Raw genomic sequence first — 144,179 nt, forward strand, 5'->3', positions numbered from 1 at the left:
ATGTCAAAGAAGCGCTCAACGGATTTTAAAGCCGCAGCGGCATTAACTCGCTCGGCTTGGCGCCGTCAGCTAGCGCGCACATTGTGAGGTGACAAGCTGCGCGCGGAGCGGAGAAAAATGTTGGCCTCAAGTTCTATCATGCATATGCTCTCTGACCGACTTGGTGGTGCGCAAAGCTAGACGATGTTTGCAGGCTTGTCATGAACGGAAGCTAAAAAATGCGATGTTTACAAAGCCAATGTCATGTGCGTTGCACGCTAACCTCGAAATGTTCCACTACGTATGGTTGCACCTTAGCTGTCATAGCGCTTGCTTAACTATGGACATTACACCCGCATATTGGACCTCCTGCAACTGTTTATGGAAAATGAATTTTAAGCGCGCATAAATGTACAGTCTTCAGGGTGCACACGCTATCGGCATCATGAGAGAATCTGTACTGCTTTCAGAACTAGCTAAATAGGCTGTGCCATATGTCGCATGAGGCCGTAGCACTCAGCGAAAGATCGAAAGCCACATTTGGGCTTCTCAGTAGGTATACAAATTTTGTGCCATGCCATTTCTCCAGCGACAATAGCATGCTTGATTGGCAACCTCCTGGAGGTGCTCATTAGCACATTAGCTATGGTTAGGTAAACAATACCGTTATCTTTCTTCCCAGATTGGCATCCCAGTAGAAATAAGTGCCGCTGCAAACACGCTTTGTCGTCAACTCAGCAAAGCTGTGAGCTGTAGCTGAAACTCCGTAGGTCTTTAAAGTGTCCTTATCACCGCCAACCATGTTCTCGGTTAGTTAGCCACTCTATTCCTTCGGTGACACAGCACCTCTACAACAGCGACATGTAGGCCCTTCAGAGGTACGCCGCATCTTTGAGAACACGCATGCAGAGTCATTTCGCCCCATCTCGACAGCATCACAAACACGTTAGGAAAGTCGACCAGGATGCGCTTATGTCTCAGCTCAACCCAGCTTTGCTGAGAGCGTTGTCCTCACGATTGCGTCACCCTGACACACCCGACTGATCCTCGACAATAAAAAGGTGTCCTTTTACTTATAGGCCAAGGAAAATTCGTTGTTACCCCAACGAAAGCCTTCCAACATTTTAAACGAACACTGCAAACCCTGCTGGGTGTCCTCTTTGAAATATCGTTTTCAGCCGTACCTGAATTTGCGTCCTGGTCCCCAAAAGGTAGCAAAGGTGCTTTGTTTTGTAGTATGGATATCATCATGCCGCCTTACTTTAACGTTACTCCCGACGCAGCTTCTATACATGTCATAGATCCTGCGTCTAGCGGTGAGACTGATATAGCGTCTAAGGAAAACAAGGGCCCTTAGATTGCGTTACTATATGTTCTTAGTTCTACCGGTTGTCACGCATTTCTCACCAGCGTACTCACTGCCAATCACAATATTTGGTCTCAGAGTCTTATTTCATTCACAACGACATGACCCAACAATTTGCCATAAGTTTTATCGTAATCATCATCAGCCTGACTATACCCACTTCAGAGCTAAGGCTTATGCCATATTTTTCCACTCAACCCGGTCCTGTGCTAGCTACATCCACTTGAATCTAGCGAATTTCTTAAGCTCATCCACCCACCTAACTTTCTGCCGCCCCTGCTACGCTTTCATTTCCACGGAATCCAGTTTGTTACCCTAAGCGACCATCGGTTATGCTGTGTTCGCACTACATGTCCGGCCCAGGCCCATTTCTCATTCTTGATGTCCTCTAAATGTCAGCAACGTGAGCAACTCGACCCACTCTGCGCGCTTCCTATCCCTGGATGTTAGCACTACCATCTTTCATTGCATAGACTTTCGTGTTGTCCCTAACTTAAGCAGAACCCTCTTCGTTAGCCTCCACGTTTCAGCCCTCAGTTGAGCACAGGTAAAATGTTATTGTTTTATACTTTCCTCGTGCGATACCGGTAAGCTGCTAGTCATAATCTGTCAGTGCTTGCCAAATTCGCTCCATTCCAGTCTCATTCTCCTTGTTATTTCGCTTTCGTGGTCCAGATCTTGTGTTACTACCTCTCCTAAGTAGACGTGTTCGCCTATTGCTTCAAGTGCTTCGCTACCTAACGTAAGCCGCTGTTCCTTCCCAAGGTTGTTGAACATTACCTTAGTCTTATGCATATTCATTTTTAAGACTGCCTTTCAAGTTTTCATGTCAAGATCATCAATCATTTTTGCAATTCATCATCTCAGTTACTAAGCCAGGCAATGTCACCAGAAAATCGCAGATTACTGAGGTATTCTCCATTCATTCTTATCCCTAACTGCTCCCATTCCAATTGTGAATACGTCCTCTAAGCAGGATGGCAATAGTGCTAGGGAGATAGTGCCTCATAGCCTCACACCTTAATTAATAGGAATTTTGTTACTTTCTTTATGCAGGACTATGTTTGCTCTGCACCTACTATATATAATGTAAGGAAGAAGATGATACAGCGCCGAAGCTAATGACGATGAAGACGCCTATCAACTGGCGCGCGCACGGAGAGCTCGGACTGTCTTGTTCTAACGAGATTGTGCTTCGCTCTACGATCGTCTGGTGCCACCGGTCGCCGTCTCTAGCCCTTCAAATAACCCCCAATAAACCCCTCTTCATTTGGTGGAACGTGCCGAGGTACGACCCTTAAACGATCACCGTGGAGCTCCGCAGCCGTACGATACCTATGGCGACAAACGAGGTAGGCCAACAGCCAGTGGCAGCCCCTTCGCAGTCCATTTCATGCTCCGATACCATTCGGCAGCGAGATCCCGCAGTTTTCAGCGGGCAGGGCGACCAGGACGTTGAAGATTGGTTGGCCTCGTACGAGCGGGTGAGTCGTCATAACTGGGATGGCCGCATGGAAATCAACAACGTCATCTTCTACCTGAGTGACGTTGCTAACCTCTGGTATCGAAATCATGAGGCCGATATGCCAACCTTGGTCAACTTCAAGGCAAAGCTCACGGACGTTTTCAGTCGTCCCACAGTTCGGAAATTACGCGCTGAAGAAGCCCTGCGCGTACGACGACTTCAGCATGAAGGGGAAAGGTTCACAAGCTACATTGAAGACGTCGTTAATTTACGCAAGCGGGTCGACCCGTCTATGGATGAGGCTGCCAAGATAAAATACATAATGAAGGGCATTGATGTCGATGCATTTCACATGTTATGGGCAAAGAGCTCAACCACGATGGCATCAGTGTACAACCTTTGCCAAAGGTTCGACGAAATGCTCAAGCAACGACTCTGCACTCGTCGCTCTCCCGGACCTGCTGCGTCCATCTCTGGCCTGGCTGTGAGCAGCGATCTTTTGGCTGACATGAAAGACTTCGTTCGAGATGAGGTCTCCAACAGCTTGGGCTTTTGTTTGGCCCACGCCCGTCATCTACAGCCCAGCTGCTTACCCCTTCTCTCCGACACACCATCACGCAGGAGGTTGCTGATGCCCTTCCCAGTTTTGCCAGCCAGCGCCTGTCACATCACATGTCGACCATGTTCCACTGCAGCCCACGCCCCTTGCTGCACCATTAAGTTACAACCCCCCGTGGTCGTGCCGCCTCTACCTGCACCAGTAAAAATGCCTCCCTCATGTGCAGAAGTGACCGCCCGCCCTCCGCCGCCACAGTACGTGCCGACTATGGCGCCACAGACTGTCGCTCCACGGCACCTATCAACGACGCCTCCTTACAATCCTTGGCGCACGAATGATAACCGGCCTGTCTGCTATGCCTGCGGTATTCCAGGCCACATCGCCTGCCTGCGCCGTCGCACTCTGCGCTCTGCCCCTGCACGCACTATCGATGACTGCAATTATCAGTACGACACTTTGCGCCCACCTTCGGGGACATCTCCAAGGTAGCTGTACAGCTCATCGGGCCGCCAGAACATTCCATTGCACCGCTCGCCGTCCCATCGCCGTCAGTCTTTGCCACCAATGCGGCGTCGCAACGTGACACGATACTCGGAAAACAAGCAGCCGCAGTTCCTGGTGCACGAACTGCGCCCATTTCGCCTACCACAAGTCCGTCTGTCCCCGCCGAACGTTCTCGAAGTTTTTGTCGACAGTATTCGTGCTCTTGCACTCATAGATACCGGGGCCACTCTGTCAGTCATTAGCGAAAGTTTTTGCCGCTCGCTTCATAAAGTCACCACCCCGCCTTCTGGACTTTCTCTTCGCACCGCCAGCGCCGATTCCATTCGTCCGTCTGCTGCTTGCACAGCGCTTGTAGTTATCGCGGATGTCTTATAATCGTCGAGTTTTTGGTGCTTGCGTCCTCCTCGCATGACTTATTTCTTGGCTGGGATTTCCTTTCCCGCCACAATGCTGTTATTGACTGCGCCCGCGTTCACGTCACCTTCTCTGCGCTCTGTGATGCGGTTTCTGACCGTTCGCAGTCTTTTTCTTGCGCCAAACTTCTCACCGACGACACCGACATTCCGCCCAACTGTGCTGTGATTGTTCCCGTGTGTGTATCCTTTTCTTTCGATGCGACTGTTCTTTTTGCGCCTTCTCCCATGTTCGCCTCTCGCCGTCACCGCCTTCTTCCCTTTGCTATCATTGATATTAACCGCGGTGCCGCTGACATAGTTGTTGCGAATGCCTCCACCGCTGTGATCCTGCTACTTCGTGGAGAATGCCTTGGTCATATTGAAGTTGCTGACCTCATCTCGCCGTCTGAGGTTGATGGGTATCTACCAGAGTGCCCACGTAGCCTCCGTAACGCCGATTACTGAGTCTTCTGATATACCAAGTTGGGACCTTTTTAAATCGTCTGTGGCCAGTGACCTCGACGCGACTAACCGCGAACAACTGTTTGCTCTCCTCAACCAGTTTCGTTCTTCGTTTGATGCTCAGACGACTTCCTTAGGCCGTGCGAGTGAGGTTGTTGACCACATCGATACCGGCAGTCATGCCCCTCTTCGCCAGCGCCCTTACCGTGTTTCGCCTACGGAGCGCCGTGTTATTGCTGACCAAGTCGGCGACGTGCTACAACGTGGTGTAATTTAGCCTTCATCTAGTCTGTGGTTGTCTCCTGTGGTACTTGTGAAAAAGAAGGATGGCTCCGTAAGATTTTGCGTTGACTACCGCCATCTTAAGAAAATTAATCGTAAAGACGTATACCCACTACCCCGCATTGACGACGCCATCGATTGTTTACAAGGAGCCGAGTTCTTTTCGTCCCTGGGCCTGCGTTCTGGCCATTGGCAATTCCCTATGGCTGAGTCTGACCGACCCAAGGCAACCTTTGTTACCCCTGATGGATTATATGAGTTCACCGTGATGCCGTTTGGTTTTGCAACGCTCCTGCTACGTTTGAGCGAATGATGGACAACATATTACGCGGCTTCAGTGGAACATTTGTCTTTGTTATTTGGATGACATCGTCGTCTTCTCTCCCGATTTTCCGATGCACCTCGTACGCTTGCACCAAATCCTGAGCTGTCTCACTGGCGCAGGTCTCCAACTTAACCTGAAGAAATGTCATTTTGGCACCGCAAGCTGACAATACTGGGCTATGTCGTGTTCAAAGATGGCGTCCTGCCCGATCCGGACAAACTACGTGCGGTCACTGAATTCCCGAAACCGACGTCTGTTAAAGAGCTGCGCAGCTTCGTCGGCCTATGCTCATATTTTCGCCATTTTGTCAGCAATTTCGCTACCATCATTGCACCGCTTACAAAATTGTTGAATGGTCCCGCCGACTTGTCTACATGGACCCCACTCTGCGATGATGCTTTCACTACGCTCCGACGTCTGCTAACTTCACCGCCCATTCTCCGCCATTACGGCCCATCCGCTCCTACAGAGGTGCATACTGACGCCAGCGGCATTGGCCTCAGTGCTGTCCTCGCTCAATGCAAGCAAGGCTTTTTCGAATATGTGGTTGCTTACGCTAGCCGAGCGCTATCGAAAGCTGAATCTAACTACACCGTCACAGAAAAGGAGTGTCTTGCAAACGTGTGGGCCTTAACGAAGTTTTCGTCCTTACTTATATGGCCACCGCTTCAACGTCATCACCGACCACCGTGCCCTCTGCAGGTTGGCTTCCCTGAAAGACCCTTCTGGGCGCCTCGGCCGCTGGGCTCTTCGCCTTCAAGACTTTGACTTTGAAGTGATATATCGATCGGGACGCAAACACTCCGACGCTGACGCCTTGTCGCGCTCGCCGCTGCCTTCTCCTGCACCCTCGCGTTCGATATCCGAACCCTCTGTTGCAGCCCTCACCTCCGACGACCTGCCATTTGAACAACGCCGGGATCCCTGGATATCTTCGCTCCTAGATGTCCTCACCGCGTCCTCAACGTCTTCATTCCCGCGAGCCCTTCGTCGCCAAGCTTCACATTTTGCGATCCGGGGTGGTCTGCTGTATCGCAAAATCTATCGCCCGGATGGTCGCAAATGGCTCTAGGTCATTCCCCGCCATCTTTGCACAGAAATTTGTGCCCATCAACATGCGGACCCCAAAAGCGCACATGCTGGCGTGTTGAAGACATACGAGCGTCTTCGCCAACGGTACTACTGGCGGGGGATGTACAACTTTGTCCGCCGCTATATTCGGTCCTGTACTGCTTGTCAGCAGCGGAAGTCGTCTCCGCGCCCCTCCGCCGGCCCATTACAGCCATTGCCTTGTCCAGCGCGACCCTTTGATCATGTCGGCATCGACCTCTATGGTCCCCTTCCATCTTCGATATCAGGCAACCGCTGGATAATAGTCGCCATGGATCACCTCACTCGCTACGCGGAGATTGCAGCCCTGCCTACGGCTAGTGCTCGTGACGTCGCCTCCTTCATCCTGCGTCACTTTGTTCTACGTCACGGGGCTCCTCGTGAACTTCTCAGTGACCGCGGCCGCGTCTTCCTATCTCAAGTGATCAGAGAGCTGTTGGAAACTTGCCAAACGCTACATCGAACCACCACAGCTTACCACCCTCAAACCAACGGCCTCACAGAAAGGTTTAACCGAACGCTTGGTGACATGCTCGCCATGTACGTTTCTTCTGACGCGTCTAATTGGGACCAGGTGCTTCCATACATCACCTATGCATATAACACAGCGTCTCAGGCAACGACTGGATTTCCCCCATTCTTTCTCCTATACGGTCGCGAGCCTTCCTGTATACTGGAAACTATGCTTCCTTACCACCCCGACAGTTCAGAGTACTCAGAAATGTGGCGCAACAAACACAAACACAAGATAAGATACACAACGCACGCGCACACTACCAACTGTGATAGGAATATGAAAACACTTCCTCTTCACCACTCCTCCTCTTCTACACTCTTCCTCTTCTTCTCATCTTCCTCTTCTTTGCCAAGGGGATAGTGACACTTTCTTCCTTGCAGACCATAAACATCGTCCAAACATGGCAGCCACAAATCTCATCTTCCTTTTCTTCAGGGATGTAAAAATTGCTCTGTCAACACAGGATAAAAAGATGTTACATAGAACTGGGTTGACAGAGCAATTTTTACATCCCTTAATGGTTCAGGTTTTAAAATATTTAGATATGTTGACGATTTCTTAGTCATTGTGGATAAGGGCTTTCTATTTTTAAGCCGAAAGTGTGCTTTCTATTTTTAAGCTACAAGGAAAAGGACTTACGTTTACTCATGAGCTACCGGTGGACAACAAATTGCAGTTTCTTGATTTAAATATGAAAATTTGTAATGGGGAAGTGTGTTGGAAGTATTTTCCCAGGGCTAAAAAAGAGCTACTTCCATATGGATCAGCCCATTCAAAGACCGTTAAAAGCGGGATAGCTTCCCTTTGTTTGGAGTCGGCCTTGTTAAAATCATGTGTACATATGGCAGAGGAAAGCTTCAATAATCAATTACAAAGACTTGAGGTGGCTGGTTTCCCGGTTATGATTATATGTGGGGTGTCAGAGTCTCTGCTTCAGAAAATTAAAGGGAAAAAAAGAACGGCAGATATGTTGAGAAATAAACGACCACAAGTGATCCCCTATATACTTAGAGTTGCACACTGCCTGAAAAAGGTGGCAGGTAGGTTTGAGGTGCCAGTTGTGTTTTCTGCCCCCAAAAAACTGGGTGGGTTATGTGTATTAATAGGGAGGAAAAAGAAAGGACAATGCGATAAAAAGCATGTAAAGAGTTTTACTGGACGTCGGGTGGGGGTAATTTATGAGGTTCCTCTGACATGCGGCAAAGTATATATAGGGCAAACTGGAAGATGTATCAATGATAGAATGAGGGAACATGAGAAGTCCATAGAAAATGGCAAGGGGTCAAATTTACCCCTGCACTGTCAGAAGTGCAAGTGTGAGCCGTTGTTTAGTAGGCTTAACATTTTTAGGAAACAGTCGGGATAAGATGGCGTGCGAAATTTTAGAGGCGTACTGGATACAGATGAAAGAAGACAGATGTATCAGTGAAGCTTCGTTGAGTTTACGTAGAAGAGTTTACTTTCATTGAGCAATCCTCTTGAGTAATGCAAAGAACGAGATTATTATCGGGCCTCAAGCTGTTATTCTTGGCCTAAAGCTGTTATTCTTGGACTGCTCTTACGTTTTGGGGCCATGGTAGTTTAAAGAATCTTTTTCCCTCAAGTACATGGGCTTCGTGGCTTCGTAGACGTTGGCAGGTTAAAGTTTTTCAATACATAGGGACTACACAAGTTATGTGGTGTGGATGGACATGTCTTACTGTATATGTAAGGCGGTGGTTTTTAGTGTATGACTAGGTGACTATGTGGTGATATTTGCTTGTCCAGCGTGGTATGAGTTACTGGGCAGAGCAGAGGTGTGGAGTAACAAGACAGTGCAGAATTTGTGACTGCCATGTTTGGATGATGTTTATGGTCTGCGAGGAAGAAAGTGCCACTATCCCCTTGGGAAAGAAGAGGAAGAAGAGAAGAAGAGGAAGATGAGATTGGTGGCTGCCGCGGAAGAAAGTGCCACTATCCCCTTGGCAAAGCAGATGAAGATGAGAAGAAGAGGAAGATGAGATGTACCGGAGTGTAGAAGAGGAGGAGTGGTGAAGAGGAAGTGTTTTCAGATTCTTATTACAGTTTTAGTGTGCGCGTGTGTTGTGTATCTTATCTTGTGTTTGTGTTTGTTGCGCCACATTTCTGAATACGATGCAGCACCAAATAGCCCCTCAAGCCGTTATTTTGAGTTCAGAGTACACTTCTCTTACTGCTGTTGCCTGTAATGCTGAGCAGTGCCGTCAGCTGGCGCGCTCATTCACGTCGGACATTCAAGATCTTCGCCGACATGAGAGCGATCACGGAAAGCCCGCTGCTGACTTTCCTACTAACACCCTCGTTTGGCTGTGTGTTCCGGCTGATTCAAAATTCTCTGCAAAGTATAATGGCTCTTATCGTGTATTAGAGCCTACATCACCAGTTAACTACGTCGTGAAGCCGGCAACGCCTTCTTCAGGCCACCGTCGCCGCGGGCGAGAAGTTGTTCACGTAAGTCGACTTAAGCCATACTATGACCCCCTTGTCATACCCTCGCCCTAAGTCGCCAGGAGGGCTCCCTCTTTCCGCCGGGGCAATTGTAAGGAAGAAGATGATACAGCGCCGAAGCTAACGACGATGAAGACGTCGACCAGCTGGTGCGCGCACGGAGAGCTCGGACTGTCTTGTTCTAACGAGATTGTGCTTCGCTCTACGATCGTCTTGTGTCACCGGTCTTGTGTAGCGCTCGTGCATACTGTATGCACGCTGTACGCACGAGCGGTAACTCATGGGAACACAAGTAGAAAATTCGTGCCGGTTGGAGTAAGCATTTTTCTACAGAAGGCCATCACGGAGACAGAATGAGCTTGGAGCTGTGGAATCCCACGCCGTCGCAATCAGTGGTTCGAGGCTTATGTCGGTGTCTTGCGCAGTCCGCAGAGTCGAGGCGTCAGGAAACTCGTGAACAATGAAGGAGATGTAGTTATCGAAGTCAGCAGAGTCACATTCGGTCGTAGGAAGGGGGCGACGTGAAAGGCAGTCTGCATCGGCATGTTTGCGGCCACTCTTGTACAAAACAGTGAAGTCGTACTCCTGCAGACGAAGGGCCCAGCCTGCTAGACGGCCGGATAGATCACGTGGTTTTCGAGCGAACACAGGGAATGATGGTCCGTCACAACCGTGAAATGGCGTCCATATACGTAGCATCGAAACCGCTGAATAGCGAAAACTACAGAAAGGCATTCTTGCTCCTTAACAGTGTAGTTACGCACAGGTTTGCTGAGGAAACGGCTTGCATACGCAATTACATGCTCGCGGGTTGCCGAACATTCCACACGCACGGCTCCAACAACATGCCTGTGGACTTCCGTCGGAGTGGAGGGGTTGAAGTGTCGTAGTAGGGGATGTGACGTAAGCAGAAACTTTAGCTGGTGGAAAGACGCTTCACAATCAGGTCCAGTCGAAAGGGACGTCCTTTTGTAGAAGGGACGTTTTCTTAACGTTTTCTTAACCTCGTCTTTCGTCACTGGCAGAACGTGTCTACTTTTTCCTACTGCCAATGTCATTGTTGTCTTGTGTACTTTGGCTACTGTAGAGATCAGTAATAAAATCCTTTGCTACTTTGATTATCTTTTCCATATTCATGATGACGTTGCTCGCCTTGTCCCTTAGCGCACACATCTGATTTTCATCATCATCGTCATCATCATCAGCCTGACTATACCCACTGCAGGGCGAAGGCCTCTCCCATATTTCTCCACTTAATCCGGTTCTGTGCTAGCTGCACCCACTTGACCCCTGCGAACTTCTTAGCCTCATCTGCCCACCTAACCTTCTGCCGCCCCTTGCTACGCTTTCCTTCCCTTGGAATCCAGTTTGTTACCCTAAGCGACCATCGGTTATCCTCTCTTCGCACTATATGTCCTGCCCATGTCCATTTCTTCTTAATTTCCACTAGAATGTCGGTAACTTGAGTTATTTCTCTGACCCCCTCTGCATGCTTCCTATCTCTTAATGTTACCCCTACCATTTTTCGTTCCATAGCCCTCTGGGTTGTCCTCATCATCATCATCATCAGTCTGATTATACCCACCGCAGGGCCAATGCCTCTCCCATATTTCTACACTTAACCCGGTTCAGTGCTAGCTGCATCCACTTGACCCCTGTGAACTTCTTAATCTCATCCGCCCACCTAACTTTCTGCCGCCCCCTGCTACGCTTTCCTTCCCTTGGAATCCAGTTTGTTACCCTCAGCGACCATCGCTTATCCTCTCTTCGCACTACATGTCCCGCCCACGTCCATTTCTGCTTCTTAATTTCCACTAGAATGTCGGTAACGTGAGTTATTTTTCTGACCCATTCTGCACGCTTTCTATCTCTTAATGTTACCCCGACCATTTTTCGTTCCATAGCCCTCTGGGGTGTCCTCAACTTAAGTAGAACTCTCTTGGTTAGCCTCCACGTTTCAGCCCCATAGGTGAGTACAGGCAAGATGCAACTGTTGTATACTTTCCTCTTGAGCGATACCGGTAAGCTGCTAGTCATAATCTGCGAGTGCTTGCCAAATGCCCTCCATCCCAATCTTATTCTTCTTGTTATTTCCTTTTCATGGTCCGGGTCTGCGGTTACTACCTGTCCTAAGTAGACATATTCGCCTACTACTTCCAGTATTTCGCTACCTAATGTAAACTGCTGTTCCTTCCCGAGGCTGTTGAACATTACCTTAGTCTTCTGCATATTGATTTTCAAGCCTACCTTCCTACTTTTTCTGTCTAGGTCATCAATCATTATTTGCAGTTCATCCCCCGAGTTGCTTAGCAAGGCAATGCCATCAGTAAATTGCAGATTACTGAGGTATTATCCATCTACTCTTATCCCTAACTGCTCCCATTCCAAGTCTCTGAATACTTCCTCTAAACAAGCTGTGAGTAGTACTGGGGAGATTGTGTCTCCTTGCCTAACACCTTTCTTTATGGGAATTTTGTTACTTTCTTTATGCAGAACTATGGTTGCTGTGCAGCCACTATATATATCTTCCAGCACTTTCACGTACGGCTCGTCTGCCCCCTGACTTCGCAATGCCTGCATCACCGCCGATGTTTCAACTGAGTCAACTGCTTTTTCGTAATCAATGAACGCTATGTATAAGGGCTGGTTATATTCCGAGCATTTTTCTATCACTTAATTGATGGTATGGATATGATCGATAGTAGAGTACCGTTTCCGAAAACCTGCTTGATTCTTTGCTTGATTGCAGCCTAAGGTTATCCTGATTCGATTAGCGATTACCTTAGTAAATACCTTATACTTAAAAGACATTAAGCTGATTGGTCTGCAATTTTTAAAGTCTTGAGAGTTCCCTTTCTTATGAATGAGGATAATGTTTGCATTCTTCTATGGTTCCATGATTTTCATCATCATCATCATCAGCAGCGGCAGCCTGACTATACCCACTGCAGGGCAAAGGCTTCTCCCATATTTCTCCACTTAACCCGGTTCTGTGCCAGCTGCATCCACTTGACCCCCGCGAACTCCTTAACTTCATCCACCCACCTAACTTTCTGCCGCCCCCTGCTACGTTTTCCTTCCTTTGGAATCGAGTTTGTTACCCTAAACGACCATCGGTTATCCTCTCTTCGCACTACATGTCCTGCCCATGCCCATTTCTTCTTAATTTTCATTAGAATATCAGTAACTTGAGTTATTTCTCTGGCCCACTTTGCACGCATCCTATCTCTTAATGCTACTACTACCATATTTCGTTCAATAGCCCTCTGTGTTGCCCTCAACGTAAGTGGAACCCTCCTGGTTAGCCTCCACGTTCCAGGCCTATAGTTGAGCACGGGTAAGATGCAACTGTTGTATACTTTCCTCTTGAGCGAATCTCGGTGCATGGTTTCGAATCCCAGTGCCGCGCAATTCTCCACCGGGTAAGAAAAAAAAAAGAAAAAAAGATCCGTGGGTTGATGGAATTGCATAAACAGGTCTGCAGTGCGACCTGATGCCAGTGAGCACCTCTGGCAACGCACTCCTTCACCAGAACAGAAGTTGGCCACCCTGGTACAGTAATCGGCCGCATCCTCCCATGATTAGTCCAATAAACCTGCTGTACTAACCCCTCCTAGACATCCGGGTCTGCTTCAGTTTGTTGTGTGGTGCGGTGTTCGAGGAAGCGCCAAATGAAAGGCACCGCATGGCCATCCAAGACAGTACTAACTGAAGTTTACACAGAAACATACGTACACTTGATAAAAGATACTGGTAAAGTCTTACATAGTACTTAGTATTTGCGTGCAATAATTCCAGCAGAATCTTTGTTGGGTGAACCACGGGGACGCTAAAAGAAACGAAAACAAAGCGTATGCATCGGAATGTCATTTATTGAACTTGGAAGCCCAGAAGGGCACGGGTAGGTGTCTTCGTCGAGACGTTGGTTTGCCTTGTGATCTGTTGCTCTCCTTGAATCCTTGTTCAGTTCTTTTACAGCATGTCATCTTCCGTTGCGCCGTAACAGAAAGTGTGTATCCCAGCTATCAAACATCAACAAGGTTTTCTCTGAAAGTAGGTTATGTAAGTAGGGCCTCCGACTCGCAGTCTTGGGTATAGTGACGCGATTTTACGACGAATGGTTGCACACGCAACGAATGGCGCCAAATACATCCCAGGTTTTCTCCCAGCATATGCAGCAGGAGTTGGCGAGTGTGTTGCCATCTCAACCGATAATTCGGCCGGCAGGATCTAGATGCCACTTTTCTCCTAGCTGAGCTGCGTGGGGACATCACAGCATCACCCACGTCGATGCTTCTGCTTCCACCATGTCTCTTAGGTGGCAGTCTCGACACGTGAAGGGGCGATGGTCAGGGACTAGTGGCTGAAAAAGAATTCGCATTCCTACACTTTCCATCATCTTCTATCAATTCTGCCGATGCTGATCCTCTCCAGCCACTATACCGGTTTATGTTGTCTCTAGTGCTTTATTTGTTTCGTCTCTGCTGCGGTAACTAACTTTGCCTCGCTATGCATTACTGATGCTCTGATTATCGCCCTGATTACCACGCACATTTTTATTGAGTCAGAGCGGCATAAAAGAAGCGCGCGCGTTGGGTTAAATAGAGAGCGCGAGAATGTTGGAGAAATGTCTTCTTTTCCGCTCGAGGAGACCCCGTAGCCGTGCGCGCATCGGCGGCAACCCTTCTCATCACTAGGTGGCGATAGTGACTCGCTCGGCCGAAAAGGCCCTGGTCCTCTCTGGAAAATTCGGCCGCGCCTAACAAATGACAACGCGCGGCTTGTGCGGGAGGATGAGCGGACGAATAAAGGTGAAAGTTACGCGGATGTATGCGCCCAATTTGGAGCGTTGTAAAAGAAAGAAAGGTCGTCTCACTGGAGCAAAAGTTTGAGAAAACACTATCACCGGCCAAATTATTTATTAGAACCTGACGTTTCGGGACCAACAGTGCCGCAGTAGTTTTCCATTTCCCAAACCGTGGCGAAGTCCAATTGTGTATTTCGCCCCGTGTTGTCTAATTGTGACTCCTGGGGTCAAAGTAAATTTTTGGGAACAGCCGGGTCCTGAAAAAGACATTTCAGAGAATGAAGACCTGACTGGAGTTGAGCTTTCTAATCAAAGCGGATATGACCCCTTCAGATGACGGGTCCCGCAGAAACTGCGAATGTGGTTGCCGTACCAGAAAGTTCATTTGTGTGCCCTGCGCTGGAAGAAAACTGGTTACCTGGAAATACCTATTTTCTGGAGCTTAGATCGCGCATGACCGAGATAAAGTGGAGTCAAGTACTAGCGAGCATGAAAGTTAGGAGGTAACTCAAGATCAGGACAGCAGTCATTTGGCCGTCGAAGAAATAGGCTCGAGTGTTGGCTCGAATACCAAACAGGTTCTACCTGCCGAGGAAGATGAGGAAGCCTGTCTCTCATAGGCAGTTGACATTGCGGATCACAAAATTAAAGATTCACAAACGGAGGAAAGTGATGACTGCACTAAAGCAGAGCAGTTAAAAAAAAAACCTGAGAATCAGGAGGTAACTAAAAGTGAGGTGAATAAGTCTCCAATGGAAAATAAGCCCTGTTCTAAGAAAGTATGACTGAAAGTAGAAAATAGAAAGAAGGGAACAAGGTGGTCTTCAATGAACGCTTTGCAAAGGGTGCGATGTTCGAATATTAACAGTGTCACGAAATCGGCGCACATTTTCATCAAGCCGGCACGGCGCGAGGCCCGCGCGGCATCGCGTGGAAAGTTCGAGAAAAACCTCCTTCCCCGTGCGAGAGAGCGCGTAGCTTTGTACGCGTCGCCGTCGCCCTCTTTCTCATCACCCGGTGATGACGCGGACTCATCACTCTGGAATACGCCAGAAAGTTCCAGAATGTTCTACGGGTCGTGGCCAATGACGACGCGCGGCTCGACGGGAGGAAGAGAGAGCGCTATAACCAGCGAAGCTAAGTGTGTATGCGCGCTAGCCTTGGCGCGTTTTAACAGACAGACGCGGCGCGCCCTATTTAAAGAGACCGCGCCGCTTCTGAGTCAGTCAGTCAGTGGTGGCGACGTGTGCGCTTGTGCATCGGCTAGACTCCCGGGGATCACCCGCTGCTGGCAAGCCCACGGACCTGCAAGGGAGCGGCGCTCGTCTCGTATGGCGGCCACATCGTTACTCTTGAGGCGTCGGATTGCAGCAGTGCCCGGTGAACAATTTGGTGTTTGTTTATGTAACTCTCTCGTGTTTGATCTGTTGTAAAGCCTCTGTGTTATTGAATCATTCTGTAGTTGCATGCTTAGCGTTTGTATTTCGTCTGTGTATTTCAAGTGATCTTGTGTATTCCTTTGTATTGACTCTTGCTGCGCATAAATTGTGTTTTGTTTGTTCCTTCTGACTCCGATCCGTACTCTGGCTTGAACCGGCGACAGCTGGGCACCAACTGGCCACCCCCTTCTGTCACTACAAGGTAGTTGAATTCCGGCTGAGCTTGCCACGCAGGTCGAGGGCATCTCCTTTGCGACCGGAACAGCTACCCCCCCTCACTCTAAGGGTGTCTGGGAGTGTGCGCACCGTTAAGGGCGCATCGTTAATAATAATACCCCCTAATTATTACGGGTGACAAACAGCATAATTGAATCAAACGGGCCCCGAGAAAAGATGCGGAAGCAAGCGAAAATGGGATGACAACTCAAACCTGCCGGGCAGGAATTTGAGCAAGAAAGCTCCCTAAAAACGACAAGAAAGGAGCGGCTGATGGAATGGAAGCGCAAGTGCAAAGAGGGCATCACAGGCCGAGAAGAAATGAGACTGCCTATACGAAACGGTACTAGGCATGCTAGCGCTAGTTCGGTCCGCAAGCTCCATTCTAGCAGTATCATAGATAAGGGCCCAGCTTCCGATCGCAAATTGGAACAGAGTACGAGTAGAAAGAAAAGCGAGATGAAATCGTGAGTGAGAATCGACGTACGTGGGAAAGACAAGCAAGTGTTCCGTCAGATATGCAGCTGGCGTGCTAAATTTTTAATAGGAACTTTTGTGTTCCCAATGGGAAGCGCTGGTCTGTTATGGAAGTATCGGCGAAGTATGTCTTGCGTTTATGTGGCCCAATTTGTGAAATAGTGTTTGTATGTTCACAACATGTGATATGGTATGAAAAGTAACCTAAGTAATCACAGATGGCCGACACCAAATCTCCGAGAACTTCCACTCGCCGAGAATGCGACTTACGAGCTGCAAGTTGAACCAGACCTCTGTCCGCACATTTGAAGTTATTTCATGGAGGTCCGGGCAGCGTGCCAGCCATATTTGGTACGGGCATTCCACGAGCAGGAGGACGAACTGGTTAACGGCTTTCTTGGCAAAGGATACAGGTATCGCAGTTTAATACAATATACCCGAAAGCTGGAAGAGGCCAGCTGCTTGGCGGAGAAGTGCTTCAGGAAGAATACACTGTGAAAATATGTGCACAATGTCCTCTCTACCACCACAAAACAGACAAGTTGGTCGCAAGCGTGCCCGTCTAAACGCCGGAGCCTTAATAGGGAGGATTCACCTTGCGCAGCGGTACATAAAGGACGCTCTGCTTGCTTCTAAAAGTTCGCCATGGTATACCGCCAGCTGGGTTTAAAATTAACAAGATCATACTGGCGGAGTTGAAGGGAAAGTCTTGGAAATAGGAGCATAACCAATTTTTTGAGGGGAACCGCAACTACATTGATGTCCACCTCCGCCTTGCGAAGTTGCTCTATTCAGGTGGCTGCCTGGGCGAAAAAGAGCGATGAAGGGCGGGAACGTGGCACGCAGAGCGTTCGTGGAGTGCCGTTCCGCTCGCAAATGGACAGCTGGGAGGAAGCTAGGGCTCGCCGCGAGCGGCGCAGTGGCGCCCTAGCGGCTCCAAAGCGGTGCAGTGATTCCGCACCAAGCAGTTCGAATTATCCCTATGCTGTTTGAATTATCACCGTAGATCTGGGAATGCACACGTGGCTTCGGTGAGCTGTTATTGCCTCCTTGTTTGAGATAACAGGGACAGGCAGAGAGCATATTTTTTTCCTGCGCGGCGTGCACTCACAAGCACGTGGTGCCTGGCAGAGCCGCCGCTTTGGCACCCTCCTCGATGACGCGGCTTTGGCCGTTTGGTTTCTTTGCTAGAGCTCTCCGCTGCGCCTGCCTTGCCCGAGGCTGGTGTGTGGGGTAATCGCGCCCTCTGGGGCGCCGGCCTCGTAAGCGGCCGCACCAGTGGCGTGGCCGACAACGCAGGGGCTGGACAGGAGCCCGAGGCGGAGGTTGCCTTTCAAGGGGCTGCTACGGCGGTGCTGGTTGGCGAGCTGCGACAAACCGCTCTACTGACGCGGGATTTGGGGTGACGAAATCGAAGCGGCTCAGTAAGTATGCGCAAAAGAAGGATGAAAGGGCGGATGACACCGACTTCGAGGGCACCTCCTCTCATGCAAGGACCGATCGGCCTGCAGCCAATTGGGTGGTCATGGCGCTAGGGCGGAACTCCTCCAGCGAGGACATGACACCTGGCGCAGCTTCCTCCACCAATGGGGGCAGTTCGGACTCGGAACCGGAGATGAACATTGTGAGCCCCAGGGTCCTTCTACTCCTATCGAGCTAGCTCGCTGTTTGTTGTACAATGGTCAAGATTGTAACTCTTTTGCTGAAGCTGGTGAGGCAGAGCTCCCCTTTGCCTCACCACCCTCTTCTTCCCAAAGGTCAGCTTGTACGCATGGTGATGAGGTTGACTGAGAAGGTTCTGTGTTCTAGTTCCGAATCGTCCTCGCCGTCTTCCTCTTCTACGTCTGACTCCTCTATTAAAGAGGGGTCCCCCGACCGCGCGGTTGGGGCAGCTTCAGGTCTTCAGTAGGGTTTTCTTTTCCGGGTCTCTTGCTTCGATCGCTCCGCCTTACTCGGCGTTTTACCGAGTATTGGTCATTTCCACATAGTTTGTTTTTTCATTCTATCTCTAATCACATTGCTTACGATAGCTGCTTTTGACTGTCTAGCCATGTCTCGTCGCACCAAGCAAGCTGAGATTGTTCAGCTTGTTAGTTCTAAAAAAATGATTATTTTCGTTTTGCAAGAGACCTACATCCTTTGCATTGGCCAAAACTGGACCTTCGACAGGACATTTGGTACCAGGTCCTACTGGAGTTAAAGCGCGTCGGCCTCTGCTAGGGTTGGAGTTATTGTAATGCCACGATTTCGCGGCTTGGTTCTGCGCCTCTCGAGGGATGCCGAGGGCCGCGTCCTGTCTGTGAATCTTGATTCTGGCATTCGTGTAGTAAACGTTTATGCCCGAAGAAAGGTCGTAATCAGGGTTGCATTCGTCAAGTGCCTTGACTCTCAGTTATGGTTACTGAAATCAGCTGTGTCCTCGACAGCGTGGATCACCTCTCTTGTAGCACTCAGCCTAAGGAGCGCGGATCGGCAGGGAGCGCAAGCACTTAGGGAGCTGGTAGAGCAGCTAGATCTAATTGACGCTGGCAGGGTTCTCCGCTCGGGAATGTCAGTGTTTACTCGGACTGGGAGGTGCCTTCAAAACAATGCCTTCTAGCATGCTCTCCATGTGGTCTGTCCGCTCTGCGTTGAGTGATCAGAGGTGCGTCATCCTTCGCTTCACTGATGGGACTGGTCTCTCGCCGGAAGGTGACTTACAGACTCAAGTCGTGGCTTCTAGAGGACCAGGAAGCAGTGAACAGCATTTCCGAATGGTGTCAGCGTTGTAATATGAAGCTTAACACTAACAAGTCTAAACATATGCGTGTTACTCGCTTAGTACATCCGCCCCTTCGTGCTACCTCAACACTGCCCTCTTGAATCTGTCTTCATACAAATATATAGATGTTCACATAACCGATAACTTGTCATGGAAATTGCATGTTCATCACGTAGGTAATAATGCTAACCAAAATCTTGGCTACCTCAGAAGAAACTTTTCACATTGCCCTAGCGCACTAAAACGTCTCCTTAATAAAAGTTTGGATCGTCCAAAACTGGAGTATGCAGCTTCTGTCTGGAACCCAGGCGTCGTTTCATTCATTACTGAACTAGAAATTGTGCAGAGTCGTGCATCTCGCTTCATATTGTCTAACTATTATCGCACTTCTAGCGCGACTGCCATGAAGTCTTCCCTGTCATTGCCTCTTCTAACGGAAAGCAGAAAAGTATTTCGGCTATGTTTGTTTCATAAGATTTTTCACTGCAATGCATATCTCATACAGAAACTTCTAACGCAACCATCCTACACTTCATCACGCATTGATCACCGTCACAAAGTAAGAATTCTATTATGCCGCACGAATTACTGCCATGACTCCTTCATTCTAAACACTTCTAACATTTGAATCGCCTTCCACGAGCCATTGCTGAAATTACAGATGCAATTTCTTTTCGTACAGCTGTTACTAGCCTTTTTTGCTCCAATGTTTATCATACTTTTTCTGTTGTTTTTCGTGCTTTTGCTTGTTCACCATTTCCTGCTTGGTTGTGTTGCTGCTGGTTTTCTATTTTTATACCTTGTTGCGCAGTTGTTATCATTTACTGTATAATGACCATATAGTTTTGTGTTATCTTTTTGCTGTATAGTGTTTTACTTTCTTTAGATCACCATCACTCCCCTCTGTAATGCTCTTGGGCCCTGAGGATAAATAAATAAATAAAAGGAAGTCTTCGGTATTTTGAGAAGTTCTGTCCATCCGCCTTTTTCACTCTGCACATGCGCAACCCTTACCTGGTTGAAAAAAAAAAAAAAACAATCCACCTAGCTGCCCATGCCCAGTTCCTGACCTTCGTGAGCAGCGCAGCTGGAGCCGATCGCGGAGGTCATGCAGAGTTCATGGTCGTTATAGACGTTTGCGACACGTGGCGGTAGCTGTCAAGGAAACAAATCGCCACTTCGCAGGCGTCTCCCAAGAACGTATTCAACCAGTGTCTGGCTTACGTTTAACCACGCTTCAGAGCGCGCCACATCTTGTCAAAATGGTGGATTCTATTTCGACTCTAGACAGTGTGGGATAGGACTGCATTAGGGCTGAAGTGCATGACTGTTTCAAACTGGGAATGAGAGAGGCACGTGACGACTGACTGATTACTATCGTCTCTGACATCCTCCTGCTCTCTGAGCCTCTTTCTACTGGCCGGGGGGTCACCGAAGCATTTGCTTCGCAGTGCATCTTGCTCCGGAAATGACCGAATTTTCGAACGTGATAGCGTTAGGTTTATGGTGCGCACTGAGCGATGGGAGAGGAAACATTGATGCAGCAGGCACCTCCTCCGACGCCTCTTAGCGTGCACAGAGACTCACTGAATTAGTAGACCCCGTTGCGGGTTTCGTAGCAAGCACGCCGGATGCTGTTTTTGAAGCGACACGGGAGTTCTACTCCGCTCTGTATCTGGCTCCAGTTCCAAGCGCAGCTACTTTCCCCGTTCAAACTCCCTCCAATCCAGTTCACTTATCAGGGGCTCCTTTGAATAGGATTGAGCTCGACGCACCTTTTAAGTCCTTCCATAGAAAGGGTAGCCCACGTTCGGACTGCCTAACTAATTAGGTTTATGCAAGTTCTGAGGGCAGCTTGGGAAGCCTTTTGCCGCCCTTGTGAACAGGCATCTGAGGGGACGCTTTCAGGTACTCAAAGAGATGGGCTGATTACTCTCTCTAAGGATGAGTTGAGACGCACCGACCTGCGAGCTTGCCGTCCAATCACGCTCCTAACCGTCGACTGCAAGCTCATAGCTAAGTGTCTGTCTTCTGAGTTAATTTCGTTCCTACCAGACATATGTCATTGTCAGGCGTGTGTTCCGGGTCACCCCACCTAACTGCACGGTTTCGCCCTCAGGGACCTCTTTCTCTGGGCTCAACATAAAAATCTTTCAGGTATTCTTTGTTCGTTGGATCAGGAAAAGGCATTCGATGTGTACATACTTATTTCAAGTCCGGGAAGAAGATGGTGTAGACTGTAGACTGATGGTCTAAGTTGCATATTCCAGACTGATTTCCGGCGTCACTGTGCTAGGTCTTACATACGAGGCTTTCGACGTGGGCCGTGGTTTTTGGCAGGGATGTCCCCTATCACCTACGCTCTACGCGCTTGCGCTTGAACCTCTTCTACAACGGATGTGTCGGGACTGTCGGATAGCTCGTTTTTCTTTACCAGCAGGTGCTCCGCCAGCTCCCATTTTCGCCTGCGCAAAAGAACTAACCAATGTCGTCCCGGATGAGGCTTCTGTCTCCTCCGTTCTGGATGTCATGGAGATGTACAGTAAGACGAGTGAACCTAAAGTCAATAGATCAAAGAGTGCCACTCCCTCTTTTGGTTGCGCCTCATCAAGTCCACAGCTTGCTCACAGTATTTCCACAAAGGCTGAAGTCGTTTTCACTTCAATCAGGAAGGTCTTTCCGGTAGAAATTGGTCCTTGGCTCAAGAAAACATTGAATCTAGGGTAAGATATTACCATAACGCTTTGTGTTCACTAACGGCTTGGACCACTATCACGAGGCCTTTCCGGTTCTGGGTGTTCACCGATGTCGCTGGCATAACACCTCTGTCGGAATGGACGAAGCTCTACTTGGAGCGGATCCTTTTCAGTTTCTTGTTTGGCGGAGGTCCAGACAAGGTCAAAAGGCCCGTGGTGCAGCTGCCTAGGTATAGCGCACGCCTTGACATCTCTGAGCTGGCCATCATAGGCATGGCCTTACACGTCAGGTGGACCCAAGTGGCTCTAAGCTCGGACATGCCTCACACTCGAAGCCTGACTTCGCATTTTTCTGAGAATTCCCTCTTCATCACTCGGCAGCGACGGTGACTCGCCCAGCCGAGAAGGTGCTGGTATTCTCCGGAAAATTGTGCCGCACCTAACCAATGACGGCGCGTGGCTTGGCGGCAGAAAGAGAGGACGCTTAAAGAGTGGAAGTTACGTGTATGTGCGTGCCGGCCATAGCGCGTTGTAAGAGACAGACGTGGCGCGCCCCATTATTGAGGTCACGTCGCTTGAGCCAGCAAGCAAGTATAGAGGCACTGTTGCTTCGAGTTAGCAAGTGCTACTGCTCGGCTCCCGGTGTCAACCCGCTGCTCGGCAAGCCCACTGGTCTGCGAGTGATTGGCTCACGTCTACAGAGCAGCCACATCGTGACTAAAAGACGTCGGTCTGCGACAGTGTCCGATGAAAAGTTTGGTGTTTATTTGTTTTGACACTCGTGCACGGTGTTGTGTTGTAAAGTCTCGTTAGCTGCAGACTTTGCATTGCCTTTCTTAAACCTCTTGTCGGTGTATATTAAATGTTGGTGAGAATTCCTCTGTATATCGTCTCTTCCTGTGTATAAAGTTTGTTTCGTTCGTTAATTCTGAATTCGGCCCTTGCTGTGGCTTCAACTGGCGAAAACAGGGCAGCAAATGGCCACCCCATTTCTGTCACTACAGATAGTTGACTTCTGATTAGGCTTGCCAGGCAAGTCGAGGGCATCTCCTTCGAGACCGGGATAGCTAAACCCCTCTCACTTTTGAGGACACCTGAGAGTGTGCGCAGTAACAGAGGCGTGTCATTACTGAATATAACTATTAACGGGTGCACTGTGTGGCTTTCGTAACAGGTATTTCTGCAGCGCAGTCAGCAATATTATCTCTGAAACTGTAGTTCGTTGCCGGCACTCAAAATTTACCTATTTAAGCCTGAATAGCCAATGTCCAGAGAGGTCCTCAGCATATGTGCTTTGTCTTTTGGAACTAATTCGTTGATCGAAATATTTTTGATTAGTTTAATGCGCTGCCTCTTCAAATATGTACCAATGTATGACCACACCTGACAACCTGCACACCGTAGAATGTATGTGTTAGAGTAGATTACGAAATATATTTCTATTCAGGTTTTACTTGTACACTTGCAGTGTTTGCTCTAGGTGAGATGGTATTTCCAATGCGTATATACGGGCTTCGTGCGAACAGTACTAATAACCTCCCTCGATCCTTCTGTTGCAACGGCTTTGCAGCCCCACTAATTGGACTTCATCATGTGCTTAGCTACGTTTTCATAGAGGTCGCCCACCAGCACATTATATTATATGTTTAGTTTACCTAGGGGGGATCCTACGTCTTCATAGAGGCTTTTTGCTACCTGGCTCTCATGACGAGATACATTAATGTAAGTCTAAATATTTTTCAATTTGTACTGTCAAATACAATTATTACGGCACCTGCTATCCTTTTGGCAGTGCTGGAGAAATCCTCTGTGTTTGCAGCTATATACTTATCGAGCGAAAATAACGCACATAGCACCGGGCCTGCGACGGCACCGTACTTACCTGCCATTTAGTGAGGAGGGTGCCGAATTGCCTTTCTCTTTTAAGTACACCCTGTGAGCCCCGGTAATACCCACTGGTTTGGGGACAGCGCTGCTGGACAAATCGCAATAAATAAGCTTCTAGAAAGGAACTTTTGTCGCGTTCAGCTTCAATTGGCAACCTGTCTAAAAAATACAATCATAACACCCTTTGCTGAGTAACAGTTGTGACTGCCGCAGTTTCCAGTTTCTCCACACCGGCTGGGATCATAGGGCCGGGGTCGAAGTTTTATGTTCACATTGAAGGTAGCGGCTAATTGCATCCCCAAGGACAACAAATTCTGTTCTTGCGAGAGTTTGCATTTCCTGCTATAGTATATAGGATCAGGCAATGCCCCTGGCTTCGCAGAGAAAGTACGATGACGTGATGATAGCTTTTCTTCTTTACGATGAAGCGTCGCATTTCGATTGCTGTAAAAAAATTCAAAAAGAAACACTCTACGCACAATAAAAGATAAAATCGTATAAAGGTTATATTCAAAACAATAACTGGATTACAAATGCACTCTTGTTCTCGCAATTTCGCGCATTTGCGTCATTGAGCGTCGGTTGACGCCGCACTGTGCAATCCTTCGCGCATTTATTCACGCCCCTGCACTAATTGACGACGCACCGCGCCCCGCCGGGGTGGTGCAGTGGTAAGACGCCTGACTACTGTGCCGGAGTACCCGGGTTCGAACCCGACCTCGGCGGCTGCGTTTCGATGGAGGCGAAACGAAGAGGCGTCGTGTGCTGTGCGATGTCAGCGCACGTTAAAGATCCCCAGGTGGTCGGAATTACTCCGTAGCCCTCCACTACGGCTCCTCTTTCTCTCTATCCACTTTCACTCCCATCTTCCTCCCTTCTCTTACGGCGCGGTTGCGGTGTCCCCAGAAATCAAGTGAGACAGTTACCGCGCCTTTCCCTTCCAATAAATAAATCAGTTTTTTTTTTAAATCAGTTTGACGACGCACCGCGCACCGCTGTCCGGAGTCCCGCTGTCGCATTCAAACGCATCAAAACCTGGACACTGTATTCGCTGCGCAGTAGGCCTATTGAAAAAGAAAACACCACAACCAAAATAAACACGGACGACAAGGCGCCATTCACCGCGGCACCGACTCATCGGGGGCACACTGTAGACGGGGCGTTGTCGGTTTACATGTCGCACTCCCGGGACACTCAACGCGTGGTTCAAGGTGCACATGGCCGCCGTTCAGGCGGGAATTCCCGGCGCAGTAAGTTAGTCGCTAGCAATATGGAGATCCTTTTGCACAAAAAGCGGATTCTTTGCACCGACGGCATCGTTGCAATCTCTTGGCCTTACAAAATCAAACTAATGCACATCTTTTCTTTATGTTTCAATGTTCTGGCCTACATCAACTATAGGCAATACACAGACATCTCGATAAAATGCGCACGAATATTACAAGGTCCTGGCTACATAAAAAAACACCTGCAATTTATACTTTACATATCGAATCCACTTCGCATGTAAGGAATACGTCGAATGCGTGGCGCCAATCTTCGCACAGATTGTATGCTGGAGGCTTCGCATTTGGAAAACGGCTATTTTGGTGTCATAGGCAAATATCAGTTAGCGAAGCGCCAACTACAGCAGCCAAAGTGACCACAGCAACAAACTAGAGAGATTTTAAAAAACTTCCATAATATCTGTGTGCATAACATGCAAAAGACATGCACAGAAAGCTGCCTTAATGTACCATATTTCGTTTCACATTTATGAAACGAAGAATGCAGTTACTGCCACGATAAAAAACGCCAACACTAAAATTAGAAACACAAAACACAAAGAAACACAATGTCGTAAATGTCACCTTCATCAAGGCCTTTCCGGGAGTAGGGGAGGAGCTGTGAACCTGCCAAATGTTCACCTGCTTATTTGTATTCTGTTTCATCGTACGAGATTTCGTTTTCTAGTGAACTAGGGTATCTATGTTGAAGATGCTTATGCTCAAATTTCGTATCATTGTTTTTGTCATATATGTCACTATTCTCAGCTGCCATGCACACGCGAAATTGTAGGGCCTGAGTGCATGTAACAGCACAAACCTTTTTGAGACCACGCAATCACAACTCATTAGAGAAACGCAATTTCGACAAAAAATATTATTTAAAATATCTTCGAGTGCGATAAAATAAATACTCTAACTTTTTACATTTTGTTACTATGGACATTGTAAATATTTTTCCAGCAGACGTTTTCCAGTTGAATTTGAAATGCCTAAATTCATGGGATCAGAAATAATAATAAAGGCTACTTCACCAAATTTGCTTTATATTTTATATCTATTATTTCACAGATTGTTATTGACGATGCGGCATTTAAACCCATATCAGAGGCAAATGCGGAGAGATTTACACAATTCTCAACTACACAGGATGAATTAGAACTTTCAGGAGCAATTCGGGAAATTCATGAGGCGCAACCTGCAGGCACATTTATGATGCATCGTAGTGTATGTATTAAAATTTTACACCTTTTGTATTTCATTTTATCTTCTGTACACTTGCAGGCTAATCCTACCGAAGGGCGTACATTGATCTCACATAGTTACAATCAATGTACCTGCAATGTTTGTCACTTTCACCAAAATGAGGTCGGTGATGCGAGATTGCGAAGCACTTATAACCGTTTAGTAGGCTTCAAATTTCTTATGGCTGGGCAAATATTAGCAGAGAGTCTGTAATAACGTTTCACTGAGATTATCGTATTATATAAGACCTGTGATAAGGTGGCGAATGTAAACGAAGTGTACTGTAGGCATACGGCCGACGTCCTCAGACATACCTCAAAATGTTGCATATGTAACGCCTGTGGTTAACGTTGGGCATAAGCGTTTTTCTAAATATACAAAATAGAACTGGATTCTGGAGAACAGTGCTCTGTGTGGATGTACAGTAGAAGAGCATATATCGAGGCTTATATCGAGGAAAGCTGTCTGGGTGGCTTTAATGTAGTCAAAAGGTTGCCACTAACTAATAAGTTCACTTTGCAGACATCATTTCCACTTTTCTCTGGCAGTTCTGGTTTTTGCAACAGAGAAGTAAAAGTTTTTCCTCCCGTCTCTGTAGCAATCGCAGTAGGGGGTATAACGAACTTTACAAGAAAATAAACTCAAGATTCAATGCGTTTACTGTACTAAAACTTAAAGCATTCACGGTGTTGAATCTTATATAGAACGGATTCTCTAGTCCAGCCATCGTATTTCAACAAAAGCCTAACGGGCGCTAAAACTCCCCGCTGCTCTTGGGAGCCTTGAAAGTGGGCGCTGACACTTGTGAAAATTCCCGGTACATTTGCAGAACTCTTTCAATTCGATAATAGAGAGACCTCCACTATGGCACCTCTTTCTCTCTGTTCTCACTCCCACCTTCGCAATGACGCGATAGAGTAAGCTACCAGCGAACATATAAAGTTCGAACGTGCCTGCGTAGGAATAATGTGAATAGAATTGTTTCGGCAGGTTGTTCGTGATATCACTCTCCCATATGAAAGGATATGGCTCGAGTTGGTACCTCCTGCCAAACATTTTGTCAGGAAGGTCCAGTTAGTGCTGGACAATTTCAGTTGCCGCCTCCCACGACTTATTTTCTCGCTCTTTGAACAGGCACGGAGGGGCACGACGAAATGCGAGACGGTGGCCAATGCAGCTTTCGCTACAAAACTGATGTAAGACGTATATTTACCTGCTCCAAAGGCCCGCTTACCTACGGCGCCGGTTTTCCTGTCCCGAACCAAGAAGTATATATATTCCCATTGACTGGTTTTTATATAGTGTCAACCCAACTATATTGCTCGGCTATCGAATATTTGCAATGAGGCGTTTCAGTGGCTTCTAAATACTTTCATGCACCGAAATTTCTCAGTACCGCAATATATTTGTAAGCCAAGCCTAAGTACTTGCACGCCTAATGTTAGTATCGGGATGTGCACACTGCTTTCGTGTTTTCTTGCTAATGCGTTGCTTGGAGGCATTCTCAGCTATTTGTATAAAGTAAACCACAGCTATTGTGAGCTAGGAAACAGCGAGGGTGGCATTTTGGCCGGAATTTTGCTCTTCACGCCGTGCTGTACCTGCCTTACTGGTGCAAACATCGAGGTCGCAGCGGTGCCAGCTTTCTTAGCGCAACGCAATGCAGTTGCATCGCCATCGCCTGTCCTGCACGTGAATGACTGTTCGGGTAGGGGCTGTCCTGCCTTTCTAAAGAAAGATAGTGTGCATCTGCCTTCAATAGGCTACCTGGCCGAAGTGTGGCTTCCTTCATCGTAAGGTGCAATCCTGTGAGGTCAGCAACGCACTTTTAAAAGACGTGCCTGCACATCGTATCATCAGTGGGCCAGAAAACAGCGAAGATGGAAAGATGCTAACGCTTATTTTGCTCTTGACGCAGGTATACCTTATTTCGAAAAGCGCACAATGCGTGCGCTATGACGTCACATTTTTATGCTGTTTCCTCGCCCGCACAATCGCGGTTTTCGCTGTGTATCTGTGTCGTTGTATTAACAGGTGCTTTCTGCCTCACTAGTGTTCTATTAAGTGCAGACCTAGAAGCTAACTCCGGCCCCAATCAAACAATTCCGGTAAAAAGCTTGTAACTAGTTCAAGTACCGTTCATACGATAAGCATCGACGACGATTGTTCACATTCTACTCTTTCAACTAATAATGAAAGGCTTGCTTAGTTACCGGCGGGGCGTAAAAAGATGGCTGAAGATTCGCAGAAATAAAAACATTTAAGCTAACAATGCAAGAAAGCTTTGAAGTGCTTGAATCACGCGTGTCTGCGCTTGAAAGAAAATCAGAAGCATCAGGTGCTGATAAAGTTAACGACACAGTGCAACGCTAGTTGAATTCATTATCTGAGTTTGTAACCAGGCTTTTTTCAAGAAACGATGAGCTGGAAAATCGCTCTCGCAGAAACAACATTCTTCTTCTCGGTCTTGTCGAAGATGACCAAGAAACTAGAAAAGCTCTCTACATTTCTGTAATGAAAGTACTCAGTGACAATCGTCACATGTAATGCCCTAAGATAGAAAGGTAAAATCGTATAGGTAGAAAGCAAGACAGGAGCCCTCATCCTGTCATTATTCAGCTGCTAAATTATCAGACAAAAAGGAAGCCTTAGAAAACGCACGCAGGTTCAAAGATTCAGGTACTTGCTTTTCGTAGGGTTTTTCTGCACTAGTGCGATCGATCTGGAAAAAGATTTGGCTTGCTACGGAGTCTCATAGGGACAGTGGGCCAAAAGCGCTTTTGATATATGGCCTGGGATTTGTTGATGGCGTTCGTTATAATTGGACGATGCAAAAATTTTTTATTCAGAGATTGCAGCTCAAGGACCCCGACCTCTGATGCTACTTCGGACACATCGATTTCGGATTTGCACTGACTGAACGCGATCAATAATTTTCGTGTTCTGAACATTAATGCCAGAAGTTTAATAAACAAACTTCAAATTTTCCTCTATTTATTTCTTGCGCATTAGCCACATACCAGTGCAGTCACTGAAACGTGGATCCAGGACGGTATATTAGATTCGGAAATAACCCCTCCGGGGTTCTTTGTAATTAGGGCGGACAGGCAGCAGTGTAAAGGAGGTGGTGTCGCTTTTTCATTAGGTCGAGCCTAAAATTCACTGAAATTTTATCTCCTGCCGAAATGCAGTGAACTTGGTGCAAGCTCTATTTAGCTATCGGAGTAGTGTATCCACCACCAGGTATTTCCATAGACAACCTGCACGCTTTAAGTACCTTCTTGCATGATCATCGTATCAGAAATAGAAATATAAGTATTCTAGCAGATTTCAACTTTACTGGAATCTACTGGCCTTCATTATCCATCATTGCTCATGACATTTAAATAAGCACTGAGGTTTTGAACCTTTCATTGTCTTTTGGGTTGAAACAGATAGTAGATAGCTTACATGACTTGCTGAAGCATTAGACCTGGTCTCGTTAGGCTCTTCTTTCTTCGCGAAAGAGTTTACCTGTGAGGTCATGGAAGGAATATCCAATCACAATGCGATTCTCGTTTCGATTCCGTTTTCTGTTCCTGAGTGTCATTTAATTTATTCAACATTTCCGGAGTTTAGTAGAGCCGATGACGAGAGCATCGAAAATATATTGGGAAACTCGATTCAAAAGTTTGAAAGTCAGAGGCGATATGGATTCATTGGATACGTTTTTTCGAAAACACTATTCAGTATTGTATACAGAGTTTTTTTCCTCTAAAGACTAGAAAACAAAATCTCAATACGCCGTGGATAACAACAGACATACTGCACCTTTCTCGCCATGTCTCCAGACTATGTGCTTCCAAGCGCAACGGCGATCCTTTACTCATTGCCCTATTCAGTTATAATAAAAAACAACTGAGAGTTCAGATTAACACGATTGAAGATTTTTACTATTCGATTATATGCAACGATTACTGAAAAGCAATCACAGAAATTTCTGGTCATCTATAACACCAAAGAGCACAAGTTCAAGTACCGTACCTTAATTAGTGATGATAAGCCTGTCTTTGATTCATTAGCCATAGCAACTAGTTTCAATGCATATTTTCATGTATATTTTCCAAGGACAATTTAGAAGAAATAATTTTGCTAGTTACGCAGAATGTTTCATTGATGACGTCTCAATAAGCAGCCAAAGTGTTCCTTACCTTATACTGAACCTAAATACGAAGAGCAGCTGTGGCCTCGATGACATCCATAGTACGTTTTTACACCATTCTTTTTTTTTGGACTAGCCGCTATCTGACTCTCATCTTCCAGAAATGGCTATCGCCTGCCAAAGTTCCCGATTCTTCGAAACTTACAAAAATTATTTTGTTGATTAAAATTGGGAAGCCCCCATATATTATACAACTGTCGCCCAATATTCGTAACTCCGTCATGTAAGTTACTTGAACACACCATTCACAAGCACATTTCAGAATTTCTTGGAGATAACAGCATTTTTTTGTAAATATCAGCATGACTTTCGGCGAGGGTTTAGCAGCATTTCTCAACTCGTTGAATTCAGATTTCAACCTTCCTAGTTCTGTCGATATCTTCTGTCAGGTTGATGCTTTATATATCGATCTATCTAAAGCCTTGGATATGGTTGTTCACACTACACTTGTTTATAAGCTGAATGCAATACCTAAATCCCCTTCCTAGTGAACTGAATATCAACTTTTCTTTCTTATCGCAAGCAGTGCTTCCCTTTCAACTCGTATTAATCTGGAACTGCTCACGTATCATCCGGCTTGCGACAAGGTGCAGGAGCCACTGATATTCTTATTTTTTTTTATTCTTATATTTCTTTACAATACACTTCTATGGAAATGATTGTGTAGTCTACCGATCAGTTAACTCACCTAGGATCGCGAGCAAATGATTACTTCATTTTCATCATTCTGCTTATGGTGCGAAACATGCCAATGCAAATAAAATTTGTTAAATCTGTCTGCATCTCAATCAGTAAACGTGAAGTTCCATGCTCTTACTGTTTGTCATTCATTCAACGATTCAACATGTGTCTGAATACAAATATTTAGGTGTTCTTTTTTCATTTAATTTCTCGTGGTCAAACACAATATGCAAAAATGCATTGCTGAGGCCATGGCACTTGAAACGATCTCTTTCTGTTGCCCTTCAAGAAACTAAATTGATCATTTACAAAGCTCTAGTCCGCCCACTTTTAGAGTACGGATCATTAATTTGGAACCCCCCTAAACAAACCGGCGTCAGTAAGCCTGAGTCGGTTCAAAGGAAATCTGTGCGGTTTATATGCCGTAGGTATGATATGAATTATTAATCTACATCTGCTATTGCTGAACAAAATCTTTCCCTGTTCAGTACTCGTCGACACAACACTGTTTCAAGTATTTTTCAAACATTGGTCATTCATCCCGTATTGAGCTATTGAATGAATAACTGCAGGTTTTAAAGCCTTCATCTACAAGGAACTACCATTCATTGAATGTGTCCCCTATTTACGCACGCGTAGACGCAACATTTAGTTTATTCCCTCGAGTCATTGAGAACTGGAATTTTCTTCTCGGTGATGTACGCTCGTTGCCATAAGAACACTTTATGAGCATTGCTGGAAATTCCTGATTATGTTGTTTATGTTATGCTGTATAACTTTGGCCGTCTTGGCATTGGATGGTTTGATTTCTGCTAACGCCTGACTGCTGCTGGCTCATACAGTACGATTGCTCTTGACAGTTGATTATGCTGTACCTTTCTCAACCTCTGCAATAGATCCTTACGGGGCTGCAGTATATTTAAATAAGTAAACATGTTTCGTGAATGAGATTTATTTATTTAGTAACGAAAGAGAGCAAATATGGCCCGGTGGTTTCACAAAGATCCAGTGCGGAAGTAGTGAACTATGCCAGCATCAAATGAATACCCAGTGGCGATGTAGGAGAATCAGCCTCTCTAATTTAGGTTGCTGGTGATGGTGGGGTTTCCGAAAGGTGGGGCCGGTATTATCGCAAAAGCAGGGCTTGGGTTGTTTCATATGCCATCTGAGAAAGAAACGCGACTAGACGTCCAATAAATGAGCTGGAAGGGTAATAAGTAAGACGTTTTCTTGGTCATATTTCCACAAATTTGGACATCAAGGAAGTATAACATAAAAAATATAAGCACAATATTTGGTTATGTACTTGAATAATTACATGAACACTGGCGAGTCCGTATATGTTTAGGTCTGGTTTGTCGCTGGCAAACAAAATTGCATGTCTGCAGCGGCTGCAGCAGATTCCCGCAATGCCTGCTGTAGCTTTGAATATTGGGCAAAATTGCAGAAATTTTATGTATGGTTTATAATAATCTCAGTTCATGTGATTCAGACTGCTCCAAAAGGTGATTTTTAAGGGTGCTTTTCAAAAGCATCTGGAGAAGCATACATTAAAAATATCAGCCCTTAAACGCCACGCAGCAGTGAACCCCTGTCTGGCCGATTGCTGAAGGCGATGAAGAAATGAATTCCTACCTGTAGACGCTGATGCCACCAGCGAAGGGTTTTGTCTTTCACAGTTGATGCTGGCTTCGGTTTCCTGCACTGTCAGTGTGAGGTCTATGATAATTGAACTGATGGTGTGGGCTTCATTATAATGCGATTCGTGCAAATGCCTTCACATAAAGGTAGGTGCGCAGCCTGCTTGAAAACCTAAAAACATTGCAATACTTATCTGCTTCACTTTGTACAAATAGATGATTTGTGAAACTTTGTTTTTAAATATTTGATGATGCTTTATTCTGGCATTTAAAATACATGTTTCATATTAAATGCATGATATTCTACACGATAAAAAATGTTTCTTTTAAAGCTATATTTAAAAACGTCTGCACGCCCTATTTCATGCAAGCGAGATACACACCGTGGAGAAATAGCTGTCCACATCATCATGAGGAACCCTGTCAGTATCGAGTCCGTATGATTTCGGTCAGGTAGAAAACTAGTTTGGGTTCTGTATGGTACGGAGTTTATATGTTTCTGTATTACGAAAAATCCATATGGCATTCGTACAATGCGGAGTTCGTACTCCAATCAGTGCTTATGAACGAAAATAGGGAATCCGTGTCGGCGGACTTTTTTCGTAAGGAGGAAGCAACCCAGAGATTTAGTTTCACCAAGTCGAGGCTCCCTTTTACCTAGACCACATACACGGCTCAGCAACGCGGTCATTACACCTCGTCTCCACGTTACCTCCGAGTGCGGCTGAAGTGGTCGCCAATCTTGGCCTGATTTCGATTGAACCGCTGTGGATCCAACGGACCAGCTTAAGGCGGCGTTCATGCGCGTACTTCAACGTTCATCATGACGGGCTGTGACGTAATGACCGGATCGTACATCACGACGGCGCATCTTCCTATGTTTAATAACCAAATCTGACATCATCATGACGTCACCTCTGGTAATGACAGATCTCTTCACTAGCCAAATGGCCTATTTATATAGCTGACCTCTTTATACAGCAGCAAAATAGGTTATATTCAATAACAGGATATATAGGGTACCAGTGTCCTTCTATCCCTGATAAACGAGCAAGAGCAGAGGCCAGAATACCAGGAAAAGCTGCCGTCGATATTAGGGCCAACATTCCACAAACGCCACTTGACTTGAGCAAGTGGTGCAACACTCAGCAGGCAGTAGTTGCTGCACTCACGCGTCCAAACAAAACGCCTCTTATATTAGTGTCCGTGTAGGCTCGGCCAAGAAACACAGTACTTAATCTTGGATGGGTTAAGCATATTCGCCATTCATACCCCGGAATTGCGATACTAATCGGTGGAGATTTTAACGCTCCGCACACCGTATGGGGATATGAATATGATTCTAAAAGGGGTGATCAAGTTCATACTGCGTTCACAGAAATGGAATTTACACTGCTAAATCATCCAGGAGTCGCAACACTACCTGCAACACAGACACGCTCCCCAGACTTGACGTGGTGGAAGGGCCCTAGTGCACCACAATGGCAGGCGGAATTAGATGCGTGGGGTGGTGACCATGTCCCCATTAGTAGTAGTCTTAATTTGGGACATATGAAGAAAATTCGAAAGAAAGCTTCTGTTACACATTGGGTTGGTGTACGGCAGGATACTCGAACGCATTCAGTTAGCCCGAATACTCTTGTTACCGCCCTTCAAACGGTACTCAAGGATCACACCATTACAACTACAGTGAACGAAGATCAGCCAACTCCCGACCTGCACCTACTAAAGCTTTGGGCACGCCGAAAACGGGCCGAGGTACGTAGGCTGGTCGCCATTCTGAAGACGTGCAAAGAAAAATTAAGGTAAACAGAGTGACGGCACAGGCACGCCGATATGAAAAACAGCTGGCTCATAGGAAATGGGATGAATGGTGCAGTCGTTTGGGCTCAGGAACGACCAACAAGGCCCTCTGGAGGACTTTCCATGGCATGGAAAAGAGGCGGCAGGTTAAAGATCATGCAGGAAGTATTAGACTCGCATTACAGCTTACACCAGAGGAGTTTGCAGATCAGGCTGCTGCCCTTTTCTTCCCGAACTGCGCACATTATCCGGCGCTTTCACCGACAGTGGATGCGGTTGATAAAACAGGAATAACATCACCATTTACCAAATTGGAGTTATTGGCTGCTATAGAAGAAGCAAATGGTAAACCTGCGCCTGGTCATTACAATATTTCTTATGAAGTTTTCAAGAATTTAGAAGAAGCCGCAGTTGATAGCTTGTTGGATGTGGTAAATGAGGTATGGCAAGGAGGAGACATTCTACTCGGCTGTAAACACTCGGTGGTGGTAACAATACCAAAGGCTGGGAAACGTCCCACAAGACTAGAATCTTTGCGGCCTATCTCGCTAACACCCACAATTTGCAAGATCTATGAAAAGATGATAGCCACCCGCCTGTCATGGTGGTTGGAAAGTAATAAAAAATACCATGCTCGACAAATTGGGTTCCGAACAAACCTTGGCACAGATAATGGACTGGCTATGCTCGCTGAAGAGATTATACATGTGTCGCCTTATAGCCACCTAGTGCGCACTGTAGTGGCTACCGACGTGGCGAAGGCATACGACAACGTGTTACATGCCAAGATTCTTAGCAACATGGAATGTATGGGCATTTCCTTGCAGGTCATAAAAGCAGTACATAATCTGCTTAAGGACAGGACGTTTTCTATCCGGATAAACGGAAAACAAATTGGCAATTGCACCTCGAACAGAGGCGTGCCACAAGGGTCAGTGTTAGCACCTTTACTATTTAATATCGCACTGATCCCATTGGCGTGGACATTAGCAGAAATACCAGAAGTGCGGTTCATGATATACGCAGATGATGTCACGATTTGGTCTGTTCATAAACAACTTGAGAGACAGGATCGGTATTTGCAAGAGGCTTTAAATACGATTGATGAGTACGTCCAAGATGCAGGTCTGGAATTGTCACCTCAAAAGTCTAGTTACCTTCATGATGCCAACAAGAATGGAAGAAAACAATTGACAAAGCAAAGAGTCACCCTAAAAATTGGAAATCAGGCATTGGATGAGGTGGACGAGTTGAGAGTTCTTGGCCTAGAAATTCACAAATCCGGCAAATAAACGCAATGACTTCATAAGGTGAAAAAAGTAGCTGCGACTTCCTTAAACTTGATAAAACGCATTTCGTCTAGGGGAGGAGGAGCTCGAGCGGACGTGGCAAGACGTCTTGTACAATCGGTGTTACAGCCGAGGATACTATACCAGGCCCAATTCCAAAGACTCACGAGGCGGCAGTGGGCGAAATTGGAAACAATAAATAGAAACGCAATGCGCACTATCACGGCCTTACCAAAACTTACCCCTATCCCTATTCTTCAAGAGCTTGCACTGATAAATACGTTGACAGAATTAATTGAACAACGAGAGACAACAAGGGATATGAAGCGAAAGTATGTTACGCCCATAGCATCCTTGTATAATGAAGTGGCAGTCCAAATAACATCAATGGCTGACCCCCCTCCATGGGAATTCACGACTATTACGACAAACAAGACCACTCGGCTTCCTCACAAAGAAAAGCTGGCATCTCGACTACTGGTTGATGCACTTCCAGGTACCTGCATTGCATAGTGTTACGGCGCGCGCCGAGGAGCGCTGCGCCGTAACATCTCTCCATCGGGGGGGGGGGGGGGGGCGAGAAAGGAAATCGGCATCTTGATGGGCTGAACCGCGCCGATGCACCATGGTGAAATTGTACTCTTGAAGTTGCAGTGACCAGCGTGCAATCTTGGCATTTAAGTGTTTGGCAGACTGCAGCCAAGTGAGAGCGCTATTGTTCGTGACTATGGTAAAATGACTGCCGTACAGGTAGAGACGGAACTTCTCGACGGCCCAGACCACGGCGAGGCACTGGAGTTCCGAAGAGTGGCGGCGGTGCTCTACGTCGGAAAGCTGGCGGCTGGCATAAGCTAAACTTTGTGGTCACCAGACTCGTCCTCCTGCAGAAGAACAGCACCGAACCCATCTTGGCTGGCATTCGTGTGGAGGACGATGGGGGCCGATTCATCGTAGTGGGCCAATGTGCGAGGCTTGAGGAGGGCGTGTTTGATGTCAAGGAACGCGAGCTGTTGAACTGGCGTCCAACTCCACGCTGCATTCTTCTTCAGCAGGGCGGTCAACGGAGCGCTTCGCTTGGCAAAGCCCAGAATGAAGCGACGGAAATACGAAGCAAATCCAAGAAAACTTTTGAGCTCCTTGGCGGTGGTGGGAGCTTCGTAAGCCGTAAGCGCTTTTAGTTTTTTAGGGTCGGGACCGATGCCATGCCGGCTCACAACGTGACCCAAGTACGTTACCTCTGCAAAACCGAAGAAACATTTCCTTGGTTTTAAGCGAAGCGCAGCAGAGGTATGGGCTTCGAGGACGAGTTTGAGTCGCGTTTGGTGTTCTTCAAACGTAGCCGCGTAGACAATTACGTCGTCCAGGTAGACTAACGCCATAGTCCACTTCATATTGCCTAAGACGCGGTCCATGAGGCACTGAAAGGTAGTTGGGGCATTCGAGAAACCGAAGGGCATATGGTTGAACTGGTAAAGGCCGTCGGGAGTCACGAAAGCCGTCTTCGGGGTGAGGCACCTGCCAGTAGCCCGAGAGCAGATTTAGGGTGGAAAAATAATGGGCCCCCTTCAGGCGATCAAGTGCATCGTCGAGGCGGGGAAGAGGGTACACGTCGGGGTGAGTAATAGCATTTACCTTCCGACAATCAGCGCAGAAGCGGAGTGTTCCATCCTTTTTGCGCACAAGGACTACAGGGGAGGGCCAAGGGCTACAAGACGGGGCAATGATTCCCTGGTCAAGCATGTCGCATACGTGCTGCTGGATGACTCTCCGTTCGACTGGCGCTACACGGCGAGGTTGGTGATGAATGGGCCCGCGGGTTTCGGTGTTGATGCGGTGTTGAGCCCAGGAAGTGCACTCGAGTTCACCGGCGCTTAGAGCAAAGCAACTGCGATGTTCTAGCAGCAAGGCCTTGAGAGAGGCAAGCCCCGCGTCAGTGAGGGTGGAGCCAAAGTTAAATGTTTCCCTTGGTAGGACCGCCGGCGCTGGAGGGTGCTGAGGCGGTGCTTCAGGTTGCAGAGACGCAACCAGTGATCCGGAGTTCCGGATTGAGGCTGTACCCAATTGAGTGCCAGGAGTCAGCACGAGAGGTGCGCGGCTGATGTTAGGCATAAATACGTGAGCCTCTCCTTTGAGCACAGGCTGAAGGCTTCGAGGGAAAGTCATCTCACGGGCTGGAGCTGAACATCAGATGGGTTCGAAAAGCACGTCCGCTGTAATCGGACTGTCAAGCTTGGCATACATATCATTGCCGCACTCGGTGGCAGAGTCACGGCGGACGCTACAGTCACGGTAGTGACGTCGATCGGCTTGACTCGACGTGGCCACTTCGTTGCGAGCTAACGCACAGACGCTGAGGCACGCTTGGTCGCCGACACCAGGGACTGCCACAGGGCGACACCGAGACTGGAAATCCGGCTCAGCCAACCCGGCCCACGCAGAGTTCGGCTCGCCCGTGGTTCTGTTGTGGTAAAATTAAGGACGACTCCGGCTCGCTGGCACCACCCGCACCCGAGGACCAAATAGGGCTGTCTGCTACAACAGACTCGGTGGAGAGGGTCTTTCCGAGCGCTGTCAGATTGACGATGACACGTCCGACTTGCTCCACCGGGGCGCCGTTAAAAGCTAAGAGCTTGGTTTTGGCGGGTGGAAGAAGCCAGTGAGGCTCGTTAACAATAAACGACTTGTCCAGCACATTGACAGCCGCTCTGGTGTCGACCAAGGCCTCTACGTGCCGGTCAAGCAGAGGGACGTCGACGACTACGTAGGGAGCTTCAGTTGTTATCGAAGCCGACGAAAGGAGGGGACAAGGATAAAGAAGGAGTGTGGGGACGGAACTCAGGGGGCACCGTTCCGCCAAATCGCTTTCCGACGTCGAAAGGCTAGCACAGTCCCTCGCGTAGTGCCCCCTCAGGCCGCAGCGGAAGCATGTCGTGCGGGTGTCGTTACGTCCGCGTCGGTTAGAGGCCACTGTAGGGACTGCCAAATCGAGGAGTTTGCACCGAGACGGTGCGCGCGGCAGACAGTGGCGACCCCCACGTGGCCAACAAAGTCAATTCCGTCTCGATGGCGAGCGCCATGGTGGCGCGGGCGGACTCGGGACGCCTAATATGGACCAAGTGCTGCACCTCGGGGAGTCGGATGGCGTCGACAAACGCCGCGATGCCGACCAGGGCCACGACGTTCTGAGGTGCCCCCGGCAGCGACCGCAGAACCAGGCGCTCAATGGCGGCGGCGAGGTCCTGGTATGTCTCCCCGGGCTCTTGACGGCGGGCTCGCAGGCGGTGGTACTGCGCACGGGGTTGACCTGAAGTACTGTAGTGGCCGGACAGGAGGCCTTCCAGGACGGTGTAAGAGCCCAGCTGGTCGGGCGGCACGTTCTGCAGCAGCTCAGTTGCGCGGCCTCTCAGTTTGGAGACGAGCATCCATGGCTTCATTTCAGCCTCTCGCCGTCGCAATAAATTCCAGTTGGATGCGGTAAGCATCCCACGAGATAGTGCCGTCAAGCGTGGGTAATTCCACTACGTCCAATGATGTACCCGCGCCGAGCACGTTATTGGCGGCTACGACAGCAAGCCCAGCGACGGCAGGGCTGGAGGCAGCGGTGGCGGTGACGCCCAAAGACTCATCACCTGTGTTCGGCTCGGCTGGCACAAGGCGACGGAAGTCGCGCCGGAGAGCTTCCATCTCCACAGCCTGGGAAGTCAGACGCGCCTCCCATGGGTCCATCCGCTGAGTAACTATATCCAGAAAGCGCTCAATACCGCCATCCAACTGCTGCGAAGGACCGAGCCCCTCCGAGCGTCTAGGTCTAGCTGCTCCAGCCGCTGCGTCGTCGGCGCCATCGCCTGGTGGCAGAGTCCTGTCGTCTGGCACGTCGGGTCCTTGACTTTGGGACCGGGTGAGCGGCATGATCCCACTTCTGACACCAAAATGTTGTGGGACGCTGTGCCCGCCTAGAGATAGACACAGAAGAGCGGAGGACACCAGGCAAACACCACTTGCTCCGGCGCTCTTCTTTTGTTCTCTAACCCTCGCGCTGGCTGTTGTTGTTGTTGTTGTCCAAATAACTTATGGCACATACCCACAGAGGGGGATCGGCCAAGAATTGGGTAGCAAAGAATTTTTTTTTAATATACTTGCATAAAAAAAAATTATTTGAGGGGTAGAGCAAAGGAAACAAAACGGGAAATAAGTGAAATATAAAATGAAAAGTGGTAACATTCACGGGAGATTGACACTACAATTGTAGAACAAGTGATGTTTAAATATTTAGCAAGGCAAACGATTTTAGTCCAGTAAAAAATTTTGCATGGCGGTAAACACAGACCTGTGACTGTGCCCAAGGATGGTGGCGCCAAATGATAACAATGTCGGGCTGCTTAAACTAAGGCCAAGCTGTTGCAATGGCCTTTCCATCAACTGTTTTCTCAGCGTAGTAAAGCGGCGGCAAAACAATAAAAAGTGATCTAATGTTTCTTTTTCACCGCAAAATGCGCAGACGGGAGACAGTGCCAAACCAGACCTGTAAAGATAGAAATTTAAAGGTGGGATACGGCATCGCAGCCTTGTTAGTGAAATCTCAAGTTGCCGTGAATGACATAATTTTCTATTCCAAGAATAATTTAGATGCAGGTAGTCATCAGATCTTAAAAGATGTCCATTTTTCATATTTAATAGGACGTTTCTTCGAAACCTCGCTGCGGTGATGTACGCGGTCGCCGGAAGGATAGATAATACGGGGCCATTAAGGGACTCTTTTGCCAAATTGTCAGCATATTCATTTAAAGTCACATTGCTGTGGCCTGGTACCCATACCATATGTACAATTTTCAAATGTCCAGGGATCAGGGAGGCGCTGGCCCCGCGCGCTCATCCCCCGCGCCTCTTCTTTTTCTGTCGCAGCGCTCCTCGGCGCGCGCCGTAACAATATGCGGACGCATCATATATAGAAAATGGCGGTAGAACAGCAGCTACTAGTTCAACGCACAGCGAACTAAAGGTACATAAAGAATATGTTACAGAATACCCGGACCCGCTTGTGTGCAACTCTATGCAATCCGCAATGCTATGGAGGCCATAAATAAAATAGATTTCATAACAGAAGCCCACATCTATACAGACTCTTTAGCCGCCACAAAACAACTGAAGAAAGTGACGAAGACGGTATGTGTTACACAGGAAATCCGTGCACTCAAAAAAACAAAGATACGCATCCAGCTACATTGGACACAAGACGATGCTGAGAACGCTGAGCAGAGAAAAGTTGACCACCTCACACACGAAGTTCTAAACATTAGTGCGCCCCCCACCAGGCTCCCTTTTGATGCCCGCTCTGCGGTTTCCTTCTTAGCATCCTATTTAAGGAAAAGTACAGGTGCCCTCATTCCCCCGTGTACATCCCCCCTCCCTCATAACTTAACGAGATTGAAGGAGGTTTCCTTAGAAGGATAAGAGTTGGGGCGGCCCTTATCCCGTCGGTAACATGCCGATGCGAATCTCAAGCAGACATCGGACCAACCACATGCCCGAAGTGTAGCTGCAGAAGTGGATGTTCGCCACCTACTATGGACCTGTGCAGGGACAAGGGCATAAAGACACAGATTCTGCGCGAAGTGGGACTAACCACAACAAGAGAAGAGGACTTTTCTAAATGGCTCCCCGACAACGCTAAGAGCGGGAGCCTGCTCCGGTTCCTCACGGAAAACCATTTACATGAGTTTCTATAATATGCCTTATGGCAAGCTTGCGTATAAAACAAATATAGCTGTCCTCGCCTGGCATCTGATCCAGGCGTCCGTGCTACGCCTTTCATTAGGCACTTCCTCTAACGCCGCCCATACAGCATACAGAAGCAGATGCTGTAAAAACTAAACCAGCGGCGTTTCAAAATACTTTTCAGGAAAGAATAGCTCCATGAATTTTCACACTTCGCCAATGACAACAAATAGAAAGGACGAGTCTCGAGGTGTAATTTAATCGAACCAAACCAAAACAGTATCACTGAGGCATCAGACTTACAGCAGTGTGTAATCTGCCTTTTTTTTTCTTAACGGTTAAACAGAAAGTCACACGTTGGAGGGTGATGACAATTTGATTGACAGCTTCAGTGCGGCACATTTGATGGGCGGACGCAAGCACAGACACACACTCATGAGTCTATAAAGGATTTTGCCGTAAAGTACACATTCTCGAGATAGTGTAAAGTGCACCGATCTTTAGAAAATGGCGGGTAAATGTTGCTGTCGTGAAAAAAAAATATCGCTGTGATGCCTCTGGCACATTCACAATGACTGATTATTTGCTTCGTTCTAAACACCAGAGGACAGTGACATTTGATCGGAGCTCCCGCCTGGGTAGGTTCAGTCAGAAAAAGGCTGTGTAAGGCAAAAAACACTCAGAGCCGCGGCATCTCTATCGCCATCAATCGTCTAAGGCGTCCATCTCTTGCGCTGAAGCTGTGACATACGGCCGGTGGTTCTACCTTGCTGTGTCCGAAGTACTGACACAGCTGTCTGTCAGACCAAGTCAATAAAATATATTTTCACTTGATATTGGTGCATCAGAGGTCGCCAGCACCATCGTAGCCCTGGCAATATTGTAGCTTAAAGCTGCACCACCCCAATGAAGGAGCCCATTCTACTGCACCCAGCTCCGCCCTGGTACCCCACCTGAACTGGACTCCGCTACCTTCAGTAGCAGCAGCGAAGACGATTTCGACCATTGGCTGTTCGACTACGAACGGATGAGCCCTCACAACTAGAATGAAGATCACAAGCTCAACAACATAACCACTTTCTTTAGCGACATAGCCAAGCTGTGGTTTCGAAACCACGAGTCGCATATCACCAGCCGGCTTAGCTTCAAGACCATAGTTATTGAGGTCTTCGGCCACCCCGTTACTCGCACTCCGCCAGGAACAGGGCTTTCTGTCGCGAGCGCCGCTGCCCGGTGTAATATTCATGATATATATAGCGGTCATTGTTAATTTGTGTTGCCACGTTAACATGACCATGAAAGATGCTGATAAAATACGCCATATCCTCAAGGGAATCGTGACAGTGCTTTCAAGATGCTCAACTCTAGGTGTCGTCTACGGTCAGGTGATTGACCTTTCACAGAGCTTTGCCGAACTGCGTGTTTTGATTCGCCACACACCTAACGTTTCGCTCACTGGACTGGCCGTGGAGCAGGAGCCATCTGGCCCTTTCGCAGAAACCAAGGTTTTTGCATGAGTAGGTACCTGGACAGCTGCTTCTGCTGCTATCCGTGACGCAATCACCAAATGGCCTTGAGCCGGAGCCATTCAGTGCTGTCCAGTGGCAAAAAAATATCAGAAGCCCTTCCTAATTCCGGTTACTGAACCAGCTCCGGTCGCAGACTCATTGTCGTATCTGCGATTGCAACTCCGTCTTCTAGCGCTGCGGCGCTGAGTTACGCTCCAGCATTCGGGTCAGCCCCTGTTCAGTTACTGCGTCCCACGTATGCCGAAGTCGCTTCACGTAACCACGCTTCGTCCCTCGTGCGCTCGGCAGCCACAGCTTTTGATCCTCCTTTGCTTGAGAGCTCATCACCATGGTGCACTTCAGAGAACATGCCTATTTGCTGTCAGTGGCATTCCTGCACACACTTCACGCTACTGCCTGGCCACATATTTATGGCCGTTTCTGTACGGCCTGTGTCATGTTAGTCGGCTCTTCTGTTCTCATTTCCAGTGGGTCCGCTAACAGCGCCCTCTAATTACCCGGACTTCCTCAGTCGTCGTTCCCTTTCACCATGTCACCTATGCTCAACGCACAAGCACCGACGACCCGCTACTAAGCCGGAAGCTAACCGTCACAGTTCGCGACTCCCAAGCTGTATAATGGACAGAACCTCAAATCCTTCTCTCCCTCCCGCGAATGTTATTGCCGCCATCGTTTACACTGGTGCCGCAATATCTGTCATAAGCCAAAAACTGCTGCTCCCTCCGAAAGGTAACTACGCATATCGCGGGACTCTTGCTTCGTACCGTGTCCGCACACAGTGTGCCGCCGACTGCAGTCTGCACTGCTCGCATAGTCACTGCTGGTGCCTTGTACCTTATCTAATTCGTCGTCTTCACCACTTTCTCTTATGATGTAATTCTCAGCTAGGGTTTTCTATCCCAGAAGTATGGTGTTATTCACTGCGCTCGGGCTCAAGTTGAGCTCACTGGACCTAGCAATTAATCGTAGAATGACCTGCTCCGCGGCCCATGTCCTCATGCTAGGCCCGCATTCCTCATCGATCATGTCATAACCTATCCAATTGTCTTCACTGTTTTTGTTCACCTCCCTACCTCTTCTGTCACCATTGCCAGTGCTTTTTGTGCCCTCTAAACTTATCTGCCGCCGCTGCCACCAACTGTTACTGTTTGCAGATTTTGGAATGAACAGCGGGTCTAGCAAACTTGTGATGGCCAATCATCTCTTTTTTCCCGCTAAGGTCCTCCAACTCACTGAACCTAGAGATTCGCCTTTGAATGACCTGCTCCACGGTCCGTCTCCTCGTTCTGCGCTCAAACTCCTCGTCGCTCATGACACAACTGTCCCTATTCTTATCAATATTATTCCTCTCAATGCCTCTTCCGCAACCATCGCCACAGTGCTTTTTATGCCCTCTAAAGTTTTATTCCCCGGCCAGGTGGCCGAAAATTCCAGAATTCTCTACTACGGCGTCTCTCATAGCCTGAGTCGCTTTGGGACGTTAAACCTCAAAAACCAAACGAAACAAAACCCATATATCGTTGCTGTTTGCAGTGCTTGACATGAACAAACGGCTCTAATACTCTACTGGTGGCCAATCTTCTCGCTTCTCCCATGGGCTACGTTGGTTTAAGAGTAGTGCCTTGGCCGCATTGAGCTCGTGAATCGTCTGTCCCCCTTGAATGATGTCATCTCTATCTCTACTTGCCAAGTTGATGCTCTTTAACTCGTGTGCCTTCCGCTCCGCTCCAGCGGCACCTTTTTGAGTATTATGTGGACGGCGTTCTAGAGCCGCGTTGCAGTTAGCAACTTGACCTGTTAAACAAATTAGGCTCTACGTTCTATACCCCACAATCTTCTTTTGCCCTGACGAGGACCATTCCCCACCTCATAAACACTGGCGTTCACCCACCACTCCATCAGCGGCTGTATCGTGTGTCTCTGACTGAGCGCCATGATATTGCCGGAAAAGTCGACGATAAGCTGCAACGCTGTCTAATCCGAGACTCCCGTAGTCCAAGGTTGTCTCTTGATGTCCTAGTTGAAAAGGATCAGTCAATGTGCTAGTGTGTTCCCTATCGTCGCCTCAAAAAAATTCCTCGTCGAGATGTGTACCCCTCCCATGAATCGACAATGCCTTAGACTGCTTAAAGTCGCAAAATTGTATTTCTACCTGGATTAGCGCCCCGGCTATTGGCAGGTACCCAGGACAGCGGGGGACTGTGCGAAGAACGTTTTGTTACTGTGGCGGACTATAAGAACTCAACATTTTGTCATTCGGGCTATGTAGCGCCCCAATCATATTGGAAAGAATGATGGAAACTTTACTACGCGGTCCGAACTGGAAGACCAGTTTCTGCTATCTGGTTGATAGCCAGGCATTCCTACTGCCTCACCCGCAGTGCCTCACCCGCACATGGTCGCTTTGCTGCCCACCAGCTCAGAATATTCGGAGAAGTCGTGTACAAAGATGGAATTCTACTTGATCCTGACAGGTTGCGCGCCGTTGTAGACTTCCGAAAACCGACCTCTGCCAAACAACTCCGAAGCTTCGTGGGGCTCCGCTTGTACTTCCATCGTTCTGTCCGGATCTTCTCTTTCATTATAGCTCACCTTACACAGCTTCTGAAAGGTGACCTAAGACGAGAGCTCTTGGACGATAGGCTGTGATGATGCGTTCTCGATACTGCTCAATGTACTGATATCACCACCAATACTCGTTATTCACTGTACTGCCCCTGACCAACTCCACACCTATGCCAGCGGTGTCGGGCTTGGTGCAGTCCGCGCCCAGCGGAAGCCTTGCGACTCCTAATATATTGTCGCCTTTGCAAGCCGTGCTCTTACCAAAGGGGAGTCTAATTACTCTGTTACCAAAAGGGAGTGCTTAGCAGTAGTGTGGGCAATCACGACATTCTACTGGTGCGTGTACGGCCACTCCTTCGAGGTAGATGCGTATCACAGCGCTCTGCTGGCTCGCGTGCCTCATGGATCCATCTGGCCGTCTAGGCCGCCGGGCTTTTAGACTTAAGTGATGCGACATTCCTGTAGTGTGACACTCTGGCCGGAAACGCTGACGGCGACGCTGTTTACCGGTAACCGGTGTGCTAGCCTGCATCGTCGTGCCTGATCATGTCTCGACAGCCCTCACCATCGAGGGTATGCTTTCAGGGCAATGACTGAATACTTGGATTACTTCTCTGCTAGATCTCCTTGGCACCACTTCCGCTGCTACAAATCATCGGGCTCTCCGTCGACAAGCCTCCCTTTTCACCTTTCAGGACGGCCTGCTTCAACGATGAAACCACACCTCAGGCGGCTGAAAATGGTTCCTCGTCCTTCCGTGCCACATTTGCACCCGCCGTCAAGTCTGACCAGCCAAGCGCTCATTCGGCGTCCAGAAAAATCATGATTGGATTCTTCAGAGGTACTGGCGGGACATGTAAAATTTGGTAATACTTTACATTCGCTCTTGTACCGACTGCCAATAGACTCCTTCCTACTACCCCGCTAGCCCTCTTCTGCTCTTACTGGGTCCAGCTGGCCCTTTTGATCCGTGGGAAATGACCTTTACACTCCGAAACCATACAGTACCGTTGGATATCGATGGGCCGTCATCACCATCGACCCCCTAACCCGTTAGGCAGAGACCGTTGCTCTTTCTGCAGCGACAGCCTGAGTGATAGGTAATTGTCGTATCCATCACTTTGTTATCCGATGCGGCGTCCCTCGCGTCTTACTGAGTGACAGATGGGTTTTTTGTCCGAAGTTGGCCAAATGTTCTTATCCTCTTAAATATCCATCCATCGTGGTAAAACCGCGTACCACTCGCAAACGAACGGTCTCTTGGTGTGGTCATCCAAACTCTTGAAACATGCTCGCTATGTGTGTTACATGTTCCTTTGGGCATTACAACTTGGACCAGGAACAACTTTTAATTCGGCCGTCTTTCTCTTCTACGCCCGTGAGCCATTTTGCACCCTCGACATGACATTGCATTACCATTCCGATGCCTGTGGATAGAGTGCTTTTTCAGATATCGCAGAGAAGGGCTAGAAATACCGTCAGCTAACTTGCATGTTTACCACATACAAAGCTACCGCGAATAGCATGATAGCGACAAGCCTGCTCCGACGTCCCTCGGCAACAGAATCGTCTGGTTATGTAGTCTTGCAACCAGCACATTTAAAATCAAGTATTGTTTTCCGCATCTGAGAAAGCATCTGCCGGTCAACTAGTAACCACTTCTGACAACTGCCGTCGTGGCCGCAAAGTTGTCCATGCTAGCCGTCTCAAGCGGTATTACAACCCTCTCTTTGTCTATTCTCTGTGAGACTTCAGGATGGCGACTTCTTCAAGTGGGGTATAGTAGGGAAGACAAAAAGAACACTCAGCGCCACAGCATCTCTGTCGCCGTTGCTTATCTCTGGCGTCCATCTCTCGTGCTGAAACTTGACTGTGGCCGATGGTTCTACCCTGCAGAGTCCGAAGTGCTGACAGCGTTAGCCGTCAGAGCAAGTGAATAGATCCTCCCTTCAAGTTACAGGAGAATAAACATTTCTGAGGCATTTCTATGCCGAGTCATTCACGCTATTCCATTCCGTGCACTCATGTAAGATAATCTATAAAATAAACTGTATATTGCAACTGTAACCCCAGTAAAATGTGTGCAATAAGAGGTCCAAACTGAGCTATTATGAATTAGGCGAGCTGCAAAGCGAGTGATCCAAGAGAATAGTAGCAGGTCGGAGCTGCTGTGGCTGTTCTGGCGGCTTGGTAGAGAGTTGAGGTATCCCCTGTAATTCTGAAGCCTCAGTTTGATATTATTGCAGTGCATTAACAAAAGCATTACAATGAAGAGCTTTCCAGGTAACATTTGCGCCCCTAAATATCTGTAATAATTTTTACCGATGATGCTAAATTGTCTTTACACCAGCGTGCTGTATTAATATTAGAATTAGTATTAGAATTATTGGAATTTGTATTAGTATTAATATTACAAGTAGAAGTATTAGTATTACAATGAGTATTCTGATTCGTGTGCGCGATATCATTCTCATATTTCTAGAACCAGCCAATTATAAGACAGGTAGACGCATACTTTACCCATGGATGCTTTATTTACGTAAGAGGAATGACACCTGTAAAGCGGTAAGTACGTTTTCAAGAGGTAATGACAATGCCATAGGCGAGGAAGGAAGCTACGAGCGTTGCACTAAAACTTCATTGTGCTTACTTTCTACGCAAAATAAAGCTACATTGTGGCGTCGAAAGCCGCAATTGCATTGGGTATTCTACGGTGCAAGAAGGCTAGCAGAATTCGGCTGCCCTCAATTACAATTGGGCGAAGAACAGGACAACTCTAGAATGATACTTCGCCACTCGGGAGATATGTCGGCGCACCTCGCGCTACAAGAGCGATAGAGCCCAGGCTCTCGAAAACAGGCAGGATCGTTTAGTGGGCTATAATCACAGTTATAAGGCCGCGTTTTCTTGGCTGTTGAAAAGAATAGCAAATAATATCACCTCGATGTTTAATAAATACAGACAAGAATTAACCTAAAATAGGTATTAAACATTAGGGGCCTTTAGCACGTATAATAGGTCTTAAGTAGTAAAGCATGCGCAATTTCTGGGTGCGGGCAGTGGCAGTAGGATGCTGTCGCGCCTGAGGAAATGTCCTCATAGTCTAACTGTCCGACTCGGCGAATGACCTTGAGCGGGCCGAAGTATCGGCATAACAGTTTTTCACTGCGTCCAGGGAGGCGAATCGGTGTCCAAATTCAGACATGGTTTCCCTGCTTGTACTGTAGCGTTTGTAGCGTTTGTGAGTTGCTAATATTTATTGCGCAGCCGGTGAGTCATCGGGCCTCTTTTGCGCAGTGTACGTTGGCGGCCACGTCAACGTTGCCCTCTTCCGCCGCGTACGGTAGCTTCACATCAAGGGTTGTCGGCGGCTGCCTGCCATGCGCAGGTTGAAACGGACTCGCCTTGGTTGTCTTCTGAAGGGCGGTTTTATATCGAAGATCACATATGGTATGATGTCATCACGCGTCTTATGTTCGGAGTCCACGTGCATGAGAAGCACGCCGGTGATATGTTTGTTCAAACGTTCTGTGGGTGCGTTGTTCTGAGGATGGTAAGGCGGTTTTCGTCGGTGGTTTGTATTACTGTTGTCCAGGATGGCTTGCGCCAGCCCCGCCTTTTTCTCTGTCAGTGATACTCACTCGTGGATCGCTTGGTTGAAAGAGAATTTCTACGACAAAAATTTGGAAACTTCTGCCGCGGTATCATTGGACAGGGCTTTCGCTTCGGCGTAGCGGGAACAGTATTCGGTGGCCACGATGACCCACTTGTTATCGGTTGATGAAGTCGAAAAGGAACCAAGAAGATCCATCCCAATTTGTTTAAAAAATGTGTTGGGGGTGTTAGAGGTTACAGCAGCCTGGCTGGTCTAGTCCGGGGCGTTAGCATCGCTGGCACTTACGGCACGCTTTTACGTAATGTCGGACTCGGGCAGCCCACTGCGGGAAGAAATACTTGTATTTTATTTCGCGACATCTGCGTGCAAACCTTAGAACCATGTAGTTGGCTCCTTGCGTGAGGCTTCATGAATTTCCTTTCGGACGTTTTATGAAACAAGGAAAGTGGTTCTGTTGGGCGTGAAGTTCTTTACGAGGACCTAACTGTCTGAAGTAAAGGCCAACATTTGTCACCTCAGGAGAACAGAAGTGGCTGTCTCGCCTTCCGGATAATAAATTAGATTTTGCGACTCAGGATTAAAGGGCTGCTCGTAAGACTGAACTGCGATGGCTACCGGCTCCAAAATGTCGTCACCATCTCTTTTCTGGGCTGCGTGAATGGGCGCTAGCATCACCAGTATGCTTGCGGTCCGACTTGTAGGCTAAAAATATGAAATTCTTGAAGACGTAGGCCTCATCAAGAAAGATGGCTCAAGAAGCCTTTCTATTTGGATAGCCAGCAGAGGGCTCGGTGATTGCTTGGATCATGAAGATCGGGACGCACTCCTGCTCTGTCGTCGAATTGGCTTCAGCTTTTGAGAACCTGCTAGTGTACGCATTACTTTTCTCCAGTCTAGCTCTTTTGATCAAAAATGGCTCTTACACCCACACTGCTTTTGCGGGTATCAAATTCAGTCACGGCGTGTTCGTCAAACTGGCCTGTTGCAGGGGCCGACTTTAGGCTTCGCTTTCTTCTTAACAAGAAGCCTTGTAAGCGATGTTCAAAGGTTCGGCGATAACCGAAGCGTTCTTCAAAAGGGTCGGTAGTACGCGCACAGCCAGAGCCACCGGCTAAAGAAATCGGCGCACAGCGTGCTTGCCATCAGGCTACTAAATCTGCGCGTTAATATTGAAAAAAAATGTGTGTATTTAAGCAGAGCTTGAGCCTAGCAATAGAGAGAAATACGTGTGTTGCAGCGACAACGTCTTTGTCATCGAATTTTAAATTCGTGGTTTTTCACAATTCTTGTGTAATCTGGGCTTTTGGGAAAGGAAGAAGCTTTATGCTTTTGAGTGAACGCCATGGAATTGTGGAAAACCTACACCTAGCCAGGGGAAAATAATGTTTTCATAGTTTTTCTTGCATATTGTAGCTTGGGTTATGACAAAGAAAGCAGCAATATCCGCCTTATTTGAGAGGAAGCGGAGAGAAAGATGTTGCGTAGGGGGAGTCTATGGAGTGATTTTGCCACCTCTGACACTTTAACCAGCGCGGACATCGCACAGCCCAGGTCTGCCAGTCCAGTATAATTGGCTCATTGAGAAACAATAAGAGAACGAACCATAAGCAGTGTATGTGGATGTAGCTCAACGCATAAAAAACGGAGCATACGTGGCATATGTATGGCCACTCCAAAGTGAGCATTCATTAACGCCGTAACATTCAAAGCTAGTTCCATACGCGAGGCAGAGAAAGTGGCTATTACACTGGCCATCGCGGATCCCCGCAGCAAAGCTATTCTAATCGACTCAAACTGCACCGTTCAAAAGTTCGCCAAATATTCTGTAAGCGCTCTCGCGACGTGAATTCTGCACAACCGATCTCTCAATCACATCAGTCATGAGCAGAATCGAAGATAAATGTATCTTCGACACTACCTTTAAATACGTTTTGTGTATCGGTATCGGGTAGTGAGTGCTGAAAATTAAAGTATCGGAGTATCGGTATCGAAAATACATTTTTCGTGTATCGTGTATTTTAACGATACACCATACTCCGCAAAATATTGGCGCCACTGTGTGCCAGACATTTGGTTGAAGGCACTCGCTCAGGTGCTTGTACAAGCCTGGAGGCAACTTTGCTTGCAGTGAATCCTGATTTCCCTCCTGGTGGAAATTTCCTTCAAACGCCCATCTTCTTAGCCTCCATTTATCCATATTCTCTTTGTTTAAAACTGATGGAGCCAATGGCAAGTAGGTGCTCATGAGGTTGTCTACTTGTGAGCACCTAGTGCGTACCACGAAGCCGCTAACCCGTTAACAGACACGAAGAAACAAAGAATAAATCGACAAAGACACACCAAAAAAGAAACAGGGAGTAGGGACCACACGCACTTCATCCCTAGCTGTTCTCCAACCCTTTGCGATCCGCCTCCTTGTCCGTCTCTGAGACATGTGATTCTTGTCAAGCAGCATGCTCAGTGTGCTTAAGAACTCGGTAACGTATGCACGACCCTAGCTCTCCAGACCATTGAGCTTGGCAAGTCGGCATTGCTTGGCGACTAGAACAAGAGCGTCTAAGGCCTCAGTCGGCCACGATGCAGTCGCCGTTCTTGTAGTTTACAGCGTTTGATTCGAAACAAACACCTTTTGTGTAACTGCGCCGCGAAGAGGCTTCAACAATGCTTTTTCTGAAAAACTATTACGTCTAAAATAATAGGAAATACACGACGTAAATGATATGTAACTGCACTTTTCCAGCACATAAATTTGAATAACAAATCCATGGTCAAATAATTTTTTTCCAAAATCAATTCAGCGAAACGTGAATAAAACTTGTGAAGATACCCTTGTTTTATAAATCAATAAGCTGATAAAATGCTTTCGAAATTTGTGAATTGATTGACGTCATATTTGCCACTCTGTCTTAAAAACAATTCTTTCTTTTATCTAAACGAGACTAAGTTCTCAAGATACGCTAGTGAATCTTGACTTTTATAACTACCTGCAATGTCTTGGTGTCGACGTGGCTATGCTTCACACTTATCTCCTGACAAATTGCCCCTTCATCAAATGTAACAGTCGTCGCATTATATACAGATGCTTTTCTTATTTGCTTCGGTTAGAGAACGCCCGCATCGCGGGGCTATTTCGGAACTAATGAAAATGTTCAGCCATTTTATTTTTGTAATCCACTAGCTTTTAACACATAATGCGAGCTTCAAAAGTCTGCTATCGCACTAATATTAAACATCCTGCTCAGTTCCCCAACCGCACGCTGCACTGAGCCTTATAGCCTTATCGCAAAGAAAACAGAGCAAGTAACGGGTAAGTAACGTGTAGTATATGACGTTTCAGAAAGAAGTTTCAGATTTAATTCGATGTAGCCAAGTGCTCATAGGGTGGTTCGTATTGAGAACACTAACTTAAAGAAAATGTGCGCTAGGCTGCTCGTGGAAATTTTGTAACCATGGCTTCAATTAAATGTGAAGGTCTAACAAGGCCAGCTGCCGAGACAGCAAAGCTTTAATAAATCCGTGCTGTCGGATTCGTTTAAGCCCTTTCATAGAAACAAAAACTGCGATATAGGTACCACTGAAAGTTCTAGAAAGCGTGGTAAAATTTTCCAGCTTAGCTAATATTACCGTCTTTATCATATTGGGATCGAGCGATCATCGACTTCCGAGCCAAACTCATCAAGCTCTCGACCGACAAATCCATACTTGCTACGAGAACGTCGATGCATCATGTCGTTCTGAACGTCCTCGACGGAGAATTGACCGTACCGCCCCGATCAAGCGTCATCGTCCGTGTGGTTACAACAGACGTTGCAATCACGGAAGGGGAACACTCAGTTGTTACTGGATAGAGGACTTGGCATCGCAAGAGGCATCGTCCGTTTCCGTCATGGGCAAGCTGATGTGCTCGTCACGAACTTCATCGACGAATACCGGCACCTGAACAAAGGCATGACGATTGCTTTCTTTGACGAGCCAGCGGACTGGTGTCTTCGCTCTTCCTAGCCAACTTGAAGACGATGCACCCAACTCAGCCAAGCAGCCTGATTTCGACATTAATCCAGCGCTCCCCAGAGACAGACAAGACCGGATTCGCACTTTTCTTGAAAACTACAGTGAGTGCTTTTCTTCAGCGTCGAAGGTGCGACAAACTCCGTTGGCAAAGCATCGAATCATCACGGACGAAAGAACTTGACCGCTACGTCAAAGCCCCTACCATGTATCGTCACACGAACGCCAGGCCATAACGCCATGAAGTTGAGGAAATGCTTCGTGATGACGTGATCCAGCCATCCAACCGCCCCTGGGCAGCACCAGTCGTTTTGCTGAAGAAGAAAGACGGCACACTTCGCTTCTGCGCGATTACCGCGGCTTGAATAGCATAACTAAGAAGGATGTCTACCCACTTCCTCGCATCTACGGCCCACTGGACCGGCTCTGCAATGCAAGGTGATTCTCATTGATGGACCTGAAGAGCGGATATTGGCATATTGAGGTCGACGAAAGAGATCGCTAGAAGACCGCATTCATCCCACCGGAGGGCCTTTTCTAGTTCAAGTTGACGCTATTTGGCCTCTGCTCCGCACCAGCGACGTTACAACCAGTACTGGACACTGCTGACGGGCTTGAGGTGGCAGATTTAGTAAGTAGTAACACCATGTTGTTGGATGAAGAGCTGATTAAGTTACATAAGGCATCGCGTTTCGGTATTACGTTGCCAATGTTAGTGTAAAGAAATGAAAGTTATTATTCTTACACTGACAATTATTAGCGGATGCGGCTAATAGTTGCTACGGATTACGCTCAACCACTTTCTGAGATGCATGATCAAAAATATAGGTTAGGCCTCCAGAAACGAGTCTATCGTAGCGAAGCTTAAAGGTCGAACGATTAGATTTGGCGAACTCGACAAGCCGTTGCCGGGTGAGTCGAATGCTGGGTGAAAAAGCTTTGCTGATGGCGTAATCAGTTGATTTGAACACACTGCATTTTGATAAAATTTGCTCTTTGTCCTTAAAATGAAACAACTTGACAATTATGGGACGGCTTTGTCAAATTTAAAAGTTCCTGGGCGATCTACTCATTCAATGCCCGACTTTTGAGGCCCTCACTTAGGTCATCCTGACAGAGGTCAATGATCAGTTTCTCGAATTCCCTCCAGCTTTCATTTTGCGCGTCCTTAAGTCCGTAAAGCAGCAAGTTGTTTCGCCGATACTCATTTTCAAGGTCATCAATGTGAGTAGTCAGTGTGGAGAGTTTTTCCGTGCAATTGGTAGCAATACTCTCCACACTATCGATTCGAGGAGTCAGTCATGTCGACGAGTCGATGAATATCGCCATGAGTGAGCAATTTCGTAAGTCAAGTGAAGTCCGGGCCAGTCATGTGGACCACCGGTGGCTATGAGATGCACATTAGTATTACAGATTTGTGGCTACACTTCCATTGCCAGACTGTTTTTGACGTTGTTAGTGTGGCGGGGTTATGAATATTATATTGCCCACAATATAATTTTCCCCCAGGGAGCAATCGATACAGACAGAGCTCTACAGAGAAGTGTTGCTGCTATATGACGACCACATAGTTTCTCTGCGATTGATCAATTTGGTGCCCGAGCCAATAATGCTCAGCGACGGCGGTCATGAAGCGACGCCATTTGGTTATGGCACCTGCCGAATACAGAATCTTGGCTTTACTTTCTCTTGCTCCTTGGCTGTTTTAAATGACTGTTCGAGAGTTCTAATTCTCGGTCTCGACTTTCTACTCTTGTGTGGCATGGTTATCAATATTCGGGGACTCAGTGTATCATTTCCCTCCGAGAGAGCAATTAGACCGAAAGAGAGCTCTGCAAAGAGATGTTCTTCCTTTGTGACGACCACATAATGATATCTCCACAACCAAGCCTGCTCGTCAAAGTCTAGTGTGATCTGGAGTCATGATGCGTAGGGCCTGCGGCTACGAGATGACACCAATTGGCTTGTGCACGTTCAGAATCGAGAATCATGGCATTGGTTTTCTGGTAACTTTGCTGTTTTAGCAGACAATGGGAATGTTCTAATTATCAGCATCGACCTTCTTCATGGTTATGAATGTTCGGGGACTCCCGGCATTATTCTCCTTCGATCGAGAATTTGATACCGACAAAGAAGCTCCACAAAGGAGTGTTGCTCGTAGGTAACGACCACATAATGACATATCCGCGCGCTAGCCGGCTCGTCAAACGCAAGTGTAATCCGGGCCAATGAACCGCGTCGCCGGCGGCTATGAGATGACACCAATTGGTGAGTGTGGCCTCCGAGTACAGATTAGCGGTTTTGCTTTCATTCGCACAATTGTTATTTTACATGACTGTTCGAAAGTTATAATTCTCGGCATCGACTTTCTTCCTTTGTCTGGTGTGGTTACTGATGTTCAGGGACTCACGTTATCCTTTTGCACCGACCGAGAGCAATTGCTACCACAGAGAGCTCTGCAGAGAAATGCTCCTATGTGTCGACCACATAGGGAGCGCGCCAGTTCGTCAGTCAATTGCAATCCGGGCCAAAGATGCGAAGCGACCGTACATATTCGTGGATTTACTTTCATTGCTACCTATGCTGTTTCATAAGACTATTGGTAAGTTCCGCAAGGTAAACTGGATATCGCCAAGCGAGAAATGGACAGATTGAACATTGATATCTTGGGTATCAGCGAGCTCAAATGGACCGGAATGGGAGAATTTAACTCCGGCGACCATTATGTCTTTTATTGTGGACACGAATCCAAGAGAAGGAATGGGGTCGCTCTCATAGTAAACAGAAGAATGGGCAAAGCAGTGCTAGGGTACAACCCCAAAAACGACCGAATGATTTCACTTCGGATCCAAGGTCACCTTTTCAACATAACAGTTATCCAAGTCTATGCACCGACCACTGCTGCTGAAGAAGCTGACGTTGAGAGATTTTATGCGGACCTACAATGCCTTTTAGACCGCACCCCATCATCAGACGTCGTTTTTCTCATAGGAGACTGGAATGCTAAGGTCGGGAGTGAAGAACTATCCGGAATTACAGGCAAGTTCGGTCTTGGTAAGCCAAATGAAGCTGGGCAGAGGCTAGTAGAGTTCTGTCAAGAAAACAACCTGACCATAGCGAATACTCATTTTCAACAGCACAAGAGGCGCCTGTACACATGGATTTCACCGGACGGTCTGTACAGGAATCAGATCGGTTATATTATTTGCCGGCAGAGTGGAGAAGCGCTATACAAGCAGTAAAAACAAGGCCTGGGGCCGATTGTGGCACCGATCATCAGCTTCTTGTTGCCAAAATTAGGCTTAGATTGAGGAAAACGCAGAAAACTAGAAGGCCTTTCAGGTATGATCTGGATCAGATTCCATTAGAATATGCTGTGGAAGTGAGGAATCGATTTCAAGAATTAGATCTAGAAGACAAAGAGCCCGAAGAGATGTGGACTGATGTTCGTGATATAATACAAGAAGTTGCTACTAAGGTAGTTCCAAAGCAGAAGAAATGCAAAAAAGCAAACTGGTTATCTGAAGAGGCTTTGCAAATAGCTGAGAAAAGGATGATGGCAAAAGGTATGGGGGAAAGAGAAAGATACAAGGTTCTCAATGCGGATTTTCAGAAAATAGCAAGGAGAGATAAGAATGCCTTCCTGAACATACAGTGTCAAGCAGTTGAGGACAACAGCCAATTAAGGAACACAAGAGCTCTGTATAAGACAATCAAAGATATCAAAGGAAGCTTCTGTGCTAAGCTGGTCGTGATAAAGGACAAACGAGGCAAGGACCTCACTGAAGCCTCAGAGATAAAGAAGAGGTGGCAGGAATACACAGAAGAACTGTACCAGAAGGACTCGGATGTGCAAACCCAACATAGGACGGTTGTGATTACTGATCTCGAGCCGGGCATCCTGAAGAGTGAAGTTGAATGGGCCTTAGCCAGCGTTGCTAAGAATAAAGCTAGCGGAATTGATGGTATTCCAGCTGAGTTGCTTCAAAACCTCAACCACGACGCTGTTAACACACTGCATACATTATGTCAAAAGATTTGGACAACCCTGCAGTGGCCACAGGATTGGAGGAGGTCAGTTTACATCCCCATTCCAAAGAAAGGCAGTGCCAAAGATTGTTCCAACTACCGCACGATCGCGCTTATTTCGCATGCTAGCAAGGTGATGTTAAAAATCCTGCAAGGTAGGCTGCAGCAGTATGTGGATCGGGAGCTTCCGGACGTGCAAGCTGGGTTTCGCAAGGGCAGAGGAACTAGAGACCAAATTGCCAACCTTCGCTGGATCATGGAAAAAGCAAGAGAGTTCCAGAAACCCAATTACTTCTGCTTTATTGATTATGCGAAAGCGTTTGACTGCGTAGATCACAGCAGATTATGGCAAGCTCTCGAAGAGATGGGAGTTCCAATTCACCTCATCTGTCTCCTCAGGAACCTTTATGAAGGGCAAGAGGCCACAGTCAGAACTGGGCATGGTCTTACTAATTGGTTTCCGATTGAGAAAGGGGTGAGGCAAGGCTGCATACTGTCGCCCTGCCTATTTAACCTATATGCAGAGTGCATCATGAGGAAGGCCGGTCTGTACGAGTCTTCAGCTGGAGTGAAGATTGCTGGAAAACGTATCAACAACCTTAGATATGCGGATGATACCACTTTAATGGCAGAAAGTGAAGTGGAACTCAAGAGACTTCTGATGCGCGTACAAGAAGAGAGTGAGAAGTTTGGGCTTAAACTGAACATTAAAAAGACGAAGATTATGGCGTCTTGCCCTATCAAGTCCTGGAGCATCAATGGACAAGAAGTGGAAGCTGTGACAGATTTTCTGTTCTTGGGCGCCAAGATTACCTCGGAAGGAGACTGCAGCCATGAAATTAGGAGACGCCTGCTTCTGGGAAACAGAGCAATGGTTAGCCTTGACCGCCTAGTAAAGAGCAGAGACATTAGTCTGCCAACCAAGATCCGTATAACCCGTGCTATGGTCTTTCCAGTTGTGATGTATGGATGCGAGAGTTGGACTGTGAAAAAGGCTGACCGCCGAAGAATTGACGCGTTTGAATTGTGGTGCTGGCGAAGACTCTTAAGAGTTCCTTGGACTGCCAGAAGATCAAATCAGTCGATATTGTCGACCATAAACCCTGACTGCTCATTGGAGGGTCAAATTCTAAAGTTAATGCTCAGCTACTTTGGTGATCTGATGAGAAGAGAGGAGTCGCTGGAGAAAGATTTGGTGTTGGGAAAGGTTGAGGGTCGCCGGGGAAGGGGTAGGCAGCGAACGCGATGGTTAGATGGCATTCTCGAGGCATTGCAGATGAAGCTATGTGATGTTAAGAAGATGGTGAGAGACCGGAAAACGTGGCGTGACATGGTCCATAGGGTCACGAAGAGTCGGACACGACTGAACGCCTGAACTGAACATTGGTAAGTTCTACTTCTCCACACCGATTTTCTCTATTCGTGTGGTGTAGTTAGCGATATTCAGGAGCTCACGGTAGCCAAGCAATGAAGCCAGACGACCACAGAGCGCAATAAAAAACACTTTGCATGTTGAAATCTATCCTCAGTTGCGGTAGAGGCAAGGATTTTTGTTACACTCGCTTGGACACAGCGTGGATGATAAAAAGTCTTGAGCAAGGTCGTTAAGATAGCCTTATTTGCAATTCCACCACTCCATGGAGTACCAGGAGTCGAAGCCATGCACAGAGCTAGAGGTCCAAGTAGCAGACACCTCTGCTCGAGCTACGGAGACTCTCTAGCACAACTCTCATATCACCGCGTAAAGAAAAAAAAAACGAACGGTAATCCGATTCTGCGCCATTCCACAGTGCGCGTCAGTACAGTGGCAAATTCTTTTATGTATTTAGTTCGTTCTCTACAGATCAGCGCCGGAGAATCGATGCTTTTCCAATCTCCGAAGAAATGGCCTGAAAGTGACGTCAACAATATGTGTATACTATCGCCAGTTTTTAAGTACGATTTCTTTCCTGGTATCAACTGCTTTCTACTTGCGTTAAGTAGGGGTCTTAAGTAGGCGTCTTGAAATATGCAGGCCACTACAAGGCAAGTACTACAAAGCTGAACTGGTCTCGTCGCGTCGCGTACAAAGTTTACCAGCGCACACATAAAATACTCCCAGTTGTGACAGCTTGATTATGTGCCTTCTGCCACGAACATCGCCATCAAATGCATGTAAGGGTGTAGTCTACGATGATCCGCTGAATTCGCCGCCTTAAGTAGGCGTCTTGAAATATACAGGCCACTTCAGTGACACTGCGCTCGAAAGTGGACTGCCCACGTTACGAGAACTGGGCCTGTTGCGTGATCGATCGCCTATGCACCCGCTCACATTCTATGTTGCAGCTTCAACACGCTGAAGTAAGATCAGCTACATTTGATTTCCTGGTGGCAGGTCAATGCCGACTTGCGCGGCGAACTGACTGAGCAGGCGTCCTTCTTTAGTAATTTTAAGTGAACTGAAATTCGCTGGAGACTAAGGCTGATTGCAGTGCGCTCATTAGGTCAAGTGCTTGTATAAGTATCAGACGTCGTCAACTAAGAAAGTAGCAGTTAATGTAGTTATACATGTACATTTATCAAAACGAATCCAGCATTATCCTTATTACTACGTTTATCAAACAAATAAGGAAATGTTGAAGTAACTCAAAAATATATTAGATCAGCAGCTTACCTTTTCGATTGTTAATATTGTAATTTAGATGAGCTCATATTAACAAATGGCTTTGATGGCCTTTAATGCCAGCCTTTTATTCTTATTGCCCCATGTATTTTATTTCTGGTATATTCCATACATAGGATATATGCTGAAAGAAAAGTGAAGCAAACATTGTACAATAAGAAAAGGATATTCTTAATCCAAATGAAAGGTTTAACAGATACGTCTATGCATACACATAAAATATTCCGAGCTGTGACAGCTTGATCATAGAGTATATTTTGTTCGTTCTGGCGGGAATATCGTCATTAAATGCATGTATGGGTGTAGTCTACGATGATCAGCTGAATTCGCCTCCTTAAGTAGTCGTCTCGAAATATGCGGGCCAGTTCAGTGACACTGCGCTCGAAAGTAGACCTCCCACTTTACGAGAACTAGGCCTGTTGCGTGATCGATTGCCTTAGCGCCTGCTTACATTCTATGTTGCAGGTTTATTACTCTGAAATACGATACATGTGAATTTCTTACATCAACATTATTTCATACATGAAACTTGCCTACATTGTACATTATATTGTATACTTTTTTGTTTTTTCCACATGCATATGTGTATGAAATAGCGTGACAGTTAGGAGCCTGACAGTTAGGAGCCTCGTCAGGCTCAGTTAGGAGAAAATCACAGTTAGGAGCCTCGTCAAGCTACTGAGTTTGTAGCTCTTTGATCCTACCCTAGCATTTCCTTTCTGTTCACCAAGAAAAAATAATGCTGGATAAAGTGGATGCGATTTGATTTCTATGACCATGTAAACTGCACTATAATGCCGACGGGCTGCATAAAACTGCTGCATATCCTACCTTTTATATTGAGGTAGTTGAGAAATCAGGATTGTGTGGTGTTTTGATCACCAAGCAATAAATGAAAAAAAAAATATTTTCAGCTGCTCCAAAGGCTGTGATACATAAAGCAGCTGCCAAGTGGAGCTGTATAGGAGCTTGCTCAGCTGTATTGAGAAAGCGAATGGACACAACAGTTTTTCCTGTTTCATGATACACTATTAAAGCTGATACTTTTTGTACAGAAGCTAATTTTTAAATGTTTTCATATCTCTCTGCTCGCTACATAACCAGACTAGATTGAAGCGATGATGGCGGTGCAGCATCAAAGAAAACTGAACAAGGTTTGAAGGTTGGTGACATTTGTGCGTTTTGCATGTTCGATATTCAGACCCGCGAAAGGTGGGACACATTCGCTGCCAGCAAAATAATGGCAAGAGGCCTATGTAGAAATTAAGGACACCGAACCGCTCGATAATTTGGAGGTTGGGGCGTAGAACAGCATCTGCTTCGCCTTAGGCAGAATGTAGATCGGAGATATGAGACGCTGCACAGACGAGCGCTTGCCATAGCTCCACCGGACTGCTCAATCGTTAACTGGTGGAGGTCACCTAGATCACCGCATCCGTCGTTCTTCGAAGAAGCCAGCATCCAAGAAGTTTTTTAAATGCACGCGTGCGATGCGCAAGCTTATTACTAAAGAGGCATTTATCAAATTTAATGACAATTAGAACCTCGTCAAAATCCTTTCTGTGGCGCAACAAAAAACAAAAAAGATTATCTGAATGCAAACGCGGGTTGGTTCATCTAGGCAGGAAATGGAAGGTGCACCGATGTGTTAAAAATGAGTGACATGGGACTCGTGGCTGCTCTATTTGCCTCTGATATTATTCTCTGGTCGCTGATTGCTTATATCTGTTTTTGCCCCTTTGAACGGAAACGCCTGTGTGCGGACTAGACCAGAACCTAAGTAAAGCGGCCTCCGTGCCGTCTCCTCTACTCTCGTCCGTGTGTTTTTTGTTGTTCTAGTAATGCCTCACAAGATTTGAGCATGAGCCTTAGTTCGCAAGTAAACATTACAGCAAGAGAACTTGTCTTCGCTTAGGACTGAGACAATCCTTTTGTTGAAATCTTTTCTTTGCAAATTGAGGCTTCTTGTCAACACTTGCTAGGTTTTCTTTGATGTGAAATGACCACCACTGTTATTTGTTCAATTTTTTTTGCTCTATTTTCACAGCGCTCAGTACAAGGTATACATCATCGGGCACGAGCACTAAATGCAGTGCGCTTTCTGCACCTCATATCGGATTTCATGTTCTCGTTATAGCAGACCGTTTTAAACATTGATATCCAGCCGCACTTATTACATGTACTAAGCGCTAATAATATGAAGCTACACAGGCTCCGCGACAAGTTCCCTCAAAAAGGTGTTATAGATTCTTTTAGTAAACCTGCACATTTGTGTTGAGAAGGAATATTCTATTAGTGTCTAAATGATAGCGACACATTGGACGTGGTTACGTGCCTGTGTCTGACACATAGTTTTCATGAAGAGTAGTGCTTTATCTTCATTTCTCACTTTTCCAGTTTACACTTTTCGAGCTTACGTAGGCAGCAACAGCAAGTGTGGCGTTATTGTTCAGGTTGTGTTAAACTATAAAGTATCGGGAAAAGAAACAACATAAAATATGGCCGCATACATATAAAACATAAGTATGCTAGAAGACTTGATTTGCCCTACAGTGTATGTTACATGAAGACAAAACTAATTGCCCGACACAGACAAGGTAATCAACATGGCCTTCGGTTCGTGCATATGACCAGGAGGCATGCTTGAAGATTATGGAAGCAGAGCATACATTTACAGCCAATATGTATTCAAAGTGTAGCATGCCAGGAGTAAAATATATATTAAAAATGCAAATATTTTCTCACCAACCTAAATTGTTAGACCATAAGCAGAAGCATGTTACATGACTAAGCATGTAGTCCAAGCACCCAATGGGCTGGACTAACCTTTTTCAAAAACTTGAATAAAAAGAAATAAGGGCAGTATATTTAGTGGCCGGTCCTACAAATTGAATTTTCTAGTCAAAACGCAGTTTGCGGGCTGGCTATGCCCGTGGATTAGGCTCAGCCTTGAACTTCATGTCAAACCATAGATATGAACCACATCAAAAACAAACGCAGCAACATTATCTTGATAAGGCTACACCGAACAATCTAACATCGGGAGGCTATTTTCCAATAGTCTTCTGCCCACCGCCGCCTCATCCACACTCACATGCTTAGTCATATCCTTTACACTGATGTGCTTCCACACGTCATCCATGCTTGTCTTCTGTCAACAACATGAAAAGGAATTTAAAGCCGTTATACTGAAGGGAATTGAGGGCGCCAAGCTGGAGAGGAAGAGAGATGTTGACTCCCACACTCTGTACTATGCTATAGTGATGTTCCAATTGCTTCTTCGGGCACTCTGTTGCTTCATCGGATGGGATAAGGAGAACCCCGTTTCGCACAGCACCCAGTTACATTTTTACAAAGGCAGCCTAAGTAAAGCTTCAGGTGCTAGTTATCCTCATCCCAGAATGCTGTCTGTGTTCATGCAGCGGTACGGGTGGCTGAACGCCTCCTCAAGATTGCATTCGGAAGAGGAGATCCGAGAGGCATACATCTGTATGTGAGCGGCACTTCTCCAGAATATCTACTCCACAGCAATCACATTCATATTAATTGACAAAATAGTATTGCGCTCGCCAAAGTCATGTGTTATAAATGGACACCAATCTCCGTCAGAATTAGCCTTGCAATACATGAGAAATTCCAAGCACAAGGAAACCTCAAGAGGGCTGTGGTGAAGGAGTACGGTCCGTAGCTTCCGTCACCCATGTCCTGATCTGAGCTGTTTGCTCCCTTGCCAGTAATGATGAAAGTGAGTCACAGTCGATGGGTTCACCAAACGTGTCTACACACTATTTAGAGGGCATTATTTGCAGCAAATTACCACGGGGGCGAGTATTGCAAGCTAGACTCAACTGTAGTCACACAGCGACTGTCAGAGGCCTCGAAGCTTCCCCTCCTTGCGAGCGGCACGGCGCTTGAGGAATTGTCGTCGTGAAGTTCGCGGTCTCCAGAGGCAGTGTGCTCGCTTTTTAAAGGATGAAAAGCCGTTGGCACTCAAGTTTTCTAGTCCGGAGGGCGAGCTTGACGGTGGGCCGAGAAATCCAGTCAGAGAGCGCGCCGATCGCTTTCTTCAAATCTGCCGTGGCACGAATGTGACTCCCCGCAACGTGACAGGCGCCACGTCGTCTAGGATTTTGCGAAAGTGTTACATCTTGCTCACCGATGCTTCCATAAAGTGCGATGCTATCTTGCAAAGAACCATCGGGGCTTACGAAGGGGGTCTTAGCAAGAGAAGCTTGACGTTCGGTTGAGCGGAATACGGGCGGCTAGCTCGGGCACTCGAGCATCACCGCCATCAGACAATGCGCCTGGAAGACGAGCTGCTTCTACGGGGCAAGGGATGCCGAGCGTGATTGTTCGACAGGTCCTTACAATCCGTATACAGTGTGCAGGCGCCAGGTAGCTGGACGCTGTTCGGATTTTACTGGCCAGGCCTGGATCTCTGCTCACAGCTTTGTCCCGAAGGCGTCTCGACCAGCATCGCTCGGTTCGCTTTGATATCCCTGCGTCTCGTTACAGGTCATGGCTGCCCGTACTGCTGCGTGCAGAACCAACCAACAGACAATACCCGTCACGAGCAAGTACCCTCTGTAAACCATCAAACATCAAAACTATTACTAAAAAAAAGCTAAACTAGATTTTGCTCCCTTTTGTTCCCGCTAGAACAAGAGATAAGTCTCTAATGCAGTATACAAAGTTAAAAGCGCACTGCAGTATTAGAGATGACTGGAACAGATAATAATCATACAAAGTGTAGGATGGGGGCTTATTACAGGTACTGGGACTCGATCTAGAAGCAAGGCAGGAACAGACCGCGTACAAGCAGGTCCAGCGCACACACCGATAGAGATGTTTATGGCGACAACACACGGAATTTACGTCCTCACGTTTGTGCTGTTAAGTTTGGGTCGCGTGCGCCTCGGTAGCGTACCGTTGCCACCGGTTATTACGTTTGTGGCTCGCGCGCTCAGCCCACCGCTGACGCCAGTTGTTACATGCGGCGCGCGGCCCCTCGGTAGCGTTTGCCTGGCGGCTCCGTGGACGGCGGACGGCATCAACGGTCCCAGCAAAGACGAGGGTCTTCTAACGAAACAACCTTTACTACAACATCATGAAGGACCGGGCAGAGAAGCTGACCCGGAGAGAATACAGACACTCTCACACAGCTGGTGTCTAGCGTCGTCTCCACGGCGCGTCAAAGTAGTCTCTGTCTCAGCGGAGTCGGCCGCTGCTTTTTATAGGCTTGCCAGTCCACAGGGAAAGGGAAAGCCCTCACGAGAAATGGAGAGCCCGACAGGTCTGGGCAAGATGGGATGACTCAATCGCAAGTGGTCCGACCGCATCTCCTCCACCTCCTGCAGACGGGCGAGGGCGGCGCACTCTCCCCCGAGCCCCGGGCTTGGCCGGCGTTTGCACGCACACGCACGCACACACATTTAGCGTGTGGCAGAATCACGTCGAGACTTTCCCGCGGGAGGAAGCGTTGCGCGGCCGATGAACGGCGTCGAAATGGCCGATCCGCTCGCGGTTCTGCCTGTTGCTATGCGTGGCCACGTCAGCTGTCCTACTTGTCGGTGGAGAAACATAACAGACTGCCCCGCCGGGGAAGGGAGATCCCGAAGGGCAGGGGACTGCATCCGCTGTCCGGAGGGATCGGGATGTTGCTGCTAGCCGGGGTCGTCCGACCCTGCTTCTCTTGAGCCAGTCAGCCTGAAGAAGTCCTTGGCAAGTCCTGGTTTCCAAATCAGTCTGCAAGTTCTCTTCAGGTGCGTTTTCTGACAACCCACAACGTCACAACCATGCTAAAAACTGAACCGTTCAGCCAGCAATCACGGCACAATCTTCACTAAGTTATGCCAGACTATTTCCCTCTTATGCCCCCATCTATATTAAAAGGCAGCTCAGCAGCACTTGGAACACGTCCATAAATTTGAAAATGGCGCTTTCAAAAACATCACTTTCAAACAAAGATAATACAATACAATATGTTCAAAATCCTATGTCAGGAAGAAAAACACCAACTAGTGAATAAAGGCTTCTTCTCACGTTAGGGTCTCCGACTTCAGCCATCGGCGTTACCGTTGAAATCACCCTTTTCACTAAAGCTTCGGCTGTCCGTTTCACGGAACAACCGTACCTTCCTGTTTCTGTGCGAAGAAACGCATGAGCATGAGTCGCTCATTTTTCTAAACAACCTATCCCTCTCCTTACGCTTTGCGCACCAGTCACGCATTTTCTGGGCACGGGCGCATGTGTGCCTTTGGGATAGTCTTTCTTTTTCGGGATAGCCTCCACTTGCTCCATTCTTTCTCGCGCCTGCTTTTCCGCCTTTTTCTACGGCAGCAAGGGAACACATGCTTTCTGCTTTCTTTTCGCAACCGTATGACTTTGCTCTCCTTACGATGGCAGCATTCTTTCTCGTGCCTGCCTTTTCGTTTTTTTCTGCGGCAGCACTTGAATACTCTAGTCTTTCTTTCGGCTCGAGCTCTGGCAAGCTAGCGGTAACCGGAGCTAGTAGAACGCCGCTGTTGTCGAAGTGCGGCGCCGCGTCTGCGCAGCGGCCAGCAGCGCAGGACTCACTTTCAGTCAATTCCGAACCACAGCAACGGCTGACGTCAGTCGCGTCAGTCACACTTCTAGGCATTTGCTCTGGCAGCTCGCCACTCAGTGCGTCGTCTCGCTCAGCGCAACGATCTGGCTCTTTCGACAGCTGGGGCGCTTTGGATTGCGTGAGGGTCATGTGTGCTATGTCCGCGTTCGCACTGGGGTTGCTTTCGCGAATACAACCTAGCGTGGTATCGGGGCTCGAACGATTCTGACCCTGCTCTGGTCGCTCGCTGTAGCCTTCGCAAGTCTCGCACTCTACAGCGTACGCGCATTCCTTGTCGGTCTGCCCTGGCTGATCACAACTCGCGCGGCTGCGCAGTTTCCCTGATCGGCACTTTGTTTTTCTGCGTGCCCTGCTCTACAACATAGTCGATTTCGGGAACCGAAATTCCGTCATTTCCTAGCTGGTTTCCTTCTCCGCCACGCTCTACACAAGCTTCTGCGTTGAGAGGCGGTTCCGTTATTACCAGTTCCCCACACTCATTTGATGGAACTGTATCTCCTACAGCTACTTGGGTCGGCATGCAGTTCACCTCGCTTAACGGCGTCACTTCGGACTTCTCGCCGATTAGGCCTGTGCTAACCGTCTCAGCTAGTGGCTCGACCAAGGTAACACAACACTCCTCTGTTTGAGGCTCGGTCGGCTCGATACTGCGGTCACTTTGCTCGGCCGCTTCCCTAAGCTGTGTCTCACACTCCGGTGCAAGTTCGATTTGCTCCGCAACTTCCGCACTGTCTAGCCATTCGCTTACAGCGGCTTTCAACTGATAGGCCAAATCAAAGTACGACTCGTCACAATGTTTCTCGCTCTCATACCTCTTCCGAAGATCATGAGGCGTTATCTGATACCGTATCAGCAATGACTCTTTTAGTTCATCGTAATTTTTCAAGCGGTCGCCAACCAATCGCTTGATTTCTTCCGACGCTTCAGCGGAGAGAAGAGCTAACAACTTCTGCGCCCAACTATCTCGCTCTAAGCGTTTACTTCTACAGACACTCTCGAAGTCTGCCAAATAATCTGCCATATCCTCAGCGATGAGGAACGGTGGCGTACCGTCTCGCGGTATCGAACCGTTACACTGAAGGGCATTGAAAGCCTTAAGCTTTTCCACGCTCATTCCATGTGCTGAAATCTCCAGCTGCATCCCTCTTTGCGTTCGTCAATGATCTCAAGGCATTCCGAAAGCTCGTCATCTTCAGCTTCCAAAGCAAGAATTGCCTTTAACACTTCTGGTTTTCTGAGCTTGTCTGACAAATCCAGACCCAACTCCTTCGCAAGCTCCAGCAATTTCGGTTTGCGCAACGACTTCAAATCCAAATCCATGGCTGTTCCGAGTGCTGCCTTCTCTACTACCCACTATTGCCTTGCTGCAATTAACCCAGTAACAACGACAACACAATTACCAGCTCTGTTCTCTACTTAACAAAAGCCTGGTAAAATTCTGTAGAAGAAAGTCCCGCACTCACCAAACCTCGTAGCCAAGAATCCAACGCAGTCGTTCCGCTGCAGGCAACCAGTCATCACACAGGGCTCGTTGCACTGCTCCCGACTTTCCGCTTAGCTGCTTGTTGCACGGGCCACGCCTGGGACATCTCTGCTCTTCCCACTAGATGTTGCACCTCGGTCAGGCCTGGCTGCTTTCACCGACCACGGTCACGGCTTGGTCGTCCTCGTCCCTCCGCTGTTCACCAGTTGTTGGACGACGGTATCGCATGCTCGTCCCTCCTACCACGGTTACGGCTTGGTCGTCGTCGTCCCACTGCTGCCTACCAGTTGCTCCACAACGGTGTCGCCTGGCTCGTCCCTCCGACCACGGTTACGGCTTCGTCGTCGTCATCCCACCGCTGCCACCGGTTATTACATTTGGGTCACGTGCGCCTCGGTAGCGTACCGCTGCCACCGGTTATTACATTTGTGGCTCGCGTGCTCAGCCCACCGCTGACGCCAGTTGTTACATGCGGCGCGCGGCCCCTCGGTAGCGTTTGCTTGGCGGCTCCGTGGACGGCGGACGGCATGAACGGCCCCAGCAAAGACGAGGCGTCTTCTAACGAAACAACCTTTACTACATCATCGTGAAGTAACGGGCAGAGAAGCTGACCCGGAGAGAATACAGACACGTTCACACAGCTGGTGTCTAGCGTCGTCTCCACGGCGCGTCAAAGTAGTCTTGTCTCAGCGGAGTCGGCCGCTGCTTTTTATAGGCTTGCCAGTCCACAGGGAAAGGGAAAGCCCTCACAGGAAATGGAGAGCCCGACAAGTCTGGGCAAGATGGGATGACGCAATCGCAAGTGGTCCGACCGCATCTCCTCCACCTCCTGCAGACGGGCGATTGCAGCGCACTCTCCCCCGAGCCCCGGGCTTGGCCGGCGTTTGCACACACACGCACGCACACACATTTAGGGCGTGGCAGGATCACGTCGAGACTTTCCCGCGGGAGGAAGCGTTGCGCGGCCGATGAACGGCGTCGAAATGGCCGATCCGCTCGCGGTTCTGCCTGTCGGTGGAGAAACGTAACAGTGCCTACATCTTCATCATTAAAGAGCCCCCGGAGAGAAGAGGAGCCACCCTGGTGACTTAAGGCATAAGCAAGATGGCTGGGTAGTAGTAGTGCTTAGGGCACTGGACGTGGAAGGGTTTGCGGCCGCGTCGGTGGAGATCAGGTAAGGGCGCCAGGGGTTCCACAACGTAATTGACAGGAGAGTTGCGCTCCAAGACACGATAGGGGCCGTGATACCCGGAAATAAATTTAGAGGATAGTCCCGGAGTACCGGTTGGAATCCAGAACCACACAAGATGGCCAGAAGAGAATTGAGGCGTCGTCTGATGCTTGTCATGACGTGCTACCTGTCGGGACTGGGTTTCAGTTGTGCAAGACCGGGCCATTTGGCGGCACTCCTCTGCGTGTCGGGCAGCTTCCGCAGCAGGGTATACTCAGATGCGTCTGGTTGGTACGGAAGAATGGTGTATAGCGGAGCACGAGGGTGACGGCCATAGAAAAGATAGAATGAAGAGAAACCGATAGTTGACTCAGTAGCAGCATTGTATGCGTGTGTTATATAACGGAGGATGAGATCCCAGCCAGAGTGGTCGGAGGAGACCTACTTAGAAAGCAAGTCGCCAAGGGCACAGGTAAAGCATTCGGTGAGTACGTTAGTCTGCGGATGATAGGCGGTGAAGGTTCGATTAATTATGTGGCCTTTATTCAATAGAGGTTTAACAACGTTAGATAAAAAGCCACGCCCTCGGTCACTATGACCTTTCACTGCCGAGGTGCGTCGTCGCGATGTATGAATCCCTGCCAAATAAATGAAGTTACGTCTGACGCTGTGGAAGTTGAGAAGGTAGCGGCTTCACCATATCTCGTCAGGTGGTCAACAGCGACGATGACTCAACAGTTTCCAATGACAGTGTACGGGAGCGGGCCGTATAAATCAATATCGACTCGATAAAAGGGGCGGGGTGGGCAAATTAACGGCTGCAACTCTCCAGCAGAGCGATGAGGAGGCGACTAACCGACGTTTACAGGCGAGGCATGAGCGAATATATTTGAGGATGACTTGGAGATGCCCCTCGAGTAGTATCGTAAGCGTAGCCGATGGTATGTCTTGAACACTTCCGCATGCCGCATTGTGGGTCAGCGTGGAAGCACTCGCAGACTTGCGAGCGTAGTTGGCGGGGAATAACTTGCAATCATTTGCGACCATCGGCACTGTAGTTGCGGTCATGACAAAGGTTGTCGCGAATGGCGAAGTGTGATGCTTGGCGGCGAAGCGCTCGCGATGGAGAAGCAGCCGATGAACCATTGGAGATCAATAAGAGGAGCGACCCAGGGGTCTCTCCGCTGCGCAGAGGGCATATCACTAATGTGAAGTGACGTTGGTGAAGCGAACGAGGGGGAAAGGCTGGCGACGTCAGCTTGTAGAGGGCAGCGAGAAGAGGCAGCGGCCTCTTGATGCTACGTCGACATCAAATTCATGTAGACGAAGAGCCCACCTGTCAAGACGGCCGGATGAGACTTTCAAGAAGGAAAGCCAGCACAGCGCATGGTGGTCCGTAACAACTTCAAAAAGGCGGCCATAGAGGTATGAGCGGAATTGGGTGAGAGCCTAAGCTATTGCAGCACTCTTTTCTAGTTACCGAGTAATTTGACTCCACCTGCGTGAGCATTCGGCTCGCATAAGCGACGGTGTGTTCAGCGAATCCATATTTCCGCTGAGCGGGTACACAGCCGAGACCGACACCACCGGCGAAAGTGAATAGTTCTAATGGGGCTGTCGGGCAGACGTGAGCAGAATAGGAGGTGTCATGAGGATGCGGAACAACGTATTGAAGGCATTGTCGCATGACGGTGACGAGAGCGAAAAGCCGGAGTTGCCTCACAAAGGCTGTATGAAAGGAGCAGCAATGGAGGTGAAGTTTCGAATAAAATGACAAAAGTAGGAGCATAATCCTAGGAAGCTGCGCAGGCCTTTGATAGATCTCTTCTTGAGAAAGGCAGCGACAGCACGAAGTATGGCCGGGCACGGAGAAACCGCTTCCTTGGAGGCAACGTGACCTAAATTGGTCTGTTGACGGGCATCAAAACGACACTTCTTTTAGTTGAGATGCAAGCCGGCATCAGAAAGGTACGTCAAGACGTACTTCAGGCGATAGAGATGAGTGTAGAAGTCAGGAGAAAAGACGACAATGTTGTCACGATAGCAGAGGTAGGTATTTCATCTCAATCCACACAAAATGGTGTCCATCATTTTCTCAAATGTCACAGGAGCATTGCAAAAGCCTGAAGGCATAACAGTAAATTCATACAGGCCGTCGGGACTAACGAAACCGCTTTTAGATGGTCGGCCGCTTCCATCGGGAACTGCCAGTATCTCGAACGTAAATCTAGGGAGAAAAAAATGAGCATGTTGCAAATAGTCCAGTGCGTCGTCTATGCCCGGAAGAGGATAGACGTCTTTCTTCGAAATCTTATTAAGTGGGTGGTAATCTACACAGAAGCGGATGGACCAATCCTTCTTTTTAACGGCCACAACAGACGAAGCTCAAGGGCTGTTTGAGAATTGAATGACGCCGTTTAAGAGCATCTGATCTACTTGCTCTTAAATAACCTGGCACTCTGTTACAGATACATGGTATTGCCGCTGTCGCAGTGGTGAACAATCTCCAGTGTCGATCAGATCAGTCACAGTTGAACTTTGGCCCAAGGAATTCGGATGGGAGTCGAACGATGAGCTTAACTCTTGACGAAGAGAAAGAAGTTGCGCTCTCTGAAGCGTAGGAAGACTGGCTTCGAAGGAGTAGCGGAACAGGTATGTGGAAGAGGGAGCTACTGTAGAAAGTTTATGGCATACCGCAGTCATGGCGAGGCGCTGCGCGTCATCAATCTCTTCAGAGAGAAGAGCTGCGATGGGTTGTAGGCTCTCGAGACATTCACCGTAGCGGAAAGCAGTGGGGTAGCTACGGGTTAGAGACCCAGAGCGCTGAGGAGCCAGCGTAAATAGAGAGTACAGCATAGGGCGACGGAAGGCACTTTCGGCGGATACATGTATGTGCTGGCGTGAAGAGTACAGTGACAAGTGATATCTACAAGCAGCGAAGAGGGAGAAATGTCTATGTCTTCGGCGATGATGGCATTAGCGCATAGACAAGAAGGACCGTTGCCTGAAAGTGCTCGGGCAGTACAGAAAATCGTACTTCAGCGCGAGCAGAATCGATTATAGCGGCATGACGCGACAGGAAATCCCAGGCTAAACTAAATTACAGGGTGCGAGCAACTTGGGAGCATGAGCAACTCAATTGTATAAAGGCAATTCTGGACCACTACTCGAGCAGTACACGCTGCTAAAAGCTTGATTTGCTTAGCGCTGGCCGTTCGCCACGAAAGTCTTGCAATTGGCATTTTCACGTTCTTTAAACATTCGCAAAGTTTTGCGTCCATTACCCAAATCGCAGCACTAGTTTCAATTAAAGCTATCACAGAAACACCCGTGAGGAAAACTTCAGTAAGCTTGGCTGGAGATAGGTGTGGACTTGGAAAATTCGACAGGATCGCAGTTCTCGCTTCAGGAACTGCGGCCTCTAGTTTTCCTCAGGCGAAGCGTTCGGTCGACGTCGCATCGAAGAGATAGAGCGTCGTAGCGGCGACGGTGAACGGTGGTAGTGGATGGCTGAGAGGACTGGTGAGAAATGAAGGCTTGCTGGAGGCTCAGTAGATGCGGAGTACTGAAGCGTCGAAGACCAGTACCCGTAACCTTTGGTGAAGCAAATGGGCCGGTTGTCTGCCGTGCGCCAGGAATTGCGTGGTCTGGGAGCCAGTCGAATTACGATGCCGCCTCTTGCACAGGCACTGACGGTAGAGTGCAGGTTGGAGGCCTAGGTTGTGCAACGATGTCGGCGTAAGTCAGAGGATCAGCAGCGACAATTGACGGGTGGATAGATAGAAGCGCCTGAGCAACCTGCTTCTGGATAGCCGGCCGCAATGCCGGCGACAAATGGTGTGGCTTCTATTGAGGGCTTGGAGGTAAGGAAAGCTGGCGCGCCACATATTCTAGAATTAACGCTTTAATTTGTTGCAGAAACGATTGGTTGTCGGTTCCAGGCGTCAGTCCGGCAAGCGATTCAACCTGTGCTTGGAACTGACGCGTCAACACCATCTGCGTGAGCAGCTCAAAGAAGCTCCGGCATAGAGTGAATACTTTATTGACGGTACGTAAGTAACACAATGACATCTGGAAGACGTCATTGTGGGAAATGTGCTTCTTTCCAGCCGCTGATATGTTGACGTTCACGCGTTTGCACAAGTCGATGACTTCTTCCACATAGCTTATAATCCTTTCGTCGGCCTGCTGCAGCCGTACACGCAAGCACTGCTCGGCGCGCAATTTCCTGACAGCCGGGTGACCAAAGACTTCAGCGAGTGTTGTTTTAAATGGAGCCCATGTACGGATGCATAAGAAGTGAACTAATTCTCGACACGTGCTCATCGGTCCCGCTGAAGATAGCCGGGTCCCGCCGGCGAAGGGAGCCGGCGCAGATGACAGTTGGACACGCCTGGATGTCTTGATGTTGGTAGTCGTCTGGAATTGCAGGCATTGGAATACTGCGGGTACACAGCTCCAGGACCGAAGTTTTTAACCCGCGACTCCAGAAAATGTAGGATGGGTATTTATTAGAGGTACCAGGACTCGACCTGGAAGCACGGCAGGAACAGTCCGCGTACAAGCAGGTCCAGCGCAACACCGATAACGATGTCACTGGTTACCGCAAACGGAATCTTCGTCTTCAGCTTTGTGCGTACACCTTCATATCTACAATATTAATGGAAACAAACTTCTTGAAACCACTTGGGCTGTGAACACAAAACTTAGGACGCAAGGATGTAATTTGCCTGTTTCCGCTTCGTTGCAACTCTGGCTTTACATTCTTGTGAACACTTCTTTCCACTTTAACTGGGAAGGGGCAGACGAGCACGAGTTACTTGCTTCACCCAAACCACTTGTCCCTCTTCTTATGCTCTGTGCACGATCCCCATCGTTTCTCAGCAGGGGCGTATTTCTGGCGTCAGGATCTTCACTTTTTCACTTTCTTGATAGTTTGCTTCCCCTCCTTTCTGTGACAGAATTCTTTCTTGCCCTGCCTTCCCATTCTTTTTAGCGGCCATACTTAATACCTGCTTTCTTTTGGCAGGTGCTTAGCGCTAGATCGAAGCCCTGGTTGTTTTACAATATCGTCAGCATTGTGACTAGTCATACGTGTCATGAATCGCCTAGCTGTCTCAAGTCAACATTCTTCAACAGCATCTCTAAGCGTGATTTGGTGCTAAACTTTCTTTGCCGAAATTACATTGACAGCGTTACTATCTGGTAGTCAATTTTCTGCACAGTCGGAGAGCGCCTTGGTTTCTGGTGTGTTTGACTGACATCAAAGCTGTCATGCACCTGGCCCCATTTTCCTTTTATCTGCTGCCAGTTCTTAGGAGCATGTTAAGTACTGCCGGCGTCATCTAAGTGCAGCGCCGCGTCCATATGGCTGCTAGCAATCCACACTCCTATTCGCATACAAAGAACGCTCGATCACCCAAGTCACCGAGCTAGGCATTCCTCGTTCGAACAGCAGCTCAACTTACCATGATTCGCCGGTGTGCCGCATTGCTCAGCGCTACGACGGGAAATCAAGTCCCTTGAAAAGCTAGGGTTTTCCGATCTCGCGAGGGTCATGCACGCCCCATAAGCTTTATTACTAGAGTTGTCACATTCACAAATGCACAAATGCAATTATGATTAGAGTCGTTCGCTTTCGACTTGACCAGTGTGCCTCTCTACAGCGTCCGCGTATTGACCATAGATCTGCCCTCGCTGATCAAGACTCACTGGCTGTGTAATTTCCCTAACGGCACTGCGTTTGTTTTGCGCGTCATGTCTGTGGTGATGCTCATTTCCGAAATTGAAATTCTGTCCTATCTGCCAGGCTCTGTAACTTCTGCTTTTGACTCGACAGGCGGTTCAGCTAGTGTCAGTTCCCCACTCTCATTGATTGCAACCGATTGCTTACAACTATGTGGGTCGCTATGCAGTTCACCTCATCTGACTACGCCACTGCGGATTGGTGAACGACGGTGCCGGCGCCAACCATTTGAGCAGCATGTCGCTCGACCAAGAAACCACGAGACTTTTCTATTCGAGGCTAGGTCCACTCGCTGCTATGGACACGTTGCCCAGCGGCTTGCCCAAGCTGTAGCTCACTCTCTGGCGTAAGTTTATTATCCTCCGAGACTTACGCGCTGTCTAGCCAATCTGTTACAGCGGCTTTCAGCTGATACGTCAAATCCAAGTACAGTCTGGTACAGTTTTCCCCGCGCTGATATATGCTCCGAACATCCTCTGAAGACAGCCGATGTCGGGTTATTAGTGACTCTCAGTTAATCGTATATTTCAAGCGGTCATACAACAGGAGCTTGATTTCTTCCGATGGTTCAGCGGATTAAATAGATATCAATTGCGCTGCCAACTATCATGCTTAAAGCGTTTCCTTCTGCAGACATGCTCGAAATCTGCTGATATTTTGCCATGCCCTCGGCGATGACGAACGCTTGTGGTATGTCTCACGGTCTCGAACAGTCAACCTCAATAATGGCAGTTAAAGCTTTATGCCTTGACAAGCTGCTTTGATGTGCCCAAATCTCTAGCCGCATCAGTTTCATCAAGAAGGCAAACCCCATTTTTCTCTCCTCGCGCTCTTGGCGTTCTGGCCATCTAAGCTTTCTCGTTTTTCGATATCATCCGAGGCTTATTGGCTTGCACATTCTTCATTTCCTTTGCCCGCATAATATCAATAACTTTTTCTTTTTGTTCAACCAATATCAATGCCAAGCTCGTCACAAACTTACAGAAGTTCTCTGAACGTGTAGCTGTCCATCTTACACAACAGCATGTTGAGGTTTGCCTTTTTGCTATTTACACGTAGTGGTGACGAGACCATGGACACAAAATATAGGAGAGGCGTACTCACGCTGAAATCAAGTTTTTATTGGGCTGAGTTACACCTCGAAAAGCAATAAACGACTTATAGGTGGCGATAGCACCATACTGTCTGGTCGTACAAATGAGAATGCCTGTTGCACCCGCGGACGTTCAATTTAAACGCGGCTAGGAAGCATCTATATAAACCCGAAAGCTGTGACTAGCGTAAGCTGAAACATTGTTAAACACACGAGTAGGTGGAATCGTCGAGATACATCTCGCGCATCTTGTGCAACAAAGAAAATGATAATGCTCTGGCTCTGGACAAAGAGCATGGACAAAAAATACAGAATCGAGTAGTGCGTTAGAACTACACTGATAAGGCCGCATGCCGGTGACTGTCGATAAATAACAAATAAAGGTTTGAATAATTCGCAACAATATTCCCACTTGATACATACCCACCAATGTTTTTCCATACGAATTCAACATGAAGACCATTTAGCGCGCACAATATGGGTAAACTCGTACAACCTGCACAATGTCTGGGTGTGCGTGGCGCCGCTGCGAGGCTGTCGCACCGTCAAGAATGACTTCGCTCTCCAATCGTTCTACTCGATGAAGCACCTTCTACAGACCAAAGTATCGGCGTAAAAGCTTTGCACTGAGTTTGCGGTGGCGAATCGGCGTACAAACCCAGACTTGATCTCCCGGCTTGAACGCAGTATCGCGTCGTCGTACGTTGTCGCGCTCGCTTTGATGCTGATCGTTGATGGGCATTCAGGGGAGACTTCAGACTTCCTCTGCACGTTAGAGGTAGACGGCGACGTCTATGTTTTTCTCGTATGTGACATGCGTTAGCATCGTGTCGAGCATTGTGGTCTCCCTGCCATACATGTCCCGGTCGTCTCCTGGATGGCGGTGTTATACACGAAAATCCCGTCAAGCAGAATGAAGTCCTGATGAAGTCCTATGTTTCGCTTTCGACATCGCCGTACATGGCAATCGTCCGCAATCGTTTTTGTTCAGACGCTCAGGAAGTATATTTTAGGCGTTCAACGTTGCCACGCATTCGAACAGGTCGAGCCCCTCTTCGGCATTTTCATCTGTTCGTCCTTGGAAGCAGGGGTGCTGACGATGTTGGACGAAAACTAAATGTATTTTGTGCTCGGCGGGCACTATCTTCGAGGAGCCTTCATGATGTCAGAATTCAGCACCTCCACCAAATATCACGTGCACGTGACAAGGCCGTAGGCACTGAAAAAGAAGACAGGCGTAATCGCACTGATATCAACTCTTATTGGGCTGACCTGCCCCCCCCCCCCCCCCTCTCGCAAAAAATAATTAAACAGCTCAGCGTCGCCGATAGCAACAAACGGGCTCTCTGGTCGACAAACTAAGAACACTTGTTACAGCCGTGAATGTTAAATTTAAAGGCGGCGAAGCAACATCTAGATAAAGCGGCATACTGTGAGTAGCGTAAGCTGGACCATTGTAGATACAAACGCGAGTAGCTGGAATCGGCGTATCTTGCGCAACAAAGAAAATGATGAAACTGCATCTCGCGACAAAGAGCAAGAGAAACCAAGGGATACAGAGTCGACTCGTGCGTCGAATCACAGAGATAAGGCCGCATGCATGCAGCTGTTGAAAAAGAACAAATAATGATTTCAATGGTTCTCGGTACTATACACTTTATGCTCGCCAACTCACTCCAGCAAACCACGCGCAAGGATTTCACACAGTCCCTTGTTTACCCTCCCAGCATCCCTCGGTGTGCACAACACTTTTCCTTCACTTGAAACACGCAAGGTTAACACCACGTTACACCAAGCCTTTCCATAAGCTATCATAACCTGGGTCTGAGAAAGTGTGGCGTTTGGTGGAACTTCAGGTATTTACCACGCCGAGCTGTCTCACGCCGGCCAATCCAGGCTTCCATGCAGTGTTGCGAGGTCACCGGTGCCAGCCAGTTGCACATTCACTTGGGACATCCGACTTCTACCAACCACTGTTGTGCCGAAGTGGTATGGCCCGTGGTTGTCGTGATCGAGAGCTGCCTGGTCCCTTGGCGGCAACAATGAAACCAAGTCAGCTTCGATGAGATGAACAAATGCAATTAGGTACCATTTACAGGACATAGTTTTTAGAAAATCTGCACGGGAGCCTATGACAACTGTTAAGTTGCTGGGCCGTTGTGGAGGAGGGGAGCACTCCAAAACAGCCGGCTCGCTTGTTCTGTTTGTCTTTTCTTTCTGGTTGTTAACTTTGTTGTCAGGGGTTTTTTATGAGTCCGCGTCCGGGCGTCCGTTGAACTTGAAATACGCGAGGAAAGGTTATTTGACCGGGAGTTCGGGGCTGAGACCTGGGAAGGTTTTGGTCGGACCGTGAGACAGAATAGGCATCTCGGCGCCAGACGCGAGAATTATGACTCTCGAGAAAAACAACCTGCGCCGCATCTGCCGCTCGTACCACTTAAGGGGCCTGCAAATGTGCACGCTGCAGTGACCTTTGGCCTGTGCGACCGGAAGAGTGTGCTGGTTGCTGTTGCAGCCGCGTGGGAAAACCAGGGTCGTCTTACGGGTAGCACACGTTGTTTCAGTTTCAAAAACAGATCCGTACAAGTCAGGCGTGCCGGCGACGCGGAGACTGCGGAGAGCGAACGAACCGCGTCGTCGTTTAACCTGTCAGCTCAGACCAATAACGGGCGAAGGTTTATGACTTCCCTGCTCAGCGCATTACCGATGGGACGGCACCGACGCAACCGTAAGCTGTGAAAACAAAACACTAAAACGGACGGTCGCTTGAGAAGCGAGCGCGCTGTTTACACACAAGCGGTCTCGTGTTTCTGGCTGTGCGAGCCAGGGGTGCCGTTTCTAATGCGATGCCTTCGTAGTATTCGAGCGGAAAGGCGCGCACCGCGCCGTCGAGCTGTCAGCTATCGCGTGAACATAAATATCCCCGCGGCGCTCTCGCCCAGCCGGCCAAGACGCGGGAGAACAGGAGGGCACATCCGGTGCTGTCGGTTCTAAAGTTGACGGAAACATCGCCGCAGCACACGGCGCTCGTGTTGATGAGGTGGTAGCAACAAATTCTCTTCTTTTTCCCGCTCTTCTTACGGCCAGCGGGGTCCGGACACTACCCTCTTATTTCTTGATGCCCTGTGTGCCCTTGCACGTGTATGCATTGCTGGTGAAAGTGAAAGTGGCGTTCACATGTCTTGGCTAATTTGTTTGGTCTCGCCCCTGATTTTGAGAGAGTATCTGTGCGTCGTCTCCACAGGGAGAAAGGGCGAACGATTGGTGGGAGGCACGCGGGGCTCGCGAAGGACCAATCTCGGAGGTGCCGATGTTGCATTGGCTATTTAAAATGTGCCTTTTTCATTCTGATTGGCTCGAAGAAGCTCTTTTCCTCCGATTGGCCACGAAGTCGATAACCAGGATGCTGAAAATGTATATTTAAGACGGGTGTTTGGGAGAGAAAAGGGACAGACGGGTAGACAGACTGACTGCCGACTTACGACTGGCGGCAGGAAGTCGCGAACTGTGTTCGCGATAGCAAAATGTGTTTTTGACCCGTTCAATAAAGTGCCCGTAGCGCTCGAAAAGTTGTCCCATCCGTTTCCTGCAACGTGTCCCCGGATCAACGGACCATCTGGAACACCACATCATCCATATATATATATATATATATATATATATATATATATATATATATATATATATATATATATATATATATATATATATATATATGTATATATATATATATATATATATATATATATATATATATATATATATATATATATATATATATATATATATATAAGAAAGTTAACTACTACAATCTAGAAACAACTGTACTCGCACTGCAACGGCCGGGAAGCCTACGACGCGTCCTCTCCATGCGAGCGGCACTCGACGAACACATGAGAAAGTCTCGGTCTCCACAGGTAGCTTTCTTGCTTATATAGCCTGCACCGCCGTTGACACTGAAATTGTCTAATCCGCGCGCAGCACGTGACCACGGTCAAGAGGTATAATCAGGGTGCGCGGGTTGCTTTCACGAATTCTCGTGGCGCGAAGGCGACTCAGCGCTAGGGGACCAGCGCCATGTCGCCAGGGATTTTACGAGCCTGTTCCAACACTTTGCTCGCCATGCTTCCTTGGAATGCTCAAGTGTCTTGCGGAGCGCCACCGGGGCTTGCGAATCGGGTGTTAGACGGAGAGGCTTGATGTTTGCTTGAGCGGAGTCCGGGCGGCTTGACCGAGTGCAGCGACAGAATGAAATGTAGTGTAATCAATTCAATCAAGTTACTAATCTCGGGCTCAGCAAAACCGACAGCAAAATTTGAAGGAATTGAGCTAATCAACTAATTCATATATCATTTTAAAATGTTGGCATCAAACTGATAGGCTTGTATACAGTGGCATGAATCATTCTTGCCTGCGTAAGCGTCTCGTAAGGTAAAATGAACAATGAGATAATATATATGGTGTCCATGAGGTACTCAAAAATGTTTAACTAAAGAAGGTTTGGTTTGGTTTGGTTTGTGGGGTTTAACGTCCCAAAGCGACCCAGGCTATGAGAGACGCCGTAGTGGAGGACTCCGGAAATTTCGACCACCTGGGGTTCTTTAACGTGCACTGACATCGCACAGCACACGGGCGCCTTGCTTTTCGCCTCCATCGAAAAGCGGCCGCCGAGGCCGGGATTCGATCCCGCGTCCTTGGGAACAGTAGTCGAGCGCCGTAACCACTGCGCCACCCCGGCGGGGCTTTAACTAAAGAAGGGTCAGTACGTATGTCTTACAGATTTGATTCCTATGTGGAATGCGGCATTATTGTAAGAAATAATGATGTATTTACGAAATTGATAAGCACCATGCTGAGCTCTAGAAAGGCTAGTTTGGTAGTCTATCAGTTTGTGAACTACTTTAGTGAAGACCCGGTGCGGGAGTAAATGCTTTTTTTCTCCTTCTAGTATCGACTAGCCATGCCCAACTGTTTGCGACAGAGAAGTAAGATTATTTATGCCCAGTACAGTTTTACAACCATTTAAGTTCCTAGAATGCAGCACCATTGGAATAGGTTGAGACAATATAAAAATAATCACTGCAAAAAGCGAAGCTGCTCTTTTAAAAGGCGTTTAGGCGAGATTGTTACCTGCCATTCATTTGCTTCGTACCTAAATTTTAAGATTTACTATGTTACTGGGTATAAAGCACAAAAAGCATCAAGGTTTAGCGGTGCGACTATTGCGATGTGAGTCCTTGTTTTGCGCAGCGGAACTCCACGTTTCTATCTCTACCCAGTTTTATGTGATAATAATACGTATCCTTTTTGTTTACGCAACCGTGGCTAGAGTTTGGACAGGTTTACATTTAGGACTCGAGTGAGCAATGAATCAATGCCTGATGAAAATTTACCACTGAATGTGTTTGAACAGACTGCAGAGGCATAGTTTGCAAGAATCAAACAAGCATCACTGCTGTTTTCGTATTCATACCATAAAGCGCTATGCAAAATTCATGCTAAAAAACCACTACAAGGTAAAGAGCACCCTTTTCCCCTCACTTGTGTATGCTATATTTTTTAGAGGTGTTATTAGGGATCCCCATATGTGAATGTGGGGCAAAGCTTGTTGCGTGGTAAAGACAATATGTGCAATAATAACTTTGACGCTGTACTTTTGATGTCTGAGCTGCTCAAGACAATGTTCAATGCCATAGACTCGACTTTTTTTCTGTCGCCCTCTATGCCATATGTTCCACACTCAGGCTTCGGCGGTCCTCTCGCAGAGTTTTGTACCATTAAGCTCGTTAGCCTTGGAAGTTACAGCGAAGTCCGTTAATATGGACGACAGGACTTTTCAGCTGCATTATTAAAAATCGCAATCAGAACAATGAAAGAGCACTATGGGATGTTGAAAAAGTACAGACATAAAAGTAATGTAAAGAAAGCATCTGAATACTGTAAATAAATAAAATAGCTTCAAAAAGGCATTAACACCTCAAATTAGAGAAACAATGATTCAATTGCTTTAGAAAATATGTAACAATTGAAGAAACACATTTCCAAAAAGTTAGAATAAGAATCATATGCTGTTCCGCTGTCTACCACTTTAAAAATTGGCAAGGAGTTCTTCTTATACCAGGCTCGAGTTGCTGGCCTCAAACACGTGCAGAAGCATATTCCTTCTCAAATAGCATTTTCCCCTTAACTATATTTATAGTGGCACTTTTCGATATATAGAGAACAGGTTATAGCTTCTAAACAGGAACGTTTCAAGCTAATAAGCAGATACAAAAAGACTTTCTTCTCATCCATCCTGCAATGGCGATGCGTACTCCGTTAACTTAAAACTAGGCCAGTGGCAAAACTAATGTATGAGACTCCATCCATCTTATAGTCCTAATGATTAGTCAAATTCATTGAGACATTTGAATGAGACACAACAGTTTGGTAGTGTCCCTATGCACAACTGATAACTACCTATACAGCGCGCAGTAGAGGATCAAAAGTGCTATTATAACTTCACTTTCAATTCAGTTGTTGAACCACTTTGCTTGTGGAAACTTCATAAAGCAAGACGAAATTGAGGCAGAACAACCATGCAGGACAACGAGAAGCAGTCGTATGGCACGCTCTCCTGTCTGCCTCCTTACTCATTTTTGTAGCGGCTTCTTTGTTTAACCCTGTAAATGACTTGGAAGTTATCGTCGAAAGCTACTCACAAGCCAGACTGGCCGAGCAGCATGTGATTGCAACACAATACGACACTCGATGTCAAATTTCTCGGTCATACTGTTGCGCAGGCAACACTTCGCGACGGGCCTCGCTGGAGATCGAGTTTATAGTATCCGGTAGTGTAGACACAAGTAGACCCGAGAGGGAGGCGACGCAGCACGCAGGCTTTTCGAAAGCATCAATTATCACTCTGGCATATTCGAGGCAAGCAAATGCATACGTGCATAACACACAGTCTACGCTAGTGACACAGCAAGCAAACGCAAGGCCGCTGCGTGCTAAAATTGACACCCAGATAGGCAAGCGGCACCATCATTCACAAATAAATTGCTGCGCTAGTTGAGCCAAATGCGCTGGTAATTTAAACATACTACCCTTGAACAAAGGAAAGGCTGATAAGAAACCATATTTGTTGTAAAATAATCGTGATGGCCCTTCCCATCACAAATACCTTAATTATCCTCGGACAAAACATACCCGATAATGCAAGGAACGTTTCATAGCTGATTGATTCCGAAAATTCAACAAGGCTTGTACGATGATCGCAGCGCCTTTTCTTTCATAGTGAACAAAGGCAGTATTGTTTACCTCCTTAACTGTAGTAATATGTAAACACAATGCAAACAAATCTCAATTTGTCAGAAGCATCGGCGACACAGGAACACGTCGCTTTTCTCTCCAGTAAATTTCGTAAACACCTTGGTCACATATATCGCGATAACTTAGGGATGTCCAGCGACGCCCGCGCAAGAACTTCGATCTGATAGACCCTGGCGCCCTTGGAATATATCAGAATGCAGCATCAACCGTCAAAAACACGACCACTCCTCAAAAAACATCACAAATTACAAAACGAACAAGGAACATGAATAAATTTTCAAGCGACGACTTGCATGCAGACCTCAATACTACCGTCATCTTATCCAGTGTGGCTATAGACGTCGAAGCCCTCACTGTCGTTATTTATGTTGCCGTATAGTTTTTCCCATCAGGAAGTGCTGTCGGAACGCAGAGACCCGTCTCAATGTTTGCACAGTCTGCAGAAACGGCACATGAAATGTTCATAGAAGACTCTGACGCTCGTTTAGTGTGCTCTACTTGAGAGGTGATGCATTGCACTGGCCTGTTGTACCCTGGTGCAAAGCTCTTCCCGATGTGGGATCGTGGAAACTGTCGCTATAGTGTTACGGTGCTAGGCAGTTCATGCCGGCGGCGACGCCGGGTTTAAGAGTCGGTTACTGCGGCTTATTCGATACGGCCGATTTCAAGGCAAAGAACACGTAACAGGCGCCATGAGTACAGTCCTGTAATCGTGCCTCCAATGTCTTCCCCAAGTCTGCTTCCCTTCACGTCGTTAAACGGATGGCTCTATTTACATCATCACAGCAACTCAAAAAACATTGGACCAATTCAACGAGGACGAAAGTTGAGAATCACAGTTTTGGAATATTGTGTAATTTATCAAAGGCACTTGAGCTATTTGGTCTAATAAAGCATTTTGAAGAATCTCACAGACAAAAAATAGCCGTGGCTAGTTAGGATTCGCTTCCGTCTACCAGATATAAGAATTATGCTCATTTTGGTTTTCTTCTCCTGTATTTTGGTTTTCGTATCCTCTTTTTTTCTTCTTTGATTTTCATTTTTATTGTCTTACAAGTTACAGTTAGGGCCAATTACTAACATTAGCAATATCATTCGGCATATTGCGGCTTTAAGTTAAGCCCAGTATGCTATGAGAGTGATGAAAATTGTACAGTCCAACCCGCCTCATACAAGCCAAGCACTTAGCTGTGCGGGAAGTAAATTTTGATTTGACATGTATTGGCTTCACATCAGCAACATCATCATCAGCCGGACTATACCCGTTGCAGGGCGAAGGCCTCTCCCATATTGCTGCAATTAGTCCGGTTCTGTGCTAGCTGCATTCACTTGACTCCTGCATATTTCATAAACTCATGCACCCACCTAATTTTGTCCTGCTATACTTACCTTCCCTTCGAATCAAATTGGTTACTCACAAGAACCATCGGTTGCCCTCTCTTCGCGCTACATTTCACCCCATTTCTTTTTAATTTCGACTAAAATGTCAGTAACTTGGGTTATTTCCCTTGCGAACTCTACACGCTACCTATTTCTTAAAGTTACATCTACCATTTTTTGTTCCCTAGCCCTCTGCGCTGTCCTCACCTTAAGTAGAACAATTTCGTCAGCCTCTGTGTTTCAGCCCCATAGGTGATTACTGGGTGGATACAATTGTTGTACACTTTCTTCTCGAGTGATACCGGTAAGCTGCTATTCATATAGTTTGAGTACCTTCGAAATGCGCTGCACCCCGATCTTAACCTCTTATTTATTTCCTTTTCGTGGGTCACTACCTGTCCTAAGTAGACATATTCGCCTACTATTTCCAGTGCTTCGCTACCTAACGTAAACTGCTGTCCATGTCCCAGGCTGTTCAACATTACCTTAGTCTTCTACGTAATAACCTTTAGACCTACCTTTAAGGTTCCCCTGCCTAGATCATTATTCATTATTTGCAACCGGTCCCTTCCGTTCCTTAACAAGGCAATTTCGTCAGCGAATCGCCGATTACTGAGATATTCTCCATAGACCATGACGCCTAACTGCTCCAAACTCATTGCTTTGATCATACCCTCTACGCAAGCTGTAATAACTCTTGGGAGATTGTAATCTTTGACTAACACCTTTGTTAATTATAATTTCATCAGCTTCCTTATGCTGAACAATGGTTACTGTACTCCCACTATAGATGCTGCCCAGTACTTTCACTTACGGGTCACATAGCCTGCATTACTGCTGAGGTTTCCAACAAGTAAAATCCTGTCTCGTTGTCAATGGTTGCTATGTATAGGGGCTGGTTATATTCCGAGTATTTTTTCTATTATCTCAGTGATAGGGAGAATATGATCGGTGGTAGAGTACCCTTTCCGAAATCGTGCTTGATCCTTTGGTTGTATAAAGTGTAAGGTTTCGTGATCTATTAGCGATAACCTGTGTAAGTATCTTGTACGTAACGGATACGAGCTGTTAAGTAAAAACTTTAGCGCAAAAAAAGAACACAAGGGACAAAGAAGAACACATAAGACGTTTGACGAGTGCTATGGGTCTTCAATGTTTAAGTTAGCTTCCTGAAAAATTAGACAACCAGCTTCCAATGAGACCAATCGCCAACACAGCGCAACCCTAAGTTGCATTTTGACCCCACGTCATTGCTGCGCTGCTGCGTGGGCTTCTGGAAGGTTGGAGAACCTGCGAGATGGAAGCATTCCCGCTGCCATGGAAGGGTTTTGGGGGACACACTCAGCGGATGGTTTTCGCTATGCGTACAAATATTTTAAGAAAACTGTGGATGGCATACCCAATACTTTTGCTAATCCTGGAAGTAGTCTTAAAATCAATATTTTGCCGCAAGAAAATGTTAAGGCTTGACTTCAAGGACTATCATATCGAAACCCAGTTTGCGCAAACCGTATAGAATAGGAAGTCGAGACTTCGTGAACAAAAAATGAGAGACTCCAACTTGGGAAGGAAATGCAATTTTAAAGCATTGAAACAAAATGCTTTTTCAGTAGCTTTGCTCAATGGTAGCAACGTAATGGCCACTGCCCCAGTGATTATCACAATTAAATATTATTCTGCTGATTTTCAGGACCAGAGAACAATTTAAAATATCAGGCTTTGAACTATCTACGCCTGGGAAAAAGTTTATTTTTAAAGGTCGCGGCGATAAGCCCATTGATTTTCTTATACGATTTTCAAGTGATGAGATAAATGATACACGGTTTCATTTCTACGAAAGCGTCAATATACCTTTTTTTATAAACGATTTAAAAGTAACTACTGATTCCAAAATCTCTGATGTTACATTGGTAAGTTTAGCATGAAAATTATTTGATAAGATTGTATATATTGTGAGATGAGTGTACATGTATATATATAGTGTCACGGGCAAAGAATCGTAGGCGAAGATAAACAGAAAGAGGTCGAAAAAAGAAGCGAAACTGGTGGGCCTTGAGGTTCTTGGTACCTGCAAATAAAACTAAGTGCTTTGTTACATACTCAGTAGTTAAGAATTTGGTGGAGGTGTGGAGTGCCCCGTAAGAGGGATCCATCTTGCGACACTTCACACCTCAAACAAACTCTGAAGTACTGAATATGAAACAAGGCGTTCAGTTACATTTGCAGGAACGAATAACCCCAAGACCTACCAGCTTGCGCTTCTCATTTTTCAATCTCTTTCTATATATAGTGTCACGGGCAAAGAATCGTAAGCGAAGAGACAGAGGTTGAAAAAGGAGAAGCGGAAGCTGGTGGGTCTTGGGGTATTTGGTTCCTACAAATGAAACTAAGCGCCTTGTTGCATGTTCAGTACTTAGAGTTTTGTGGAGGTACGGAAGACACCTAGATCGATCCTTCTGACCTGCCACGCAGCCGCCGACTCGCTCGCGTACCACTGCTGCCCTTGAAATATTGGCTCAAAGAGGCCGCGCCAGCGAGCGGCACAAGCAGTGAGAATTGTGGCATCATCGCGAGCCGCGGAAGTCAACTGGGAAATCAGACGAACATATCGATGAGTGAATCACACGCTACGAGCGGGTGAGCCGCTACAATGAATGAGAGTCCACTGTGAAACTTGCGAATATTGTATTCTTTCGGGAAGCCACATCAATAGTTTGGTTCGAAAATCATTAGCATGCACTGATCAGCTGGGACCGTTTCATGGAGGAAATCAAGAAGGGCTTCGACGGTGGAGCTGCAAGGAAAAAAGCGCAGAGCAAATGTTGCTCCAGCGAGCCCAAGTGCCTGTTGAGTCTTATGCCACATGCATTGAGGAAATTCTAACCTTTTGCAATCTAGTTAGCTCATGAATGTCTGATGAAGATAGGGTCTGAAGATGTATGCACACTCCTAATCAGCAAAGATCATTTGAACTATATGCTGACGTGATGAGTCACTTTCGCCATTTCGAAACCTTCTCCTACCACATGAAATCCGAAGACCGACGCCTGCGTCTCCGCTATGCACCTGGAAATTTAGTGTGGCTCTGGATGCCACTGCGCAAGCGTTGGTTAGCCCAGAAGCTGCTGTTCCACTATACCGGCCATTTTCTTATGTTTGAGCCGCAGAGGGACTATCTTATATCTCACCGCATTCTAAGCGGGCGATGCTCACGAAAGACTGAAGCGGTCCATGTTACTCAGCTGAAAACGTTTCAGCCCCGCCAGCCTGTTAACTCGCCGTAGGGGCATCGTCTGCGAGAGGGGAACTGTCACGTGATAAGTATCGCACGAGGAATGAAGAAGAAAGGGCTGAAAAGAAGCCGAAGCTGGTGAGCCTCATGGACTCCTGACTCCTCCAACTGAAAACAAAAGGCTTCTTACGTACTCAGTATATATATATATATATATATATATATATATATATATATATATATATATATATATATATATATATATATATATATATTGTAAAGAAGAAGCTCCGATTAAGCGGACAGATAGCCGAGAAAGAGCAAGAGGAAGTGCTTTTGCGGACCAGCTGACTCTGAGTTAAGCCACCACCGCTCCGGTACTGCTCGGTGGCCGCTACCCATACCTGGCTTACCGCTTAACACTTGGTGGAGGTCGCGGGATTTATCTTCCATTTCTTCGTCCTAGAGTACCGCAGCCACCGAATTCCGACCTCAATGACTAACTCCAGCACCAAGACTACCAGCCGCGCTCCCTCGGCACCTTCTAATTCATGTACCGGGGTGCTTCGACAGCGGCACCCACCGGTCTTCAGCGACATTAAGTGGGATGACATTCCGAAGTTTAACAACGTGATCTTCTACCTCACAAAAATAGCAAAGTTGTGGTTCACAAATCACGAGGCTGACATTCCAACTTAGGCCTCGTTCAAATCTCGATTTGTGGATGTCTTCGGTTGCTATGCGGTCCGCAAGCTTCGCGCCCAACACCGTCTGCGCGAGCGGGTGCAGGACACAGTTGTATGTTGGAGTCCAAGACGGACAGGCGAAACCTTCCCTAGCTACATCGAAGACGTTTTAGATTTGTGCCACCGTGTAGTGCATCGACGACTGAAGCCGAGAAGATTGGCCACATTATGATGGGCATCAACGAAGGTGTATTCAACATTCTCATGGCAAAAGAGCCCCGCGCTGTAAGTTGTCACGTTGTGTCAAAGTTACGACGACCTTCGTCGCCACGCATCGTACCTCGACAACCTGAAGCCACGATCTCGGCTATGTCTGATGCCACTGTCAGCTCCACACTTATCCACACTTCGTACGGGAAGAAGCTGCACGGCAATTATCGCTAATTCCAAACGTTCCGCATTTCAGCTCACACCTGGCACCGACCATACGCCAGGTTATTCAGGAACAATTTGCCGACGCATTTCCGCCCCCTCGACAACCTACTCTTCCTACCGCTCCACTGGTAGCTCCGCTCATTTATGCCGACGCTGTCCCGACTCCTGGACCCACTCCACTGTCATATGCTTGGGTTGCCGCGAGACCACCCCCTCATACGCCTTTTGCATCGTACGGTCCGCCGCAGCGGGCATTTTTCACTCAGCGCAGTGCGCCACGTATTCTACTCCCTTGGCGCAAACCTGACAACAGGCCCATTTGCTTTGTATGTGGTCTCCCTGGCCATGTTGCACGCCTATGCCGCCGTCGCTCGGCCCCGTACGCTTTCGATCAGAGCCCGGTTAACTACGCGCTGCCGCCGTCCCCACCCTGTGCGCCACCTCAGACCTCGTCCCACTTTAATCACTTCTCGCATGACCAGCGCTCAACCTCACAGTGTCATCGCTCGCCGTCACCGATGCGTCGTCGCTCTACCTCGCCAATGCCGGAAAAGCGCTAGACGCAGTTCCGCAGGCAAGAACTGCGCTTTCGTCGACCAGTGAAAGTCCTGCTTCGCCACCGAACAATTTAATATTACTTACCAGTGAAAATATTTGTACTCGTGTGTTTGAGATACTGGCGCTGCTGTGTCGGTTATTGACGTTAGACTGTGCCGCTTGCTACGAAACGTTGTTCTGCCGTATTCTGGGGTTTCTTTGCGCACCGCCACTCCTCAGCACATCGAACCACTCGATACCTACACGGTTCAAGTCACCACTAAGGACGTTCTCTAGGTCCTCATTTTTATTGTTCTCTGTGAATGCTCCCATGGCATTATTTAAGTGGGACTTCTTGGGTCGCAATCGCGCCGTAATTAATTGCGCTCGTGCCAAAGTAGAGCTTTCCCGGCCGTGTACTGCACCGGCCGCCGCTAACGTTCTTGGGGAAGCCAAATGCCCCGTTGCGGGTGCTACTGATATCCCGCCTTCATCTGCTGCGATTGTGCCTATAAACTGTCCTCTCTTCAAGACTGTACAGTGCTCTTTACCCCATCTTCTCTTTTCGTCTCGCGACATGTCTTCCCCTCCCATGCGCTGTCCTTAGTGTACGATGCGGCCGCACCGAACTAGCCACAACACACAATGGGCACCATGAGTTTCAACATGAGTCAGCGGGGTGGTCGTGGTAGGGCTTCATCTGGCTAATGTGTACAATCCCTATTGCAAAAATCAGCCTCTCCAGTGCGAAACCAGTAAGATTTTCGCGCTGGTTTTGCACTGGATTTTCTGGGCACGCTGGAGGTCTGCGATATTCACTGGAGCAGTAACGGGAAGACACTGGCTGCACTGGTGCGATGGGAGAAAAACGCTGGGATTAGCCTTTTGACGCTGGGTGTGTCGCTGGCACACTGGGAGATGCACTGGGAGAAGCGCTGTATGTGCGCTGGGGCCGCACTGGTCCCAGTGTTCCAGTATAGCCGGTGCGGCCTGCGGCGTCAGCCGGAGTAGCATCCCTCAGGGGCGAACAGGGCAACAGCGTACTCGCAATCGACCATCGGGGCGCATATGAAAAATATGGTTCAAGCAAGCGCTTTTTGCTGCGAAGTCGTTGCGCATTTGTAAGAAAACAAAGGCAGTATCTTTTTTCTAGAGTTTTCATGTTTCGATAGGTCGTTTCGAGCGTTTCGAGATAGACCACGACCGCCGCGCCTCTATCTCATGACACACTGACGAGTAACTCACAACTAAAGCTGGAATTCAATAATATGGGCTCACATGCATAACCAACTTAAGAGCTGATCTTAAGGGCACTCTAACACAATGATTACTGCCAAAATGTTCAATGCGGGCTCAATCGCAGGCGAGCGTAGCCTGCACCACGACCCCAGTATAAACAGCAGAAAGTAAAACTAAAACGCGGAAGAGAGTAGTTTACCGAGCGATGGGCCCATGAGAGAAAAAACAACAACATACAGCCCTCATAATGCATAATATTTGGCGTGTTTCTCAAGCTTTTGCTCTCGTTACTCTGCGTATGAAGCAGCCGAGCCCTCGGTTATCGCAACGCTTCCCGAAATGTTTACATACAAATAAGGTTTAGTTACACGCAACACAGGGTCATCGCTTCGGCGCGTGCCGGTATTGAAGCTTGGTCGCACTTTTTTCCTTGAAAGTTTGTACTAAAGCTCCGTGTTAAGCGAAAATTACGCCCACGGTCGCAGAGCACCATCGAAGAGCCGGCGTTGGTAAATTTGCCAGCGATGTCAAACTCCACATGTTAAAATGATTCCAGTGCACACAATAGCGTGCATAGGCACCCAGAACATAAGGCGCAAGTCGTGAGAGCAGATAGCAAGCTCCAATGATCAAGAAGTTGTAATTGTTAGAGCGGTAGCAATGGGCCTGTAGACTGCGAAACATGAAGTCCCAACTTTATAAATGCGGGTAATGACATAAAATGCAAAAATGTTTAAAAGATATCCACTTCTCGGCGTGGCCGAGCGCATCGGCCATTGGCCGAGGTCTTTCGACTCCTCAGGACACTACCGAAACGTACAAAGTTGTCCTTCCACACCTGCCCACCGGTAATGTTGTCCTTAATACCGTTTTTCTGCATGCCGACCTTAAAGGTCGCCCGTACCGAGCACCTGACTTTCGAGACGCACTTGCACAGATTTTGGACCTCTGGGAAATTTTGTGCATTGGTCAATACCAAATGAGCCCTGTCTGGATGGTTACCTGCGAGAGTAGTTCTTCAAAGCAGAAGCTAATAATTAAAGCAGAGTTCCCTGTGAAAGGACTTCGGTGCATGGTATTCGACCCGGATACAAAGAATGTCAAGGTTAAGCTCCTTTGGCTTCCCCGCTATATGGAGCACCGGAGGATTGTACAAGCTTTTGAGCCTTATGGAACGATTCAATCTGTGGAGCGGGAAAAGTGGCGGTGCCCAGGGATGGAGCACATGGAAACGGCGAACCGAGAAATCTCCCTCACGCTCAAGGACGGAGTGTCAGCAAGTACAGTTCCTCAGACTCTTTATGTTTATGGGGTGCAGGCATTAGTGCTTATACCAGGGAGACCTCCACTGTGTCTTCGATGCAGTCGGGTAGGTCATGTACAGCGTCAGTGCCGAACGCCTCGATGCACCCAGTGCCGGCGCTTTGGCCATACTGTGGAGAACTGTGTATTAAGTTATGCCGATAGACTGCGTCAAGGCCAGTGGTCACGAGAAGATGACGTGGCGTCCGAACATATCATGGATGTGTCAGAGGTTGTTGATGTAACTGGTGAGTTAGGTCGTGAACCTCAAGTTGATGGGGACCAGAAGCCTTCTGCACCTCACATCAACTCAGAAGAATCTGCAGTGACTGGCCATCAAGAACTAGCATCTCCAGAGCCAAAACCGCCGGACCCGGGCCCGCCTGTGAGTGCCACTCAGAGTGCTGCGCTTGCTGCCCAAGAACCACCTGTCATTGAAGGACGTCTGGATATGCCTCCTGTGGAGTCAATGGAGAAGATACTGCTAGTGGATGCTCGCCTATCTTCCTTCGTCATTGATTCTCCTTCGTCGTTGGAGGGTAACAGTGACCCGTCTGTGGCGCCGATCTCTGGTGCGTCCAGTTCTCTGTCGGCTGTCAGTGTGGCAGCGAGCGATGTGCTCCAATCAGGTTCGTGCGCCGAAGCCTTGAGTGTCTCAGAGGAGGACGTGGACAACACAGTGCCTTTGAAGCGTCCCGCAAATGATGAGGTGTGTATCGATGATGCTGGCCAGAAGGCACACTGTGTAGAGGCCACAGGAAGGGTGACTTTAAAGAGGAGGGCGATGTCAGCCCGAAAGGCCGCCAATTTGCAGGCGGACCACCCCATTCCAGGGGATGATGTTTAAAAGGACTAGTACCAAAAATGGCTAGCGTCGCAGCATATCAAGTCGCTACCCTTAACGTCAGGGGTATGCGTAATCGTCGGAGACAGCAGCAGTTCAGACATCTGTTAAAGAAATGGAGTGTGTCTGTAGCAGCAATTCAGGAAACAAAGTTGTCCTCCGATGAAGAGACGGAAGCTGCTCTTGAGCCGTTTTTGGCGGAATATAACATTATTGCTAGCCACGCTAGAGGCTTGTCCGGAGGGTGTATGCTATTCCTGGCCAAAACACTAGAGATGACAGCCTTATTGCATAGATGACGAGGGACGACTTATATGCTGTGACCTCACAATCTCAGGTGTGCAGTGGCGAATTATTTGTGTTTGCGCCCCTGTAAAACAGCGAGACAGAAGGCATTTTTTTCTTTCATTAGTTAATCAGTTGTGCACAGATCGCAAAATTATGTTGTTGGGAGATTTTAATTGTGTTTGTAGGGATGAGGACCGATCAGCATTATGTAAAAGATATGACCCTAGTGCTGCATTACTTAACGATTTGGCTTGTGAATATAACCTTGTGGATGTGGGGCAGGAAAAAGGCGACAGTATTCATTCACTCATTTTCAGTTCTCCTCTAATGCCCGCCTTGACAGAATTTATGTTTCTGCAGACACGTTAGCAAATGTGTTTGGTTACTGGGTGCGGCCCATCTTCTTCAGTGACCATTGTATGGTGTCTCTTCAGGTAGGGAGGTACAGTCGGCAGATACTTCACCCTCGGCGGGAGCTGTGGAAGATGAATAACTGTCTGCTCTCAGATGAAATTTTTAAGCGTGCTGTACCTACTTGTTTGGAAGACATATGGTCACGCCATGATCTGTCAGTTTTTCAAAAATGGGACTTGTTTAAACAGGAAACCAAAAACTTAGCAATTCAAGCCTCTGCAAGAATCGCGTTCCTAAAGAGACACCACCGTCATGAGCTTGGGCGCACTCTAACTGAGCTACATGAGCTGGAGAGGGTTAGCCCGGGTGCCTATGTTGAAGAAATTAATTACGTAAAGGCAGAGCTTCAACAATTTGCGACGGAAAGATACAAGGGGGCCCTAATAAGATCTAGGACTGGAAGGCTTCTTGACGAGCAACCTTCACGTCGGGCCCTCAGTGATGAAAGAGAGAATGCTCTTACGAAGGAAATATTGGAAATTCAGTATGGTGATTGCACATATAGTGATGCTCCTAGTATTCTTGCTGCTTTCTATGATTATTATCGAAAGCTGTTCGGCACTTGTAAAGATCCAAATCAGGGTTTCGATTATAATTCCTTACTTGAGAACTTTCCTCGACTAGACGATGAGAAGTGTGCTGTAGTAGAGGGACCCATCACTTTGGAAGAAATTAAATCAGCCATTTCAGACCTTCAGAACCAGAAATCTCCTGGCACAGATGGTATTACTAGCGAATTTTATAAAACATTTTCCCCTTGCCTAACGCCTGTTTTGATGGAAGTATTCCAAGATTCTTATGATGTGGGTTTCCTGCCTCCCACTTTCTATTCAGGCCACACAATATTAATTCCCAAAAGCAAAGATACTAATCGGTTGAAAACTGTTGAACGATATCGTCCAATTTCCCTCTGTAATGTTGATTACAAAATTTTTGCCAAGGTCCTTTGTTCTCGTTTGCAGCTAGTTATCATGGACTTGATAGGTTCGCATCAGGTATGTGGTATCAGAGGGCGCAGTATTCACACATCCATATTGCACGTTCAATAATCGAGACAGTATCAGATGAGACAGGCCAAGTAGCTCTGATTAAAATTGACCTGGCGAAGGCGTTTGATAAAGTTCGGCACAATTTCTTGTTCGCGGTCTTGGAGAATGCAAACATTGGTGACGTTTTGCTCAAAGGCATAAGGCTGTGCTATATGAACTCGTATACAAGACTAATTGTTAATCAGGAGCTAACGAAACCAATACCACTGGAATCATCTGTTCGTCAAGGATGTCCGCTGTCTCCACTGATGTTTGGCTTATATGTGGAACCCCTCTGTCTCAGTATAATTAACAGTGCAGCCATCCGTGGTTTCTCTCTGGTTGAATGTGAAGTTAAGATTTTAGCTTACGCGGACGATATCGCCCTCTTTTGTTCTGACAAAAAGAGTGTACTTGAGGCTTTACACTTCACTGAACAGTTCTGCGATGTATCAGGCGCGGTCCTTAATTTAGATAAATCCAAAGGTTTTTGGTTGGGACACTGGGGCACTAGACCAAGCCAGTTTGGAGGCATATGCTGGGACTGTAGTCCTCTTCAGTACCTAGGGATTCCGCTGCACCAAGTTCGTAACAGCGCAGCCTACTGGGATTCACAAATCGTACCCATGCGGCGACAAACGCAGGCTTGGATGGGTAGGGAACTCTCGGTGTTTGCTAGGGCACAGGTCTGTAACATATTTTTGTTTGCAAAGCTTGCGTATGTCCTTCAAGTCCTGCATTGTGCGAGGAGGAAAGTACAAGTTATACACAGAATATTTGCAACATTTGTGTGGCGCTCTCAATGGGAGCCCATGCGGCGTGACAACTTGTTTCTTCCCTTAGAGTCTGGTGGAGTGGGCCTTGTTCACTTGTTTGTGCATCAACTTGTTTCCCGTTTTTTCTTTTTCAAATCGGCAAACCATCCGTTTCTTGTAACTGTGCTCATTAGGCGTCTTAGTCCATATTTGCCTTACTTATTCGCACCAACTGGGCAGGCTCGTGAGGGGCGTTTATGGGGATTCCTTAAGGAGGTTGCTGACACTTTCAATTTTCTCACTGTGCGTTTCTCTGTAGATTACCTGTATAGCCTCTCGAGAAAGCAGATGAGTCAGGCTCTCACTGAGTCTTTGTTCCCTACACCGTTGTATCGGCAGCCTTATCTGGGGTTTTCGGACACCACTCTTCTGAAGCGTGTTAGGCAAATGTGCATTCAGGCAGCTGCAAAAACGTTCTTTTTCAAATTACACACAGCGACGTTGCCTGTCAAGACATTTCTTCACAATAAGGAGATGTTTGTGCCCTGGTCGGTAAATTGTAGTCTCTGTAACGTGCCTGAGACAATTGATCATTGCTTTATTCTGTACCGTGATGCTATGTTCTTTTGGGACATACTGCAAAGAACTCTTAAAAAGGACATTGAAATTACGCCTTATACAATTAGATTTTTGCCTCCTGTCAAAAACTCTGTCGTGCCTTACGATCTATTTGTGTTGATGGGACTGTTCAGCCTTTGGAAAAACCGCATGATCGACAAGCATGCAGAGTCACCAAGATCGCCCAAATCCGTGTTTCGGGAGCAGTGTGCTTTGGTGAGAAGTGTATATGCTGCACGTGAAGAACCTCCAAACTGGTTGCCGTATCTAGACGCATCTGTATGTCTCCCAGACTTTTGATGTTCTGATGATTGTGCATTGTCGGGCTGGGGATATGACGGGCTCGTATTAAGCAGCCTGGTAACTTTAGACATGGACATGTTTAAGTAAGTGGAGTTGTTCCTTTTTACGGAAGTTTTTCCATGCAATAAAGAGAACAAAAAAATTCTTGGCGTGGCCGAGTGGTTAGCGTGCTGGGCTAGTGATTGATATCTGCTAGGGACTGAGTTCGAAGCGCGCTTGGTGCATTCATTTTTTAGGTTTTTTTATGTACGTAACTTGTTTCGTTACTTTTTACTTTTAAATTTTTATCACATGCCTTTTTTTTTCTCCGGGCGAACTGTGCCGCCAGTGCGGAGAGTCTCGGTATGCCGCGTCCCAGTGCGCCCAGTTTCCAGCGTCATACTGGGACCATAATCAGTTATGGCGCTGGGGAGCTGAGACCCAGTGGCACTGGTTTTTGCAATAGGGATGTTAGTGAGCATGCATCGTCTGCGGCTTCATGGGTCTTGGGTGGCGGATTCAACTTCGTACGTGACGTCACTCATGCAGCGCAAGACACCCATGGGCCGAAGTACCACCGCAGTAATTTTTCAGGCAGTCCGCGGTGACGAACGGCCACCCAAATTGAGACAGTCTGCAGCTTAACGAAGCGCCTCCCCTGGTTGTTGTAGCAGTCAGTGTATAGCTGCTTTTGTAGATGTATGCCTTGTCTTGTCAGTTGCCGCGCCACGTCCACACGCTAAGCAAAATTAGCGACATCCAGCTCAGGGTCACGTTCACAGAGGGGTATACGGGTAGCATAGTGTCCAGGAGAGTAGTTACACGACGGCCGAAGACAAGCTCGAAGGGGTTGAGCCGCGTCGTCTGTCGAGGTGCCGTATGATATGCGAGCATGGCTTATGGGGGATTTGGATTCAAGGTCTTATATTCGACATCCATGTACTGAAAGCATGTCGGCCAGAGTTCTGTTTAGCCTTTTCACCAGATCATTGGTCTGCGTCAGGTACGGCCTAGTCCGTGCATGGCTAGTGTGTGTAAGATTGAGCATGCATAATCAGACGGGCCGTAAAGGTCCCCATTATCGAAATAATAATGGCTGGAGTGCCATAATGCCATACGATGTTGTGGACAAAAACTTGGCTACTTCGGTGGCAGCACCATTTGTGAACGACGTCGTCTGTGTGTACCGTATCAAGTAGCCTGGCGCAACTACAATCCAGCATTCTCTGATACATGAGTTCGGACGAAGATCCATCCTTAATTGTTGAAAAGGAGTCTCGGGTGGAGCATTGGGTTGAAGAAATCCGGCTGGTTTCCCGGTTAGAGACTTCGGGGCGTGGGCAATAACTGCGGCCGATACTGCTTTTCCCGAATTCTGGCAAGCCTAGCTAGGACTAACTTCTATGTGGTCGGCGGACAGTTCGTTGCCACAAGCGCCCAAGATGTCACGCCGCAGGTGAGTACGTACTACGAGTAGGAATGCCTCACCTTTCAAAGTTGTGGTTTCAAAGAACGCCACATCAGAAGCGTTTCACTACTAGCCACGACTTCAACATTACTCAATTAGCGGCGCCAGCTCATGATACTTTAGTTGAAGGTCCGCCATATTTTAATTTCGCGCCACTGCCCATATTGTCGAGAACGTTACTCGCGCTTCTTTCAGGTAAACAATAGCGTCATTAGTCTGCAAGAAGTCTAGGCCAAGACAACTCCTTCTAACACTAGGGAAGTACCAAGAATTCACTGACACAAAAACTAGGAATGCCTACGCGCGATTTCTTTTGCAGCCGGGTTATTGAAGTGACTCCCGGGCGTGCGAATGCTTGGGCCAGACAAGTGTTCTAAAACGTTCTTCAGTTCTCGAACGAGGTCATGGCTCATTACTGAATAATCAGCGCCGACGTCGAATAACGCGGTGCCATCAACATCATCAATCCTGTTACTGTCACTACCTGTTGCAAGCGAAATGTCGTCATATCGTTCGGAAGTAGTAGGTCAGATGCTGCCTCTACGTTGCCCCAGCGAAATGTCGTCAAATTGGTGTTAAGATGACGGAAAAGCTTTACATTTCCCAACATGAGCTACCTTGGCTACAAAGGCCGCTGGGTTTAGTTTTCCCGGGGAGGGCAGAAAGAGTGGCGTCAGGGAAAACTGGGACTTAAAGAACGGTACCTCGTCGAGGACGGAGACCAATGCTCTTGGTAGCCTGGTCTATTGCGATGCTGTCACTCAGAAAGGTGCCTTGTGATCCCATTATGCCGTTTGTCATTCCGAGGGGCAGGAATAATACGGTGCAAAACTCCACAGGCCGACGCGGCGGTGCGGACACGCCTGGCGTAGGAGCCTCACTGTAGGGAAATGATAGCAGAGGGACCGCCGATCTGTGGCCCACCATGCTTGACCCTTACGTTGTCGCTGGGAGTTGGCGAGGTGGAGTAACCAGGACTAGGCGGCTCCATTGCGGGAACTAAGTCGTTGATTTTTGTATTGTGCGGCGTGAGAACCTTACGTAGGGCAGACGCGATGTGAGGTGGTGGTGAAACGGTTTATAAATATAGAGAGTTACATAAAGGTTGCTCTGGGATCAGGCTTAGTGACCTTCCCCTCACAAACACTAGATGGAGTTCCTAGTACGGGACCCCAGTGGCTTCCGCTGCCGCCATTGATCGTTTGACCAAGGCCTTTTGGGCTTTCAGGTCGGAGCAGGCGAGTATGGTCGCCTCCCAGTCCTCGCGGGTGGTATTTGGATTAGGTGCAAAGGCAGGGTTAGAGGGGTGCGCCCACATCATGTGGAAAAGGTCCGAGGACATTTCCCTGTAGTGCGGGCATTTCCCGTTGTGAAGGCACTCTCAAAGTGTTCAAGTGACGCCGGGCACATCATGGTATTCGTAAGGAGGCGAAGAAACACGCGTTCTTCCGCTCTTGTTAACCAATTACACGGGTGGGGGTCAATATTGTATCTGTTTTGGTACGGCTGCGTAATTTCTCTGAAAGTGTAAGCTGGTGTGAATTCTTCTGAGGAGGAAGGAGACGAGGTTGCCCGGTTAGAAAGCGCGCGGGTGGCGGCATCTGCTGCCTCGTTTCCTCCTAGCCCTGAATGGGCTGGAGCCCAGACTATGAAGTGACGGGATTGACTTTTCACGTAAGAGCTGTTTTGAAGTAGTCGGTAGGCCAGGTCCAGCTGTTTTTTAGTAGCCGGTAGGCCAGGTACGAGACCCAGCAATGTTGAAAGTTCCTACACGCCCCTCACGAGTCCGTTATGATTGTTTTGGAATCAGAGTGTGTTGCTACTAACGCTGTGGCGACCTCCTCTGCCTGTGTTACGTTTCGGGCTTTAAATGTGAGCCCGTTTACCGGTTTGGACTCGTGGATCACTGCTGCCGTGTACCACCTGCCTTGGTGCGGGCCGGACGCGTCCACATAGTACACTCCGGGTTTCTCTTTGTAGGGGTGAGCTAATGCCTCTGCCCTGGCCATGCGCCTGCCCTCGTGGTCGTCCTTGGACATGTTAGTGGGGAGTGGTTTTGCGAGCAGGGCGTATCGCAACTTCTTGAGAAGCCTTACTTTTTCCTCGGTTACAGTCGTGTGTTGTATGTGTAGACGGGTTATAGGCGATGCCCCGACGGTATGTGCGATAGTCGCGTGTATTGGCACATAAGGTGGGCTTCTCTCAGCTCCTCGAACGAGTTCGTCGTACCCAGACCTGTCTCAGGTTAGACGTGTTTATAGGGAGGTCGAGGGCCTTCTTCGCTATTTTGAGCGGGACCACCTCGATGGTGCTCTCGTCGTGTTACTTAAGGTGGAGATAGGGGGTAGAGTACACGATTCTGCTTGTTACAAAGACATTGGCCAGTCGTAGAGCATCTTTGCTTCTCAGTCCCCTTTCTTGTTTGAGACACTGCGGACCATTCGGCCCACCTGGTCTCCCACTTTTTTTTTAGCTTGTCGATCGTAGTCGTCGCTAGCTTACGCTGGTGAATGAAAAGACCCAGTACTCTAATTTCCCCTCTCTCGGGAGTTGGTTCTGATGCAAGTCGCAATTCTATCTTGTCTGTGCATTTTTTGGAGTGACAAATATGGACGAATTCGGATTTTTTGGTGAGCACTGAAGGCCGCATTTTTTCGCGTACTCATTCACAGCGGTGGTTGCCTCCTGCTAGCTGGCCTCCATTTCTCGGAGAGAGCCCCGCGTGGCCCATATGGAGATGTCGTCCGCGTGCAGCGCGTACTGCGGACCCGAGACTTTCTCCAGGTGGACCGGGAGATTTTTCATTGCCATGTTGAAAAGCAGCGGGGATAGCACCGCTCCCTGTGGTATACTTCTCGTGCCCAATAGAAAGGGACCGCTGTATGCGTCTGAATCCTCACGTAGGCCTGTCTGTCTGAGAGCAAGCGTTTTATATACTCGAACGCGTTCTTCACACACCCAGTCTCCGAAAGGTGTGTCAGGATGGCCTCGTGCGTCACATTATCAAAGGCTCCCTTCAGATCTAGGACCAGCACTATCTTATCTCCGTTCGGATGTTCTATCGGATTTAATATCTCTCTGCTAAGCTGTAGCAGGACGTCCTGAGCCGATTTATTTGGCCTGAAGCCATACATCGAGTCGGTGAAGACTCGCTTGTTTTCAAGATACTCGGAAAGTCTGTCTCTGACCATTGCTTCCATCAATTTGCCCACGCACGACCTTAGAGAAATGGGCCTGAGGTTGTCCGTATCTATGGCTTTGACTGCCTTTGGTATGAACGTTATGAGTGCCGTCTTCCATTCGGTGAGAAGAGGAACTTCGCCCGTCCAGATCGAATTGAAGTGTTCTAGAAAGGTACTACGCGTGCTCTGGTAGGTTTGCTAGGAGTGTTACCGTGATCCCATCCCTTCCTGGCGCTGTCCCACGCTTCATTCTCGCTAGGGCTGCCTTCAGCTCGTATAGTTTGAAAGGTTAATCTAGCTCAATATTTTCGTCCCCACTGTACCTGTAAGCTCCTCCCCTTGATTATTGGGTCGTGTTCATGTACTGGTCTCGGAGCTTCAGCGCTAGCTAGGCCGTATATCCTTGAAATGCGTGTATTGCTGTCTGCAGGTGTTTCTGCGACTCGGTACGCGTCTTTTTTTATCTATGGGAGCTCGGAAGAAACGCCATGTGTTTTTGCCAGAGATCTGCCTAGCTGCCGCGTTGATCCTCTCTACCCAGTTATCGTCCGCGAGTTGCGCCGCGTATTCTGCCGTCTCTTTTGTTATCGCCGCGATCCGGGTTTTTAGCTTGCGGTTATGTTTCTGCCTGCGCTATCTTTTACCCATGCTGCGTCTGGCTTCCCAGAGGTGGAAGAGGTGGGTGTCCACATCCGTCACCGCCTCAGAGAGCGTTACCCGTGTTTCCGTCGAACGGAGACTGGCCAGCAGCTGTTTGGTCCAGGCTTGGTATCCCTGCTCCTGGATAGAACTAACCTTATATTCTTTTTTGAATTTTGCCCAGTCCGGCATCCTAGTCTGCCCCGTCGGTCTGGTAAGGGGTTTAGTGCGGATAGTTATGTTGATCAGACAGTGGTCGCTACCGAGTGTTTCCTCCGTATTCGTCCACTCCACTCGCCTCGCATTTTTTGAAAAAGTTAAGCCCGGCCAAGTGTCCCTCTGCGCCGAGTTCTCAATTCGCGTGCGGTACGTACGCCGGGTCGGTGTGTAGGGTTAGGTCTAATGTGAACGCTGCCTCCACTAGCTTCCGTCCTCGTATGGCCTCTCGGTTGTAGCCCCATGAGAGGCTCTGCGCATTGAAATCTCCTAACACTAGTAATGGATCTCGCCCCGCTTCCCTGATAGCCCTACTCAGGATTGTGGAGAAGGTTACATGTTTTGCTTTAGTTGGGCAGTACACAATCAGGATGTGCAGCGGTGGTGGTGGTGGTTAAAACATTTATAAATAACAATTAAATGATTACAGAGAGTGTTTGGGTTAGAGACGTATTGGTCTCCCCCTCACAATACTAGGTGGAGCCCCTATTCCGGGGCCCCATTGGCAAGCAACGCCGCCCGCGTCCGTTGAACCAAGGCCTTTTGAGCCTTGAGTTCTTGACAGCCGAGCAGGGCCGCCTCCCAGTCCTCTCTAGTTGGATTGGGGTTGGGGGAATGGATGGGTTTGACTGGCACACCCAGACCATGTGAAAGGTGTCGGCCACCTTCCCACAGTACTGGCACGCACCATCAAAGGACGGGTTGAAATGTTTAAGCACCGCCGGGCACAGTACTGTATTGGTAAAAATTTTGATGAGGAGGCGCTCGTCAGCGCGATCCAGTCCCTTACAAGGGGCCTGGTAGCGCCTGTGCTCCTCCTTGTAGTAATCGGTGATGTCTTTGAATGTAAGGGCCAGATTGTCTGATTGGGAGTAGGCTTCCAAGGACAAGGAGATAGCCCGGGGAGAGAGTGCGCGGGCGGCCTGATCGGCCTGTTCGTTTCCCCTGAGTCCCTGGTGACCGGGTGCCCAAATAAGATTATGCGGAGTTGGGTCTATGTATCGGCAGCTAGATTGCAATATACGCCGGGCAAGCGGGGGAGCCCATCCCAGCCTATAATTCCGACAGGCCCCTCGCGAGTCGGTGATGATGTGTTTCGAATTGGGAATACTGAGAGCCAGAGCGATAGCAATCTCCTCCGCGTGAGTTGTGCTGTAGGCTTTGAAAGTTAGCCCGTTAACCGTGTTTGTGTTGTGTACGACTGCAGCCGTATACCACCCCCCATGGTAAGGGCCGGCAACATCCACATAATACACGTGTTGCTGGTGACCATAGTATCGCTCCAACGCTTCCGCGCGCGCCTGGCGACGACCGTTATGGTCTTCTTTGGACATGTTGCGGGGAAGGGGTCGGACCTGGAGGGCGCGTCTCCAGAGTTCTGGCACTCTCACCCTTTCCTCAATGTGGTAATCGTGTTTGATGTGTAGCCGGTCCAAGAGGCGGCGACCGGACGTGGTCTGTGTAAGACGCGTGTATTGGCTTAGTAAGTGGGCTTCTCGTAGCTCCCGGAACGTGTTCACCACGCCCAGAGCCAGAAGTCTCTGGTTGGACGTGCTGACCGGAAGGTCGAGAGCCCGCTTGATGACTTTCCGGTGGATGGCCTCCAATTGATCCTCATCGTGTTTACGCAGGTACAAGTAGGGTGTCGAGTAGAGGATTCTGCTCGTTACAAAAACATGGGCAAGCCGCAGTGCATCCTTGCTTCGTAATCCGCCCCGCTTGTTGGAGATCCGGCGGACCATACGGCCCACCTGGTCTCCCACCATGCGAAGTTTGGCCAGAGTGGTGTCAACTCTGCGTTGATGGTGTATGAAGAGGCCAAGGACGCGGATCTCTTTGGCCTCCCGGATCGGTCCCGAGGGGAGACTGATGCGAAGCTGAGTTGTGTCTCGAGGGGATGGACGTACGTGCACAAATTCAGATTTAGCTGGGGCGCACTGGAGTCCGCAGTAGGTCGCGTAGTCGTCGACTACGGTCGCCGCTGCCTGCAGGCAGGACTCCATGTGGCCCAGGTTACCTTGCATGGCCCAGATTGTGATATCATCCGCGTAAAGTGCGTGATGTATCCCGGGAAGAGAAGCCAATTTGGAGGGAAGATGAAGCATGGCTAAATTGAAGAGGAGGGGAGACAAGACAGCGCCTTGAGGTGTTCCCCTCGAGCCGATGGTGTATGGCCCGTGTTCCGCATCTTGTATGCGTATGTAGGCTTGGCGGTCTGTAAGAAATTGTTTTATGTAATTGAAAGTTTTGTTACCACAGTTGGTGTGACTGAGGTGATCGAGGATTACTTCGTGCTTCACATTGTCAAATGCGCCTTTAAGGTCCAAGGCCAGGACCACCTTGTCATTATGGGGGCATTCGACAGGATCTAATATGTCGTGTTGGAGCTGAAGGAGTATATCCTGTGCTGATTTTTGAGGGCGGAAACCGAACATGGTGTCCGCGAAAATGTGCTGTGTTTCAAGAAATTCGGAGAGTCTGTCGCGCACCATTGTCTCCATCAGCTTGCCGACACAAGACGTGAGAGAGATGGGGCGAAGGTTCTCCACATCAATAGGTTTGCCGGTTTTCGGGATAAAGGTGACGAGAGCCGACTTCCAATTGAGAGGGAGAGGAGTGTCTCCGTCCCAAATACTATTGATGTATTTTAGAAGCACAACATATGCTGCATCGGAAAGGTTGGCCAAAAGCTTGACCGTAACCTTGTCGCGCCCGGGTGCAGTGCCGCGTTTCATCTTGCTTAAGGCCGCCCGGAGGTCGTGGAGCTGGAACGGAGTGTCCAGCTCCGTGTTCTCTTTGCCTGCATACGAGTAGGCGACCGCCCGGGGGTCCTTGGTGGTGCACAGGTATCGATCCCTGAGTGTGTGCGCTAGCTGTGTTGTCGTTCCTGTAAAGTTGTGCATGACTTTATGTAAGTGGCGTTGGGTTTCCGTGCGTGTTTGTGTTGGATCGATGAGCGCGCGGAATAGGCGCCACGTATTACGACCAGACATCTGGCGCGCAGCCGTGTTGCACCTGTCTACCCAGTTAGTGTCGGCTAGCTGAGCAGCATATTCCGCGGCTTGATGTGTGAGTTCGAGGATGCGTTTTTTGAGGCGTTTGTTATGTTTCTGTTTTTTCCATCTTTTGGTGAGGCTGCGGCGGGCCTCCCAAAGATGTAGGAGGTGGTTGTCTACGTCCGTTTGCGTTTCCGTGAGCTGTATCTGCCTTTCGTGTTGTTTCAGTGCAGACGTGAGTGATTTGTACCAGGTGTCATATCCCGACTGGAGGGGGTCTACGATAGACAGAGAGGTGCGGATTTTTGTCCAGTTCGGGACACAAGCTTGTGTTTGTGGGCGTTTCAGTGGACGCGTGTAGATGGTTGTGTAGATTATACAGTGATCACTACCAAGAGTTTCCTCTGTGTTCAGCCAGTCGGCATGGCGTATGTTGCGTGTAAATGTGAGGTCCGGGCAAGTGTCGCGTTGAATCGAATTTCCTACACGTGTTGGGTTGGTGGGGTCGGTGTGGAGGGTGAGTCCGAGTGTAGAGAGAAGTTCCGCAAGCTTCCTCCCACGTGTGTTCTCCCGGGGATACCCCCAGAGCCTGCTGTGAGCATTAAAATCACCGACAATCAGAAGTGGGTCCTTTCCCGCTACCTGCATAGCTTGCGTGAAAATTTCGCTTAACGTAACATTTTTAAGTTTCGGGGGACAATAAATGTTTAGAATGTGTACAGGTGGGTCCGACCGCCTTAGGGGCAGTACTGACACCATCGTGTACGCGAACGGTGGTGTTGTGGGGAGTGTGACTTCCTGTGCAGTATATTGCTTGTGAACAAGTATACATGTCTGCGGGTTGTGTTGAAATGTAGTGTAGTTTGTGAGCTTGACGCCTGCGCCGGGTTCCTGAAGGGCAACCGCGGCAACGAGGAATTCAGAGGTCTCAAGGTAGAGGCGGAGTTCATCCCGCTTCTTGCTGTTCTTGAGACCTCTGCAATTCCACTGCGTTAGTGTAAGCGGCTGAGTTGTTCTGGCTCTCGACTTAGGGCTGGGGGCCATGTTCGGATACGGAGGGCGGGATTACGTTGTTAAGACCTCCCAGTCCGCTAGTGCCCGGCGCAGACATGCAGGAGTCTTCAGAAAGGTCAGACTCATCGGGAATGACTCTGTTAAATTTTGAAGGTCGGTTAACGTCCCTCATTGCACCCATGCGTTTAAGAACGCGAGGATTTTCCTGTATCCATTTTTGGATAATGTGAGTTACAGCTTGTGTCACCTGTGTGATGACATTGTCCAGCTGACGCGCGATTGTGTCATGGATAATTTTGGGAAGATCAGCCAACTACGTTTCAATCGCGGTGACCCGAGTCTCCAGGGTTCCGAAGCGACTCTCCATATTATTAGGAATCTCCCTGTCTGTTATGTTGTCTTCCTCGTCGCTAGAAGAGGGTTGCGTAGTGATTTGATTTTTCAGCGAGTTAAGCTCACTGGCTAGTTTTTCGTTTTGAGCTCGCAAAAGGGCGAGCTCGCGTTTAAGTTCCTGCGTCTCGGCGGTGCTGGTGAGGGGGGGAGGGGAAGAAGAAGAAGAGGAGGCGACCCTTGCCCAGCTGCCTACCTTGGATTGTTTGCAGGCGGCGCCGCCAGGAGGAGGCTTTAGAGCTGGGAACTCCGCGTCTCCGGGTGGTGGCGTTGATCCAGTTGATCCCGCTGTCTTGGTATTTGGTGGCGTTCCGCCGCGGTTTTGCGTCTCCTGTTGGCGTTTCTGTTTGGCGGGAGGGCCCGATGTCTTGGGCCTTGGCTGTTGAGGCCTGATGAATTTCCCCGTGCATTCGCGGGAGCTGGTGAGGTGCGGCCCCCCGCAGATTATACACACTGGATTGCATTCGTGGGGGGCCATCCCCTCAGTACCAGCCCCAACGTTTTGGCCACAAAGTCCGCATCTTTCATTCACTGGAGTGGGACAATTGTCCGCCCGGTGACCCAGGGTGCCACAACGGTAGCACGCTGGCACAGTCTTCTTGTAACCCCTTACGGGAGTCAGTTCTGCGTTGTAGTGTACGTGCCGCGGAACGTTACGTCCCGCGAAAGTGAGCACAGCAACGTTGGAGTTCCCCAGCTTGCGCACATGGACGAGTTCTCCACCACGCCACTGCACACTATGTTTCAAAGAGTCACTGGTTTCTAGGTTGTGCACAGTAATCACTCCGCGACACACATCACCGGTGAGCTTGAGGTGTCCGTGAAGCGGGAGCGGTCCTTTGCTGGTGTTAACTTTGAAGTCCGTGAGCAGCTTCTGAACTACCTCTGCGTTCTGCGTGCCACAGACGATGATGTTTTGTTCCCAATTGGGAGAAATGGTGATGGCGTTCATGTGCTGCCTACCAATGTATTGAGAAATGGCAGCGCCGAGCTCCCCCTGTTGAAACGGTGTCTTGAGGTCGACCGTAGTACTTGGCTTGATCACGATCACGTAGTCGTCAGAATTCATCCTGACGGTTGGTTTCGGCGTCCACTTGGAGAGTGGGGATGAATTTTGTTGAGTTTTCGAAGACGGAGCGCGAGCGTCTCCCGTGTCTGCATTGTTCAGAGGAGTCTTTGACTTGGCCGCTCCTCGTGCGTTTTGCCGGCGAAGTCGCCGGTTCTCGACGACTTGAAAAAGGGCAGCTTGTTCCGCCGAAATGGTGGATTGGCCGTCCTCTGGCTGGCTTATAGGGACAGACGACCACGACAGAGTCGTGGGGTCGTAGCCGCGTTGTTCGTGCTGAGCCATGTTGATTGGGTGGCCAGCGGGCGTCTCCGCAACCAGCGGCGGGGGAGCCGCAGCCGTTAGGCTTAGCTCATCCGCTACGTGGTTGTGCGCAGATTTGCTCTAAATGGCCGAAAATTGAGCGTACCTGGATATGATCGGTGTCTCCAGGATCGCGCTGCCTTCACGGATGCAGATGCGCAAGTTTCGCAGGAGTCAGATCCAAATTTCTGCGGTTCCAGCCGAAAATCGACGGAGCCAGTACGCCACGCGTCCGATCGCTCCGCGCTGCGCTGCGTTCTCGGATCATCCTTTTTTATGGGCTGGAGAGTCACCATCACGTTTGAAAAGCTGGCTTGTAATTCCAGATCTATTAGATTTGCTGTGAAACTTTTGTGCACGAAGATGCATGTTAGGGGGTTGAGTTGGAACGTTTTGTATTTTGTGAGGCTCGCATTCCCACCTGGCTTCTGTAAGGCCACCACTGCAGGAGTATGCTCGTACGTGGAAAGGTGCATCCTAAGGTCCGCTCTCTTAGTATTTGATTTAAAGCCTCGACTATTCCACTGTGTTAAAATTATAGGACTCTCATTAGTTCGTCCGGCCATGTTGCGTCTGGAGATTGTTATTCTGGAGGGGGAGCTGCTGCAGCTTCTCACCCTCAGTTATCATCCTACGCATCTTGTGAGTTATGGAATTCGTGGGTCTCCTTGTGTTAGCATACCTGCGAACCGTCATTGCTTTCGCTATATTTCGTGATACTATGGGGGTATGGATTCTTGTATCTTCCGCATCATAGCTTCTATTTTGCTTTCCATGCTAGGCTCTGTGTCGCTTTCCATCGCCTCCTCTTGCTGAGGCGGCTGGGATTTAGCAAGTGCAGTTTCTTGTTTGCTGGTTAGCAGCTTTATTTGCGCTTTTAGGGCTGCTATCTGTTTTTTAATTCAATCTCTACCAAATTTGGTGTAGGTGGAGAGGTAGTATTGGAAGGAAGAGAGGCGACCCCACTCACCTGCTGCTTCTCGCTCTTGGCCATGCTAGCCCAGTTCCGCTCTTGATTGTTTTGTTTAGAATTTGGCTCCATGTTAATCGAAGCAGGCGGGAGATTCCCGCTCCCTTTTCTATTTTTCTTGTTTTTATTCTTTTTCTTGTTCTTGTTACTGGATTGCTGCTGCTCGTTCTTTCGGAATTTCGCAGTGCAGTCTTTAGAGCTCGTGGCGTGTTCGCCGCCACATACCGCACATTTCGGATTGCACTCGTGCGGGGCCCGCACCCCCTCCACAAACGGAGCTTGCGTTCCGCAGAGTCCGCAGTTTTTATTGCGAACCAATTCTACTTTAGCTACCACCTCAGCCCGTCAAAACGCACGGCCGTGGCAGCCACGTTTGACCTTTAGAGTGACCTGGCTGTGTGACGTCATACCATCTGTGTTAGAGCGGGGCTAAGCTCGCGCCGTCGCCTTGCGCGATGGCAGTTACCGCCTGACTTCTGCTCCTCTCACCAGTGGCGCTGCGCGCTGCGTGACATCATACCATCTGTGTAAGAGCGGGGGCTCACCGTCGCCAATGCTGAGCCAGTTTTGTTCGCACAATAAGATCGCGTAGCTTTCAATTTCCTTGTTATACCTCGCGATTTGTCTTCTAAGATTCTTGTTCCACTTTTGCTTCTTCAGCCTGCGTTCCATGCTTTGTTTAGCGTCCCGCATGTGAAGCAGTCGGCTATCTGCTATACCAGGAGCGACGTCTCTTGCCAGCGTCTTTGTCGCCTCACCAACGTGGCGTTTGAGTGCCTCCGTCCATTCCTCAATGTTCTCAATCCGTTCTAATTGCGCGGTTGCCCTGATTTCTCTAAATTGATCCCATTCCGTACAGACCGGTTGGCACGCCCTGTGCGTCTTGACGCCCTCCTTGAGGACCCAACCGACAATGAAATGGTCACTGCCAAAATTTTGCTCAGAATTTTGCCAGTCTAAACTCTGTAAGTATTTTTGAAAATGTCAGGTCTGGGGATGTGTCCGCGCATACGCTGTTACCCGTCCTCGTTGGATGATCGGGATCCGTATGGAGGGTGAGACCTAGCTCGTGCGTGTCCTCCCATAGCTGCCTACCTTTGGTCTCCTGTATAGCATAGCCCCATTCTTGATGTCTGGCGTTAAAGTCACCATCGATCAGCAAGGGATTATTCCCGGCCGCCCCGATAGCTTTGCGCATAAGGACCCTAAATCTAATTTGCTTTTGCTTGAGTGAGCTATAAATGTTGAGAAGGAATAGACTGAGATCCTTCTTTCGTCCCGTTAATATCTCGAGAAATACGTTCTCGATATCTCTCGAATACAAATTGTGTTCTATCACCGCTACATTGCGCTTGACAAAGGTCGCCACCATCGATTTCACGCCTCTATCGCTGTTGAACACCTGGTATCCCATTAGTTTGGCTCCTTTCTCTGTTTCCTGAAGGGCGATTGCGAGGTGGGTCTCAGTTACGAGTGGAAGGTGTTGCTGCAGTAGCGCTCTCTTGCGCTGGAAGCCGCGACAGTTCCACTGCCAAATTTGGTTTTCATTTGTGCGCCTGGCCATTTTGCAGCTGGGTTAGGGTTTGCTCGACATTCTGCTGCCACGTGTTGACGGCTATGAGCTCGGTTCGAACTCTTTGCACTTCCCCTGCAAATGCCTGTACCTGGCCTTGGATTCGGTTCATGAATTGAGTCATTTGGCTCATGAATGAATCAAAATTTTTTGTCAAGCCTATTTTCAAGTGCTTGGAACGGGTCTGTTTCATTAATTTTGCGCTTCATTGGGGGCGGGCGAGACGCCTCAGTCGCCATTTGTTCATCCCCTTTCGCCGGTGGCACCCCTTGTAGCGGGGCGACTGGCTGAGCAGGTGGCAGCTGCTTCGCGGGAGTGGGAGGCCCTTTCTTTTTCGTATGCTGTTTCGAATTTTGTTTTTGCGTTAGCGTTTTAATTACCCGCTTAAGCTCCTCAATTTATTTTTTAAGAATTTCGACTTCCTTGCCTTTCTTATCTTTCCTAGCTTTAGCCTGGGAGGCCCCGCTGTTAAGCTTACATTTCTCTGGTGTCCGCTGGCGTTCCGCTTGGTCCATGGGTTGGCCGCGTCCCTCGAACTCGAGCGTCTCCTCGACCCAGACCTGGAGCGTCCCATGGAGCGAGAACTGGAACGCCCTCGCTGCTGCGGTGGCGTCTCGTTGGCGGTAGATTCCAACCTTGGGAAGGAGTCTTCTCTAACGCGGAAGTCTCCTCCTCCTTCTTGCTTGACTTTCGGTCGCCCTCTGTTGTCGTCGTGCGCTGGCTTATCCTTGACTTTTCGCTCCCATTGCTTCTTCTTCACATCGTACGGAGTCCTGTATATTTCCTTACATTTTCGGTCAGCAAGCAGGTGGCCCTTGCCGCATAGCTGGCATTTTGCCTCGCATTGGTGACCTTGCGGTGGCCTCTCCATTCCGCAGCTTCTGCACTTGAGGTTGCTCGGGTCCGGACTGACGTCCTCCCTGTGACCGAGTCTTCCGCAGGCATTGCATACCTCATATTGTTTTGCGGTAAAGTTGACACCGCTGCGCCATCGGAGTCAGGCGAACCCATCGTGGTACTTCTCTCTCTTCAAAGAGAATTAGTACAGTTCTGGAATTTTTGCCGAGTCTCCGCACACCCAAAACTGGCGGGTTGCCGTGGATTCTCAGCCTCTCCATGATGATCTCGTCGGTATGGCACGTCATGTACCAAGCCCTTGCCGCAATCTTCCGGCGTCGCCACGTAGGCAGTCAATTCGATCTTCTCCCCCTCGAACACGAGGTGGGTTAGGCTCGCGTAGCGTCTCTTCCTTTCGGCGCTTGTAGTTGCCACGAGGATCGAGTGCTGCTTAATATTCGTCGAGATGACGTCCTCCCCGGCCTCGCCCGGGTGGATACCAGCTGCCACGATTATTGCGTCAGCCAAGATTGCGTTGCCAAGCTGAGCAGACGCACGAGGCCGCCACGTGGCCTCAAAATGATCTTCTGGGCGCCATCGGGTAGGCTAGCATGCTGCTTTTCCGCCAATTTCGCAACCATTTTTCTTCCAGCATGCTTCTCAGCAGCTCGCTGCTGCTCAACTTGTTGCACGGTCTTCTCGAGCGGCACATATATCTTCTTCTTGGTGGTATACCATTGGCCAGGCACTTGAAATTCCTCCGGATATACCGGCTTTCCTTCGACAATTTCCATTTTTTTAGCTTTAGTCAGCTTCACGAGGCTAGGGGTGGGTCCCTGACAGGGCCGCCGCGATCCCAGGGTGCCGCGAGATGCTAGGCCACGTTAGGCCTAGTTTCAGCACGTAGTCCACCGAACAAAAGTCCGAAAAAATCGGAAACAAAGTCCCACCTCGGAAAAACTGGTATTCCTGTGGTCCTCTTGGTGCATTCCGTCGATTCGACACAAAATTAAAAAACGCCGAGCCGATGCATTGCCTAAAGTAAACAATATTGGCGAAGCCCATGAAAGGCACGTTGGCTCGATTCAGAGGATCGGGCCGACGAAATGGAAGGAGGCATGAATCTCTCCAAAAAGTGGGGCATGATCCGGCATCTGCTGGACCCAACAATTTCAAAAACTCAATCGGGAATAAGATTGGCAAAAGTCAGACACGCCTTCGAAGGAGACGATGCGGCGTTTATGAATAAGTTAGTAAAAACGTATGTTGCAGACAACCAGCGTTCCCCACTCCCGAGCTATAGGTGGCACGCCCAACGAGGCGCTTGACGCCCCCATCACGGAGGCAGAGGTAAGGGCGGAAATTGTAAGACTAAAAACTAAATCAGCCCCGGGCCCCGATGGGATCACCAATAAAATGCTAAGGAATCTGGATGATGAATCTGTTAGTCTTCTAGCGGAATTCATTGAAAAAGTTCAGGAAACGAGCCAGTTGCCAGATCAGTGGAAAACGGCAAACCATAATACTAATACCCAAACCGGGAAAACCCCCGAATTGGAAAATTTGAGACCGATTTCCCTAACCTCATGCGTAGGGAAGTTGCTGGAACACGTAATACAGACGAGATTAACGTGCTTCATGGAGCAAAACAACCTGGGGCCGCACGAGATGGTCGTTTTCCGACCACACTTGTGCACGCAGGACGTAATGCTCCAACTAAAGCATGATATCATGGACTCGCGATCGAGAGGCGCCAAAGTGATCCTGGGCCTAGACCTCACCAAGGCCTTCGACAATGTCAGGCACGAAGCTATCCTCGAAGTGCTCGAAGTGCTCGGAGTAGGGGAGAGAACGTACAACTACATAAAAACTTCTTATCGGGCAGAAAAGCCTGCATGATATTTCAAAATTTAGAATCTCCTACGATAGAGTTAGGAAACAAAGGCACACCGCAGGGCTCAGTGCTATCGCCTTTCCTATTCAACGTGGCAAGGAGAGGCCTCTCGGGAAAACTTAACCAAATCAAGGGGCTAAATTTTAGCATGTATGCGGACGATATTAACCATGGGAGCGATGCGAGTACGGAGGAACGCCTGCAGGCAGCGACCGGCATCATTGTCGATTACGCGGCTAAAAGGGGACTTTCGTGCTCCCCGCATAAATCTGAGTTGTTCGTTTATAGCCCTAAGTACCTCCGCTGCAAGAATAGCGGGAAGTTTCATATTCAGGTGGAGGGCAAACCGGTGCCAAAAGTAGATCAGATCAGGATTTTGGGGATGGTCATTCAATCCCACGGCCATAACAAAGAGGTCCTGAAAAAATTAGAAATTTACGCGATGCAAGCCCTCGGGCTCTTGAGGAGGGTCGCCACTAAAGGAAGAGGCCTCAAGGAGAGAAATTTATTGAAATTAATCCAGGCATACGTAATAAGCAGAATCAGTTACGCCACGCCCTACCTGGACATCAAGGCCGGCGAAAAAGAGAAGTTAGACTGCCTGATTCGAAGATGCGTTAAGAAGGCGCTAGGACTGTCCATGGGTACCTCGAGCGAACGACTGCTCGAATTCGGGGTGCATAGCGCGTGGGCAGAATTGGCGGAGGCAGTGCGTGTCTCCCAATTAGAGAGACTAAGCACGACCGAGACGGGCAGGGTAATCCTTGCAAAAGTAGGCCTCAACCCAGACAGAGGAGTTCAAAAAAAAAGTCACAATTAATAGTGAAATCAGGAATGCCTCGGTAGTCCCCCCCTTCCCTAGGAATATGCATCCAGAATTTAATGTCGAAAGAAGCGCCAAACGAGCCGAAGCTCTAGGGCGACGGTTCAAGAACAAGGGAGCAAAGGAAGTAGTCTATGTGGATGCGGCAAGTGGCAGAACAGGTGCGGCGGTAGCTTCGGTAGTCGATGACCGAGGGGCACCGGTATCCACGGCAGCCATCAGAGGCCGCAACACAGAGACTGCGGAGGAAGTTGCCATAGCGCTAGCTCGCGTAGGAACAGAAGCCAAGTTCATAATTAGCGAAACTGCCATTCAAAGTTTTGGGAAGGGGAGGATATCGCCGGAGGCGGCCAAATCCTCACCCAAAGAATGATAATTAGGAAAAGTCAGTTAATTTGGACACCCGCTCACGCTGCCGTCCCTGGTAACGAGGCTGCTCACGAGCTAGCCCGAGCTCTCTACTTCCGGGTAGCCGTCGAGCCCCCCGAACACTGGGCATACGACGAGGGTCTGCAAAATTACGGGGAAATCATCGACCATTATAAATTGGGACATAGACTGGTACCCCCGCCAGGTGTTAGACTAAATAATAGAGAAGCTGTCGCGTGGAGGCGGCTACAAACTCATACGTTCATGAACCCTGTCTGGACGTTTCACGCGCTACCAGACCTTAGGGACAATGATCTCTGCAAACACTGTGGGGCGAGAGGGACCCTCGACCACATAATTTGAGAGTGCGCACAATCTCCAGGGATAGGGCAAAATATTACAAGTAGAGAAGCCTGCGATACCCTGCTGCGAAGCGCGGACCCTGCGATCCAGCACCGCACCGTCCATCTGGCGGAAGAGGCCGCAACAAGCCAAGGGCTACCTGCCCGCCTCTAATCCGCAGGCGCGCGACACCCTGTTTCCGATGGAGTTAAAAGTTGTACAACCAACCAACCAATCACCGTCGCCTTGCGCGGTGGCAGTTACGGCCTGACTCCGCTCCTCTCGTCAAGCCATGAGATGCCGCCTACAGTCAAAGCGCTTAGGCAGGCTGCAGAGAGGAAGCAAAAGCGAGCCACATAGACAGAACAGCGAGAAAAACGGCTTTCCAAGCGACGAGCGCAAGAAGCAGCTAGGCGGAAAAGGCGGTCAATGGTTTCGGCAGCAGAATCGACGACAGAAGCAGGAGAGGAAGGTACGAGTTTGTCCGATAGTTTGGAACGTGCATCTACTAGCAGCACTATCAGTTCGGCGACTAAAGTAGTGAAAGGCGAAAGCCTGAGAAGTCTCACCTTGTCTAGCGTTCCTGCCAATCCCGCACTTAAACGCGCGCCAAGGAACGCCACGCGACAGGAGCGATGGCGTACAATCCAAACGCACACTTGTCGGAGAAAGTGTGTCAGATACTGCGCCTTTCTTCCAGACGTATGTAAAACCATAGCTATACATAGTACAGTCAAGTGTCACCATAGCCATAACAGCAAACATAATCGGAGAATCACCATGGTGAATATAGCACAGCCAAGCATCACCACAAGCGGTACAATAGCAGTACCACGTATTGCTTCGCAATCATCAGGCTTAACCAAGCTAAGCCACAGCCAATTTTCTTGCCTCGGTGTCAGACATGTGTCTGCCCTATGTCCCACCGTGCCACACAGGCTAAACGCTGGTATGGTGCGACGGTAAGTGGCTACCGGTATAACTTTCGCGTTGTACAGCACAGCTCTGGGCTTGTACTTCCATTCGAAGGTGAGCCTTGCTTTGTTTGAGGTGCCGAACTTTCGCTTGTCCAGGATTTTGCTCTCTTCGCGAAAGCTTCTCATCTTCCCTCGCAGGGATTCGGTGGTCTTCGGATTGGCCACAGTGATGACTCCGTGCACCACGTTGTCCTCACTGCTTTACTTGTCCACGCAGATAGAGGTCTTGCCCTTGCGTTCGGATTGCAAAGTCGCCGACCAGTCTGTCTGCCGCGTCGATGCTCGACGTGCCCACAATGATGAGGTTTTGGTCCGGGGTCGCTGTGAAGTAAACATTGTCTGCTTCGGCCTCCCCGACTCGCTGTCGTAGGGCTAGGCCCGATTCGCCGTGTTGCAAGTTCTTCAAGTTGTGGCCGTTAGTAGTTTGATAATTAGCACCACGTCATCTGATCTGAATCTGCACAGAAACTTGGGCTTCTATGCAGCTCTGATTTGCGTTGGGCCTCCGGTTGCGCGCTCACCAGGTTCTGAGTCGGGTTGCGCGTGGCGGTCTCCGTGTGCTGACGTGGCCTTCCTTTGCGCGCTGGCTTGGAGTTTCTGGGCTCGCTTTTCAAAAGCCCGGATCACATTTGCACTGCAGGCTTGTTCCAGGCTGCTTATCACGCGCTTGTGTGCGGCTGATATTACTCCACGAGAAAAGGGTCGCTGGAAATTAAACACGCGACGTCTGGATGACGAGCGTGTCCAGCAGGAAGTCTTCAAAGTTATAAAGCGTTACGCCTCCCCTAACATGGATTCAGAAAGCTGGGATAATATGAAAACCTCCTTCAAGATTTGCCTCCAAGAGTGGGGGAAGAAGATGGCGCGGGAAGAGAGAGAAGAAATCCGAATAGACTCGGATGCCATCATCGCGCTATCGGCCCAATTTTATCAGGGACCAAGCATTCCCGCGGCGTTGGCCATCCTGCGTAAAGAGCTCCATCGTCTTCTAAATGGGCGCTGGGACAGACTTCGCGCAACAGCACGCGCTGAACGATGGGAAACCGAGGCATGGTGTTCGCGTCATCTCCTACGCCGTCGCCTTGCCAGAAAGAACGAAACTCTCTCTGCAGTCTAAGGTCCACTCACCGGCCATATTGTTACGAACCCTCAGCAGGTATTGAGTTTAGAACGCAATTTCTACATCGAACTTTATGCTGCTGAGCCCTGCACCCCCACATTGTTCCAGATACAGGCAGCAATTGACGCCACCTAACCTAGACGACACATGGCTGTCGTCTGAAGAGCTACACACAGCCCTAAAACAGATGAAGCCAAACAGAAGCCCGGGTATGGACGAACTCCCGCTAGCCTTTTACATAAAGTTTTGGCCGTCGCTAACGACCGCTTTCACCAACTTAGCAAACGACGCCCTAGAGCGAGGGGAACTAACTCCAAGTATGAACGAAGGCCTCATCACACTCCTGTGCAAGGACACCTCCAGGAGCAGCGACCTTAAAGCTTGGAGGCCAATAACCCTTCTAAATACGGACTACAAGGCAATAGCCAAATGTCTCTCCTTACGCCTGCTCCATCGTCAATAGTTGGGCCGCACCAGGCTTGCTGTGTCCCAGGCCGCTCGGCAGAACTCCATGGCATGGTCCTGAGAGACCTTTTGACATGGATGGAATCGCGCAGCCTCAATGGCTTTCTTTGCTCCCTGGACCAAGAGAAGGCATTCGACCGCCTGTGTCACGAGTACCTGTTTAGGACACTTGAGCTCGCGCGCATTCCCGTACAATACATAAATATTTGCAAGGCGCTCTATGCCGCACCACAAGCAGCAGTCATTGTACAGGAGCGCTTCTGATTGCCATTCCCCATGGAAAGGGGTGTCTGACAAGGTTGCCTCCTCTCCCCGTTGCTCTGTGTCATAGCGATTGAACCCCTCCTGCAAATGATTGTTAGAGATGGCGGCATTCACAAAACACCATTGCCAGCGGGCCCTCCCTGCACTCCAGTGTTCGCCTACGCGGATGACGCTTCTGTGGTGGTGCCAGACACAACATCAGTGCAAAGACTACTTGAACTAACTACGGAGTACTGCCAAGCGAGTGGGGCTCGCCTCAATCACAAGAAGTACACTGTTATGGCCTTGAACACGACCCCCTCCCCTACCGCTATTCAATCTATCTCTGTTACTCGCGAGACACGAATCCTCGGATATTTTTTCGATTCCTCTAGACCAGCGCCTAGAAATTGGAATAGGGCTGAAGAGCAACTAAGCATCAAAACCCACAATCATGGTGCTCTAAAATGTCCCCTGACTGCGCTGGCCACCATCATCAAGACACCGCTGATTTCTATCCTCAGCTTTGTGGCCAGCATTCTTGACTTCCCCCAGACAAGAAAAAACAGCTAAAAAACAGCTACAGAAATATATATACCGCTTTTTGTGGCAGGGAGCCCCCGATAAGGTAAAGCGAGCTGTTGTCTGCCTGCCCAGATTCAAAGGTGGCCTGGGGCTGCCCGATCTGGATATTCTCGCAAGGGCTCTGCACATCAAATGGACATTCAGAGCCGTCGAATGCGACATGCCGCTAACAAAAACGATGGCTTCGTACTATCTGTCGACACGGCTGCGAACATTCACGGAGAAGGCCCTACACCACAATACCCCGCATGCAGGGTCACCCCTACCATTTTACCGAACCGCAGCCATGGACTTAGAGTACCTGAAAGAAAACTCGTCTGACATTGACCCACGAACCATGCACCTGAAAGATACTAATATGATCACCCCTCCGCTCCCTGCCCGCCTATCAAGCTACATGCTATGTACAGAAAGGCCCAGTTGGCAGTACATAACCGCCCACTTCCTCGATGCACGCCGAGCCTCTCTGATGTGAATGTTCGCAAGAGGCATCTTACCAATCAGAAGGCGTGCCTTCGTCCCTGCGACGTCGGGAATTATTGACCTGTGTCCCTTCTGCTTGGCCCGAGAGACAGCGGAGCACATATTTCTTGACTGCCTAATTCTTGCAGCACTCCTAGAGCGTCTGAGAGATATGTTCGGCCTCCCCAGGATCCCATACCCCACCGTGCGCTACTTCAACCCGCTTCCAAAGGAAGGGCGCAAGCAGTTTGTCTTCACACTGGCAGAGGTCAACATCAGGTATGGTTGGCCCCCTGCAAAGCGGCCTACTCGAACAAGACTCCGAGCCTACATGAAGTGAAGGCCAAAATCAGAAAAGAACTATGGTTCCACCTAGAGAGAGAAAGACGCCACTTAGGGAGAAAGAAGTTTTTTGAAGAATGGGGACACCCCATGGTGGTCGTCAAAGAAGAAAACGGAAAACTAGAAGTGAGATATTAAAAGACTTGTTCGCGTCAGGCTTTGACCCACCAGGGTGGTGCGGACGTGGTGCATATGCACTGCGACCCCGCCCCGGTGGGAACAGGCTGGATTGCATGAGCACCTTGGCTGGGAAAAGCCCGCTCCCCGAAAAAAACCCCCAAACCTTATGGTGCGGGGGGCCTTGCCTGGGGTAGCCGTAGGACGATGATGGTTGCAGGTTGAGGTCTGCACCCTCACAGGAGGATCGCACCTAGTGCATCCTTTCTTCCATCTGACAAGGCAAGGCTTGCTCTCGGCTGGTCTGCGGCAAGGTTGTCCATCTCATGCCTTCCGGGTCGTAGCCGCGTTGCTGGTTGGCGTTTGACATGTTCGCCGGGAGCGGCCTACCCGCCGTGGGACGCCGGCGTTCAGCTGATAGGCTGAGCCACGGCTCCACAACGGATGGGAGCAAAAGGGCTCCAAAAAGTCGAACACTTGGTGCACCGGATTGAGAGTGGTCTCCCTGCATTTCGGATGACTTGATGGCCCTTCAAGGTCCAATAGTGTTGGGATTCGACGCGTTGTTCCACCGCTACGGTCGAAAATCGCCGGTGCCGATGTTCCATGCGTCCGCTCCCACGCTCATTCAGGGGAGTCGGGTCCGCGATGTGGGACTCTCATCGACTTGTAGAGAACGGGGGGGGGGGGCGGACTAGTGGGGTTCAGCTACCATATGCACATCGTGCAATCGAATTCGTCTACAGGGCTTGCAGCTCCTCTCTCACGATGAATAGATGAGGGTGCGTGACGTGTCCGGGTCGCTGCCGAAATGCATAGAGAGTGCGTGGGACCAAATGATGACTTCACGGTTGTATCGGTGGGATCGAAGCTGTAACGTTGCCTCCATGGCGGCTGCGTCACCGAAAACTCTGACCTAGTGCGCGGCTCCGCACAAGTCTCGCAAAAAGCCCTAACTTTACGCCCCACATCAGATGGCGAAGGTTCTCTTGTGCCATCTGTGGGTCTGCGCCTTGACAAGACGTGTTATGCCTTCAAAGAACATGCGCGCGCCCTCGTTCTGGCGCAGGCCACGCGAATGTAGCGCAGCTTCTACTCGTTCCCAGCGGTCGGCACTCTGGAAAGTAGCCATTAGGACACTGACAAAAGGGTTCGCAGCATAGAAAAGCAGTGGCATGATTTTGAAAACATGTTTAGGCAGATCTTTCCAAAGCGAAGTTTACTTTTGAGAGCTTACGCTCATCGCTGTACCAGTTGTAATACGCAACATGCTCGAAGGTCTCAAGCCAGTCCTCGGCGTCCCCGAACATGTCGCTATGAAACATGGTGGTGTTTTCGGCTGATTACACAGACTGTGCGCAGGAAGCCTGCTCTCAGGTGTCATTACAGCAGGTGCTATGGTCGTCTGAGACTGCGTCATTCTCGTAGCGGTCGGAAGAGGCCCGAATTCAGGTGTCTCTACGTAGGCGGCGTGGGAGGCGCATATAAACGGAGCAAGCTCCGTATGGAAAGATAGGGTATGCAGGCAAAAATGGCACTTGGCAGAGTCTCTACCAGACTGGTCACGTCATCATCATCATAATTAGCCGGACTATACCCACCGTAGGGCGACAACCTTTTTCATATTCCTCCAATTAACATGGTCATGTGCTAGCTGTGACCACTTGATTCCTGAGAACTTCGTAACCTCATCCGCCCTGAGCTTTCCTTCCTTCAGCTTTCCTTCCCTCATCTGAGCTTTCTTTCCCTTGGAATCCAGTTTTTTACCCTAAGCGACCATCTGTTGTCCTATCTCCGCACTGAATTTCCTGCCCATGCCCCATTCTTCTGATTTTCACTAGAACGGCAATACCTTTAGTGATTTCATAGCGTTATAACTGCTATTTTTATATCCTTAACCCTCTGCGCTGTTCGCGACCTATGTAGAACCCGTCTTAATAATAATGTTCACGTTTCGGCCCTTATAGGCGAGCACCGGTAGGATGCAACTGTTAGACACTTTCCTCTTGAGTGATACCGATAAGCTGCTAGTTATGTTTGAGTACCTTCGAAATGCGCACCATCTCAATATTAAGCTCTTATTTATTAAGGCGAAAGCCTTTAACTGCTCATGCTGTCGTGGACTAAGCGTGATCCGCTTTTGCGGCGTTCTGATTGGCCGACTCGGGATGCGTCCCTCCCATCTGCAGGGCCACACTTGAACGCGAGCAAAGGAACGTCATGCGACAGGTGTGATGGTGACGAGTCCAAACCCACACTTGCCGGAGAAAGTGTGATAAATACTGCGCCTTTCCTATTCTTTAAACAATTATAATTATATGTAGCATTTCAACGAATGCCGGCAAGAGGCTAACGATGGGAGGTAAATTATAGGATAGGAGGGGTAGGTTTTCGCCATTCGCCTCTTAAGAGACATTTAAGAGACCCTCTATATTTCCCTTTCGTGGTCAGGATCTGTCGTGGCTACCTGTCCTAAGTAGACATATTCGCTTACTACTTCCACTGATTCGCTACCTAATGCAAGCTATTGTTCCTTCCCAAAACTTTTGGACATTACCTGAGTCTTCATATGATTTTAAAGCCTACATTTCTGCTTTTCTTGTCTAGGTCATAAATCAATATTTGCAGTTCATCCCCTACGTTACTTAGAAAAACAATATCATTAGCAAATTGTAGATTATTGAGGTATTCTACATCTACTGGTATCCATAACAGCTCCCAATCCAAGTATCTGTATATTCCTCTAGCAAGCTGCGAATAGTACTGGGAGATCGTGTCTCCTTGCCTAACACCTTTCTTTATAGAAATTTTCTTCCGTTATGCAGAGCGATGGTGTCTGTGCAGCCACTATGTATGTCTTCCAGCACTTTCACATACGGCTCGTCCACATTCTGATTGGCAATGTCTGAATGAGGACAGATTTTTGTACTCAATTAAATGCTTTTTCGTAATCAATGAAGGCGACGTATAAGGGTTGGTTATATTCCGACTTTTTTACCACCTGGTAGATGGTATGGATATGACCGATAGTGTACCCTTTCCAAAAACCTGCTTGATTTTTTTCTTGATTTAAGTATAAGGTTGTCCTGATTCTTTTAGCGGTTACCTTAGTAAACACCTTATACGTAACAGATAGTAAGCTGATTGGTATGTAATTTTGCAAGTCCTTAGCGTACCCTTTCATATGAATGAAGATAATTTATGCTTTCGCCCATCCTTCCGTACCGTCAATGACACCAGGCATTTTGTATACAGGGTGGCCAGTGTTCGTGCCACGATATCCCCCATCCTTCGACAAATCTGCAGAGACCTGATCCTCTCCAGCTGCTTTCCCCTTATCATAATTTCTAAAGCTTCCTTAATCACTTCCGTTGTGACTGGCGGAAAGTATGACTGTTTTTTTCCTAAGCCAATCTCATTGTTTTCCTGACTACCTTGGCTGCGGTCAAAATCAGCATAGGACTCGTCGGCTACTTTGACTATTTTGTCCATACTCGTGATGAGACTGCCTGCTTGGTCCTTGAGCGCATACATCTAATTTTTGCCTATTCCCAATTTCGTCTTCACTGTTTTAAAGCTTCCTCCGTTCTTTACAGCACGCTCGCGTTTCTCCATGTCACGCTTCTCTATATCGGCTACTTTACGCTGAGTGATTAGCTTTGATATCTCTGCTAGTTCTCTCTGGTCTGCTGAGCTGGAAGCTTTCATACTTCTGGGGTGTTTAATGAAATCTTTCGTCTCTATAGAGAACTTACCGGCAACCTCTCTAACTATCCTACCGCCTACTTCTGCACTGTAGTGAGTAAAGATATCACTGAAATTATTGCTCATTCCGTCTAGGTTAATGTCGTCATCCTCTGTTAGAGCTCAATATCTATTCTGCAGCGAGATCCTGAACACTTCTGCCCTCTCCCTCAATGCTGTTGATTGATTGATGGACTCCTTTTTTACTAATCTGTTTCGTTTACTCTTGAGATTTAGACACGTAATAACTTGAGATACCTTGTTGTTATGTGGTCGCTGTATCTCACTTTCCCGATTACCTCTGCATCTTGCATAATGGCCGGGTTAGAACACGGTATATATTGATTTCCGTTTTAGTCTCCCTGTTAGAACTTTTGCACATCCACTTCCGGTTCTTCCATTTGCTGAAGAAGGTATGCATGATGCCTAAGCTATTGCGTTCTGCAAACTGAACTAGTAACTTCCCCCTTGCTATTCCTACAACTAATGCTATAGTCTCCTGCCTGCTTTTCTCAACTTCGGATGAAAGTCGGCATTTAGTAATTTATGCTGTTTCTTCCCTTTCAGCATTGACAAGCTACATCTTTGTAGCTTTCAAGTGCCCGATTATCATCACTACATGTTGGTGCGTAGGCCTGTACAACCTTTATTTTGTATCGGTTATTAAGCTTAATGACAATGCCTGCCACTCTCATTATAGCAGCTGGTAAGGTAGCCTTACACAAAAAGCAATCTGGCATTGAGGAACGTGAGCAAACGGTCAGTTGAGCACTAGACGGAGAGTTTCCTGTGCTCTCTCTCTCTCTCTCTCTCTATATATATATATATATATATATATATATATATATATATATATTTATATATATATATATATACTTTGAGAACTAACGATGAACGTAATCCATTTCTATGATTAGTCATCATCCCTCTTCGTTTCATGTGCACTTTAACCTCATTTATAAGCCATCATCAGCCACATTCTCTGTGTTCGTTCTTTGACGCCATAGTTGGCGAGCCGTTAAAGCTTGGTCGCCCAGCTCACAAGTGGTGGAGCCAGCTGTTGAGCACATTTCATCTCAATCGAGACCTGCGGCTGCACTCCGGTCAAACCCTGGTCCCCTTTCTGTATTTCCCGGCCTGCCCAGCCACGACCTATTGAATTAGCTTGAGCACTACGAGGATGCTGCACCTACAACTGCTGGGACGCTTCGACAAAACTTTTGAATGTCGGCTTTTTCAGCAATGTAACAAAGACTGGTTTGTCAAGCATCCGGCTCTATTCCTGACTGGACTCAGTTTATCATTCAGCTGTCAGATCTTTGGAATGGTGCCCACCGCCCTCGCAGCTTAGCAACAGAAGTTAGCGATCGGTGTACAGCTTCTGGGGGAGAGTTACACGTCATATTTTGAGGACGTACTCGCCGTTTGTCGGCCTGTCAACACTATCATGCCGGAAGCCGAATGGGCCCACCATGGTCGGAAAGGAATAGATGCTTTTGCCTTTTGCACTTCCAATAACAATCGAATATTGCTGTCATTTGCAACACCTGTCAGCGCTTAGACTCACTTCAACCAAACCATCTCTCGAACACTGGAACAATCGCTTTTCTCCAGACGCCGACCTCCGCGCGGATTCGATCGATCATCCGCGAAGAACTGCATGGCTCCTCCACAGGACCTGTATCTTCCCACGTAAGTTATTCTAATTCGTGTTGCGTGATAGAAGAGGAACTCACTTTTGTAACACGCCCTTCCTTTTAAGAGCCGCCAAGCAACAGTTACACGCCTACGTACGTTGAGGTTGCTGCGAATCCCCCTCCACCTATGAGACTTCCTGCTGGAGTCCTCCGCAACCTAACATAGCGCCGTCTCGCATCACCCACACACTTCTGTATCCGGCCCAACTTCTTTTAATCAATAGCGATACCGTTCGCCCAGGCTAGTCATCTTGAACTGCGGCATTCGCGGCTATGTTGCTCGGGTCTGTCTCAGGTGCATATGGAACCAGCGACATCACTACCGGGACATTTGACGGAACACGTACGATCAGTACGTGTCCCGATCTCGTCAAACCTAGGCTGCTACCGACCATCATCGTCCATCTTCGTCACCGCAATCTGAGAGAGCATTCACATACTGGTCCGCAAAGGCTGCGTTTACCATCTCCTTGCCGTCGCTATAGAGCCGCCACCCTTTCGAACAGCATCGTACTTCTCTGACCACCGTATGGAAAACTGACTATTGCAGTTTCCTGTGATGAAACTGCACAGCAAACGCATCATAGAAATTCTCCCCAGCCCCGTCTAACACGGTGTCAGCAGAAGTCGAAGAGACATTTGTGGAGGCTTTAATTAACACTTAAGCATCTAATTTAGTCATGATCAAATTTAAGTCTCGCCTCAAAAGCGTTCGTATACCCTACTCTGGTCCTCGTTTACGTGCCGCAAATAAAGCACCCATATATCTCTGTCTAGAAAACACCGCTATGATCACAATAGATGGCTGCCGCTATCACATCGAACTTACTGTACTATCCTAATGAGCTCATCAACTGATTCTTGATTAGTACTTTCTGGATTCCGCGTCTTTCTGCAGTCATCAATGCCGTAACCGTACCGTTGAGGTTGCTAAAACTGAGATATTTATCCTCACAAAATGGTCACAATGGCGAGTGCTCACTAGTGACAATGTCTTCAGACCTGGTACTGATATGATCATTGGAAGTAAAATGTGATTCGATTACTGATGGAGATGTTTTAGTTGTACCGTGCTCGTGAACCCTGCCCCATGGCATTATCATCGATATATTGATTCTTCAATTATCAATTATTATTCTATTGTGATTACCCGAAATTCTATTCACGATCCCATTCTCGTACGAAACGGTTTCGCAGTTGCCTTTATCGTCCGCACTCAGCCTGTAGCTATTCAATCTCTCAGCAACCTTGGTCCCAATTGCTTCTGCTACTTGTGGTGAGATGCTTTCATTGAAATTAGCCATGTCCTTTCGCCGAACCAGACACATGTAATCCTAACTCTCTTAAAGAAGCATGCCCCATTTATTGATAATCACTCCTCTATTCTGAGTCACAATTTCTCTTCAATTGCATCACCTGTACATTGACGGCTTCGAACTGGCTTACGTTCCGATAGGTCTCCCGACTGTAAGGCTGTTTTTGAGAAGTTTAACCAACTTCTGACATCACATCCCGTCGTATGCCATTTTTATGGATATTCTCCATCTATATTGCACACTGATGCTAGTGGTCGCAGCATTGGAGCCGTGTTACTTCAACAAGAAGATTCATTCCTCGAGAAGGTCACTAACACAAGCCGCTCGCTAACTGCGGCTGGGCAGAGCTACCCTATCACCGAACAAGAGTGTCTAGCAATTGTATGCGCTGTTCAAATATTTTGCCCTTACATTTAGGGTCGCCATTTCTTGCTAGTCCATGACCACCACGCTTTGTGCTGGCTGTCATCCCTGCAAACTTTAACATTGCGGCTCGGGAACTGGACTCTCCGACTTTAAGTATTTCACTTCACGAATACTTTAAAATCCGGCAAGCACCTCGATATTAATTCCTTCTCTCGTTTCCCCCTTGTCTCCAAATCACCTAATACTTCGAGTAATGGCGTCAGCGCAGGTGCAAATGATTTGTCTGAGCAGGATGTGCTTACTGCATTGACTTTCGCCATGTCCTACATCCAGGATGATATGGATTCTGCTCAGCAAGAGGACTCTTACTGTCGCATGCTAATCAATCGGCTCAATGGTACTTTGATACCCCGCAATTATCGACTGCATCGTCGACTTGCCAACGTTTAAGTGCAGTGTCGACTGCATTACTGGCATAATCACAACCCTTTCGGCAATCCGTGGGTGCCGGTCGTTCCCAGTTCTCTTCGCCGTCAGATCTTGCATGCCTTCCACGCCACTCCACTCCACCGCTGGTCACCTTGGTACTGTAAACCCTATGACAGAATCAAGAGCTGCTTTTTCTAGCCCGGTCCCTCAACGAGTGGTTTCCAAGTATGTTGCCACTTGACTGCCATATAACAGCAGTAAACGGTATAAGTCAGCTCAGCGCGGTCCTACTTAAAACCCATCCCTGCCCTTTTACAACTCTCTATGTTGTAGCAAGCAATTCACCTATACGACCCTTCGCCGTTGACCGCGACGGGAAAACGTTAGATCGTAACAGCTACGGATAGCCTCACCTGGTATGCTGAAATCGCAACTATAACGTCGGGTTCCGCTGCGGAGATGGCAAGCTTGCTCCTGCGAGACAATATTCTGTGACAAGGAGCACCTGGTGTTCTCCTGATCGACCGCGGAAAGTCTTTCCTTAGTGAAATCATGGCCTATATGTTCTTCATGCTGGTAACATAATTCACAAAGCAGCATCCGCCCACCACCCGCAAACGAATGGTCTCACGGAACGCTTCCAGCGCAATCTGGGCAATATGTTATCCACATGCCAAGACCCTCATCACAGTAGCTGGAATTCCTTGCTTCCTTTTGTTACCTTCGCATACAACACTTCAGGTCAATGCACCACCCACAACTCTCTGTTTTTCCCAATCTATGGTCAGTCTCCTAAATTCTTACGGAAACATCCTTCATCGTGTACCTGTGTTTTATGATACGCCCTCCTATGCAGAGCTCACTTCACACATTGCCAACTTGCGTGACCTTGCCAGACTCAACAGAGAAGCCATCCAGATTGCGTGAAAAGCAGGTATTTCTCCCCTTGAGGTGTCATTCAATCCGGTTGACAAAGGTCTGGATGCCTATACCGCGGGCGCTCAATGGAGGTGCACTTGGGTACGGCCCGTCGCGTCGCCCGGAAGAGACGTATTGCGCCTAGTTCTCATCGCGACCGCTGCGGCGGCACCGCTCCGTGACAAGTCTGGGTGGAGAGCTGCGCGCAGCGGCCGTGGCTGTGCTTTCGTTTCGGCGTCTGCGCGGTCGGCGCTTGCTCAATTTAGAATTTATGAGCTGCGTTTCACACATTATTTGATGCTACGGGCTAGTTTTTTATTGTTAAGGTGATAGCGGCATGTCATCATCCAAGTCATTCGTGGTCTTCCGTTTACAACGAGAATCGAGGCAGTCGTCTGCTTCGCTGAGTGGGCACCCATTTAGTTGCGTTTCAACCACTGTAACAACGCGTTAGATATTACAATCTTGAAATAGGAACAAGGTTTGGGGCCATTTATTTAGCGTGCACTTTTCTGGAAACTTACAATTCAGGAAGTAGCGTTCAACATTATTGTTCAGCCTGTTCCTCCGTTTTCACTGGAAATAATATTCAAGTGCGTACCACCACCTAAACATACTAGCTAACGCAAACTGTTGCAAAAGAAACAACACAAGACAGCCAGCTCATCGACACGCCCGCAGGCTCAGGCAATTTTTTTTTATTTTGATTATAAAGTCGCGTGATACACAAAAGGCACGCAAGATTATTTTACAAGCGAAGAACTTTCCTCGAAAAAGGGTTATGTGCAAGCATGATTTTTTTCCACTGTCAGATTGATGTTGCCTGTCCAGTTGGTCAGCAGAAGTCGCGTTAGTTTGGTTAGGTCCTTAGTGTGACTGCGGTCTTCTCTCTCGCAAATCAACTCCGGAAATTGCACAAAATAGGGAAGAAGGGATGAAACTAACTTGTTTCATAGCTTGCTGCTTCTTCTGACCTCCGGACACTTCATCATCATCATCATCATCATCATCATCAGGCTGACTATACCCACTGCAGGGCGAAGGCCTCTCCCATATTTCTCCACTTAACCCGGTTCTGTGCTAGCTGCATCCACTTGACCCCTGCGAACTTCTTAATCTCATCCGCCCACCTTTCTGCCGCCCCCTGCTGCGCTTTCCTTCCCTTGGAATCTAGTTTGTTACCCTAAGCGACCATCGGTTATCCTGTCTTCGCACTACATGTCCTGCCCATGTCCATTTCTTCTTCTTAATTTCCACTAGAATGTCGGTAACTTGAGTTATTTCTCTGACCCACTCTGCACGCTTCCTATCTCTTAATGTTACCCCTACCATTTTTCGTTCCATAGCCCTCTGGGTTGTCCTCAACTTAAGTAGAACTCTCTTGGTTAGCCTCCACGTTTCAGCGCCATAGGGTGAGTACAGGTAAGATGCAACTGTTATATACTTTCCTCTTTAGCGATACCGGTAAGCTGCTAGACATATTCTGCGAGTGCCTGCCAAATGCGCTCCATCCCAATCTTATTCTTCTTGTTATTTCCTTTTCATGGTCCGGATCGGCGGTTACTACCTGTCCTAAGTAGACATATTCGCTTACTACTTCCTGTACTTCGCTACCTAATGTAAACTGCTGTTCCTTCCCGAGGCTGTTGAACATTACCTTAGTCTTCTGCATATTGATTTTCAAGCCTACCTTTCTACTTTTCCTGTCTAGGTCATCAATCATTATTTGTAGTTCATCCCCCGAGTTGCTTAGCAAGGCAATGTCATCAGCAAATCGCAGATTACTGAGGTATTCTCCATCTACCCTTATCCCTAACTGCTCCCATTCCAAGTCTCTGAATACTTCCTCTAAGCAAGCTGTGAATAGTACTGGGGAGATTGTGTCTCCTTGCCTAACCCCTTTCTTTATGGGAATTTTGTTACTTTCTTTATGCAGAACTATGGTTGCTGTGCAGCCACTATATATATCTTCCAGCACTTTCACGTACGGCTCGTCTACCCCCTGATTTCGCAATGCCTGCATCACCGCCGAGGTTTCAACTGAGTCAAATGCGTTTTCGTAATCAATGAATGCTATGTATAAGGGCTGGTTATATTCCGAGCATATTTCTATCACCTGATTGATGGTAGGGATATGATCGATAGTAGAGTACCGTTTCCGAAACCCTGCTTGATCCTTTGCTTGATTGAAGTCTAAGGTTGTCCTGATTCTATTAGCGATTACTTTAGTAAATACCTTATACGTAACAGACAGTAAGCTGATTGGTCTGTAATTTTTAAGGTCCTTAGAGTCCCCTTTCTTATGAATGAGGATAATGTTTGCATTCTTCCATGGTTCCGGTACCGTCGATGACACCAGGCACTGCGTATACAAGGTGGCCAGTTTTTCTAACACGATATCCCCCCCCCCCGTCCTTCAGCAAATCCGTAGTTGTCTGATCCTCTCCAGCTGATTTCCCCCTTTTCATAGTTTCTAATGCTTTCTTGACCTCGTCCTTCGTCACTGGTGGAACGTCTGAATGTTTTCCCTACCGCCAATCTCATTACGGTCCTGACTACTTTGGCTACTGTAGAGATTTGTATAGAATTCCTCGGCAACTTTGACTATCTTATCCATATTCGTGATGACGTTGCCCGCCTTGTCCCTTATCGCATACATCCGGTTTTTGCCTATGCCCAATTTCTTCTTTACCGCTTTAATGCTTCCCCCGTTCTTTACAGCATGCTCAATTTTCTCCATGTTATACTTCCTTATATCGGCCACCTTGAGCTTATTGATTAGCTTTGATATCTCGGCCAATTCCATCCGGTCTGTTGGATTGGAAGCTTTCATTCTCTGGCGTTTCTTAATCAAATCTTTCGTCTCCTTAGACAGCTTACCGGTATCCTCTCTAACTTTCCTACCGCCTACTTCTACCGCGCACTCAGTAATGATATTTCTGAAACTATTGTTCCTTGCCTCAAGGGTAATGTCGCCATCCTCAGTTAGAGCTGAATATCTATTCTGTAGCGAGATCCTGAACTCTTCTGCCCTCCCCCTCACCGCTAATTCGTTGATGGGTTTCTTTCTTACTAATCTGTTGCGTTCCTTCTTCAGATTTAGGCTAATTCGGGACCTCACCATCCTGTGGTCACTGCATCTCACTTTCCCGATTACCTCTACATCTTGCATAATGGCGGGGGTTGAACACATTATGAAGTCGATTTGATTTTTAGTCTCCCCGTTCGGACTTTTCCATGTCTATTTCCGGTTCTTTCGTTTGCTGAAGAAGGTATTCATGATTGGTAAGTTATTGCGCTCTGCAAACTCAACTAGTAACTCCCCCCTGCTATTCCTAGAACCAATGCCATAGTCCCCGACTGCCTTGTCTCCTGCCTGCTTTTTCCCTACCTTGGCATTGAAGTCGCCCACTAGTACAGTATATTGCGTCTTTACTTTTCGCATTGCCGATTCTACATCTTCGTAGAAGCTTTCAACTGCCTGGTCATCATAACTACATGTAGGTGCATAGGCCTGTACAACCTTCAGTTTATACCGCTTATTAAGCCTAATTACGATGCCTGCCACCCTCTCATTAATACTATAGAATTCATCGATAATACCCGCTATATACTTATTGACAAGGAAACCTACTCCTAGTTCTCGTCTCGCCGGTAAGCCTCGATAACACAATACATGCCCATCTTTCAGTACAGTATATGCCTCATTCGGCCTCCTAACCTCACTAAGTCCTAAGACATCCCATTTCATACCTTCTAGTTCCTGTAAGAGCACTGCTAAACTAGCTTCACTAGCTAGGGTTCTAGCATTAAACGTTGCCAGGGTCAGTTTCCAATGGCGGCCTGTCCAGCGGAGCCAGGCTTTCTTAGCACCCCCTGCTGCGTCACAGGTCTGACCGCCACCGTGGTCAGTTGTTCCGCATCCGCTGGTGACTGAGGGCCGGGGTTTTGTGGAGCTTATCATGAGAGGTTGCGGCCAATTACTGCACCAGGGTGGCCAACTCCTGTTCTGGTGAGGGAGTGCGTTGCCGGAGGTGTTCACCGGCATCAGGTCGCACCCCAAACCTGTTTATGCAATTCCATCGACACGCAGATTTTCTTTCTTTTTTCTTTTTTTTAATCCGGTGGAGAATTGCGCGGCACCGGGATTTGAACCCCGGTCCTCTTGCATGCGAGGCGGCTGTTCTACCGCTACGCCACCGCTGCCGTCCCTGAAAATAACCTTTGTAAAAAAGGCGCATGGTGATTTTCAGATACCTTACGCGTCCATCATCAATAATTTTGATAAGTCCAGGGTTTTGCAGGGATCACAACGCACAAAGTTAATAAAACGATGGGGACTAATAAAATAAAATTATCGACACTCTAAAGTAAGCACTAGAAGATATTTAAACTTTGGTAATATACAAATAATGAAAACACGGGCCGGCACTGAAAATAGAATCAATAAAAATGTTTCATGAGATTCTGTAAAAATATTCATACTTTCTCTTCAAATGGATGTGCAAAGTAAACAGCAAAGAATGCAATCGGAGCTAACTCTATGTCAGCTGCTGGTTCACACCACACGTGAATGAATCCAAGCTGACTCGAAAGCTCTCTCGAAGCATACGTGATGGCAGTTGGAAAGGTACGACTTTCATAATCACGAATGCCAACTTTTATAGCTGACTAATCGTTGATATGTGCATTTGCAGACTTTGATGCTTGCAAGATGCCAACCTGCACAAAGCATGGCAAAATGTGTATAATCTCAGTCGATATTTTTTTTTCGCTAGTGGTACCTTCAGTATTTTCTCCGAGGTGAAAACTGCCGCCCTTGCGTCAACTCTGTCGTTCCCGCCTTTGAACTGCCTTATGCTGATAAAAAGCGATACTACAGGACCGCTGCTGAGGGCCTGCTTTAGGGTGTATCGGAAGCTGAAAATAAGATTCGGTTAAATGCAATGCACTAGTAAGGCACACAGAAGATATTGTTGTAAGATACTTGATGTGATCAAGAAGGCACTTAATTTGCGCCACTGTGGATCTGGTTATCCTGATTGTTGCTTCGTACGATTGTTTAGTTAGCCTTTGGGGTCACGTGCCTCCTTGGGCCTGAATGTCTTCGATATGGCAAAGTCTAACTCTAACCAAGAGAGTCGCTCGTCATCTGACAAAGAGAGCGGCTCCTCTTGGTGTCTCCATGGCTTCACTTATGCGATGTTGTGCAAGGCATACCATTTTGATATCATTGTTATAAAAGTGATCGTGGCGGAGCTATCTTGACACACACATGCTTCAGGATGACACGGGGGGTTGTCCAGGAGGAAATGAAGTGTAGCTATAACAAGTGGGGAAAATGTATCGATTGGCCTGCGCACAATCATTTTTTCAAGATTGTTTGGCTCAACATGAGCCCGCGTGAGTAACTTAACTTGTAATGTGGGCAGTTCGGGAACACGGAGGGGACAGCTGAAGGAAGCAGGATCTTCAGTTTTATGTTCTTCCTGCAATCGTCATCTGTGAAGTGCAGTGAGTATACCAGTGACTTGTTACTCGGCTCCCACCGGCTTCCTTTTCCGTCCTAGCCCTCCCGAGATATGTTTTTCAGCCATGCTGCTCGACGTTGTGAATCGCACGGGAACTCATGGTAACCGATCTTTTCTGGCTTTCGTGGTGCACAGCGGCACACAGCAGTTGCCTGGCATGGTGCTGCATACGCTTAGGACGCTGTTGACACAGGCACCGATGACACGCATGCAGAACTATCAGAACTACGCGGTTATGCTGAGTAGTCAAAACGAAAACACGCGCCAACACAGCCAGCGCGCTCCTTCCGCGTCGTCTGCTCGTCCGTACCGGCGGCGCCTCGTCATGGAGTGGTGGCGCCCCCGCGGAGAATGACGGCGGAAACTGTAACTTCTCCCAATACGCGCGCTTCCCCAGCCATTGAGGCGCGACGCGACGGGCGGCACCAATTGCGCCTGCATTGAGCAGCCGTGCCTATACGCACACCAACCTTATCTGGCAAACTTATAAGCAGCTGCGGTAGCTCATACACGGTGCACGAAAAAAAATTCAACAGTGAACTACGCATAGCCTGCGCGCCTCCTGTCAATGGCTGTCGCTGTGGTGGAACTGAGATTGTGCATGTGCCTCGGCTTAAGCCCTTTACCCGTTGTCTTTCTACCCTTTAATGCTGGTGACCTGGATGGCTGCCTTCGGTGGGGGATAAGAACGTGTGAGAACTTATCGTGAACTGCGTCCACTTATGTGATTACTCATCACCCTTCGTTTCAAGTGACCTTCATCCTATATTTTGAAGCATCATGAATATCACCATTTTGTGTGCTTCGAGGCCATTGTTGGCTGTGCCATTAATGCTCTGTCCCTCTGCCCACAGCGCATATATATATATATATATATATATATATATATATATATATATATATATATATATATATATATATATATATATATAGGGGGAAATGAGGGTGCTCGTTATAATACATGAATGAAAGAAGCCAACAGTCGGCGAGGCCAAGGAAAGCGTTGGGGATGGTACTTTGTCTTGTTGGAAAAGCACCGGACGCGATATTCGGAGGTCGTGGGTTCGGTTCCCACCATCGGCACGTCGTGTTTTCTTCTACTTTGTGTTTATATCTTTCCCCTAAACAGATTATATTACTAATTTCTGTGATTATCCAAGTAAACATTAAAAAAAAAAGACAAAGTACCATTCCCAACGCTTTCCTTGGTTTCGCCGACTGTTTGCTTCTTTCCTTCACTATATATATATATATATATATATATATATATATATATATATATATATATATATATATATATATATATATATATTTATATATAAAGGAAGCTGGGTAGGTCCAGTGTTGCATAAATGTAAGCAACACGACGCCCAGCATACAACGGATCCGCCCAGCATACAACGGATATATTGAGGTCAGATGTTTCGGCTGGGGTCCGCCATTGTGTCAAGGAATGTAGGAAGAAGCAGTCGCCGGTACTCCTTACATAAGCACATGCACAGTCAATGAACGCGTGACCATCGATTATTAAACATGTGCGTGATAATCTGTCGCTGCATTGAATAGAAACGTATTAAAAGCTATCACGGACATGTTCTGTACTGAAGTTATACATCTTGAAATGTAGTACACGAAAATCAAGATATGTCCCTCAAACAATTCTAAGCCGCCTTCATCAAACGAAGCATACCAAAAGGGTAGACCCCACGTTGTATGTAATTCTGCGATATGCGACGTCATTTATGCACTGAAGCAGCGTCCTGATTGGTGGGCAGCAATTGCAGATAAAAGCCGAGTATGATTTGACAATCACATATAACTGCGATTTAGCATGGTAAAGAGAGATTCAAACATTTGGTTTGGTTTGGGTTTGGGGTTTTAAGTCCCAAAGCGACTCAGATTATGAGAGACGCCATAGTGGAGGACTCCGGAAATTTCGACCAACTGGAGTTCTTTGTTGCTCTCTAACATCGCACAGCACACAGGCGCCTAGATTTTCGCCTCCATAGAAAAGCGGCCTCCGAGGCCGGTCAATAATGTGCCAACGCACTCAGCATCGATCCCGAACGTTGCAGGCATTTTGCACAAATATCAAAGCGCTTTCTTTCTCAATGACTGTGTAAACGTTATTTATTTCCAAGCCCTTCGTGTTCTCTGCCATCGTATCTAGAATCTCAGTGAAAGTTTAATTTCATATGAAGCAGGTTCACGACACCAGTCGGCTGCCAAACTTGCAATGAGTCATGGTGTAAAGTTCGCACAAACATGAATACATAAGAAAGAACATTCAGCACTGCATCAAATAATAATGTGAAAATTTCGAGGCAATAATTCATGGCATAATGACAATGAAATTTATATGCTTGATTTATCCGTCTGTTAAATGCCCCACACCTAAATTCGCTCGCCAACTAAAACATCCTTTAGGTACCACTTGAGTAATCATAAAGCTCATTGTACCACACTTCCTAGCCTTCTTAAATCTAAGCATGTAAATATTACAAGTACCATTTTGAAAGAAATGAAATTATATTTACTGTAATCAGGCTTCAGGGCCCACTATGAAAACCAAGCTTACAAATAATTCCTAATACACAAACTTAAGATTGTTCCGAGTGGTCTGAATAAAGACATTGGCAAAAAAACTTGTCTCTCGTCATAAAGCATTCCTTCATAGTTGTGCCTCCCGCAGCTTCTCCCGGGTTAATATCTAACGCTGATCCTGTTTTCCACTGCTTGTTTCTACTGACTTTGTTGATGTCACACATCATATCCTGTCACAGGATATCATGATTAATCTACGCTGCTTCTTTGTTATCTATTTCTATTCAGCACACGACCGACCTTTCAGCAATGTCGCGATCGTGATGACTGTTGAACCGTCTTCATCCCTTTTTGACCGCGCTAAATCACAGTTATCATTCACTGTCAAAATATACTTCGGTTTTGTCTGCCACTGTCGCCCGCCAATCAGGATGCTCTTTAAGTTTGTGAACGGACCGCGGATATTACAGGATTGCATGCTAATTGCAGTCGACCATTTTGATATGTTATGTGATTTGTGAGGCGAAGGTCTCTGATTTCTGAGTGACATATCTTTTGTTGGGCAGTTTTTCCAAATGCATGACCTGAGCCCAGTGACTTTCACTGAGATATACTTCTACACCATATATATATACATATATATATATACATATATATATATATATATATATATATATAAATATATATATATATATATATATATATATATATATATATATATATATATATATATATATATATATATATATATATATATATATATATACATATATATATATATATATATATATATATATATATATATATATATATATATATATATGGTGTAGAAGTAGAACATCCGACTCGCGTGCTAGTGAAGAGTGGTGCCAATCCCGGTGCCGCCCAATTTCCCACCGGATCGTCGCGGCGACGGCATTGCATAAGAAGATTTGGGATCCAAATTCTCGGCGTACACTTCAGAAAAATGCACTCCCTCACCAGAATAGGATTTGGACACCCTGGTGAAGTAATTGGACATAACCTTCATTGAATAATCCAACAAACCCCCGGCCCTCAGTCCCTAGCGGCCGCTAAGCAACTGACCACGGCGGCGATCACAGTTGCGACGAAGCTAAGTGTGCTAAGGATCTCTGGCTCCGCACAGGCCGCCATTAGAAACTAACTCTGGCAATCGTTTATTGCTAGAACTAGTCTAGTTATACGGTTAGAGGAGTTAGATGGCATGAAATGGGATATGGCAGGGTTTAGTGAGGCCAGGAGGCCAAATGAGGCATATACTGTGCTTAAGGGCGGACATGTACGGCGTTATAGAGGTTTACCGAAGGGATGAGAACTAGGAGTGGGTTCATTGTCAATAAGAATATAGCTGAGAGTACAGAGGAATTCTATAGCAATAATGAGACGGTAGCAGGCATCTCAATGAGCTAAACATCATCATGATCATCAGCCTGACTATACCCAGTGCAGGGCGAAGGCCGCTCCCAAATTTTCCTCTTAACCCGGTTCTGTGCTAGCTGCATCCACTTAACGTCTGCGAGCGTCTTAACCTCATCCGCTCACATAACTTTCTGCCGCCCCCAGCTATGCTTTCCTTCCCTTGGAATGGTTTGTTGCTCTAAGCGACCATCGGTTATCCTCTCTTCGCACTACGTGTCCCGCCCATGCCCATTTCTTATTATTGATTTCCACTAGAATGTCAGTAACTTCCGTTATTTCTCTGACCCAACCTGCACGCTTCCTATCTCTTAATGTTACCCCTACAATTTATCATTCCATAGCACTCTGCATTGTCCTAAACTTAAGTAGAACCCTCTTGGTTAGCCTTCAAGTTCCAGCCCCATAGGTGAGTACAGGTAAGATTCAACTGTTGTATACTTTCCTCTTGAGCGTACCGGTAAGCTGCTGGTCATATTCCGCGAGTGCTTGCCAAATGCGCTCCATCCCAATCTTATTTTTCCTGTCATTGCCTTTTCAAGGTCCGGATATGCGGTCACTACCTGGCCTAAGTAGACATATTCGCCTACTACTTCCAGTGCTTCGCTACCTAACGTAAACTGCTGTTCCTTCCCGAGGCTGTTGAACATTACCTTAGTCTTCTGCTTATTGATTTTCAAGCCTACCTTTCTACTCTTCCTGTCTAGGTCGTCAATAATTATTTGAGTTCATCCCCCGAGTTGCTTAGCAAGGCAATGTCGTCAGTAAATCGCAGATTACGTAGGTGTTCTCCATCTATCCTTATCCCTAACTGCTCCCATTCCAAGTCCCTGAATACTTCCTCTAAGCAAGCTGTGAATAGTACTGGGGAGATTGTGTCTCCTTGGCTAACACCTTTCTTTATGTGAATTTTGTTACTTCCTTTATGCAGAACTATGGTTGGTGTGCAGCCACTATATATATCTTCCAGAACTTTCACGTACGGCTCGTCTACCCCCTGACTTGGCAATGCCTGCATCACCGCCGATGTTTCAAATGAGTCAAATGCTTTTTCGTAATCAATGAATGCTATGTATAAGGGCTGGTTATATTCCGAGCATTTTTTTATCACCTGGTTTTTGGTATGGATATAATCGGTAGTAGAGTACCATTTCTGAAAACCTGCTTAATCCTTTGCTTGATTGCAGTCTATGGTTGTCCTGATTTATTAGCGATTACCTTAGTAATATACCTTATACGTAACAGACAGTAGGCTGATTGGTCCGTAATTTTTAGGGTCCTTAGCGTCCCCTTTCTTATGAGTAAGAATATGTTTGCATTCTTCCATGGTTCCAGGAACGTCGACGACACCAGGCACTTTGTATACAGGGGGGCCAGTTTTTCTAGCACTATATCCCCCCGTCCTTCAACAAATCTATACTTATCTGATTCTCTCCAGTTGCTTTCCCCATTTTCATAGTTTCTACTGCTTTCTTGACCTCGTCCTTCGTCACTGGTAGAATGTCTGACTGTTTTGCCCTACCGCCAATCTCAATACGGTCCTGACTACTTTGGCTACTGTAGAGATCTGTATAGAACTCTTCGGCTACTTTGACTATTTTGTCCATATTCGTAATGACGTTCCCCGCCTTGTCCCTTAGCCCATACGTCTGGTTTTTGCCCATGCCCAATTTCTTCTTTACCGCTTTAAGGCTTCCCCCGTTCTTTACAGCATGCTCAATTTTCTAAATGTTATACTTCCTTATACCGGCAACCTTGCGCTTGTTGATTAGCTTTGACATCTCGGCCAATTCTATCTGGTCTGTTCGATTGGAAGCTTTCATACACTGGCTTTTCTTAATCAAATCTTTCGTCTCCTTAGATAGCATACCGGTATCTTCTCGAACTATCCCACCGCCTATTTCTGTAGCGCTCTCAATAATCATATCTCTGAAATTATTGTTCATTGCTTCTAGGGCAATGTCGCCATCCTCGGTTAGAGCTGAATATCTATTCTGTAGCGAGATCCTGAACTCTTCTGCCCTCCCCCTCACCGGTAATTTGTTGATGGGTTTCTTTCTTACAAATCTGTTGCGTTCCTACTTCAGATTTAGGCTAATTCGGGACTACACCATCCTGTGGTAATTGCATTGCACTTTGCCGATTATCTCTACATTTTTCTAATGGCGGGGGATGAACACAGTATGAAGTCAGTTTCATTTTTAGTCCCCCCGTTAGGACTTTCCCATGTTCATTTCCGGTTCTTCTGATTGCTGCAGAAGGTATTTATGGTTCTTAAATTATTACGCTGTGCGAACTCAACTAGTAACTCCCCCCTGCTAGTCCTAGAGCCAATGCCATAGTCACCTACTGCCTGGTCTCCTGCCTGCTTTTTTCCTACCTTGGCATTGAAGTCGCCCATTAGTACAGTATCCTGCGTCTTTATTTTTCGCATTGCATATTCTACATCTTCGTAGAAGGCTTCAACTGCCTGGTCATCATAACTACATGTATGTGTATAGGCCAGTACAATCTTGGGTTTATACCGCTTATTAAGCCTAATTACGATGCCTGCCACCCTGTCATTAATACTATTGAATTCATTTATATTACCCACTATATACTTATTGGCAAGGAAACCTACTCCTAGTTCTCGCCTCTCCGGTAAGCCTCAATAACACAGTCCATGCCCATTCTTCAGGACAGTATATGCCTCATCCTCACAGTACATGCCCATCCTTCAGTAGAGTATGTGCCTCATTCGGCCTCCTAACCTCACTAAGCCCTATGACATCCCATTTCATATCCTCTAGTTCTTCTAACAGCACTGCTAAACTAGCTTCACTAACTAGGGTTCCAGCGGTGAACGTTGCCAGGGACGATTTCCAATGGCGGCCTGTCCAGCGGAGCCAGGCGTTCTTAGCCCCCCCTGCTGCGTCACAGGTCTGACCGCAGCCGGGGTCAGTTTGTTCCGCAGCCGCTGGTGATTGAGGGCCGGGTTTTGATGGAACTAATCATGAGAGGTTGCGGCCAATTACTGCACTAGGGTGGCCAACTCCAGTTCTGGTGAGGCAGTGCGTTGCCGGAGGTGTTCACCGGCATCAGGTCGTACCGCAAACCTGTTTATGCAATTCCATCGACACAGATGTTTTTTCAATCCGGTGGAGAATTGCGCGGCACCGGGATTTGAGCCCCGGTGCTCTTTCATGCGAGGCGGATGTTGTACTGCTACGCCACCGCTGCACTGCTAAGCATAATAAGCGGTATAGACTGAAGGTCGTACAGGGTTACGTGCCTACATGTAGTCATGATGACTAGGCAGTCGGAAGCTTCTACGAAGATGTAGAATTGGAAATGTGGAAAGTAAAGACGCAGTATATTTAACTAATCTTATGGTTGACTTCAGTGCCAAGGTATTGAAAAAGCCGACTGGAGACCAGGCAAAGGGGTGGCTATGTATCGGTGCTTGGAATAGCAGGGGAAGTTACTAGTTGAGTTTGCAGTTCCCAATAACTTATGATTCATGAATACCTTTCTCAGAAAATGGAAGAAGCGGAAGGGGAAATGTAAAAGCCCTAACGTGGAGACTGAAATGAAAGAGCTCTGATACTGTGCAGGATGTACAGGCAATGGGAAAGGTGCGATTCTGTGACCATAGGATGGTAATATATTGCATCAGTCTATATCTCAACAGTGAACGAAACGAATTAGTAAGCTAAATGTCCATCAACGCGTTACCGGTGAGTGGGAGGGCCAAAGAATTCAAGATCTCGCTCCAGGATAGATACTCAGCTTTAACCAAGGACGACGACCCTTGCATTCAAGCGATGAAGAATAATTTGAGATATTACGGAATGCGCGGTAGAAGTATGTGGTAGGATAGTTAGAGAGGATACCGGTAAGCTGTCTAAGGAGACGAAATATTTGATTAAGAAACGCCAGAGTATAAAAACTTTGAACCTTACAGACAAGAGCAAACTATCAGAAATACCAACAAGCCTAACGTGGCTGACATAAGAAGGTATAGCATATGAAATATTGACCACGCTTTAAAGAACGGGGACTGCTTTAAAGCGGTGAAGAGGAAATTAGGGATGGGCAAAAATCAGATGTATGCTTTCAGAGACAAGGCGGGCAATGTCATTACAAATTTCAACAAGTTAAAGCAGCCTAGGAGTTTTGTACTGATCTATACAGTAGCCGAGTTAGTTAGGACAATACTGAGATTGGGAGCAGTAAAAAGTGGTCAGACTTCGATCCAGTGACGAAGGACCCGGTCAAAAGAGCTTTAAACACTATGAGAAGGGGCAAGTATCATAAGACGATCAGGCAACTACAGATTCGTTGAAGGACAGGGGGATCTCGTAACAGAAAAACTGTTCACCATGTATACGCAACGCCTGCAGACATCGATTGTAGCTGAACCTTGAAAGTACGCTAACATTATCTTTTCATAAGAAAGGGGAAGCTCAGGGCCTGCAAAATTACAAACGAATCACCTTACTATCTGTCAACGTATAAGCTGTTTACTAAGGTAATCGCTAACAGAATCAGGGTAATATTAGACTTCAATCAAGCAAAAGATCAAGCAGGTTTTGGGAAAGGGTACTCCGCTATCGATCGTGCCCATAACACCAACCAGGTGATACAGAAAAGTCCGAGACATAATCTGCCCTCACACATATTCCTTGAGCAGAAAAAAGCATTTGACTCAGTAGAAACCTCGGCAATTATGCAGGCATTGCGAAATGAGGCATTTACCGAGCCGCATGTGAATGTATTGGAAGATACATATAGTGGCTGCAGAGTAACCAAAGTTCTGCATATGAAAATATTTCCATGAATAATGGTGTTAGGCAAGGAGACGCGATCTCCCCAGTATTATTCACAGCTTGCGTAAATGATGTATTCAGAGGCTTGGAATGAGAACAATCAAGTAAAAGGGTTGATGAAGAATACCTCCGTAATCTTTGTTTCGTTGTTGATATTTCATTGCTAAGTCAGTCAGGGGATAAACTGCAAAGAATGATTGATGACCTAGCCAGGAATAGCAGAGAGGTAGGCTTGAAAATCTACATGCAAAAGGCACACGTAATGTTGAATATTCTTGAGAAGGAACAGCATTTTACAACAGGTAACGAAGCACTGGAAGTGATAGACGAATATGTCTATTGAGGACACGTAGCAACCAGAGATCCTGACCGCGAAAGGGAAATAACTAGGACAATAAGATTGCTATGGAGCGCATTTGGGAAGTATTCGCACATTATGACTAGCAATTTATCGGTATTGCTGAAGATCTATGCATACAACAGTTGCTTTTTGCCTCTACTTACTTATGGGGCTGAAACGATGAGGATATCGAAATGGGTTCTGATTAGGTTGAGGACAGCACAGAGGACTATAGAACGAAAAATGGTAGTTGCAAGAATAAAAGATAGGAAGCGAGCAAAGGGGTTGAGAGAAATAACTCTTGTTAATGGCGTTCTAGAGAAAATAAAGAAGAAAGGGGCAGGGGCAGGGCATGTAGTCCGTAAAGAGGATAACTGATGGTCGCTGAGGATAACAAATTGAGTTCTGCTGGAAGTGAAGCGCAGCGGGGGGCGGAGAAAGTAAGGTGGGCGGATGAGGTTAGGTTCTTAGGGGTAATCTGAATGCAGAACAAGGAAGAAGCCTTCGCCATGCAGGGGGTATATCCGGCTGACGAGATATATATATATATATATATATATATATATATATATATATATATATATATATATATACGTGTGTGTGTGTATTCTAAGGCAGCATTTGAACGAATGTCTGTTCTCTGCCAGAACTAGCTGGCACACAGCGCGTGACGCTCCGAACAGCGGTGAGCGATGATGATAATGATGATGGATCTATACAGATGAAAGAAGTGAAAGTTTCGCACTGTGCTCGCACAAATACCCCCGGCAAGAGAGCGGCCACCCTGGTCGCTGATTACTGGGACGACGGGCATAAGGCTTCATGCGCGAGATATGGACGATCTCTTCGGAGAGGCGACGTCAATCTGTGACGGTGTGCGAGGGAATAACGCGATAGTTCACCGGAGACGTTTGTTGGAGTACTGTGTGCGGGCCAATGTAACGACGTAGGAACTTCTCACACAGGCCAAGAATGCGGACTGGGGTCCACAGGAGGATTTCGTCACCGGGATAAAAGGAGGGAGTTTGATAGCATTAGATATAGCAGTGCTTTGCGTTCTTGTTGCGCGTCTTCAGTGTTCAAATGGGCAAGTTGGCGACGTTGGGCAATACGAGTGGAAATCTCTTCGCCAAGAGATTGAGAAGTAGATGAGGGACCAGAGAAGAACTCTAGTGTCGAATACTGTCGATGGTTGACGGCCACAAAATAAAAAGAAAGGGCTGTAACCAGTGGTGCGCTGAACAGCGGAATTGTAGGCGTAGGTGACGAAAGATAAAACGTTGTCCCAGTTCCATCATCAGGAGCGATGTACATGAATATCATGTCGGACAAAGTACGGTGAAAACGCTCGATGAGTCCATTGGTCTAAGGGTGGTAGCTAGAAGAAATCTTATGGACGGTGTTAGCTGTGCGCAGTACTTCCTCTAGGACTTGAGAAAGTGAGAAAGAAGTGTATTTCCACAGTCACTAATGAGAATACGGGGAATTCCATGACACAAAACTATCGCACGCAGGAAAAAATCGGCGACTTCAGACTCAGTACCGGAGCGAAAAGGGGCGGTTTCAGCATACCGCGTCAGATGGTCGATGGCAGTCACAACCCAATGGTTGCCGTCTGACGTCAAACGAAGTGGCCCAAACAAGTCAATGGCGACCGTGTCAAAAGGCACAGATGGGCAAGGTAAAGGTTACAGTAGGTTAGCAGGAAAAGATATCGAACGCTTGCGATGCTGTCACGACGGACATGATAAAATGTATTTGGCGACGCTGGCAGAAATTCTAGGCCATAAGCAACGGCTCTTGACCCGGCCATAAGTTTTAAAGTGGCCTAAATGTCCAACAGTGGGGTCGTCGTGGTAAGGGTTCATACTGCACCAGCCAAAAGACGAGACACAGCAAAGAGGAGGACAGGACAAGGCTGGACACAGGCTCTTTGCTGTGTCTCGTCTTTTGGCTGGTGCAGTATGAACCCATACCAACGTGCCCAGTCGTCAACCTCGTCGTGGTAAGGCTCCATAATTTTAAAACGAAGGGTGCGAGGTACAATGGGTACCCAGCGTTGATCCGTAGGATGATAAACGTAGCGGTAAAGTGTTCTATGGTGAAAGCGGAAGCGACGAAGCTGACGGCGCAAGCGACTGTTTGGGACAACTGATGCTCCACGGAGCGAGCGATGGTTTTGCGGCAGTAAGGGTTAGTCAGCTGCAGGGACGAAAAATCAGCGTTGATTTCGAGTGG

At 47.9% G+C, this 144,179-nt stretch overlaps 1 protein-coding gene across 1 annotated transcript; it reads left to right on the forward strand.

The window, feature by feature from the left end:
- Positions 1–17,894: 17,894 nt before the first annotated feature.
- On the forward strand, positions 17,895–96,433 carry LOC146192212 (uncharacterized). The gene is made up of 3 exons (XM_084600429.1): positions 17,895–17,993; positions 46,268–46,487; positions 95,217–96,433. The coding sequence occupies exons 1-3, from the start codon at positions 17,895–17,897 to the stop codon at positions 96,431–96,433; spliced, it is 1,536 nt and encodes a 511-aa protein (XP_084456555.1).
- Positions 96,434–144,179: the final 47,746 nt, after the last annotated feature.

The sequence above is a fragment of the Amblyomma maculatum genome, chromosome 4, assembly GCF_055883805.1.
Source record: "Amblyomma maculatum isolate TAMU_Amacu chromosome 4, ASM5588380v1, whole genome shotgun sequence".
Classification (NCBI taxonomy): Eukaryota; Metazoa; Arthropoda; class Arachnida; order Ixodida; family Ixodidae; genus Amblyomma; species Amblyomma maculatum.

Coding starts and splice junctions, on each gene's coding strand:
- LOC146192212 (XM_084600429.1), top strand. CDS start 17,895: ATGGCGCTAGGGCGGAACTCCTCCAGCGAGGACATGACACCTGGCGCA. Junction 17,994..46,267: donor CGGAACCGGAGATGAACATT/GTGAGCCCCAGG, acceptor CTTCTCTGCTAG/ATCTCCTTGGCACCACTTCC. Junction 46,488..95,216: donor CATGATTGGATTCTTCAGAG/GTACTGGCGGGA, acceptor GCGATGTATCAG/GCGCGGTCCTTAATTTAGAT.